This window comes from Xenopus tropicalis, chromosome 8 (genome assembly GCF_000004195.4).
Source record: "Xenopus tropicalis strain Nigerian chromosome 8, UCB_Xtro_10.0, whole genome shotgun sequence".
Classification (NCBI taxonomy): Eukaryota; Metazoa; Chordata; class Amphibia; order Anura; family Pipidae; genus Xenopus; species Xenopus tropicalis.
Genome location: NC_030684.2, coordinates 23,508,713 through 23,612,973, shown reverse-complemented (window position 1 = coordinate 23,612,973; position 104,261 = coordinate 23,508,713). Strand labels below are relative to the sequence as shown.

Genomic DNA, 104,261 nt, shown 5'->3' with positions numbered 1-104,261 from the left:
AGCAATCGAAGGTCCCCACCTTTTTTTTACCTGTGAGCCACATAAAAATGTAAAAAGAGTTGGGGAGCAACACAACCATAAACATTTATATGGGGGTGCCAAATAAAGAACGGTTACTGGGTAACTGGTAGCCCTATGTGGACTGGCAGCCTACAGGAGGCTCTGTTTGGCAGTATACCTAGTTTTTATGCAACCAAAACTTGCCTTTCAAGCCAGCAATTCAAACATAAGCATCTTCTCTGAGCAACATACAGGGGGTTGGTGAGCAACATGTTGCTCCCTAGGCAATGGTTGGGGACCACTATGTTAAATAGTGCCCATTTGAAACATTAAAGTACATAGGACAGACTTGTGCACAGTCAAACTGCAGAAAAACAGTGCACAGAGCACCATAGTGTATGCTGTATAAGTAAATTAATTTTAAATTTATTTTATTTACCTCTTAAAAACAGTCATGGAAAAGGAATGGTATGGAACTCATGCTTATGGATAACTTCTGCTTTGAACTGCACCCAGGCCACCATATTGGACTGTCATGTGAGTGCCGGCGATCTGTGACTATATATATAATGAGCTAAGGGGGGCCCAGGTAGGGTGAGTGCTTATTTGTGCCCTGCGTACCCCTGGAACTATAGCAGGGTGACTGTTACCCCAATGTTTCAATATAACTGTTACCTTGTTATGACCTTAGGGGGGCAGCCTAAATGTCAGTTAGGGTGAGATTTGGGGTTAGAGCTTATTTGTGCCTTGGGTACCCCTGGAACTATAGCAGGGTGACTGTTACCCTAAAGGCCAGTCAAAGGGAACCAGGCAAACCAGTGAAAGACAAACAGAACCTTAATACAGTGACATCAGAAAACATCTGCTGTAAGGATTGGTACATGGAACATGAGAGAAATTAAAGCGATACTATAGTGAAACAAGATGCTGCTCATGGAAAGAGCAATCCATTAATGCCCTGTATCTGTACAGTGAAAGGTATTTGAAAGAGTAAGTGTTATGTGTCAGCAGCCATGAAGTCAATAATTCTCAGGCAAGTGGTGAGTGCCAAAAAAAAACTGGCTCTATGGGCTCCAGTGAAAAATCTAATTCATGATCTCTGTGCAAGAGTGATGTCGCCACCAGTGGATTTTTAGAAACTGCTGCATAAGTGCAAATAGTCCCAAAGGCACTTGTTTCTCTTTCTGCCCCTATCATGAGGCTAATCTCCTAATAAATTGTTTACAATAAACACTTTCAAGGTCACTGATACCTATCTCAAGGCATATACCTTAGGTTCCCAGGTGTTGCAGAACTTTATTCCCCAGCCTCCTTCTATAAAATCATGAATTAAGGCATGTGGGAAATATAGTTCTGAAGCATCTGAGGACTGTGCTTAAGGGTAAAAGGGTATAGGTTATGTCCATATGTTTTACGTTCTGCCCTGCAGGGTGCATATTACATCATTTCGCACCACACACCCTGCAGGGCAGAACGTAAGAGCGGCACAGTCAGGCAATTGGTCAGCTGCACGGTCACACACAGTCACCACAGGCCACATAATGAACCAATGCTCATTTGTGTCCTAGGTTGGCCAGGTTCTCATCCAGACCTGTCCAGTTTGCTTTGTGCTTGTTGTTATTTTTAGAACATGATTAATGAACGAGGATGCTGTGTGATATGGTGACTATGAAGATTTTCATTCATCCAGGTCATGGTATATCTAGTATAAATAAATCTAAAGCAACTGGACTTGTTAAGTAATCATTGAATCATTTCAATGATTACCTAACAAGTCCAGTTGCTTTAGATTTATATATACTAGATATGTGTGATATGGTGTTTCAGGGTGAGGAAGGATCTATCCTAAAGCTGGCCATACATGTGGCGATCTGACGATGTTTCGTACGACCATCGGTCGCACGAAACATCGTAAGATCCGCCACACACCATTCAGGGCTGAATCGGCAGGTAAGGAGGTAGAAACAATAGGATTTCTACCTCCTTCTGCCGATTCAGCTCTGAAGGGAGAATTTTGGTCAGGCACCTTCTATGGCGCCCGATCAAAATTTTCAAACTGGTCCGATCGGCAAGTCGTCCGATATCAGCAGCTTCCTGCGATATCGGTCGACTCGCCGACATGCCATACACGCACCGATTATCGTACGAAACGAGGTTTCGTACGATAATATCGGTGCGTGTATGGCCACCTTAAGACTAAAGGTGACCCCACCCGTAGGTGGGGATATCGGGAGAAGAGGAGCGGATCTTAGTGTGTATGGCCACCTTAAGTATATTTAAAAAATTTGGCCCACGAATTAGCCTGTGTTTGAGATTTCAGGCCCCGATTGAGTTTGACACCTCTGAACTAGACAATGGGCCCGATTCACTAAAGTCCGAAATAAGGAGTGCTATTTATAGCATGCGTTAAAAATCATATCACTTCTTATTTTTCGCTCGATTCACTAAAAGGACACTTGTCATAATTAAGAAGCGATGTTCTTGGCGTTATTTATCTTACGATGACATATTTTAATGAAAAAAACTATGCGATAAGCGTTATAGGGGCCGATTCACTAAAGGTCAATAACGCTTATCGCATAGTTTTTTTCATTAAAAAGCATGCGATAATTAAATACCGATTCATCAAAGTCATTTCGCATGTGTTAATCCGCATATCGCATGCACAAAAAAACGCACTGCGTTAATTAGCGAATAGAAATAGTACTAACGCATGATTCACAAACACATATGAAGCGTTAAACGTGCAAAATATCGTGTTAATCTGTGTGAATATTAACCCTACTTGGGGCAGGCGGTACTTAAAGAAAATTGCGGTTCGTGAGCTATTGGCAACACAACATGGAGTTTGCAGTCGTATTTTTTCAAGTATATGTTGGCCCTAGAGTGATGCATCCTCCAGTTTTCAGGGAAATGGTGGTTTTCAGAAAGTAATGGTTACGTGCGTAATATATTGCGCTCTGCGTAATATATTGCTCTCTGCATAAAATATCGCGCGCTGCGTAATATCTTGTGTGCTGCGTAATATATTGCTTGAAAATATGTCATCGTAAGATAAATAACGCCAAGAACATCGCTTCTTAATTATGACAAGTGTCCTTTTAGTGAATCGAGTGAAAAATAAGAAGTGATAAGATTTTTAACGCATGCTATAAATAGCACTCCTTATTTCGGACTTTAGTGAATCGGGCCCAATATCTCTTGAAATGGTCGTTTTCATTGGTGCAGAAATTATACTTTTATACGATTGTTTCAGGCTTGTTCCTACAATAACTTTTAAAAATCTTAACATGTATAGCCAGCATATGTGTAGCTGGAGTTAACAATTGTTCCAGCAGAGCACAAGGCTGAGACAGAAGCACAAAAGAGACTGCGACAAAGCTGATGTTATATTGAGCAGATACAGGCAGGACAATGGCTGTCGGGCTGATGGGATGAAAAGGATAAGATTAAGGTGCAAACCTGTTGATTGGATAAACACACAAAGGGAATATATAATTTTCTTTGATTTTATTAGTGGGGAGGACAAAGACACAAACCTAGTACAATGGGACAACTGGTTAATCAGATTTTAGATCGCAAGCTCTTTACCTCCTGCATAGAACATTATTTATAAGTCTTACACAATCATGTGGTATTGTCAGAATAAAAAAAGAATACTTTTGCCTAATGAAATGCCTTATGCTTGCCATACATTTAAAGATCATTAGGCAATGTGGCCAAACAAGCATGTCCAATATACTCGGCCTTGAACATGTGCATCGCTAACTTTTATTATCCCATGTAAGGCATTTTCTCCACCAGTGTTTCTACCCTGGGAGAGAAAATGATCTGCTTCCTTCCACCCGACATTGCTGGGTACTGTCAGACATGGCTTCAGCCTTTTAGGGCCTACCTGCTCTGCCACTCCATCACCCATAACTTTTGCTGGCATGGAAGGCTCTGTTTATAGTTACATAGTTACATAGGGTTGAAAAAAGACAAGAGTCCATCAAGTTCAACCCATCCAAGTAAACCCAGCACACACAGCCTATACTTACCAATCTATACACTCACATACATGAACTATATATACAACCACTAATACTAACTGTAGATATTAGTATCACAATAGCCTTGGATATTCTGCTTGTTCAAAAACTTATCCAGGCCCCTCTTAAAGGCATTAACAGAATCTGCCATTACCACATCACTAGGAAGGGCATTCCACAACCTCACTGCCCTCACCGTGAAAAACCACCTACGCTGCTTCAATTGGAAGCTCCGTTCCTCTAATCTAAAGGGGTGACCTCTGGTGCGCTGATTGTTTTTATGGGAAAAAAGAACACCCCCCAACTGCCTATAATCCCCTCTAATGTACTTGTACAGAGTAATCATGTCCCCTCGCAAGCGCCTCTTTTCCAGAGATAACAACCCCAACCTCGACAGTCTCACCTCATAGCTTAAATCTTCCATCCCCTTAACCAGTTTAGTTGCACGTCTATGCATTCTCTCCAGCTCACCTTTTTTTTATACAAGACAGCACTTTATTTGCTTTAGTAGCCACAGAATGACACTGCCTTGAATTAGACAACTTGTTATCTACAAAAACCCCTAGATCTTTCTCCATTAAGGAAACCCCCAACACACTACCATTCAGTAGATAGTTTGCGTTTATATTATTTCTACCAAAGTGCATAACTTTGCACTTGTCAACATTGAACCTCATTTTCCAGTTTGCTGCCCAGTTTTCCAATTTTGTCAAATCGCTCTGCAAAGTGGCAGCATCCTGCATGGAACTTATAGTTTTGCACAATTTAGTGTCATCAGCAAAAATAGATACAGTACTCTCTATGCCCACCTCCAGGTCATTAATAAACAAGTTAAAAAGCAAAGGCCCAAGGGCTGACCCCTGCGGTACTCCACTAACCACACTGGCCCAATTAGAAAATGTTCCATTTACCACCACTCTTTGTACTCTATCCTTCAGCCAGTTCTCTATCCAATTACAAATATTATGTTCTTGGCCAATATTCCTTAATTTGATCATTAACCTTCTGTGAGGTACTGTATCAAACGCTTTAGCAAAGTCCAAGTAGATGACATCAACTGTCATTCCAGCATAGAGGTTCCTACTCACCGCCTCATAAAAGGCGACTAAATTAGTCTGGCAAGATCTGTTACGCATAAAACCATGCTGGCACAAACTTATAGTATTGTGAACTGCAATGTATTCAAGTACTCTATCCCTTATTACCCCTTCCAAAATCTTTCCTACTATTGACGTCAGACTAACAGGCCTATAGTTTTCAGGCTGAGAACGGGATCCCTTTTTAAATAGCAGCACCACATTAGCAATTCGCCAGTCTCTCAGCACCATGCCAGACCTCAATGAATCCTCAACGGTCCTGGACCTTTGTTTACCTTTACATGTTCAAGTCTCTTTTGAATTTCCTCCCGAGTGACCCATGCGCCAGTAGCTAAATTACTAGAACTGGGCGTATTAAAAGGGAAGCCTTCATTATCTGGTTCCTCAGATGTATAGACAGATGAAAAATAAGAGTTCAAAATTTCTCCTTTTTCCCCATTCTCATCAACCAACTTACCCCCCCCCGTGGTAATAAGGTTCCCACCCCTTCTTGCTTCATTTTTTTACTGTTCACATAATTAAAAAATAATTTTGGATTCCTCCTACTACTCCTAGCTGCAATATCCCTTTCCATCTCTATTTTAGCTTGCCTGATAGCTTTTTTGCATGCTTTATTTGCTTCCTTGTACCTGATGAAAGTTTCTGCTGTCTCAGCTAACTTGACGTAATGTTTTTTCTTACCAACCTCGACACTAACACTTTTATTCAGCCATAAAGGTTTTGCTTTGCGATGCCTCTCCTTGTCTACAAGGGGAATATACTGTTAACAAATTGCAGAGATGCCCTTATACTGGTGTAGGTACTGCAAAGTCTGCATGTCTAAAATCAAGCATTTTAGTTAATCCCTTATGGAGCTGCCTCTGCAGCATTAACTCAAAGGAGACCATGTTAAAAGTGTGGAGGGGTTTGTCTTTACGTAAAGTCAGACTTAAAGCCATGTAATAAAGACATTACCAATGAAAACGTCGAATCTCTTTGGGTAGAAATTTCAGTATGGCTGAAGGTCACAAAGAAAATGATCATTGGTGTATGCTATAAACCACCCCGTATAGATGAGGGGGATGAGGCCCAGCTATTGTTGCAAATGGAGGAGGCTTCACAACTGGGTCAAGTTGTTGTTATGGGGGATTTTAATTATCCGGACATTGACTGGAGTAATGGGGTGGCTAAGTCAGAAAAAGCTAGTAGGTTTGTAAATATGCTAAATGACAACTTTTTATTTCAGGCAGTTCAAGAACCCACTAGGAATGACGCTATTTTGGACCTGGTGATTTCTAATAATAATGAACTTATCTCTAACATTTGTGTGGGTGAGCATTTGGGGAACAGTGATCACAACATGGTCTCCTTTGAGATAATGCTGCAGAGACAGCTCTATAAGGGAGTAACTAAAACGCTCAATTTTAGACGTGCAGACTTTGCCAGTATAAGGGCATCTCTGCAATGTGTCAACTGGGAAAGGCTTTTCATAGGGTTAGACACAGAAGGAAAATGGAACATCTTTAAAACATTGCTTTGTAGGTATACACAACAGTATATCCCCCTTGTAAGCAAGGAGAGGCATCGCAAAGCAAAACCTTTATGGCTGAATAAAAGTGTTATTGTCGAGGTTGGTAAGAAAAAACGTGCTTTTAAAGCATTCAAGTTAGCTGGGACAGCGGAAACTTTCATCAGGTACAAGGAAGCAAATAAAGCATGCAAAAAAGCTATCAAGCAAGCTAAAATAGAAATGGAAAGGGATATTGCTGCTAGGAGTAAAAAGAATCCTAAATTATTTTTTAATTATGTGAATAGTAAAAAAATGAAGCAAGAAGGGGTGGGAACTTTATTATCACGGGGGGGTAAGTTGGTTGATGAGAACGGGGAAAAAGCTGAAATTTTGAACTCTTATTTTTCATCTGTCTATACATCTGAGGAGCCAGATAATGAAGGCTTCCCTTGTAATATGCCCAGTTCTAGTAATTTAGCTACTGGCGCGTGGGTCACTCGGGAGGAAATTCAAAAGAGACTTGAACATGTAAAGGTAAACAAAGGTCCAGGGCCGGATGGGATTCATCCCAGGGTATTAAATGAGCTGAGCGCTGTGATTGCCAAACCTCTTCACTTAATTTTTCAGGATTCATTGAGGTCTGGCATGGTGCCAAGAGACTGGCGGATTGCTAATGTGGTGCCGTTATTTAAAAAGGGATCCCGTTCTCAGCCTGAAAACTATAGGCCTGTTAGTCTGACATCAGTAGTAGGAAAACTTTTGGAAGGGGTAATAAGGGATAGGGTACTTGAATACATTGCAGTTCACAATACTATTAGTTTGTGCCAGCATGGTTTTATGCGTAACAGATCTTGCCAGACTAATTTAGTTGCCTTTTATGAGGAGGTGAGCAGGAACCTTGATGCTGGAATGGCAGTTGATGTCATCTACTTGGACTTTGCTAAAGCGTTTGATACAGTACCTCACAGAAGTTTAATGATCAAATTAAGGAATATTGGCCTAGAACATAATATTTGTAATTGGATAGAGAACTGGCTGAAGGATAGAGTACAAAGAGTGGTGGTAAATGGAACATTTTCTAATTGGACCAGTGTGGTTAGTGGAGTACCGCAGGGGTCAGTCCTTGGGCCTTTGCTTTTTAACTTGTTTATTAATGACCTGGAGGTGGGCATAGACAGTACTGTTTCTATTTTTGCTGATGACACTAAATTGTGCAAAACTATAAGTTCCATGCAGGATGCTGCCGCTTTGCAGAGCGATTTGACAAAATTAGATAACTGGGCAGCAAACTGGAAAATGAGGTTCAATGTTGATAAGTGCAAAGTTATGCACTTTGGTAGAAATAATATAAACGCAAACTATCTACTGAATGGTAGTGTGTTGGGGGTATCCTTAATGGAGAAGGATCTAGGGGTTTTTGTTGATAACAAGTTGTCTAATGCCAGGCAGTGTCATTCTGTGGCTACTAAAGCAAATAAAGTGCTGTCTTGTATAAAAAAGGGCATTGACTCAAGGGATGAGAACATAATTTTGCCCCTTTATAGGTCCCTGGTAAGGCCTCACCTTGAGTATGCGGTGCAGTTTTGGGCTCCAGTCCTTAAGAAGGATATTAATGAGCTGGAGAGAGTGCAGAGACGTGCAACTAAACTGGTTAAGGGGGATGGAAGATTTAAACTATGAGGTGAGACTGTCGAGGTTGGGGTTGTTTTCTCTGGAAAAGAGGCGCTTGCGAGGGGACATGATTACTCTGTACAAGTACATTAGAGGGGATTATAGGCAGATGGGGGATGTTCTTTTTTCCCATAAAAACAATCAACGCACCAGAGGTCACCCCTTTAGATTAGAGGAAAGGAGCTTCCATTTGAAGCAGCATAGGTGGTTTTTCACGGTGAGGGCAGTGAGGTTGTGGAATGCCCTTCCTAGTGATGTGGTAATGGCAGGTTCTGTTAATGCCTTTAAGAGGGGCCTGGATGAGTTCTTGATCAATCAGAATATCCAAGGCTATTGTGATACTAATATCTACAGTTAGTATTAGTGGTTGTATTTATAGTTTATGTATGTGAGTGTATAGATTGGTAGGTGTGGGTTAGGTGTGCTGGTTTTACTTGGATGGGTTGAACTTGATGGACACTGGTCTTTTTTCAACCCTATGTAACTATGTAACTAACTATGTAACATGTTGTGATCACTGTTCCCCAAATGCTCACCCACACAAATGTTAGATATGAGTTCATTATTATTAGATATCACCAGGTCCAAAATAAAGTAATTTCTAGTAGGTTCTTGAACCGCCTGAAATAAAAAGTTGTCATTTAGCATATTTACAAACCTACTAGCTTTTTCTGACTTAGCCGCCCCATTACTCCAGTCAATGTCCGGATAATTAAAGTCCCCCATAATAACAACTTGACCCAGTTGTGAAGTCTCCTCCATTTGCAACAGTAGCTGGGTCTCATCCTCCTCATCTATACGGGGTGGTTTATAGCATACACCAATGATCATTTTCTTTGTGACCTTCAGCCCTACTGAAATTTCTACCCAAAGAGATTCAACGTTTTGATTGGTAATGTCTTTATTACATGGCTTTAAATCTGACTTAACATAAAGACAAACCCCTCCAGTGTATAACCATTTAAATTCACAGCCCAGTCGCATTTTTCATGCCACCATGTCTCAGTGATACCAATGAAATCATAATTTTCAATACATGCAATAGCCTGCAGCTCCCCTAATTTACCTGACAAGCTTTGCGCATTAGCCAGCATGCAGCGGAGATTACTACATTAGCTAACGGAGAGTTAGAGCCAAGGTGAAAATTAGTCTGTTTCCCTTGTAACAATGGAAGCTCCTTATCTGATAAACTATATGCCCCCCTCACTCCTCCCCCACAACCCTTTGCTAGTCCCACTGCCCCGTCTACACTAGCTTTCCCATAAAACTCTAGCTCACCCCCCCCCCCTTGTCTAGTTTAAACACTCTTCCAGCCTCTTAACCATTCTCTCCCAGAGCACAGCAGACTCCCTTCCATTGAGGTGCAATCCGTCACGGCTGTATAGATTGTACCCCAAAGAAAAGTCAGGCTCTAGGAACCCAAACCCTTACTTCCTACACCAAGACCACGCATTTAGCTCCCGCTGTCTCCCTAAACTTGCACGTGGAACTGGCAAAATTTCTGAAAAAACAACATTGGAGGACCTTTCCTTAATCTTAGAGCCTAGATCCCTGAAATCACAAACACACAAGAATAGCTGTCAACCTTTTTCTTAGGGGGACTGTGCCAATACCCATAAGTAATGTCACAGGGCACAGGTCATGCACATGTGCAAAATCCCAGCTGAAAATTTCTACCTGTGCATGCAGGGCTGCCATCAGGGAGGAGAGGAGAATTGTACCGGGCCCCATGATATTGTTTTTGCAAGGGAGCCCAGTCGCATTGCAAAAGTTACAAAAATCATGTAAGTTATGCATAAAGTTATGCCAAAACTTGCGCAATTTACGTAACTTCTGCAAAAATAGTTTCGAAAACTATGTAAGTTGCCTAGAAACTTAAGTAACTTGTGTATCAAGCAAAAGACAAACTCCACTGATCACCAGTGAATTAAAAAAACTTTAAGTAAATTCCACTGCCCCAATGAACTTACTTAACAATTAATTATTTAGTTTAACTATTTACATGAACTGCTTATTATAGAGTAACATCAGCTGCTTTTACTGGGAGCTATTTTACTGAATTATATTAACTTATACAGTTTACGTAACTTCTGCAAAAACTTATGTCGCCTCCATATCAAGCAATGACAGCACAACAGCAGGAGCAGGTAAGTGGGAAGGGGTTAAACTCAATTACTAGAATAAACTGAATGACACATTAATCAATGGAACTCTTGAACTGCTATGAACTGCTTATTATAGAGTAACATGAGCTGTTTATATTGCACACACAAGGCGAGTGGCCAAAATGTTGGTACAGCACGCTTGTTTTCATGGGGAGCCCCATATAAATAACTTGTGCGGGGCCCCAATGTTTATTATGGCAGCCCTGCGCACATGCCCAAATGCTTCAGATGACGTCACTGAATGCTTACTGTGCATGTAGATTTCGTAAAAATCGTGTGAATGCTGTTCGGGTGAATGCTGGGGATAGGAGACCAGGGGAGAGCCAACAAAGTCTCAAAAAAACTGAAAAAATAGAGGGGTTTTACAGCTCTGCATTAGGGAGCCCACCATGCGGCTGCCTGGTTAGCAACAACAGTAGCAACACTCCAGGCGAGCACAGAATTTTCTGCCCTAGGTCCTGCCCTGCCTGTTTCATGCCATCCTTCTATAAACTAAGCCTTAGTTATACCCCCTTAAAACCTGTCTACTAAATCCACTGACATTGATGAAGCAAACAAGCCAACTGCACCTCATGGCATTTACTGTATTGCCTCATAATCTCAGGCTCAGATTGTACGTCTCCGATACAATGGCTGTCTGTATGTTAGAGAACCAAGATAACATAATTGGGAATAAAGGAGCTTCTAAGAGAGGTGTAAGTTGATCAATGGCGAATGGAACAGGGGTATTAATATTATCAGTTATTGATACTGCAGTGACAGCCTGTTAGAGAGAGTACGTATCAGTTACAGCATTTTTCGAATTCCAGCATTGTTCCAGCGTTGATTTTGTTTTGTTTTGCCGGGAAAACCTGTTAAAGAAAAACAATAAACAAATGGGCCCCTAAACTCTTGTCTGGCATGCAAAAAAATGTTGTCAAGAATAGTAAGTGCTTAGAAAATGTTTCAGTTTTACACAAGAAGGGAAAAAACTCCAGGAAAAAAAGGAGAAAGTTTCCTGGATTTTGATAAAGCAGCCTCTTACAGATCTTTACAAGGAAACATCAATGACAAATTAGCCTTCGGGAGTCATTTATGAACACAAGCAAAGTTGCGCAAATTTCCCAGTTGCTTGCCAAAAAAAATCCATTTGTTAAAGGTACTTGTGTCCAAGGGTGTTTCGGTCCCAAGTGCCGCACTGAGGCACTAGGGGGATGCCAACTCCCTTGCCCCTCAACTCGCCTCATGGCAGCAGTTCCCCTGCTTGCGTCAACATTGCACTTCGGTATAGTTGTGATCGGCACTGCTCGGTCCGACATGCCATCTGTTTCCAAGCCAGTTATGCCTATTGATGCAGGGGAACCCTTGAGTTACTGCCACCTCCGAACCAGGTGCTGACAATTGGGTTCCTACAGCATCTGCATCAATGGCCTCATCATAGTTGCACCAAATGTATAGGGGGTATACCTCACTCTCCCCCTATGTGCTGGAAACGTGCTGAACTTTCAGTGCAGTTGTAATGATTTGCATTAAATTGCAGCCCAACTATGGCAATTATGACACATCAACAGCAGCTGCCATAGGTGTAACTCCCCTTGGTGAATGCAATGAAGCTGGAATTATAGGGAGAAAAATTGCATTGTGGGAATAAAACATAGTGAATGTGTCCAAAACTGTACTTTGCATACTGCAGTGCAATAAGTAAATAACCTCTTTATTGTCTATTCCAGAGATTCCCCACAGATGGACCCAAATAAATGTTAGAGGTAGGGCCTAAACTAGAGATCTATGATGGTGAGTTTTGGGGGTAGATGCTTGCTTATTGTCTTGGAGGCTTTCAGACAGGGCTGTATATAACATAGGGCATTTGTCCTGGATTGCTTGAGGGAAGATGTAGAACACTACAACTCTCATCATCCTACTGACATTCTGGTCAGCATTGTGTGTGGCCTAGGGCAAGTGTAAAATAATAAAGAAACTGGCAATAAGAAACTGGTGATTACTGTTTCAGTAGATACAGTATGTAGCATGTGCTGCTAGCCCTAAGGCAAAATCCTGTCGCAAAGTATTAGTCTAATGTTCCACAAGGAGATTAGTCTCCCGCAATAAATCTCTACTACCATGGGCAACTAGTCTCCCCAAAAATCATTTCCACCAGTGATTGCCTATTGTGAATTTCAGTCCAGGCATGATTTGTAGTGCACATAGCTTTCAAGCCTCCCACCTACTACCCAGGCCCAGATTGAGATTCAAAATTAGTTCTGGCATTTCAAGTGCACAGAAGCCCAAACAGCTCCCCAACAGCCCACTAAATAGTGAATGTATATGGCAGTGCTGTCCAACTGGCAGCCCGCAACCCCCCTCTGTGTGGCCTCCCACCTGTTTGGCTGCTTTGCTGGCTTACCTTTGTGTAAGCTTTAACTGGTATCAGTACTGAGATTAATTGACCCCCTGCATTATTCGCACCTCAGATTCAGGCTGTAATCCCCCTGTATTGTTTAAACATGGAATCCCCTGTGTTATTCACACCTTTTAGTTTCTGTATTGTTCACACCTCGGGCTCAGACTGTAAGCACCTACATTGTTTACCTGTTCACACCTCAGAATAGGAGCAGTGCCAGTATTGTATCACTGTATGTACTACCTACCTATGCTGCCTGTGTGTACAGCATAGGGCAGACAGAGCATGGCACACACAGGTATTTAAAGGAGAAGGAAAGGCTAAGTCACTTGGGGGTGCCAAAATGTTAGGCACCCCCAAGTGACTTAGATTGCTTACCTCGTACCCCGGGCTGGTGCACCAGCCCAGGGTACCTGTAGGAATTGCTTCCTCCTTCCTTTTTCTTCTGCCGGCGAAATCTATGGGCCGGCGCATGCGCAGTAGAGTGAAAAGCCAACTTTCTTGTTTAAGTTCGGCTTTTCACTCTACTGAGCATGCGCGCGCAAGCGAATAGGAAGTAGGAAGCACTGCAGCTACCCCGGGCTGGTGCTGTTCTCTCCATACAGGGGCACCAGCCCGGGGTAAAAGGTAAGCGCTCTAAGTCACTTGGGGGTGCCTAACATTTTGGCACCCCCAAGTGACTTAGCCTTTCCTTCTCCTTTAAGGGCAGGCAGAGTATGGCACACACAGGCAGAGTAGGGCAGGTAGATTATGGCACACACGGGCAGCAAAGGTCAGGCAGAGTATGACACACACAGGCAGCATAGTGCAGGCAGAGTACTGCCTGTGTGTGCCATACTCTGCCTGCACTATGCTGCCTGTGTGTGCCATACTCTGCCTGCCCAATGCTGTCTGTGTGTGCCATACTCTGCCTGCCCTATGCTGCCTGTGGGAGGTGAACCTGGCAGGGGTTTGTTCTAGGAGTTTGTTAGCAGTTGGAAATAGCCATTAAATGGTCTCTAATGTGTGTAAGTATGTGCTGGGGGTTGCTGTGGTATCCACAGGGGAGGAGGGGCATGTAGATTTAAGGGTATGTCTTAATATGACATAATATCATTCTTTCACATTTGAATGATGGTTGATATCCCTGCAGTGAGCACCAACCATTTGGTGGGCATGGTCTTGAAAGCTCTTGTGATAATAAGGGTGTAGTTTGAAGTAGGTCCAGTTTAAAAAAGGGGAGTGGTCAAAACTGTCTTCCATTAGGGGCTCTCCACTATGTATGCTAGAGAAATTCTGGCCCACAGCACCACAGAAATTGGACAGCACTGGTCTATGGTATCTTACAGCAGCCCCTCTGGCATTTGCCAGAGTCCACAGACTGCCAGTCCAGACCTGTTATTACCACATGACACCTAGAGGGATCGTTGCACCATTTGGGTTAATATCCCTCCCCAACTGTGTTGTTGATATTTTTGTTAACTGTGGTGGGCGCAATTTCCTTCAGAAGGAACATGGAACAGTACTAATTGTATGACAGGGAATTTGCTCACTCTCAGGCACCCAAAAAAGCACCGGGTGGTGCAGATATATATTCAGCATAAGCTTTTTGGACCTATTTATTTACTTTTTAAGACCCCTAGCCACAAAAAGGTTATCCTTTAAACGTCATACAGCCATCCTGTTCCAAACTGAAAGTGTCCTAATGTGTCCTTACTGTGCTACAAGTGCAGGAAGCTGTGACTCGGAATCAGGTATCACTTTCCCTTAACTTCTAGACTGCATGCTTTGTAGCTGCTCAGAGCGGAGAAGGAACAGGACATACTGTAGTGTGCAGAAGCATTTCTAGGCACAGTGCCCTTATGATAAATGTACTGCATCTGAACATTCCACCTAGAAACTGATCATATTGGCATTTCTTCTACAGGCATCATTTACAGTTTCATACAGATTCATATTCCAAAGGAAGCAACTCAGTAAGGCAAGAGCAGGCGCAACGTAGCCACTATTTTCACCTAACAATGGCTGCAAAACTGAGCAAGCATTGCACTAAGGTTCATGTAGAAGAACCTATGGATATAGGTGCTTTTACATGCAGCTTCTCACAAGCGTCAATGTGCCCAGTCTGCTCTGATGAACTGTGGGCACCTGTTTGCATGAACACTATTACAGTTACTGGCAGACATGCTATGCCAGGGTTCCTAAAGCACATTGCCTCCATTAATGGGTCTGACTTTCAGGCAATTAATCAAATGCTAATGACATTAGCGATGATGTACACACTGGATTGCTGGAGGAAACAACACCCCCCACATTGAAAAATATGTGGCACAACCTGATTGTGATTTGCAAAAACAAAAAATGCTCAGGGGAGAACCTTGGCCTTCTGCAAGATAAGTACAGAAGCATTTTCTGCATTTTCTCCATCAGTGGATTTATTCTTTTATACAAGGAAGGTGGATACCCCACTCCAATTGAAGAGATGCCCAGTCGGTAGAAGAGATGCCCCAAATGGCTTATTTAAGGAGCTTTAAATGCCTTAGTCATTTAGATTGCACCCTCTGGTTAGATTATCATTGTAAATTCCTGGCTGAATTGTTGCCACCTTATAAAATAAATTTCATTGATTTTGCTATGTTTATAGCCAAGTAAAAGTATTAAATAAAAGTATTAAAATGCATTACAATATTCTGTTCTGGTGTAAGAAATGATATATTGACAAATTCTCCACTATCAGCTCTGGCACCAACAATGTTAATGTTTCAGGTTTTTATCCCCCCCTTCCCCCTAGAGAGAATGTATTTGGGCAGGCATGGTGTCCCACTGCGTAGCAATGCAGCACCCGTGCCTGTCTAAGAGAAACCCTCTGTATCACAGACTGATGCAGCAAAAAATGCTACTGGCATGTTCAGCCTGATGGAACGGTCTGACATTCCCTCTAATGTCTACAAACCCCCCGTCCCCTGCACAATAACACTGCGCTTTTCTGTTGATTTTTTTGTATTCTGGACGTGAGAAGAATTTTACATAATGAAGACTGTTGAGTAAAGCTTCAACCTGAGCAATTTATAGCGAGAAAATGCTGCCACCCACTGGATACAGAACAAGAATCCAGGAATATTTATTTTAAATGAAAGTAGTGGTTTGTAGATTTTCTTGGTGGAAAGGCTCTATGTAGTCCAATATTAATCAAGGTCTCTCCAGGATATAAAATGCACATTCACAACAAGCCTCATAGAAAAGCTAAACCTCCCATAAGGTGGCCATACACTGTAAGATCAGCTTATTTGGCGAGGTCACCAATCGAGCATATCGTCTCCTGATATGCCCACCTACGGGTGGGTGATATCAGCCTAATTTGATAGTTTGGCCCTAGGGGAGGCCTGTCGGTGGTGCCCATACATAAGCTGCCGAACTGGTCTAAAAGACTGATAACGGCAGCTGAAATTAACCCGTATATGGTCACTTTAACTGTACTGGTGTAGCGCTAGGTCATTATAGGCTAGGTGAGTAAGAGCAATGAGTAGGTCTAGGTGAATATGTGCAAGGAGTAGGGCTAGGTGAGTATGTGCAAGGAGTAGGGCTAGGTCAGTTTGGGCAAAAAGTAGGACTAGTTTAGTATGCGCAAGGAGTAGGAAGGGCCAGGTCAGAATTAGCAAGGAGTAAGGCTAGGTCAGTATGGGCAATAAGTAGGCTAAGTCAGAATGACCAAGGAATAGGTCTAGGTCAGTATGAATAAGGAGTAGGGCTAGGTCAGTATAAGCAAGGGGTAGGGCTAGGTCAGTATGGGCAAGGAGTAGGGCTAGGTCAGTATCAGCAAGGAGTAGAACTAGGTAAGTATGGGCAAGAAGTAGGGCTAGGCCAGTATGGGCAAGGAGTAGGGCTAGGTACTGACCTAGCCCTACTCCTTGCCCATACTGGCCTAGCATACTCAGCTAGCTGTAGCATAGTAACATAGCTGTACTCCTTGCTGATAATGACCTAGCCCTACTCCTTGCTGATACTGACCTGGCCCTACTCCTTGCCTATACTGACCTTGCCTTACTCCTTGCTCATACTGACCTAGCCCTACTCCTTGCCCATACTGACCTAGCCCTACTCCTTGCCCATACTCACCTAGCCCTACTCCTTGCCCATACTCACCAAGCCCTTCTCCTTGCCCATACTGACCTAGCCCTACTCCTTGCTCATACTGACCTAGCCCTACTCCTTGCTGTTACTGACCTAGCCCTTACTCCTTGCTCATACTGACCTAGCCCTACCCCTTGCCCATACTCACCTAGCCCTACTCCTTGCCCATACTCACCTAGCCCTTCTCCTTGCCAATACTGACCTAGCCCTACTCCTTTCCCATACTGACCTAGCCCTACTCCTTGCCCATTCTAGGTCAGTATGGGCAAGGAGAAGGGCTAGGTGAGTATGGGCAAGGAGTAGGGCTAGGTGAGTATGGGCAAAGAGTAAGGCTAGGTCAGTATGGGCAAGGAGTAGGGCTAGATCAGTATGAGCAAGGAGTAACGGCTAGGTCAGTATCAGCAAGGAGTAGGGCTAGGTCATTATCAGCAAGGAGTACTGCTTTGTTACTATGTTACAGCTAGCTGAATATGCGCAAGGAGTAGGGCTAGGTAAGCATGTGAAAGAAGTGCGGCTAAGTGTGTAGAGGTAAGGAGTAGAGCTAGGTGAGCATGGGCAAGAAGTAGGGCTAGGTGAGTATTGGCAACAGCAGAGCAAACCCACCATTGGCTATTTCTCCAGTACTTTAACGCAGTACTTCTTGGCCCATGTTATTACTACTTATCCCCAATAGTGTTCATTTTGTGTGTGACCCTTAGCACGTACTTTCTGCTCTGAGACAGCTATCCTCTTCTTAAAAAAAAAAAAAAAAAAAAGCCCACCACCCCCTGGGTACTTTTCTGCAAAGCGGACAGGCCTGCATCTGTGGAAAGGCCACCTAGTATTTGACATTTCCTTCATCTTAAAAAAACCAAAACTTATCATGTTTCCCCCATTTTTTTCTTTGGAGAATACCAGGAAGAAAAATAATTTCCACTGCCTGCTGTTTTTCTGCCAGTGTCTGCTGGCACAGAAATAGCAAGGCATAAATAAGAGTCAGGCCTACATAAATCAGTACAAGGTTTTTGTTAATATTAATGTGGTGTAAAATATACATTATGACACTGGCTTGGGATGCTGCTGCTGCTGATTTATTCATACCGAGCTGGCATCCATACAAAAACACACTGGCATACTTCTCCCTCCTGACTTTCAGAGCTAGCCACTGACGTCAGCAAAGCTCCTGACCTGTTTTACTGCTCCAGCCTCCTTCTGCCATCCGCCAGCCTCATTCATCTTCTAAGGCACCAACTCATGTTTTATGCCTTCCTCACAAGGTCTAGGTGGTGAGATGGGGCAGTGCCTGATATTCATCATCCGTACAGACTGGAAGATGAAAGAGAGGTGAACTATACATGTCCAGATTTTAGTCTTCTGATGAAGGGTCGGATATCAATTGTATGTTTAAATGCAATGATCTGAAAGTAACATTCAGACTAAAATTGGTGCATAAAGCCTTAAAAATAACAAATTGGAGGATTTTCTAAACGTGAAATAGTTGGCAGACACCAGTCGTACGAAAGTGACTTCCTGAAAATGCATTGCAGGTCTCCCAAGGATATTGTCAGGTACACAATACATGTGCAGATTTTATCGTTATCCAACCTAAATTTTCTAACCTGCCTGAACGACTAAACGACCAAGGTGATAATTTGTAGCCCACACATGGTCCTAAAATCATATGAAATGTATTGGTGTGCATATGGCAAACTTAAGGCACATCTCATTTGCCTTTAGGGGAACTGCAGACTAAGTAACCCAACTGTAGATTTCTTGAATGGAAACTTTAATATTCAAGGGAAACTGTTGTCAGAATAAAATGGATACTTGTATCTGCAATATTAAAGGGGCTATAACTAAAAAAATAAATAAAAAATGACCTAAGTATAAATTGTATAACTTTGCTATATAGTTGGGGACTGGGCCCCACATGCAAAGATGATTTCTGCAGGCCCGATACAGGCTCTGCCAATGATTACTAACTAGTCTAGCAGAAGCCTGCTGAATAACAGACCTGTGAAGAAGCATGCAATGCACTATAGTGATGTGTGTGCTGGACAAAACCAAAAACTTTATTTTTGGATTTATGTCCCACTTTAAAATGATCCTAGTGCCAGTGAGTGCCCTTTGACCCTAGGGTCTGCATGTTATATTATTTGGGACATACCTTAATCTTCACATACAGGAACCATCTTCTTCCTGGTGTTAGTCAGTACAGCAGGGAAGAGAATTCCATGTAATGAAGTCTGTCCTCCATAGAGATGCACCAAGGCTTTTGGAAGGGCTGTGAGAGCAATAATATAGGGGGTGAATACTGTGAAATATGCACACCTGGCTACAGTTTCATCCCTTAAATCCCTCGCCAGATATGAAACATATACACTGAAATATACACATGTAGCCCACTTTAGTGACAGTGCTGCTACTGCTGATGCTTTTGGTGCTAACAGGAGCCCTGAGCCCCCACTTACTATGGGGGAACGGGTATACTTTGCTGAATGGCGTGCCTCCACCCAGGGTAGGTATAGGTGGAACTATAACTCCCCTCCCTGGGAAAATTGATACTGTGCTGCAATCTCTGGTCAGCACTCCCGGTACCTTGCCCCTTCCCTTTGGGGTAGCTGTTTACCAGGCAGTGAGGGTCCTCCTTGTATGAGGAGACAGGACACTGGAATGATGCTTACTTGCAGACAGACAGGCAGGTTACACAGGAGCACTCTTATATGTCAAGTTACACTCTCCTCCTTGGAGAACCTTTCTCCCTGGGGCTACTCGCGGTACTCATAGTAACATAGTAAGTTGGATTGAAAAAAGACATACGTCCATCACGTTCAACCATAATGCCTATATATAATCTGCCTAACTACTAGTTGATCCAGAGGAAGGCAAAAAACCCCATCTGAAGCCTCTCTAATTTGCCGCAGAGCGGAAAAAAATCCTTCCTGACTCCAAGATGGCAATCGGACCAGTCCCTGGATTAACTAGTACTAAGAGCTATCTCCCATAACCCTGTATTCCCTCACTTGCTAAGAATCCATCCAGCCCCTTCTTAAAGTTATATAATGTATCAGCCAGCACGACTGATTCGGGGAGGGAATTCCACAACTTCACAGCTCTCACAGTAAAAAATCCTTTCCGAATATTTAAATGGAACCTCCCTTCTTCTAAACGGAGTGGGTGCCCTTGTGTCCGTTGGAAGGACCTACTGGTAAATAAAACATTAGAAAGGTTATTTTATGATTCCCTTACATATTTATACATAGTTATCATGTCACCTCTTAAGCGCCTCTTCTCCAGTGTAAACAGACCCAACTTGGCCAGTCTTTCTTCATAACTGACACTTTCCATACCCTTTACCAACTTAGTTGCCCTTCTCTGGACCCTCTCTAACTCAATAATGTCCCGTTTGAGCACTGGAGACCAGAACTGAACAGCATATTCTAGATGGGGCCTTACCAGCGCTCTGTAAAGGGGAAGAATAACCCCCTCCTCCCGTGAATCTATACCCCTTTTAATACTCTCTGCCAGGTGACCCTCCTTGGGAGCTCCCCCTGGTACTCACGCCAGGAGACCCTCTCTAGGGCTCTCCCCGGTACTCCCGCCAGGCGGACACCCCCCTGACACCTCACCCCGGTACTCACGCCCGAGCACCCACTGGATTAGGTAATCTCCTGATTTTAACACTGTTATCACTGACTCCAGCTATGAATGCTGGGGGATCTTAATCCCTCTATCTCCTGTAGGGGCAATGTCTGCCCACTAATTAACCTGTCTCCCACTCCTAGAGTGGTCTACCACTTCTCAGATCTACTATCTATCACAGGCCTGTTATAAGCCTCTGACCAGAGGGGGTCCCAAGCTGGAAAACCTGACAGCACATGACTGCATTCCCTTATATATCCTAATACACCACCCAGTGGCTGTAACCCAAACTGCAGGGATACTCCCTGTTAACTAATTACCTCCCAAACCATCCTTGCGGCCTGTGCTAGGGGAACCATCCTAGGGAGCCCAATTTTGGAGATCCCTACACACACTAAAGGGCTAATTAGTAATCAGCAGAGATTGTCCATGCTGCAGGCTACATTAGTATGCATCAGACCTGATCCAAACATTCATACAGCACGTGGATTTCATAAGCAGCTTGTATTAGAGACAAGGTAGCAACTAGGTCTGGACTGGGAATAAAAATAGGCCCTGGTATTTCCAGTACCCAGAGGCCCAACAATCCCCCACCAGCCCAAAAACAGTTACTGTCTATGCCATATTACAACAGCCCCTCTGGCATTTGCCAAAATCCACAGGAAAATACAAATCAAACTACAAAGTTGGCCATACACAGGTAGCTATTGGTTCCTCGCTTGGCCATACATCACCTATCCAGCAGATTACTGGCCCGTGAACTGGGTCCACAAATAATGGGCAGCCTCCCCAGTCAGTGTTTCACTTGGTCAGAAGTTGGGAAGCTGTAAACTCCCACAGAACAAAGACCACAGTGGGTTGTTGATGCTGTCCTCTCTGGATTGGTATACATGACCTACATGTGATGCTTAGCCAGGGAGGGGCAAACAATCAGCACTTCAGTGGCCAAAGATTCACTTGTTTAGCTAGCAAGCAGATCTAACTTGTCTAACTCATTAATTTTGGATGAGGGCTGAATGCATTTGTAAGGGCCTTTTTAGAGCACAGAGACCTGCGGCTACCACCCCTACAGGCACGGGGAGGCCTGTAAGGGTACCCTCTATTAAGGACTCATCCAGGCCCCCTTAAAGGCATTAACAGAATCTGCCATCACAACATCACTAGGAAGGGCACTCCACAACCTCACTGCCCTCACCATGAAAAACCACCTACACTGCTTCAAATGAACGTTTCGTTCCCCTAAGCTAAAGGGGTGGCCTCTGGTGCCACCATGCCTTAGCCATGCACCATTTACAGAGTAGCAGATTCCCACTTCAAATAGCGGTATGGCTTATGTATTTGGTTTTAGGGTTTAAGAGAGTATGGGGATACTTTCCCCCAGTTGTCACATATAATATATGAAATAACATAGAGATGCTTAGATGAGACAGAGAGATATTGCACTTCTAAGCACGACCAATCATTAGCTAACATGCCACTAGCGACCTCTCATCTCTTCTACCCCCATGAGGCTGTCAGTCCGCTGCCAGTCACTGCTGCATTAAAAGTATGCCATCTCTGCAGGAGAGCCGTGCCTGTGCAGAAATTTCCCCCCAAGAGATTTTATCTCTAGGATAAAGCGGCCTCTCATAAATGGAATTCCCTACTCTTCTTTCAGCACAAACTCCAATAAATAGAACATTTTCTCTTCACTTCAGAGGCTTTTCCTCTGCACAGGTTCAAGTGTGAGAGGCTTTCTGAACTGGAAACTTACACCTGGCTTGCAGAGCAATTTTGGGTCAGTGATACATTAGCTCCCTTATTCTGTTACACAAATTATAGAGGGAGGCTGAAAAGGAAATTAAGCCAAAAAAAGTTGATCCAGAAGAAGGCTAGTCTAATCCTCCTTCCGATTCCTGGAAAACAAATCCTTTCCCCTTGCTATAACTAAATAGATCTGGGTGCAACACAAGGAGACCCGCAAGCCTTATTTCCCTTTTGCTAATGCATGCTATGGACAAGTCCAGACAATAAAAAAAAAAAAGTGCTACAATATCTGATTGGATCAACACACCCGTACCCTAATGAGATTTTCTAACCTGATATACATCCAGAAATTGGTCAGTCAGGCCAATAAGATACTCACTTGATCTGGAGGGGTCAGGTTTGCACTTTTAATCAGTCGATGTTTGGCCAGCTTTAGACTGCAACGCCCGACCAACTTTAAGGAAAATTACCCTTTATTTTTCCAGCAGCGTGTTGGAAGGCCCATAACTATGGACTAGGTTAGGAGAGGATGAGTCTGTAGCTTTTATTGGACTGTGTACTGCCAGCTTGACAGGGTCTGGACTGGGATTTAAAATAGCATTTCAAGTACACAGAGGCCCAATCTTTCCACCGGCCCAATAAATAGTGACTGTCTATGGCATATGTGTCAAACTCAAGGCCCGCGAGATCATTTTATATATTATTGGTTGTGATTAACACGCCAAGAAGAAGTGGTCTGAATAGGGATCCATACAAGCAGGAAGCACTGCAGTAGTGACGCCGCTGAACAGTGTGAGCTAGTGGCTAGTTTCTTTCCACTTCTATTTCAAGTACGTTCCCGGCCGGGACTTTAGTTTCATATTGTGTAGCTCCCCTGAGGACTCTATTCGTATGAGTAGCTAAAAAGAAGCTACAGAGAGCATTTGCACTATTGCACTTCGGAGGATCAAACCTTCTTTCTAGTAGTCTCCTCTCACCCAGACCCTATTAATATACTTGAGTCTAATATCATTAAAAGCACAACGTTTTAAAAGTTTAGTTTTAATGTGTTCAATAAATGTTTATCCTGTTCGGCCCGCGACCTAAAGTGTGTTTTGGATTTTGTTTCCCTGTGCAATTGAGTTTGACACCCCTGGTCTATGGTATCTTATAAAGGCACTAAACTGCTACGTTTAAACTGCTACGTTTTAACTATCCTGTATGCTGACTGGTATCAACATTGCTTCCTTTGGTGGAGCACCCCATGAAGCGGTGGCCATGGTCTTTTTTTTTGGCAAAAACCAATACAGTGCAGAGTTATCACCATATTTTTGCCTCTCTATTGGAGCTACAGCAGGATGAACATCTTATAGGATGCCCTATATGTAAGTATTTGTATATCTGCAAGTGTAGGGTATACAATGGCATTTCTTGGTACCCCACATCCCAGTAAATTATTTCGAGGAGGTGAAGCCTTCTCAGATCTTATTTTTCCTGACTTGCTGTCACGTACATGAAAACACTATTGAATCGTAAACCTTTTCTTTTGGATATCTATGATCAGCGAGGACGGATGCTTGCCATAAAGCTGGTTAACATTCTTTGTCATATATATCCTGGCAAACTACCTAACAAGAGGCTTTTTTAACTGTTGGTGGACATGGAGCTGTGCCTACAATATAGAGCACCAGAAGTATTTAAGCACATTTTTCCAGCAAGTGGAGGGATCATGCGATCATTCCCATATATCCAGTGAGCTCCGGGGAGAGAAACAGAGAGGGGGGATTTTTTCCCTAGCAATGTCCTTATAAGGATTAGCCCCCTTTAAGGAAGATGGATGATAAAGGGGTGGGGAGAAGAGATGACAGAAGAGGGAGAGAGGGAAAGACAGAAGAGAGGAGAGAGCTACAGTTTGCTGGACTGAACTGTAGGGGAAGAGAATGTTTTAAATAGCATGGAATATCAGCGTTCACAGTCACACAGCACTGCATCACTACCAAACCGCGCCGTATCCTGCAGGAACACAAGGTATTAACCTTGTAGTGCATTAGCACTGCTGAGCAAAGACAGGTAAGACATTCCTTCAAAGCCATATTAAAAGGCAGCGCTTTTTATCTTGGGACAAAGACTACAAGGGGAAGTAAAACTGCCCAGGTGCTTTTATACCCCTAAAACCCAGTGAAAGGACATCTGTTGCAGCCCTGGCATTGGTTAATGTTGGAAAGGGGGGAACCTGACAGCTTTAGCCAGTTTATCCATGTCTTCAGTTTTTTAAAGGGTGGTGGGGGGAGAATATATACGGATGACTGCGACTTCTGCTGTGAGTTGCACCGCTTTTTAACAACCCTTGTTGCAGCTGGGTCCGTGTGTTGGTGGGAAGCATGTTGATGTTGCCTAATGTCACACAGACTGGCTGCCTAACCATACACAACTTTTCCTCTCTCATTAGTGCACAGCCAGCTGCTCTAAGCTTGGGATAGCCAGAGCCATAATGGAGACACAAATGAGTTGACAATGATTTATTTAAGGAGGAAAAAAAACATTTTGCTGTATTTAAACATCTACCCAGATCCAAGTGACCCATAAGCCATAAGTTATTACAAGGATAGGTTATTTTGGGCAATTGGACCCAGAGCTGGCACCAAGCTACGTAACTTTAAAGGAATCATACCATCATGCAGAAGTTATCTTTTAATATTTAACTAACAGATAATTAGTTCTTGCCAATATACTGCGGCTAAATATATTGAGTTTTCTTATGTTTTCAGCCAGATGTGGAGATGTTTCCTGCACTTTTCTTTGTTATGCTGTTAATTAGTTCTGTTCTGTTCAGAATATGTGGGTTTCAAAAAGGATCTTGGACTTCTGAAGTCTGAATACTCTGTTATAATGAATTACAGCTTCAAAACAAGACAGAACTGTTGCTCTTTAAAAAAACAGATTCAGATTAACAATCTGATTATATCAAATAGAAAGGAAACACTAAAGCCTTGGGTTAATTTTAATAGTCACAGGGATTCTAAATGGTTTTTAAAATGCAGTTAATTCTAAGGCAAGGATTTATTTGGCATTTAAATACAATATACCGTTTATCATTATATAGGTACAAACAACAGTTTTTGGATGATAGGTGATAATAGAGATGAAGTTAGACAATGAAGCTAGTTGCCTCTTAGCAGTAAAAATGCATATTAACCCTTGAAGGGTATACGTTCAGTATTAAGGTATGGCAGAGAGAGCATTTGTGTTGGTACCCAGGGTCCCCTATGCCATTTGGCCCCTGGTGCTCCCTGAGCATCTGAACTAAAGGGCTCCACCTGAGGGCATAACCCTCAGGGCAACATGCAAAGTACACAGCGATTCTTGCATATTGCCCAATCCATGGTAAATGAGCCCAGTACAATTAACAATTGACAAAATTGCAGCCCTCCATCTGTTGCCGAAGTACAAATTCCAGCTTTCCACCAACAGCCTGGACTAAATAATTCCCAATTAGAGATATGCTGCAGCCTGCAATATATTCTAGAAGTAATGGCTTTACACACATAAAACTATATAAATATACCAAAAGTGGGAATCTGAAAATATTGTGAAAAAGCACCTTTAAGATAATATTCCACATGCTACAAGGTACATGGTTCCCAATCAGAACCATGAAACAGAGTGCCATGTGCATGGTGAGTGGGCCAACTTGCCCAAGCCTTTTATATGGGTAGTAATAATAATCACTTCTCAAAAAAAGTAGCACAGCTTCCTGTTTAGGAGGCAGACATGTCAATTATAAGCTTGATTTATAGTGACACCCGTTATCAGCGTAATTTTTGCTTTATCAACCCTATCCTGCTGCAGATTTTGTCTCTCTATCCCTCTCTGTGGTTGCTAGAGTTGATGACCATAACAACCTGAATGCAGATTAAATGCAAGCAATTTAGGGCTGGACTTGCCTATATACTTGTGTCTTACATCAAGGACACAAACAGGGACCACAATGTCATGTCACTACTAGGGTGAGAGACCGTATTTAAATTTTTAAGATGATGCAGACAAACAAATTACATAAACCATTTCTAATAATGTTTCCTTTAATAAGAAGCTTCCTGTAGCTACATACTGTGCATATGCTCCTGCAGGTATTAGTGTAGTTTGTATTAGCAGAAGCTGAGACATGCCTATAAAAGGGAATGACATCATGCCAAACTAGCATTATCTTTGCCTCACAAGAGGTTTGTGATGTCACATGCACAGTGGCGCTTAAAATAGCAGTGCTCGAAGCCCAAATTCTAGTGTCAACTTATAGGAAGTGATAGCCACAGCACAGCAGATTCAACATGAGTACAGGTATGGAAAACCTGTTATCCAGAAAGCTCCAAATGACAGGAAGACCGTCTCCTATTGACATTTTAATCAAATTATTCAGATTTTTAAACATGATTTCCTTTTTCTCTGTAATAATAAACAGTGCCTTGTACTTGATCCCTACTGAGAGAGTACACTTAAGGCATGAAGATCCAAATTATGGAAGGATCCCTTATGTGGAAAACCCCAGGTCCCAAGCATTCCAGATACCAGGTCCCATACCTGCATTGCAATTAAAGGCTCACATTCTGTACACCATACCTATTTTGAATTGTTTTGATGAATACCTTCGTCACATAGTTGCTATTGAGAGTTGCTATTTTGGCTATTTTAGGACACTTTCTGGTATTATGTCATAGTAATTTTTCCCCAGGATAATACAAATTGATCACTTTAACTTAACTGCTGAGCTACTACAACTCCCATAATTCCTTTGCAAGGTAAGCAGGAAGTAAGGGAGATGCTGGAGATGGTCCTCTTTTTCATTTACATTTGTGAGGAACGGGAGTCCATCAGGAACCCAGGAACCACTAGGGGCCATGGGACTAAAATTTGGGACTAGGAGACATTCCATTTTGTGTATAAGTCTAAGGTCAAATGGATGGTTCCCCACAGCAACCTGTCTTATTTCCTTGTTCTCTCTGTCTGAGATTTGCTGTAGGCTCTTCAGCCATTTCCTGCTCTTTCACAAGCATTTATTAGCTGCTGTGAAAGTCTCAATGTAAATGAAAATGATTCTGTAAATACGTAAGTTACAATTACTACTTATATATATAAGAGATGGATTAGCACTCTCCTGGTATCGTGTTCATGATTCTTTATTCCACATGATAATATAGTATCACATCCAACGTTTGGGGAAAGTATCAGATATGATACTGTATTATCATGTGGAATAAAGTATCATGAAAGTGCTGATCCTTCTTATTCATATAAGACATCCTTTGATTGTGCACCCGAATTCTCTACTGGAGAAGTGGAGGTACCTTATTCCCCTGATAAGGATATTAGAAGTCACAAAAAGTTCCAGAAGTACACAAGGACACAAGGCTATAAGTCGTTTTATGAAGGCCATAGTACGCTAAGAGGACTGTTAAAGGACAAGGAAAACCTTTGTGTCACAATTGTGAAATGCGCCAACCATATAAAACAATAAGCAACTTCCTCCTCTGCAGCACATCATGACCAGGGCTAATGGGACATAAGGAAAACCCCAAAAATTGTCCTGGAACTCAGCTGCAAAATGGCATCCCAAAAAGTCAGACAACCTTAAAGGAGAAGGAAAAGAGAAAATTTAAGTAAGCTTTATCAGAAAGATCTATGTAAATACAGCCATATGCACTCACAGAAAACCTCAGTCTTCTTTTGTGCACACATATTCTTGGTTACCAGACTTCCTTCTCTCAGAAAAATCCTTCAGGGCATGGCATGAGTCTGCGCATCTCTTTCCTCTCCTGCTCCCCCTCCCATCTAAACTTGCTCCCCCTCCCAACTGTGCTGAGTAGCTAGAGCTGCAGCACGGAAACTAGTGAGACCAAGCTAAAATGGCAGCCGCTATCTGAAACAGAGGAGCCTGCTCTCTGTTTTTGGGAAATTATTTTTTGAAAAAAATGGTGGTAGAGAGTGCTATGCCACTTGCACCAGAAAACAGCTCCCCGTACAAGCAAATGAGGCTCAGTGTTCCCACTTACTAATTATGCACATGCATATGATGTTGCAAGCATGTGCATAATGGGTGAGCTAGGAAACTCTCTCATTATACACATGCACGTGACCAGATATAGCTGTCTGCACTGGGAGCTTTCTCCTGGTGGTACATCACTTAAAGGAGAATGCAAGTCAAAATGTAAAAAGCATACTGCCCAATAGTCCTCCTATTGTTTAGTAAAAACCCCATACTTTTGGCTCATCTAATCACATATTTACTCAGTCACACTTACTTCACATTTTCTAGAACAGGCAGCCATCTCTAAAAAGGTATTCTCCCTTCCTTTCCCTCCTTGCTTCATACTGCACATGTGTTTCATTCCCTCCCCCCCTCCCCTCTGCCAGATCCGCTTCTGATTGGCTGGTGGGCTTGTGTAGCTCAGAACAGGAGACAGGATCAAGTTACACACATGCTCAGAGAATAGGAAGGCTGCCGCTGGCACCTACAGGAAGCACAGAGAGATTTCAGTGATGTCACTGTAGGCTTCACACTGCTGTAGGCTGCCAGCACCATATCTCAGAGAAGCAAGCAGGGATCTGGGAATTTAGATATGCAGTAAGTACTTAAAAATAATGCCTTTAGACTTACTTTTAATTTATATTAACCTTTCATTGCCCTTTAAGTAGCCCACACATGCAGATCCTAGCATAACCTCAACTAAAAATGTGCACTTCACCTTACAATTAAAGGGCTAATAAAATCAGGACTTTTTGCCATATTTGAGAGATATCTAGGTCATTGTACTATATTACCACAGTTATGGATTCCCCCACTAGGGGATCCATATTTTGTTAGACATGAGAACTCTTATTTACTGGCAAGAGTAATCAGCATGGTAACCTACTTTTATTGACTTTATCCTGGTAGGCATTCTATGCAGCATTCCCCTCTGTTTTCTTGGTCCTTACAGAAATCCAGTTACTTGGGTTTTCCTGTAAATGAAGAAAAGACAGATAAATATAAGTGGCAGTTACGAGGATAAATCATTTGAGCTGCTCACCATCACAACTTGATAGATTAAAGAAACCTCTTTACAGAAATGTCATTATAACTTATAAACTGTAGGGTTAGACTCCCTTGCAAATCCAGTGAGGCTGCAGTGGGATGCTTGCTCCCCTTACATGGTAGCAGTTACTGGTAAACATATATATACATGGAACACAGCGTAGGGCCAGTAAGCTGCATTCCAATCATTCTGTTAGAAAGGTTTCCTGTAAATTGTACAGCAGGGATTCCCAACCTTTTTTACTTGTGAGCCACACTCAGATGTAAGAGGTGTTGGTGAGCAATACAAGCATGACAAGAGTTCTTTGAGGATGCCAAATAAGGACTCTGATTGGCTATTTGGTAGCCCCATGTGGCCTACAGGAGGTAGGCCCACTACTGGCCTACAGGAGGCTCTGCTTGGAGTAAAGCCGTATTTAAAAATAGGCACCTACTTTGAGGCCACTGGGAGCAACATCACAGTGGTTGGGGAGCAACATGTTGCTCATGAACCCCTTGTTGGGGGTCACTGCTGTACAGAAAAGCAGTGCTTTCAGGCACCTGGAACCCTAATTGTAGTTCTGGCTGGTAGTCCAAATGTCCTAGTGCCATAAGACTTAGGGCAATAGCACACAGGGAAATTATAGGCAGGAAGGTATCAAAAGGCCAAAATAAGAAAACCTCTATTGACTTCAATAGTAGTCCTATAGTAGTCCTTTATCCTACTGGTGAATTTGCTTGTCAAGCAATTATCACTGGGAGTTCATTAGCTGTAAGTCATTTGTGCAACTAGGCCCAGCATGCAAAGGGAGCCTTAAGGTTCACATTGGCAGACTGATGAGCGACTGCTATGGAACAATCAATTCCAAACAATTCATAATGGTCAGTGCAATTTACCCACAGTGATTCAGTACAAGTCAAAGAAACTAATTTTTCAACCACATAAAACCACTGCAATTTCAATAATCCAGTGTCTAGCATGTCTAGCATTGAATATGCAATATCTAAAGCTGCAGCTTATTGGCCCATATATGGGTCCAAACCTACAGCCTTCCCAGTGGAAGGCCAGAACTTCTCCAGACACTGTTCGGGCAGCCAAAAAATGTGATTGCACTGCATAAGGCCAAAGACGTCTGCAAATGCCCTGCCTATGACCCAATTAATGGTGCAGGGGCCAGATTAGCCTGATCTGCCTTATATTGTGATCTTGCATACCCAGAATTACGCACCATCCCCTCATGCCACTGGAAGGTAAAACACTGGGTGCTTTTGCATTAGGCCTATGGGACATAGGCCTTCAGTTTACTAAATTAAAGGCTCTCTAATCACAAAAGATCTGTATAGAGCCATAGTGCTTTATTCAGCCAATTGCCAAAGGATAGTTGACAGAGCCAAAACTGGGGTAGGGAGCAGAAGCATATGTTTCAGGTGCAGTTGGAGGGGTGGCGTAATTGGGGGTAGTGATCTGGGTGGACATATTGTTTGGAAAGTACAGGGAGAGTTAAAAGCCAGAGAGACCAAGATTGTCTTTTGGACCGAAAAGGGACACAGAAGATGGGGTTGAACAGGTGGGCACTTTAGACGGCAATACTACCTGATAGTACCTCCCAACTTCAGTTTCAAACAATCATTATTTTTTGGGGGGTTACTAGACCATATTTCCAGTTCCTAAAATAGAATATTTTTCAGATATCCCTACAGAATTACCCATCCCTTCTCCTCCCTTTCAAAAGTCTTTTGAAACTTCTCCCATGGGAGACAATAACTGGAAGGAAATGCATCCTGTTGCATGATCCAGAAAGTTAACCCACTACTTATTTTCCCCATTAGGCCCAAGGGCACTGTGGATTACATATGTTATTTCCCATGTTTTTTGGGGGGGAAGGGGGTAGTCACATTTTTGGTTTAGTTCATTCAAATTAGCCAAAATACTTTTATTTGGTATAATGCATGCAATTATTTAAAGGGGAACTCCACACAAAAACTGCCCTTTGCTTAATGAAAGAAAATGTCATTTTAAGCAATTTACAATATATACTCATACATATTTTCATTGGTTTATACCTGTTTGTAAATGTAACTGTTACTGATGCAGAATTTGTTTATCCATTTCTGTTGTCAAGTGAGGTAAGTCGATAACTCTTTTGTCCATTTGCTAAATAAAGCACTACCACTCACTTGGCTTCTGCAACACTGTTTCAGTAATTAGAAACAGTGCAGAGAATGTTTAACTATAAAACCACTGGAAATGTGTAATAAATGTTTATTGGAAACTTGGCAGAACCACATTTTCTTTCAATATGGAACTAAAACTGTTTTTGGGTGGAGTTTGGGCAATCAGCCATGTGATCCTATTAGAAGGTAGCTGGTCTGTTTTTGTTTTTTTTTAACATCATAACCTTTATTGGTCAATTATCATATATTGCATGTACATCTGTTGTTACACATCACAGTTAGAAACTTTAAAGTATTGCTGCAGTTTTTTCTAAAAATAAAGTAATATTAAAATAAAAATAACATAACATAAAGTAAATAATAAGAACTGTTTACTTAACAATGTAACAGACAAGTCCAGGGGTGTAGGGTTTGCCATGGGCACATGGTAAGTAGGGTGCATTGGAAATCGATCTATAAACCAGTGGTAGAGCTGTGGCTTTCATGGATTGGTACCTTAAGGGATGGGCCAAGAGCCCCATATTTTATCGAACTTCTTAGGGACTGTTCTTTTTGTGTATAGGTATTGCATGCTGTCTATATATTTCTGCATTTGGTCTAGCCATACTTGATGGGTTGGGGGGGTTCACATCTTTCCAGAGATATGTTATGCATCTATGGGCTTGGAAGAGGCCCTGTTGTATAACCGTTGGCATTTGTTACCCAGAGATTAGTCACATGCTCTCAGTATAGCTAGTTCAGGGGAGGGTTGGAGTTGGATACTTCACTCCAATATATTTCACTACAATATATTCACTCTCCGAACAGGGGCACCAGTCCGGGGTAAAAGGTGGGCGATTTAAGTCACTTGGGGGTGCCTAACATTTTGGCACCCCCAAGTGACTTTGCCTTTCCTTGTCCTTTAAGGGAGTTGTCTTGCACCAAGTGCTGTATTAGTTGTACCCCTTTGTTGTTCCATGCTCACCCTGCCTCTATGTGGGCAAATTCATTGAGTGCTCGGTTATTTTATATGGGTGTGTCTGGATGCTTAGCTTGGTGTGCACATACTGCTTCAGCGCGCGACCATATAGTGCGGGTTAGGAATAGTATAGGGTGGGTTGTATTTTGTGCCTCATCTATTGGGGTTTTTAGCATCTCTTGTAGTAGGGGTCATTCTGAGTTGCCCAGTGCCATTATTACCTTGGAGGATGGGCAGCTGGGTTTTGAGGTGAACCAAGGTTTGGCATGCGCTAGCTGAGCTGCCAAGTGTTATAATTCGAAGTCTGGTAGGGATGCCCTCCCCCCCGTCTGTAGCTTTATTAAGAGAGTCTAGCTTTAGTCTTCTTCTCCCCGCTCCCCATATAAAGGGGCTCATTAGTTTATCCAATTTTTGAAAAAAGGATTTAGGGACCCTTATGGGAGCGTGTACAGTATTTTGGGGAGTATTGTCATTTTTATTAGGCTGATGCGACCTTGTGGGCTGGGGGTAGACCAGCCCATTGTTTGAATTTTGTTTCACCCATACCAAACAGTGGTAGAATATTCATTGCCCAATAGGTGGACATGGGTATGGACACCTTGATGCCTAGATATTAGAATTCTGGGGTTACCATCATCGAGTGTTGGTTATGCTCTGGATTATTCTTTTGTTTATCTACCAGAAATAGAGTGGATTTGGAGAGTGAGCAAGTTTGTTCAGGGATGTGGCACAGTCGGCCAGGTATATAAAAGAGTCATCAGCGTAGAGCTGAATTTTCACCTGTAGGGGCCCAATTTTCCAACCAACTAGCTCTGGATCCTTTCTAATTATGGCTGTTTATGACTCCATTGCTTTAGCAATTTCCTATAGGAAAGGGGACAGGGAGCATCCCTGCCTCATTCCTTGAGTCAGAGTAAAGTGTGGGGAAGGCATTCCATTGACTGTTACTGAGGCCGAGGGGTTGGAGTATAACAGTTTGGTGAGGGACAAGTAGTGAGGCCCGAAACCCATTTTCGCCATCACTCGCCACAGAAAGGGCCATTCTACAGTATCAAAGGCCTTGGCAGTGTCTAGCATTGCCCAGGCTCTTTGCCCCGCATTGTCATGGTCTATAGCTAGGTTGGTAAAAAGTCTCATCAGGTTTATTGCTGTGCTCTTGTGGGGCATAAAGCCTGTTTGGTCTGGGGCTATGAGGTTGTCTATGACCTGCTGGAGGCGCCTGGCAAGTATCTTCGTCAGTATCTTAATGTCACAGTTTTAGAGAGATATTAGTCTATATGATCTGCACTCCAGCAGGAGGTCTTTTCCCAGTTTTGGTAGGATTATAAATGATGCTTCCCTCATTGAGGGGGGTGGTTCCCCACTGGTTAAGGCTGCTGCAAAGACTAGTAGAAGCTGGGGGGCAAGTGTGTCTGCATATGTTTTGTATATCTCGATTGGTAGGCCGTCTTTCCCTGGTGACTTCCCACTAGAGAGTGTTGCAATGGCCTCTAGTACTTCTGTTACAGTGATATCTGCCTCTAGCATGTCTTTCTGTTCTGTTTTCAAGGTAGGTAACTGGATTCGATCTAGGTAGTGGTTTAGTTGGTGTTCTTAAGCATTTAGTTGTGTTTGGTATAATTGTTCATAGAAGGTCCCAAATACCTTGCTAATAGCTCTGGGGTCCTCTATAATTTGGCCAGTAGTGTTCCTAATAGTTGGGATTATTGGGGGGGAGGTTTCGGTTTTAGCCAGGTGTGCGAGCATTCTCCCTGTCCTGGCACCTTGTTCAAATATATTGTATTTAAGGAATAGGTACTGCTTTTTTGTTTTAGTTTCTAGGAATTTTTTGTACTCCTCCTGTGCTTTTTGTAGGTCTAGGTGTGTGTGAGGGTTGGGGTTTGTGATAACTGCCTGTTTAGCTTGGGAAATCTGTGTTTTGAGATGCATTTCTGTTGTTTTAGTTTTAAATTTAATTGTGTTAATTTCAGAGATATAGACTCCCCTCAGATATGCTTTAAAGGTGTCCCAGCTTAGAGGTGACTCTTCAGGTAAGGGGTTGTTTAAAAATATTCCTGTAATGTGGATTTTATGTCATCCTTTTTCCCCACTATAGTTATCCAAGTCAGGTTGTGGCGCCAGTCCACACCATTTCCAAGGAAGCGTGATCAGAGATGCCTCTGGGCAGGTCTACACTCCCACTTGTGCCATCACGTTTCCATCTGTCTTTGGTGGGATTTGGTGTGGTATTAAAATCAACTGCCATTAATATGGTAGCATTGGGGTACTGGAGGATATATTTAGTGAATTCAATCAACATCTCCTCCGAAAATGGATGGGGGATATAGCTGTTGCCCAGTATACATTCTCTAGAGAATATTTTACAATGGATAAAGACATATCAGCCTTTGTGGTCGGTTTTTAGGTTTAGTAGTGTGAATACTACTCTTTTATTTATCAGTGTAGAGACTCCTCCTTTGTAAACTGAGTAGGTGGAGTGGAAGCTCCATCCCACCCCTCACAGAAACATTGCACTGACTTCTCTGAAAAAAGACTTCTTGTGTCTGTAATTCCTGTGCCACAGACATGCAGCTTTCTGCTCTCTCCTGTTCCCCCCTCCCTCAAGAATGCTAAGAACTCACCCCCCCTTAGGAATGTGGATCTGAGCCAATCAGCAGGAAGCTGACTCATAGTCTTACTAACTAAGCATGTGCAGCAGCAAGGCATTATGGGAACTTTCTTTACACAGCTTAGCGTTTTTTCTTCCTGGTTGGCTTCTGATCTTCTGAATAGGTGAAATATGGAAAGACTTAAGGGCACTATAGAGGCAACTGAAGGTATGCCTGCAGCTTGAGATTAACTCTTTACTAGCCTTTCCTTCTCCTTTAACCAGAGTGTCCACCCAAGATAGTTGGGGGTAGTGGGTGTTAGCTCCTGGGTCATGTTACCCTTCCAATTTAGTGTTGGAGGAGGTGTGGGCACTCTGCGGCCATCCCACGTAAAGGTAGCTGGGGCCCGTCCTGGTACTGATGCCCAGTCCGGTGACGCTGCAATTCGCCATGTAGGCCTCTCCCTTGTCTCAGAGTTTAACCAGGGAGGCGACTGGTTAGCAGGTGAATTATATCAAGCAGGCTTTGGTATGTCTATGTGTCCAGTACTTAATGCAGTTAAGTTGAGAATGGTGGGACAGGCCTTGCTTTTTAGGTGGGCTTCCATGGCTAGTGTAGTGTAGAATTTGACGCCCGTAGCAGTTTGCACCCTGAGTTTAGCAGGTTTGCTTAGAAGCTGTATTGCTATATAAACCCCATACACTTGGGTTACATATGGGCAGTTTGCACCCTGAGTTTAGCAGGTTTGTTGGCATTGTTGTACTTCCTTCAGCAAGTCGTGCGTTGAGTTGTGGCAGGTGTGCCTCTGCCTGCATGCTTGTTTCACGTGGTGCGGGCTCAGACCCATTTTGGGTGGTTCAGTGGCTTGTGCGGCCTGTCGTACAAACTGTTCCATGCGGGTAGGTGCCTCTGATTTTCACTTATTGTGCTGATTTTTACCTTTCATAGTTGGTGGGGGGTGGTTTAACCAGGGAGGCGACTGGTTAGCAGGTGAATTATATCAAGCAGGCTTTGGTATGTCTATGTGTCCAGTACTTAATGCAGTTAAGTTGAGAATGGTGGGACAGGCCTTGCTTTTTAGGTGGGCTTCCATGGCTAGTGTAGTGTAGAATTTGACGCCCGTAGCAGTTTGCACCCTGAGTTTAGCAGGTTTGTTTAGAAGCTGTATTGCTATATAAACCCCATACACTTGGGTTACATATGGGCAGTTTGCACCCTGAGTTTAGCAGGTTTGTTGGCATTGTTGTACTTCCTTCAGCAAGTCGTGCGTTGAGTTGTGGCAGGTGTGCCTCTGCCTGCATGCTTGTTTCACGTGGTGCGGGCTCAGACCCATTTTGGGTGGTTCAGTGGCTTGTGCGGCCTGTCGTACAAACTGTTCCATGCGGGTAGGTGCCTCTGATTTTCACTTATTGTGCTGATTTTTACCTTTCATAGTTGGTGGGGGGTGGTTTATTACCCCTTCAGCAGCAAGTTTCAATTTTCTCCAGCACAGTATTTAGACAGGATTATAGAAGAGTACACAGAGCTCTCCCAAGGCACATCTTACTCCATGAGCAGTTAAGCCACACCCCCTGTTGACAGACGGGCCAGGCCGGGCCAGCGTTACGCTGTCTCCGCACGTCAGTCCAAGTCCCACGGCCCGGATTAAAAAGACCAACCGGCCGGACGTGGCCCGTGGGCCATAGTTTGCCCACCCCTGGGTTAAAGGATGCATTGCTAAACATGCTCAGTTTCTCCACCTGAGTAGGAGAAACAATAGATTATCTGAAAGCAGTTCTGTTGTGTAGTGCTGGCTCTATTAAAAGCTCAGAATCAGGCACAATGCACTGAGAAGGCGCCTACACACCAATATTACATCTAAAAAAATACATTTGTTGGTTCAAGAATAATTAAAAAGTAGAGTGAATTATCTGCAATGTACACAGCGTAATTCAGAAATTAAAAGTACACCTTAAAAATCATGCCAGAATCCCTTTAAAACTACACCTTATACTAGCAGCTGTTTTGCTATACAAACCCCATACACTTGGGTTACATATGGGCTTCTCCCTGAATCATTTTTCCCTTTATTTGGCGAATACCTGCCCAAAAAGCAGAACAATACAAAACACACTGCATGCACTCTTCCCTGGATTATCATTACTTACCAATCTAAGCATACAGAGACACTGGAGATGCCCCCTCATGGTCTGATCTACAATACAACAGTGATTGATAGTTCATCACTTCTACCACTGACATGGCTCAGTGGCCTTTAATTGCAGCAGTCATTTCAAGCAGACATTGACAGCATATAAACGAATAGCTTTACCCTATCTGCATCCCTACAAAAGCCCAGTATGTGATATGTTCTATGGCTTACAGAAGCATTTGCACCTTGCCCAATTCATAATCTGAACATCCCCCTTACAGTCATCACATAAGAGATTTGAAAGCCAAATCTTACATTACTTGCAGATGGCAGTGAGGAAATGGTCACCTTTAAATTAAAGAGAAACTAACCATGCGCACCCAGCATTAACTGTAAGCTGCCCTTCTCAACTGCAGGAAGTTAGTTAGTTATGCGAAGGTTGACCAGCAACCTGCAGGTTTATCCTTAGCTCAGATGGTTTAGGATTGAAATTTGGGCAACCACACTGTGGGCCATACTGGGGAACTACACTCTACCTCTGCTTCTATAGTTTCCCTGTCTTGGAACCTAAGGCGAGTGCAGAAGTAGCATACAAAGAGAAAAGACACGGCTACGGGTTGGGTGAAGCTCCTACAATGGCAACATTTTGCGGGTTAGGGACAGGTGTGGGTTGAGTTTTTCCAGACCTGCACATCACTAGCAGGGAACTTGACAACAGATGTGATATGACCAAAGATGGTGGGCACCAAGCCTGCTGCACAAGTAGGCATAGAGATAGTGTTTTATACTAAACTAGTAGTTATTTAGGAGCAATGGTTTCAAAATGTTTAAACACAGAGTGGGAATTATTTCCCTTTAACTTTTAATATGTGGTAGAGGGAAATAAAACCAATTTCAAATGAATTTGCTTGCCATTCTGTCTTTGACAAGCTATAATATCAAAATGCTATCTGGTTGCTAGGGTCAGTGACCCCAGCCAGTGTGAAGCTGTGTGTGACTACTGGATACATTATATCTCATAATCTGCAAATGTAAATAGATTCTGACTAATAATCACTAATAATGGAAGACATCATTAAACAACATTTATAAATCTTTAGGGTGTAGTACAAATGTAAATAGAACTCCAGCCTTTTGGTGGTAACCATAATAACTGTAACTATTGCCCACATTTCCCATGATCCATTCAGTATATAAAAGGTATATAACATGGAAGCTCCACATAAATGTTGCTTTTTTGGAAATTTTTCTACCCATGCAATAAATACCAGCTATTACTGATGCATGACTAAACTATACCAACTGAGGAGAATTTCGCCAAACACAGTTAAACCCCTTTGCATGTTAAAACCAATGTTGTGCTGTACATGTCAAGATGCCTCAAATATAAGAGACTAGTTAGAGGAAAATAAATGAAAGATATGTTAAATTACAAAGAGTGTAGGTTTTGCCTTCAAGCAAAGCAGAACGTTAGAGTTTCCTTTCTGCTTTGCACGGCTCATGTGTTTCAAAGGGTTTGAGCCCTGACAGGCTAGGTTGGCTCTAATCTACTCTTAATGTCTATTCTACAGGGCTGCCCTTTAGACTTATTTATAACCATGCCTCTTGGGAAGAACGTCAAGAAGAAAATTGAGGACATCAATATGGCGTACAACATCAAGGAGAAGCTGGGAGCGTAAGTGTCCGACAGAAAAGGGAGAATATGAAAACTGAAAGCTTTATATAGTGTTCTTAGAAATATACCCGTGGTCTGTTCTGGACTGGAAGTCAAAATAGGCCCTGGCAATTCAAATATACAGAGGCCCAAACAGCCCCAATAAATAGTGACTGTCTACAGCACCTCTGGCATTTGCATGAATCCACAGATTGGACAGACTGGGCCTGCCTGTGGTGCCCAATTAGTACAGTGTATGAACTCATCAAATAAGGTGATCCAATTATCTACCAATCCGGTCAATGATTGGATCACAATAGGGGTCTGTAAATATGTGGTCCTTACCCAACAGAATTTAAGCAACATGTAGTTGAACCTCAACCAAATATTCATGAAGGAGCATTTTATTTCCATTCAGGGTCTAATAAGTTGTCGACTTTGTCTAAGTTGGCAGACAATATCAGTCAGTCATTCAGAGCTGCAACTAAGGGTTGGCTCATAAGAGAGGCACATATCTTGGGGTGCAGTGGTTGGGCAGGGGGCCCTAACTTACCCCTAGTTCAGGGCCTTTTCCTCCCACTGGACACTCGTAATTAATCTTCCCTCAATCATCAGCATGTGCGAACACTCGTTGTGCTGTTTTTTGGGTGGCACTGATCTACATAACATAAAGTGACACCTGGCTAGAAGTACAGCATATTGTTATGCTCTGTTTGTTGCGCTCTCGATGGGTAATTTATCCCTCTAGCTGGAAAAAGCAAAGCCATATTTATGCTAATTAATCCTGGAACTCAAACAGAAGCAGATTTGTTTTATAAAATGCCATCCTGGTTGGTCCAATTTCTTTCTCTACAGTCTTAACGTTACAGTGCATGAAGACTCCATGTTAGAATTGACGAGCCAATAGGGGGGGAAACAAGCAATATGGGCAATATGGAGGCGTGAACGCCTGCAATCGTATTAGTGTGCTTTTTTTTCTCAAGCAGAGCTCTGAAAATAGCTGTCTGGCCTGAAAACATTTAGTCTGAGATTACAGTAAAATGCACAGCAAGTAAGGCTTAGCTTTCATTTTCCATTATACATGCTGTTTAATACATTTTCTTCTCTATACTGTCAGTGATGAGCCCTCCATCAGGTGTAGCATTTTAACTCCCAGCATCCCTTGAGAACCAAACTGGTACTAAAATCCAAACCACTGTCCCACTTCAGAGGACTAGATTCTTTTACTGACTGCCTATGTAGGCTGCACCTGCTTCTTACATAAAACGTTGTTTGTTAATCCTAATTTTTTCTGCCATCTTAATTATGTTCCTCTACCCACACTGTGCCAGAGGAGGGGCGCTCAGCACTTCGTGCTTAGGCATTGCAGAAGGCAGTTAGCACAGAGACAGTTTTCTAAGAAGGCATGCAACATGAGGCCAGGCAGAACACAGGAATCAGCAGGGATCTCTGTGCAGGCCTCCTTCCTACACTGAAAGCCATCTGATTAATTCTCCTCCTCCTCCGCCTTGTGCCTTTGCCATCGTGTCAGCCTGGCTGGGTGCCGTTTTTACTGCCCTCCTACGCCTACGCAGTGCCACAGTCCGTGGGAGACGGTGCCAGCCTCTTTTTGCTAACGAGAAGCATTGCTAGTTAGTGAGAAACTGACTCTCCGAGGGGGCGACCAATGCGTGCGAGGCTGTCCCTTCAGAAACACACTCGCTCGCATACGGCAAAAACATACAGTCTCGGAATATGTCTCATGTCTTGGGCTATGGGAGACTGCTGAGTTGTTGTAGCCTAATGTACTTTATATCAAGTTATGTCAACATACAAGAGTATCTTTGGTCAGTGTTTGATGGTAAGCTATTAAAGGCTAATCCTATCATTCAACTCTTGGACCAACACATAGGATTAAATATGAAGGCTGTAAAGAGCTGATAACATTCTCTACCCTGCCTTTATTGAAAAGGGGTTGATTTTTTGCCCATGCATGGGTACAGAGGGTCAGTCAACATTCCAGTGTATACTTTACTGCAGCCCACTTTTCCTAATATCTGAGACATCTGGCTGAATCTAACCTAAGTAGGGCCCACATGGGCATGTTAAGCAGAACAGAAGAGAAAGCCACATATACACAAAAGGTCATCCTTCCGGATCGAAAAATCAGGCTCGGAATTACAAAGTGGATTCCAGCACCGCTCCTTGCCCCTGCCCTCCCCTTTTATATGTAAACATGCCGCATGTGAGGTCCTGGGTATTGGCATTTGGGAGAACTATCAAACCTCCCATGCATCCCCAGTGCTTCAAAACCAATTAAGATATGGCTGGGAGGCATGCCATACCTGGGCCTGCCAAAAGTATCCTTCCATCATCCTGCAATTAGTAGTATCTGTTTGATAAACTGTAAAAAAAAACAGGAATGAACAAGTTATTCCTGCCTTTAATCCATTGATAGCTTTCCTCTTTTGATATTATCTATAGTGAACATAACATAATCATCCAGAGTACTGCTATTAAAGCCTTCCAGCTCTGCATAGCCCAACCATAATCTGAGTCTCTAGGTCAGTGGTCCCCAACCAGTGACTCATATTTTGCTCACCACCCCCTTTGGTGTTGCTCCCAGTGGCCTCAAAGTAGGTGCCCATTATTAGATTTCTGGCTTGGAGGCAAGTTTTGGAAGCAAAAAGACACAGTTTGACTCCAAGCTGAGCCTCCTGCAGGCACGGGGCTTCTGAATAGCCAATCACAGTCCTTATTTGGCATCCCCAAAGAACTTTTTCATGCTTGTGTGGCTATTTGGGGATCCCTGCTCTGGTTTAAAACAATGGCACACACGTATTACCAGACCGTCAATAACTGTAGGTTCAGGATTTTGGCCGACCTGAGCTAGAGTTAGCTCCAGCAGCAGTTCCAGGGTTCCCCATATAGGCACAGTTGAGCACAACTCATCAAAAGAGGCAGGACGGACAGGCGAAGATTTGAGGGCAGGCCACAAATGCACAAATACTCCTAAATGCCTTTCCACTGGCAACAATATGAGTTGTCGATGGAAAGGCCTATGCATTGTTTCAGCTTTACGAAGTTGCACAAAGTTGCCTGCAGGAGGAAACAGGCCCAGATATGTGACAATGCCACAAAGGCCCAGGCCTAGGGTGGCACAAATTTAGGGGCGGCATGCCAACCCGCCACACCTGAATGCTCACATACAGAGCACTGGAAATAGGACGTGCATAGAACTTTAGGGCATCCTGTCCCCAGTGCTCCGCATGTGCGATCCCTAGGGGGTGGAGGGGGACAGAGAATGAGGGAGGCTTCTGGATCGAGAAATCTGGTGCTGAGAGGTAACTTTGCAAGATTTTGGAAATCCAAAACAATGCATAGGCCTTTTCACTGGCGACTCCTATTGTTGCTGGTGGAAAGGCAATTCATAACGGTTAGTCGCCCGCAGTAGCAGAGATCTATCGTGGGTTGCTCACTACGTGGGACATTATCCTTAGAGTAAGCCCATTTCTGTGTAACTATGTGACACAAGTAACATTATTGAGCATTGGGATGGGTTTGAAGTTGCTTCTAAATATTTTATTTTTGGTTAACAGGGGGGCATTCTCCGAGGTGGTATTAGCACAAGAGAAAAATTCGGAGCGACTGGTGGCCCTGAAATGTATCCCTAAGAAAGCTCTCCGAGGGAAAGAGGCCGTGGTGGAGAATGAGATTGCAGTGCTTAAGAAGTAAAGGAATGGTTTTCTCATTTACTCGGCTGGCTGAGATAATGAACTGTATAATGATAATGAAAGTATCACCATCATTTTTGTTCATTTACTGGCATGCATTTGGAATGGAAAAGATAAACATATTAGTTACATATGTATTATAATCAGATTGTACTCACTGTGGTGCAGGCAAGCAAGGGACACAGGTGGAAAACACCAAGATTTTAAACAGCTTTCTGGTTGCTAGGGCCTATCTACCCAAGAAACCTTGAAGCAGTTTGGTAGTCATAATGGAGGAGGTACTACACTGAAAGATAAGCAATAAGGCAACAACCCTAGTCACTTCTAGACCAAGTTAACTGCTCACTTATCAATTGTAGGAGAGATGTCACTATTGCCGACTATCAGGAGTCATTTGCAACTTATTACTTAAAGGAAAAGTAAAGATTAACAAAGAAATGCTGCACATTATATTTTGGGGTTCTGTATCAGCCCAATGCAACCACAAGCCCTTTAGCAGGGAAGATCTCTGCCTTCATAGATGCCCCCAGTAGCTTACAATCTCCTTTTCTGCTGATTCCCGGCACATGTTCTGGGCTGTTGTCACTTACCTGAGCTAAGGGACTGTCTCACACTATACAGTATACATACCATAAAAGCCATGATACAAAACTGAGTAATTAATTCAGATTCTCATCAGAAACCAGCGCAATTAACACTGGAATTTAGCATGAGTTTATTTGGCCAATGAACTTCAGTTCCTAAATGTATGTATGTATGTATATCTTTATTTATAAAGCGCTACTTATGTACACAGCGCTGTACAGTAGAATACATTAATACAAACAGGGGATTATTAAGATAATAATAATAGATAAATACAAAGTATAACAATAAATACAGATAAATTCAAGATAAATACAGTTGCAATAAGTTAAGAGTCAAAGACACAAGAGGATGGAGGTCCCTGCCCCGTAGAGCTTACAGTCTATATGGGAGGGTAACTTACAGACACAAATAGGCAAATGCAGTATAAGTGCTGTAGGTCACAGTGGGTGACACTACAATATAAGTGCTATTTCCCAGATCAGGTGCTGGGTGAGTGCTCCAAAAGGTAGTCAGGAGGCAGTTAGATATTTGAGTCCCAGTTTCAACTGTTAACGAAGGGGTCGACAAATAAATTTGGATATCATCAGCATACAGATGATATTTAAAGCCGAACGAGTGGTCAACCGTATCAAACGCAGCCGATAGATCTAGGAGGATTAGTATAGAAAAGTGACCTTTGGCTTAGGCAACCTGAAGATCGTTTGTAACGCTGCACAACGCCATCTCAGTAGAGTGCGCAGGCCGAAAACCAGATTGCAGCGGGTCTAATAATTTATGGGCGTTAAGAAAGTTAGTAATAGGGGAGAAGACAATATGCTCTAAGATTTTGGAGGCAAGCGGTAGAAGGGAGACAGGACGGTAGTTAGAGAGACAGGACTGGTCCAGTGTGGCCTTTTTTAGGATAGGCTTGACACAGGCCTGTTTGAAGGAAGAGGGGAATCTTCCAGAGGTCAGAGAAGAGTTGAAGATGTGAGTAAGTTCAGGAGCACAGTGTTTAAGCAGAGAAGAAGGCATAGAGCGGAGCCGACAAAAGAAGCCGAGAGACTTCGGAGACAGTTACGGGACCAAAAGAGTTAAGACATGCAGAAGGGGGATGAGGAAGGAGGAGCTGGTTTGTATTAGTAGAGGGGGGAATCTGATTGCGGATGGACTCCACTTTGTTCATGAAGAAATCAGCAAAGTCCTGGGGAGAGTGCATAAAGTGAGGTAATGGAGTCTGTGAGGGACGCAGAAGGGTATTGAATATAGAAAACAGGCGTCGCGGGTTGGATTTATTATTGTTTATCAGGGTATTGTAGTATTCCTGTTTAGCCTTCGACAGGGCAGAATTTACGCATGTGAAATGTTTTTCTAAATGTAATTATCAATGTTTTAAAGGGGAACTCCAGTCAAAAACTGTATTTTTTTTCTAATAATGCAAGGCAATGTGAACTCCAATTTCTCAAATTCTGCAAGGTACTTTTTTCAGGTGATCGCAAGTTGTACTCTTTACCAGAAGTGTTCCTTTAGCATGAATCCACAATGTGCAGCAATGCGAATAATGTAAAAGACATCTCTGAAATGGCATGTTGATTCCAATCAATGTCTAGCCTCAGTTACAGTAATAATAGTTTGGGGAGCGGTGTTGCAGCAGGGCTTTATTTTGCACAGGCAGCATTATGGATAAATGGCAGGGATAAACATACATAATTATATTGTGTGTGTTTTGAAGAGCAGAGTTCAGGAGGGTAAGGCTTCATTTGGGGAAGTTCATTGGGGTTATTAAAGTAAATGTCTGAATGCGCATACTTCCCACACACTAAAAGCCTAATTGCATAGTGAGCAAGACAAGTAAGGCAGTGCGGTCCGGCCATCTGCCCAATTGCTAAGCATATGATTGGGCCCCACGGCTGCGTCAGCAAAGCAGACATGCTGCGCTATGGTAAGGATGTGCTGAGATGCAGGGAAGGTATCTAGGAAATCTAGGCAGCCATGCTTGGAAATAATTGTTTAATGTGCCAGATAGGCCAGAAATATTGCCTATTATACATTAATTTCTTTTAGTAGGAGTAAAAAATGACTCAGTAAGTCAATTCAGGAACATCAGGTACTGTAACAGCAAGCAAATTGTATGCAATGTAAAGAGATACAGTCATTACATGAATTCACTGTTTTTTAGTAGGAACGTATAGGGTAGGATCATGGGATAAGAGCTGCATTAGGATGCATTGGATTCCACCCAACACTATATAGTGTATTCTCTCTCTCCCCGAGACACCTTCTCCATTGTCCTATACTCTTATCTTTCTATATTTCTCTTCTTGTGTATTGATATTCCACTCCCTGCAGGGCCGGAACTAGGGGTAGGCAGAAGAGGCAGCTGCCTAGGGCGCAGCGATTGGGGGACACCAGCAGCCTCTCCTGCCTACCCCATGCCCGCTCACTTTAGTCATTGCCCCCACCACTTGTCATTACGCGGTGGGGGCAATGATCTAGCCGCTAGCGCATCGCGAACTGCGAATCAGCAAGGTTGCCGACCGGGTTGCCTAAGGCGCCCGGTCAGCTTGGCCCGCCCCTGACTCCCTGTATACCATCCTTTCTTCTTCGGTCTCTATTTCTGACCTATTGTTTATCATCTAATTACCTCAGCCTCTCCCTTTTTTTTTGTTTTCTCTTCTGTCTTTCCCCTTTCTTTCTCGCCTTTTTTTTCTCCTTCATTATTTGTTCTCCTATACTCTCACCTCATCTCTGTCTTAATTTTGCAAGGTTGCAAAATTAGCAAATCTTTGCCCAATTTGGCCTCAGACATACTGGGCCAAATTGGGTTAAAACAGGACCACACCATCAAGTAGATGCAGTCCTTGCCCAATGGGATTTTCTAACCTACCAGATACATATAAGGCTTATTTTCATCCAAATATTGGTTGGGCAGACTGACAGGTCACCCTAGGTCTGGTTTTAAATTCCAAATGGGCCCAAACAGCCCCCCCACAGGTCCAATAAATAGTGACTGTCTATGGCATCTTACAGCAGCCCCTCTGGCATTCCACAGATTACAGGTCTGGGCCTGGATGACCCAGATACATGTGCCAGTGAGCTAGTTGGTAGCTTTTATTGGCCTGTGTTGGGCTACCATTATACGAGGGGTCCTTAAAGGAACAGTAACATCAAAAAATTAAAGTGTTTTAAAGTAATGAAATTATAATGTGCTGTTGCTCTGCAAAAAAAACTGGTGTTTTTGCTACAGAAAAGCTACTATATAAAAAAGCTGCTGTGTAGCCATGGGGGCAGCCATTCAAGCTGAAAAAAGGAGAAAAGGCACAGGTTACATAGCAGATAACTAGTAGATAAGCCCCATATAACGTGGGTTTATCTGTTATCTGCTTGCCCTTTTCTCCTTTGAATGGCTGCCCCCATGGCTACACAGCAGCTTACTTATATAAACTATAGTAGTCTTTCTGAGGCAAACACACCGTTTGTAACAATGCAGGGCAACAGTATATTATATTTGTACCGTATATACTCGAGTATAAGCCGATCCGAGTATAAGCCGAGGTACCTAATTTTACCTAAGAAAACTGGAAAAACGTATTGACTCGAGTATAAGCCTAGGGTTTCGTGTGCAACGGATGCCAGACACATCCGTTGCCAGATGCCAGGTTTTATTGAATGTTTCCTAAAGATTTGTGGAGGATTTTTTTTAACTTCCTTTACTTGCTCATGCAAAATCATTTATGCTAGAGGGGAAGGGAAAAAAACAGACTCTCTGTCTAGAGAGTCCTAGAAACCTGTCAATGGCAGGAGCTTACAAAATGGGCTGCAGTGATGGAGTGGCACTTCCATAACCTCCCAATGTAACACATGTGAAGTGATTACTATTGGTTTAGACAGACTGCTTGGCCAGTGACATATGTGCAGCAAACAGGATCCAAATGCCACTCGCATTCTGTGCTGTGTATGCCTGCCTACAGAAAGAGATGTATGTTCTATATTAACTCTTTGAAAAGCATCTTATTAGGAAATAAAAGACTTGGATGTGTCAGCCAGTTGTTAGCATTTTTCTTTTGCATTGCTCCTCATCTTATTACAAAACAGCCCACAATTGAATGCCATATGTGAAGTGGATAATAATCATACCTGCCGGTCGTGCGTGGGTGTGTCTGGTTGGCCGTCCGGCGGTACAGTCTGCAGGTACAGTCGGGGGGAGGGGTGTGAGCGCATCGCGTCACTCCTCCATCTGCCTGCGTGCGTGCGGCCCTCCGGCGCTACAGTCTGTGGGGGGAGGGCGAGTGTATCGCTTCACTACCCCGTCTTCGAGCGTGCTTCCGGCCGGTCGGCCACCTGGCGGTACAGTCTGGGGGAGTGTGAGCGTATCGCTTCACTACCCCGTCTGCGTGCATGTGTCCGGAAGGGCGCCCGGCCGGCAATTGAGTTTGCAGGTACAGTCTGGGGGGGGTGCGAGCGCATCGCGACACTCCTACTACGTCTGCGTGCGTGCGTCCGGCCGGTCCGGCAGTACAGTCTGCAGGTACAGTCTGGCGGGGGGAGCAGATTGCACAACGGATGCCAGACACTTACTTTCAAATCCATATACTCGAGTATAAGCCGAGGGTGACTTTTTCAGCACATTTTTGGTGCTGAAAAACTCGGCTTATACTCGAGTATATACGGTAATTACTTTTATACACTTTCATTTTTTGGTGTTACTGTTCCTTTAAAGAATGCAAGTCAAAATTTAAAAAGCATACTGCCCAATAGTCCTCCTATTGTTTAGTAAAAACGCCACACTTTTGGCTCCCCTAATCAAATATTTACTCAGTCACACTTACTTCACATTTTCTAGAACAGGCAGCCATCTTTAAAAAGGTATTCTCCCTTCCTTTCCCTCCTTGCTTCATACTGCACATGTGTTTCATTCCCTCGCCCCCTCCCCTCTGCCAGATCAGCTTCTGATTGGCTGGTGGGCATGTGTAGCTCAGAACAGGAGACAGGATCAAGTTACACACATGCTCAGAGAATAGGAAGGCTGCCGCTGGCACCTACAGGAAGTACAGAGAGATTTCAGTGATGTCACTGTAGTCTTCACACTGCTGTAGGCTGCCAGCACCATATCTCACAGAAGCAAGCAGGGATCTGGGAATTTAGATATGCAGTAAGTACTTAAAAAGAATGCCTTTAGACTTACTTTTAATTTATATTAATTGTTTATATTCATTGTCCTTTAACCTTTCTTACTCGTGAGCCACAGTCAAATGTAAAAAGACATTTCATGGAGGTGGCAAATAAGGGCTAAGATTGGCTATTAGGCAGCCTCTATGCACACTATCAACTTACAGGGGGCTTTATTTGGTAGTAAATCTTTAAGTTTTTATTCAACCAAAACTTGCCACTAAGTCGGAAATTTAAAAATAACTACCTGGTTTGGGGGCACTGAAAGCAACATCCAAGGGGTTGGTGAGCAACAGGTTGCCCCCGAGCCACTGGTTGGAGATCACTGAATTATACTATGATCCCCTAGCTTTCTTTCTCTAACTTCTAACAAAAATACTCTTAAAGGACATGTAAACCCCATTCACAAAAATGTTATCAGTGAACAGCCTCTTTGAAATCTTTCAATACCTGCCACACTGTTTGTCTAGAGCAGTGCTGTCCAACTGGCGGCCCGCGACCCCCCTCTGTGTGGCCCCCCACCTGTCTGGCTGCTTTGATGGCTTACCTTTGAGTAAGCATTAAATGGTATCAGTACTGAGATTAACTGGCCCCCCTGCATGGTTCTCACCTCAGATTCAGGCTGTAATCCCTCTGTATTGTTTAAACATGTTTAAACCCTGTGTTTTTCACACCTTTTAATACCTGCATTGTTCTACCCCTGCAGTGTTCACACCTCAGGCTCAGACTGTAATCACTCCCATTGTTCACTTCTTCACACCTCAGACATAGGTACTGTAGGCAGAGTATGGCACATACAGCCAGCATAGGGCAGGTAGAGTATGGCACACACAGGCAGCATAGGTCAGGGAGGGTATGGCACACACAGGAAGGGTAGGGCAGGCAGAGTATGGCACACACAGTCAGGGTAGGGCAGGCAGAGTATGGCACACACAGGCAGGGTAGGGAAGGCAGAGTGCTTCCTGTGTGTGCCATACTCTGCTTGCCCTTTGCTGCTTGTGGGAGGTGAACCTGGCAGGGGTTTGTAGTGGGAGTTTGTTAGCAGTTGGAAATAGCCATTAATGGTCCCTAAGGTGTGTAATTATGTACTGGGGGTTGCTCTGCTATCCACAGGGGAGGAGGAGACATATGGAATTTAAGGGTATATCTTAATATGACATAATTCTTTCACATATGAATGACGGTTGATATCCCCACAGTAAGGACCAAGCATTTGGGATTTTGCTGTGCTACCACCACTGTGATAAAATAGGTGTGGTTTGAAGTGGGTGTGGTTTCAAAAAGGGGAGTGGTCAAAACTGGGTTCCATTAGCGGCCCTTCACCATGTATGCTAGAGAAATTCCGGCCCTCGGCACCGTAGAAGTTGGACAGCACTGGTCTAGAGGTTAGTAGGAAGGCTGCAACATCCCCTTAATCACTTAGATTTCCTTCTCCTCCTGAAACCCACTCAGCCCCCTCCCTCAGGAATTTGCTTTGACTTCTGGCTTGTGAGCATGCTCAGTTGTTCTAAGCTCAGATTACTAAACACGCCCTCCAGTCTAGCAGCCAGTGAAGAGATGGAATTGCTGGTGCCCACAGAAACTCAGCTCTAGCTGTCTGCTTCAATTTTTTTCTCCCAACCTCCTCTCCTGAGCTCAGCTCAAACACAGCAGAACTTTTTTCAAAGACAGTTGTGCCTGTGTGAGCCTGCATTATGGATGAAATGTATGCTGAATAAGGGTCTGTGTGTGTATGCTGTTTGCAGATTTAAATGTATCTGATTTTGTATCTGAGGAGAAATGGCCACCGTGTTAAAGCTGCTATTTGCTTTAGGAAAATGTGATGGTGCTGGCAGCGGAGGGGATATATGCAGTACAAATGATGCCATTTGGGTGGGGGAGACATGCCCAACTGATATACATTGTAGGCTTTACATGTCCTTTAAGATGGCAATACACTGGTTTGGCGAGGTGACCAAACTAGCAGATCTTTTTCATGATATGCCCACACTGAGGAGGGTGATATTGGATTGAACCTCAGGCTATCGGGTTAAGCACCACATCAAGGAGCCATTGCACTCCTCGCCCTGATTGGATTTTTAAACTTGCCCAATTGACATCTGTACAATTTTCACCCACAAATCAGTGGGGTAGGCCCTTCTGAGAGCCTCATATAAGCTGCTGACTCTGTCCATTGGCAGCTTTTTATCAGCTTGTGTATGCCTGCCTTAACGTTTTGTCCAATACTCATTTGTCATTTCTGTATTTAATGCTTTTCCCCTTTCGCTTTCTATTTCCTCCTCTCCCTCTGCCTTCTCTTGTATCCTTCTCCAATACCTCTTCTACTATTCTATTACTTGCCACTCTCTCTCTCTTTCTCTACTCTCTCTTGCTTCCTCTATTTTTTATCTTGACATGTGCCTTTTCCACTTTTACTTCTTTTTACCTGCTTCTCAAGTACACTGAGGGTAGCAGGAGGGTACAACTTTATGCTCAGCCTCCATGGCACTAACAATTCGTATTTGGGCCAGCAAGTCCTCTGATGGTTATCGGGGCTGGCTAAGCAGCAGTGCTCTTGTGACAGACCAAGGTGCTCTATTAATGTAGCAAAATGTAAACACATTCTCATCTCTATCACTAGAGCTCATTCTCTGTCTTACTACAAATATGAGTTGCAATTTACACAATTTTAAGCAGTTATGATTTTTTTTATGTTTCTGTTGCTTCTTCATAGTTAAAGCTAAAAGGAAAACTTCTACTATTGCTATGGCAACCTCAGAACATCTTTTTCCCTGGTCTCCTAGGAAAGCTAAAATTATTCAAAGCAGTGTCCACCTTTCTCCCACACGCCCACTGTGTAATTATCTGGGCACATTTACAAAGAACACAAATGAAGAACGCTTTTCTCATTATCTCTATTGTCGTAAGGAACAGAAGAGGGGCTCCATTTATAAACAAGGGGACAAAGTGCAAAAACCAGGAGCAAAATGGCCTGTTAGTTGCACTTTGTCATGTAGATTGCACCCCTTAAAGTGCTCTTTCACTTCTAGAATGTAACACAAAGAGCTGCCCTTGCTCTAAATAGAGCATTGCCTGCATTAAGCAGGGCTATATTTATAGAGAACTGGTGGTGGAAGGCACATGGGCATTCCAATGTACTGTTGCATGTGCCAGCCCAAAACTGGCGGTACCCAGGGGTGAGCGGTTTCAGGCTGACTTTTTGGGCAGGTGGATTGCGGGCCCAGGACCCTCTCCACTGTGCCATTATTGCTTCTACTTCATATTTCCCTGGCCCAAGTCCCACACCAAAATGATATACTTGTGCCCCCCTGATTCTCCCTGCAGTGATGGAGGGGTCAAGCAAGGATATACTACTAAGTATTTATAGTGCATCATGTTGGCCTGGGTTCAGGATGGGTTAGGGTCGACAATTAGTTGACACATGCATCCTTATCTCCAGGAATGCCCCCCAGCGTGTGCTTCAATCAGATATGCAGACAAGGAAGCAATAGAGGCGACAAGATGCCGATAGCCCTGTGCTTACTGGCAGGTGTAGAGTGCAGCCACTGACCCAGATGCAAGTTCTCTCTGATGGGCAATAAGGGGTGCAATTTTGTGCTGCTTCTAAAGCAGGGATCCCCAACCAGTGGCTCGGGGGCAACATGTTGCTCACCAACCCCTTGGATGTTGCTTTCAGTGCAGCCAAACCAGGTAGTTATATTTGAATCCCTGACTTGGGGGCAAGTTTTGGTTGAATAAAAACCAAGATTTACTACCAAATAAAGCCCCCTGTAAGCTGATAGTGTGCATAGAGGCCCCTAATAGCCAATCTTAGATTTGGCTCCTTCATGAATTTTTACAGTTGACTGTGGCTTACAAGTAAGAAAGGTTGGGGATCCCTGTTCTAAAGCAATAGTATATCAGTCCTCCAGTACTGCTTATGCAACTTGGAGTTTATGTGCAGCAACAGTTTTATAAAGTGATTCTGTAATCTCCAACAGAGACAAAAACATATGCAGTACAGTTTGTGTAAATGATATACAGTAGCCATAGCAATGCTACTATTATTACTACTACTACTACTACTACTGTGCTTCACATGTGCATTTTATATAAGTTATTATCTATACAGCCTACTTGTTTAATTGCATGGGTGAATGTGATACTAAACTGAATTTGTAATCAATACTTTTGCAGGATTACTCACAAAAACATAGTTTCCCTGGAGGATATATACGAGAGCCCCACACATCTGTACTTAGCCATGGAACTGTAAGTATATGGATTCAATCAATGGACATACATCATGCATTTTATTGATGCCCATTTTAATCAGTATGAAATGTAATGCTTATAGCACGTTCATCCAATTGTCAGCCAGCTTAAAAGGCAAATATACTTGCAACAGAATTGCACTTACTAATAGGGAATACTTATACTAGCATAGAATAATGGTATGTCGTTGCTATGCAGAGTGCCCTATGCACTCCTCCTTTAGGTAAACGTCAGATTAAAGGGAAAAAATTGAATTTCTTGTGCAAAAAATGACAATGTTTTGCTCATTAGAACACACCCATTAAAGTTTCTGAAGTACCATTTCAAAATGATATGCCAATTACTCCTTAAAACAACATTATTGTTTCAATTAACTGGTGGAATCATTGCTATTTAACAGTCACATGTAGTCAAATTTTACTCTACGCCTGCAGATCGTACTGTGGGAGAAGTAAAGGCCCCTGTAATATCTGCTTTAGAAAATCGATTTAATCTCCACCACAAAACAAAAAGTCTTGGTCATCTTCCATGTCCTACAGGATATTGAACCAGTGATAACCCATCACTGTTGGACTGGTGGATAAAAGTCAATAGGAGTGAAATTAGATGGCATTTAAAGATCCACTGGTTTTGCGAGGTCACCAAACAAGCAAATTCTTGCCTGGAGTTTGAATTGTCAGGTTTAGATCATACTGTGGGCCTACAGGCACTTACAAGTAATGCATTAATGGGCTGATGAGGATTTTCAAATTTACTGAAAGCTGGGTGAAGAGCTGAAGAGTTGAGATTCCCCATCTCATTTGCACCTGGTGATGTTTGGTAAAGGAGTGCAGGTCTGTTCCTTAGCAGTGTAATATAAATAAATATACTCCCTGTTGTTAAATCTAAAGCTATTAAAAGTCACCTAGGACTTCAGACATTTACAACGCCAGGGAATGCAAGAGCAAGCCTTTTAGTGTTCATTTACTAGCACTTGGTGTCCCACCCCCAGCGCAAGCGGTGAGGACAGGACTCAGCAGCAGGCTGAGCATCCTGACTATCTTGCAAATGAGCTGCCTCCACCCCTTTTGAATTTAACGTGGCCTTAAGGCAGGCTGCATTAGATTCAAAGAGCAGTCCACAGATCTCTCCGGAACGGAGTGTAGAGGCCTGAGGCTATTCACAAGTTGCATACTGCATGGGGTACTGTAAATGAGCCCTATAATATTCTCATGTTTTACAATTAAGGGTACATTATTCAATATATAATATACAGGAAAAGCTGAGGGATGATGTCATCCTTATGTCAAAGAAATTACTGACTTATGTAGTAGGCTATTGGCTCTGAATTCAATAAAAAATTGAAAATTACATTATTATTGAAATTACATTCGGGATGCTGCTCGCTGTTGCTGTGTCCAAAAATAGGGAAAAAAGAAAACATTACTGCTGCTAATGATAGGGCAGCACAGGTAAGTTCTGATGGAATACCTTAGGCACTCTCCTGTCAGAATGTATATCTATTGTAAGCATATGGTTTGTGTTTTTTACTCCCCAGTTATATTAAGTAACCCAGTCAGAGAAAATGATTTCCATAGAAAGAGGGATGCATGCACTGTAGTATTCGCCCAGTTATACAGACCATACATACACATAGGGGCTGATTTACTAAAATTGTTTTTTTCTGGCCTTCAAAGTCATATAAACGCGACATTGTATAAATTCAAATTAAACTTGATCATTGTTGTATTTATAAAATGTCACCCTAATGCTGTTATCGGTCATACGAAAATTTCAAGTTAGGAAACAGCAAACAGGAATTGCTCCAGCAGCCATTTTAGGAGTGCTTTTTGGCGCTCATTCTTGGAAAACCATAATGTGTTTTAGTTTCACTTGAAACTAGGTTAAATAGAAAACCATGATTTCATAATTACCCCTTGAAAATGCATGAAATAGAAAACAATGATGGGATTAATGTCCCCTTGAAACAATGTGTGAAAACAATGATAGGATTAATTTCCCCTTGAAAATGTGTGATTAGTTTACCCATGAAACTGGATGAAACAGAAAACAATGAATTAATTAACTTCCCCTTGAAAATGTATCAAGGACAGGTTGTCACAGACTATTTTATTCCTGTACTAGTCTAAGCCTCCACAGGACTCAATGGTACTCGACAGATCAAAACTGCCAATTTTTTTTGCCAAAAAAAAGTTAACTAAATGTCAATGTTGGAGTTATTTTCAAAAAAATTTCTGAATTTTTCGAGAAACATGGGATAAATCAAGTACTGGCAAAAACCCATTCATAAATCCTAAAGGTGGCCATGTATGCACCCATGTGGGATTTGATTTTCCCATCGGAGTGAGAACAGTATCAGTTCTTTAACATGGATTACTTCAGACGGTCAGCATTTACATACATTATGGTCAGTTTGTTCGTCTGGGGGCCAAATGATTGGATCAGCTCAATATGGGCATATTTGGGGAAGATTCTCTCATTTGGTGACCTCGGCAACCCTGGATAAAGTGGCCCCTTAATATCATAGACCTAGCAAACATAATTGGTATATGTATATAAAACTCTGCAAAGGATACCTGTTGTGTCTATACTTCGTATTTCTTAATGGATTTTTTTTCCCACTTCTGTTATTTCTCTTCCATTCTGGTGGCGAACCAGTTTATATCTTATTATGATCATTATGTAACAGAAAATGCTCTTATCTGTGTAAAATGCAGATATGGGATCAGTTATCTGAATCTGTTATCCAGAAAGCTCCAAGTTACGAGAAGGACATCTAAAATATATTTCTTTTTTCTCTGTAATAATAAAACTGTACCATGTACTTGATCCCAACTAAGATATAATAAATCCTTATTGGAGGCAAAACAACCCTATTAGGTTTATTTAATGTTTAAATGTTTTTTTAATAGACTTGGGGGCAGAAAACCCCAGGTATCGACCATTCTGGATAATATCCTTTTGTTTGTAAAGCTGAATTATCTTTATTGGTCTAATACAGTGCTGTCCAACCGGCGGCCCGCGAGCCCCCCTCTGTGTGGCCCCCCACCTGTCTGGCTGCTTTGATGGCTTACTCTTGTGTAAGCTTTAAATGGTATCAGTACTGAGATTAACTGCCCCCCTGCATGGTTCTCACCTCAGATTCAGGCTGTAATCAAGCTGTATTGTTTAAATATGTAATCCCCTGTGTTGTTCACACCTTTTAATCTCTGCATTGTTCAACCCCTGCAGTGTTCACACCTCAGGCTCAGGCTGTAATCACCCATATTGTTCCCCTGTTCACACCTCAGGAGCAGTAGAAACCCACAAATAATCCCTGCACACTACAAAAAGAACATATACTGAGGTGGTACTGCAATTAAAAAGTTATTTAATATATAGTTATTGTGCAGACTGTAGGAGCAATGCCAGCATTCAGTCACTGTAGGCTGCCTGTGTGTGCCATACACACAGGCATCATAGGGCAAGCAGAATATGGCACACACAGGCAGGGAAGGGAAGGCAGAGTATGGCACACACAGGCAGGGTAGGGAAGGCAGAGTATGGCACACACAGGCAGGGTAGGGAAGGCAGAGTATGGCACACACAGGCCAAGTATGGCACAAACCAGCCAAGAATGGCAAACACAGTGAAAGTATGGCACATGCAGGCAGGGTAGGGAAGGCAGAGTATGGCACACACATGCAGAGTATGGCACACACAGGCCAAGTATGGCACAAACCAGCCAAGTATGGCACACAGGCAGGGTAGGGAAGGCAGAGTATGGCACACACAGGCAGGGTAGGGCAGGCAGAGTATGGCAAGTTTTTGCTGTACTACAACCATTAATATGGGTATGGTCATGTGATAACATGGGTGTGGTTTCAAGTGGGTGCGGTTTCAAAAAGGGGAGTAGTCAAAACTGGCTTCCATTATCGGCCCTCCACCACGTAGGTCGGAAAAATTCCGGCCCTCGGTACCACAGAAGTTGGACAGCACTGGTCTAATAGATCAAAATACACTGTCCAGTGACACCACCTGATGGCAATGTGTAGTACAATGACAGGAGAACAAAGGCAAAACTACATTTTATGGAACTGCTTTTGAAATGTGTAATCTGTGTCATAACCAGCTGTAGGCTATTTATTTTTATTTCTGGCTATTGTTTCTTTAAAACCATATAGGACAAAAATAAAGGATAGCTAGGGTATTATCATTATAAGCAATTATTAACCTTTACTATCCCATATAATATTACATTAAAGTGATAGTTTTCCTTTAAGCTCATTTCTAGTATACTATAGAATGCCTTACACATAGAACATTTTAATTGGTCTTTATTTTTTAGATTTTTTTTATATATTTGAATTATTTGCCCTTCTCAACTGCCTCTTTGCAGCTTGCAATTTAAAATACTATAAGCTTCTTTGTGGTCGTTGAACACGGTAGCTTTAAAAACTATTGCTCTGTAAGGATACAATATTACTGTTATTGTCACTTTTTTATTACTTGTTTTTCTATTCAGGCCTCTCCTATTCATCATTCAACAGCTCCTTGGTTGCTAGGGTAAACCGAACCCTAGCTACCAAATAGCTCATAAAAATTTCAAACAGGAGTGCTGATGAACTAGGAATTCAGACCATTGATTCATATTTAGGTGGTTAACTGGAAATGCAAGCAAGATAGCGGACTCGAACTTTTTCAAAACTGAAATACTGATAGATATTAAACCAAGCATAATCAATCAAGCACTGTTAATATGATGATAGTGTCCCTTTAATTTCCACACAATCTAGTGGTTTTACTGAATAAAGACAAACATGATACAGCATGGGTCTTTCCAACAGTGTTACTGGAGGGGAGCTTTTTGACCGCATCATTGAGCGTGGATATTATACTGAGAAAGATGCCAGTCAGCTCATTCGTCAGGTCCTTGATGCCGTACAGTACCTGCATAACATGGGGATTGTACACCGAGACCTAAAGGTATGTTGGGAACAAATGTTGCCCTGTGTAATATGTATTTAGCACCCCTGCAGGAAAGGAGGTTTTTGATATAGCGTGACTAGGGCAAAATGAAACTTTATGCAACCCATTTTAAAATAAAGTATGTCTGACTGCTGTGGTTGTTAGAAAGTACTGGTGGTTGTACTTCAACAACAGCTGCAGGGCCACACAGGTATAGTCTTGCCCTTGTCTTTTCATCCTGTTTTACTTTCCATTCTAGCCCTACTAAACTTGAGATACAACACTATTTCTAAATATAACATCTTCTGTATTGGCCCAGGCAATTGTGCCTATGTGCACCCCCACTAAAGACAGCCTTGTCTAGAAGCATATGCTGAAAGTGGGTATAGGGACCTATTCTGTTTATGTTCTACAGCAGTGCTGTCCAACTGGCGGCCTGCGACCCCTCTCTGTGTGGCCCCCACCTGTCTGTCTGCTTTGATGGCTTACTATTGTGTAAGCTTTAAATGGCATCAGTACTAAGATTAACTGGCCCCCTGCATGGTTCACACCTCGGATTCAGGCTGTAACTCCCCCTGTATTGTTTAAACATGTAATCCCTTATACTGTTCACACCTTTTAATCTCTACATTGTTTTGTTAGCAGTTGGAAATAGCCGTTAATTGGTCCATAATGTGTGAAATTATGTGTTGGGGGTTGTTGTGCTATCCACAGGAAAGGAGAAGGCATATGGATTTAATGGTGTGTCTTAATATGACATAATATTATTCTTTCACATATGAATGATAGTTGATATCCCTGCAGTGAGCACCAAGCATTTGGGTTTTTGCTTTTGCTGGGCTACCACCATTAATGTAGGCATGGTCTTAGAAGGTCTTGTGTTAACATGGTTGTGGTTTGAATTGGATGGGAGTGGTCAAAACTGGCTTCCATTAGCGGCCCTCCACTATGTATGCTAGAGAAATTCCAGCCCTCGGGTGCTTGGTTGAGTAGCTGTTTGGTTGACCTGGTGTTACCCTTTGCTGAGGGAGCACCTATACCACCATCTTGCTTGGTTCCATCCCTCTGTTTCACAGAATAGTAATAAAGAGGATTGCATACTGTGTGTAAGAGGGTCACAAAGGAACTATTGGGAAACTGCTCAAAGATGGCGGTGCGGGGAGATACTCTTGTGGTGAATTTTCAGTTCTAAGGTAAATCTGGGATCGCACATTTCATTGACTTTTGAAGTTTGGTCCTTTAAGCAAATCATTCTACAAAGAAGCAGGGTAAAATGTAACAAAAAGTGAGAAGAAACTAACATGTGCCTGTACTTATGTGTGAGAGTCTCTCTCCAAAGATTGTAGCTTTATTGTACTGTGGCCCTTTCCATTTATACCAACCCCACTTACAGTGCCACTGTTACTAAATGCCAGGTTAATTCCCTTGACAAATATGCATTGCTTATGGCACTTATTCAAGGCTGGTGACATTAAATCACTGCAATAAATCAATGATTGGCATTTCAGATATTACAAAACTAGCAGCTTACTTACCACTGGCTGTATAAATGCTGAGAGTTGTAGCTAGTGCGGCAAAGGCTTCCCATACACTTTTACTTATTTTATCTTTGAATAATTTTTGGCAGCCAGAGAACCTTCTCTATGCCACCCCATTTGAGGATTCCAAAATCATGATCAGTGACTTTGGCCTGTCCAAGATTGAGGATGGTGGAATGATGGCTACAGCGTGTGGGACACCAGGCTATGTAGGTAAGAGATATATAATATAAATTGTCAGAATTTATCAGGTATGCACACATACCTGTGGATTCTGGCAAATGCCAAATGCCATTGGACTTGTGGGGGTCTGTGTGGGCCTCTGGGTTCTTGAAATGCCAGGGTCTACAAATCTCAGTCTAGACCTGCCCAAAGGCTAGAAAGAGATAGAGAGCAGATCAAGAGCATGACCTCTGCACAATGGGTATGTTTGCAAGACAGACCGGGTAGCAAAATTTAAATTTTTACTGAATGGAATTGTTGGGTCATGTAATAAGCACAGATATTAGAGGCTCTCTATCCCAGTAGTTAGTGTATCATTTATAATGCAAGACATACATCAAAGGAAACATATTTGATAAACCAAAAAAAAAAACCTCTAATCTTGCAGTTAATTATAAATAAATATATGGTGCTGATTTCACTTTGGTTTAAAAATTAATACTATCTGTAAAAATTGGCCCCTTTATTGCAGCTCCCTATAGAACCTCTCAGGTCCCTGTCCATGTTTTAAATGAGGGGTTGGTATGTACCAACAGTCCCTACCAGAAGCACAGTAGGAAGGGAGTAGCAACTTATTGGAGCTACATATAGAACCTCTCAGGTCCCTGTCCATGTTTCAAATGATCGGTTGGTGTATACCAATGGTCCCTACCCGAAGGACAGTAGGTAGGGGGTAGCCCTGCAGTCACAGGCTTCAGATCGCTTTCAGGTCAGCCTAGCTGCTGATTGGTTCCTATCCTACAGTGCAGTGTGCTGCCGGTCCCCTGCACAGCCTGGGTAAAGAGACAGCAGGAAGTGAAACAAGTGGGGTTTTTGGAGGAATTTTAAATTTAAATTGGAGGAATTTTTTTCACACAATATGTTCCATATGACCTTCTCTCTCATCCTCTCACAGCGCCAGAACTCCTAGAGCAAAAGCCATATGGGAAAGCTGTTGATGTCTGGGCAATTGGTGTCATCTCTTATATTCTGTGAGTATCTTTTCCCTTCAGTACTGCCAAGCCTCTTATGTAACCAGATAACTTCTGAAATTCCAAACTGGGAAATTGCTGAACAAAAAGTAAAATAATAACCACAAAAAGAACACAAATAAAAAGGGGAAGGGGGGAGCGAGCATGCGGGGGTGTGAGCATGCGAATGGGGCCTAGGGGTGTGCATATAAAATCCGGCCCTGATCAAAGGTAAACAACCCCTTTATTTTGAGGCTGATAACCCATGGGTAGTTCTTCTAAAGTATTCCACTGGCCCATTGCTACCTTCCAACCTACTGCCACCTCCTCTATCAATTCTGAGGACTTTGCTAGTTATTTCATAAATAAAATTCAAAAAATCCGCACGGAAATAAGTCGGAACCCTAAGGACATCACACTATCAAACATTCCCTTAGCTACTACTTTTCTTGCATCCTTTCCCGCACTTACCGAGGAGACTGTCTCCCTTCTCCTGTCTAAAGCTCACCTTACCACCTGCTCTCTTGATCCTATTCCTTCTCATCTCATTCCTCCTCTTTCACCTATATTCACTCCAACTCTCACCTCTCTCTTTAACCTCTCTCTACTGGCATATTCCCACACTTATTCAAACACGCAATCATCAAGCCCATACTTAAAAAGCCTTCTCTGGATCCTACACTCCCCTGACTATCGGCCAATCTCTCTACTCCCTTTCTCATCAAAACTGCTTGAACAACATGTACATAACAAACTCTCTAACAGCTAACTCCCTACTTGACTCATTTCAGCCTAGCTTCTGCCCCCACCACTCTACAGAAACTGCCCTCACTAAAGTAGCAAATGACTTACTCACTGCCAAAGCAAACAGCCACTACTCTCTCTTAATCCTGCTTGACCTTTCTGCAGCTTTTGACACTGTCGATCATTCTCTCTTGTTCCATATTCTATCCTGACTGGGGATTCAAGAAAAGGCTCTATCTTGGATCTCCTCCTATCTTTCCAACCATTCCTTCAGTGTCTCCCATTCGGCCTCCACCTCCACTCTTCAGCCTCTCTCAGTTGGGGTACCTCAAGGCTGTGTTCTTGGACCCCTTCTATTTTCAATCTACACCACTGGTCTGGGTCAACTAATCAGCTCCTTTGGATTTCACAAACATCATTTATATGCAGACGATAGCCAAATATACCTTTCTTCCCCAGTCTACAAATGTCCAACTGCAATTTCTGCATTTATGTCCTCTCGCCAACATGGACAAAACTGAGCTGGTCATCTTCCCACCATCCAACTCCGTTTTCCCTGCCTGACATCACTGTCTGCATGGAAAATATTAATATAACCCCAGTTCCACAAGCTCGCTGTCTAGGAGTCACATTTAACTCTGCTCTCTTTCACTCCCCACATTCAAACACTCTCTAAATCCTGTCGGTTCCACCTCAAAAACATTGCACGCATTCCACCTTTCCTCACTCATGAGACTGCCAAAATTCTCATCCACACCCTTGTCATATGTCGCTTAGACTCTGCAACTGACTGCTCTGTGGGCTTCCCCTGTCTAAACTGACCCCACTCCAATCCATCATGAACAGTGCTGCCAGACTCATACACCTCTCCTCACGCTCCACAAGTGCCGCCCCTCTCTGCCAATCCTTGCACTGACTACCTGTCACATACAGGAATCAGTTCAAGATTTTTGAACCTTCAAAGCACTAACTGGTGCCACACCACTCTATTTAACCACCCTAATCCTGAAGTACACCCCCAGACATAACTTTCCCTCTACACATGACCTCCTTCTCTCCTCCTCACTCATCACTTACTCTTGCATCCAGGACTTCTCGCGCGCTGCACCCATCCTCTAGAAAGCTCTTCCCCGTCCCATTAGGCACTGCTAGACTCTCCAAGCCTTTAAGCGGTCTCTTAAAACTCACCTTTTCATTTAAGCCTATAACCTAAACCCCCCAAACATTCATTTTACCTCTCACTCCGCACTTACTGTCACTTTACACACCTACATGAACTCCAACGCCATGCTAGCTACCCTGATCTTATGTCTCAGCCCTCCCTTTTAGAATGTAAGCTCTTGCGAGCAGGGCCCTCCCCTAGTGTCTCCGATCCTCATCCAATGTAACTGCAAACCATTTTTGTGAATTGTTTATATGTACATGTTAACTGTTCTGTCTTTTGTAGCCCTCTATTCTGTAAAGTGCTGCATAAATAGATGGCGCTATATAAATAATAATTTAATGGAAGCCATATGGCACTGCTAGTCAAGATGGTTCTTGGCCCTAAAACGTGCATTAGTGCACCCTCAGTGGGATGGATAGGACTTTAAAGACTGATCAGATAAAACGGACATGATGTAAAAGGAAAAAGAAAAGTGACACTGCTTAGTTGATATATCTTGGTCGTTAATAGTGATGATATTTTCTAGGCTCTGCGGTTACCCTCCTTTTTACGATGAAAATGATTCTGAGCTTTTCAACCAGATCTTGAAGGCAGAATATGAATTTGACTCTCCATACTGGGATGACATTTCTGAATCAGGTCGGTATTTTCTGACAGCTATCTGTACCTTCAGAGGGCCCTTTGTAAGCAAAATTTGTAGTGTTCTCCCCTTCTGTAATGAGAAGCTAATTGTGAGGTTGCTTTCTGTTTCCACAGCACAGAGAAAAAGTATACTTTTTGGTTTCTTTAAATGCTCAAAGACAGGGGTATAAAGTAACCTTCCTTTGTGCTGCTAGAAAACCACACGTTAAAAAAAGAAAGGTTTCTGGCAGAAAAAAAAGGCCCCAAGGGAAAAAGAAAAGAAAAAACATGAAATAATGAGATCTGCTGGGAATATAGGCGTCCAAAGGGTTATAGTTATCAGCTTTCAAAATTCTCTTTAGACAGTTCTAAAGACAGCATATTTATCTAGCGTGGATAACAGGGGACTTGAAAGAATAAATTCTAGGCACAGGACTAAGAATGTCCAAGTAATAATCAAGGTTTTATTATCTGTTCATGTGATGTGCTAGTTACTTCAATTTCACTAGTCATTATTTTGTTTATGTCTGTTTAATGTTATGTGTAGCCTGCCTGAATTCCTGTTCTCCCAATGTAATTGACGCCTGCTGTGAGGGCAAATAAAGCCAGGACCCTCTGTATTCCAATACACATAGTTGGCCCCAAGACTGGGCTGTGCCCTGTCTGGATCCTGCATACAGACTAAACTGGGCATGCTCACTAAACGGCACCTCATTCGCCCAGTGGCTGTGATTGGCCCCTCTGGAAGCTGCCTTTGGGTTGGCAGAAGGAGGGCTGCTCCCTTTCTGCCTTACAAAGGTGGCTGCCAACAATTCCAATTTGTTAAGGTCCCCATACACGGGCCGATAGAAGCTGCCGATATCGGTCCCTTGGACCGACTCGGCAGCTTATCGGCCCGTGTAGGGGCAGAAACAATCGGACTGGCCGACCGATATCTGGCCTGAAATTGGCCAGATATCGGTCGGCCAGGTTAGAAAATCCCGTCGGATCGGGGACCGCATCGGCTCGTTGATGCGATCCCCGAACCGACTGCCCCATTGCCGCTTGCAGAATTCGATAGTTTGGCCCCAGGGCCAAACGATCGAATTCACCGACATGCCTCCCCGATATCGCCACCCGTAGGTGGGGATATCGGGTGAAGATCCGCTCGCTTGGCGTCATCGCCAAGCGAGCGGATCTGCCGGTGTATGGCCACCTTTAGTCTTTATTATACACAAGGAAGATCACAGAGACTTCCCAGCTGTAACTATCCCAGCTGTACCAGTGCCTAGAAGTAGCAGTGCCGAGCCCTGGCACCCCCCACAGGTAGAACCGCTAAGTGCTGGCTGGCTACCATAGGAACTATAAGCAAACTGGTAATGCTGAAGCTTCAATAAAGAGCCTCATTTTCTAAATGAATTGTCCGACCCTATGTCCACATCCATCGTGCAGCTCTGTGCCATCACAATTATCTCTGCTATATTCTATTCTAAAAGGGCCGGAATTTCTCTAGCTTACATAGTGGAGGGCCGCTAATGGAAGCCAGTTTTGACCATACACAGGTGGGGTAGGGCAGGCAGAGTATGGCACACACAGGCATAATACCTGCCCTACCCTGCTGTGTGTGCCACACTCTGCCTGCCCTATGCTGCCTGTGTGTACCATACTCTGCCTGACCTATGCAGCCCCTGTGTGCCAAACTCTGCCTGCCCTACCCTGCTGTATGTGCCATACTCTGCCTGCCCTAACCCACCTGTGTATGCCATACTCTGCCTGCCCTACCCCACCTGTGTATGCCATACTCTGCCTGCCCTACCCCACCTGTGTATGCCATACTCTGCCTGCCCTTAGCTGCCTGTGAGTGCCATGCTCTGTGTGCCCTATGCTGCCTGTATGTGCCATACTCTGGCATAAGCTGGCACTGCTCCTACAGTCTTTCTGAGGTGTGAAGAGGTGAATAATGTGGGTGCTTACAGTCTGAGCCTGAGGTGTGAACAGTACAGGGGATTACAGCCTCAATCTGAGGTGTGAACCATGCAGGGGGCCAGTTAATTTCAATACTGATAGCATTTAAAGTTTACACAAAGGTAAGCCATCAAAGCAGCCAGTCAGGTGGGGGGGGGGGGGGGCACAGGCTGCCAGTTGGACAGCACTGAAATATGGTATTGTTTCTCCTACTCCCATGTAACTAAAGGAGTCACGAGTGGGACTTGGATTTGTACTTTGTGCGCTGTTCCCATATCTACCACTAGGTGGGGCATGGGAGCATTTTTAGAGATGCAGGTGTTGGAGCTGTTATCCTGCAACCTTTCAATGGTTTTGCTGATCTGCTGCTGGGGGGAAGGGGAGGAGGTGATATTACTCCAACTTGGAGTGCAGCAGTAAAGTGTGGATGAACTGCGTTTTGTAAAAAACATGTTTTCCCATGACAGAATCCCTTTAACAATGCACTGGACATAAGTACTAGGAGCACTAAGGGGCATACAATTGTATCCCTTAAGGTGGCCATGCACGCACCGATAATATCGTACGAAACCTCGTTTCGTACGATATTCGGTGCGTGTATGGTATGTCGGCGAGTCGACCGATATCGCAGGAAGCTGCTGATATCGGCCGACTCGCTGATCGGACCAGTTTGAAAATTTTGATCGGGCGCCATACCAAAATCTCTCTTCAGCGCTGAATCGGCAGAAGGAGGTAGAAATCCTATTGTTTCTACCTCCTTACCTGCTGATTCAGCCCTGAATGGTGTGTGGCGGATCTGACGATGTTTCGTGGGACCGATGGTCGCAAGAAACATCATCAGATCGCCACGTGTATGGCCAGCTTAAGTGCTTATTCACTGAGCACTTGTGTATAGGGGAATAGCTTTTCTCCAGTCTGTGTGCATCAGCAAGGGTGCTCCGAGTTAACTTACGCTACAAGTGGTCCAACTCTATTTTATTACAGCCAAGGATTTTATAAGGCACTTGCTGGAAAGGGAGCCAGAGAAAAGGCTAACATGCGAGCAAGCACTACAACATCCCTGGTAAGTATAACTAAGTGCCCACCCCAATTGCCACTAATATTAAAGCTTTACCTGTGAGGAGGCAATGACTATAATGGAAAATATAAACATCAGAATCCTTCAAATTCGCCTGCCACTGAAAATGTATTTGGGCTTCTCTTTCATATATGAAGTTATTCTGATAATTATATAATGGTACAGAGAGTATTCAGTCTCCTCTCCTTTTTCTTGGGTGTTTCAACCCTGTGCCCTGGGCTTCTTCCCTATAACGCATATGCTATCAGATATTCCCACTGACCCAGTGGGTGCATTCCTGAATTTAGTGGGCTATATCATGTCACCACTGTGCTGCTATAGGTTTACGTTTTGCTGTCTCAGGATTGGGAACACAGTGGTTTGCTGGGTTTTAGTGAGTTTAAAGGGAAACGAATCATGTGTTCATAAGAACAGTTGACCTCAGCACTAAATCAATATTCCGATACTTCTTTTCTGTATATTATATATATAGATAAGTATCATCCTCTTAATTTAGAATACCTTACTTAGAAAAAAGGCACCTAATCTCTATGGTTGTTTGCACTGTTGCGTGTAGGATATGTGGTGACACAGCACTGGAAAGAGACATCCATGGGTCAGTGAGTGAGCAAATCCAGAAGAACTTTGCACGAACTCAGTGGAAGGTGGGTATGGGCTGTAAAACTATATAAATTCTAATGAGAGACTCACCAGTGTATGCACTAAAATGAGCAGTTAGAATATGGTTAAGGCAGCACTTGAATATACACCTATAAATACATCACCCTGCTATTTATCCATCCAACACAGAGAGCTTTCAACGCAACGTCATTCCTCCGTCACATCACCAAAATGGGGCAAAGTGCTGACACAGAGGCTGTGGAAAACCATGGAGAAGCTGCCCCACAAGAGAAGGACAAGTGGTGACAGGAGGTGAGAGACTTTGTATTTGTTTGCATAAAATTTGCTAAGACTGGCTCAATTTACAGTTCCATGATGCTCTCCAAAACATATCTCCTCCAGGTAAGGTTGGCACAACCGCCATTAAAAGCGGAATTGTTGGTACAAGTATGTACTTGATGTTTTCGTTACTATGAACATATGAGGTACTGCCCCCATCCATTAAAAGGCAGAGAGAATGCAAGATCAAAACCTCATCGTCAGTGAACATGTATTCAAAACATGTTAAATATCTGTCACATCTGTAGTTAAAAAAATGGCTATAAGCCATTTTGCAACTTAAGTGCGTGCACCTTCCTATATTTCAGATTTTTAAAGACAATAAAAATTAAACTGCAGTGCCAGCATGTGTATGGGCAAAAAAAAAAACTGTTCTTTCCCTGACTGATATCTGATTGGGCATCTTGGAATTCCAATTCCATGTTGTCCCATGAACTGCTACCTAGTAAACTAGCAATAGCATTAAAAACTGCACTAAGGCAGTTAGTTACTGAGCCCAGTATGGGGACACATAAGTCTGCAGTGACCATGCTAGTCACTTATTGCCATGTTGGACGCAAAGGCCATGGGACTGCTTCAACTGTATGTTAAGGGACACATATGCATTGTCACCCAGTCTTTCACATTTGTGCCCTTTTCCCCAAAAGTTCTATGCATGATCTTTCACTTAAGGCACAGAGCTACTTAGTTTTGTTGAATTTTCTAAGAAATGCATGATTAGGAGCAATGGTCTGTAGAGTGTGATGTGACTAACAGTTAATTCTTTTTCTTCTTTACTGTTCTGCAGCTTGAAGTGGAAGACTTGATGCCTGGAGGTGTCCATGTTTGGGACCTCCATGTCAGGCACTACACCCTTGCATGAGCTTGTGGTGACACCTGTCTGCATGATGCCTTCAGCGGCCAATGGCTGTTCTTCCCCTAGCCCCACCATGGCCCCCCCCCCCTTATATTGTAAACCCTCCAGATGGCCTCTGTTTTTGAGAAATTTCTCGAGATGTGCTGCAGATTTGTTGGGGTCTCTAGATTTTTACATATTTAAAGAGCCATGAAACAAAAAGAGAGATACAGAGAATTTAAATTCTGAAGGATCTCTGCTTTAATTTTACATCTCTGCGGATCAAGCCAGCATGGTTGAAAGTGATCTACACGGTGACTTTGGTCTCCGGAAAGGATGATGCACTACCTCATATCAAAATCATCCACTCAACAGCATTTGCATACTCCCATTGAACTTAAAGAGTCTACAGAGATAATTCTACAAAACATTGCCACACAGGTAGAGAATCCCAACAAGCACAATATCATATATTGATGTAGCTGCCCCAAGAATTTGACATTTCATAACTAGAATAAACTACAGAAAGCAGTAAAAGAAGCTTGAACAATGAAGATTTTACTTCTGTTAGTGGAAACGGTACTCTTAAGCTCTAAATGGTAGTCAAAAGATCAGAGCTGTTTGTTCTTATTGGCTTTGCCAGCAACTTGTTTGATTTTTTTTTTTTTTTTACAATAGACCTAAAAATGTATTTTTTTCTCCAAGACTAAAGTTTTCACTTTAAAATGAACCCCATTGGAAGTAGTTATATATCAATATATAAATAAAATAATACACATTTTAAAAAAAGATACAAGGGGTTATTCTGCCCATGTGACCTTATCTATATTATTTTTGTTTATTAATGATGACTGGTCAGAAAAAAGTTTGGCTTTAGCAAATTACAATTTATGAATCTAGGAAATTCAAGAAGTTACACAGGTATAAGCTATATAAGATTTGAAACTTATCACAATTATACTAAGAAGACGACACACAGTAAATGTATATTTAGGATAAACAAAGCTCCAATAATGAGACACGGCTACAAACCATTAAAAAAAAAACAAAAAAAAACTTGAAAAGATTTTTAAAAGGAACAAATAGGAGGCTAGGACCTGGGAGGCGGGGAAGGTAAGCTTGAGGTTATTTAACTATGGATGTTTTGGCTGTGAACCTTTTTAAGTGAAAAACCTACCTTGTTTCAGTGTGAACTTGTGCCTATGTGTAGCAAAACACAGATTTTCATAATTGTCAATGTCATTATGCCTACTCTTTATGGTGTAACTGCTCCAGATCAAGACAGAAGGCACTGGGTATTCCCTTCAGGTTTCCACCTACACGGAACCAGCGCCACCCTCTGGAAGAATTCACTTCTGTGGACATAAAGAAAAGCAATCCCTGATCACAACTGGTATCACCATTCCCACAGTGAATAAGTGCCAGTGTTGAAAATGTTGCTTAGGCTTCTGGTGTCATTTTGAAACTAAACATGCTGTTATAAGACTGTGGTTTATTTTCTGGAAGAGTGCACTCTTAATGTAATTTGGTTGATATACATTAAATACAAGTGCAGACCCATTAAAGCACACACTGATAAGTCTTGTATTTCTTTTTGCACCATATCAAGTTTGAAATATACAAGGGAATTACTATGATATAATTTGTGCATCTGGAAATTCACAACAGTTGCCTTTAAAACCTTTTCCAGGTGTTTCTAACCTCTTCCAGGTGTTTCTAAATGATACAGTCCCTATGAATCAACATTGACTTATAGCTATAGTTCGTAGAAGTGGGAGAGGTCACCTGAATGGAAGTGTAGTTACCCTTTACTCTTGCTACTGGCCCAATGCACCTTTATGTATGTTTGAACATTACATTTAATAACAAAAGAAGTTGTGGTTTGCACAGTAGATGCTGTATGAAACCCATAATTCACTAATTGCTTGTACCCAAGCTCGGCTCTGTGAGTACAATATCTGTAGTGCTTCCCAGGGATTAGATTTAAGGGTGAATACTAGGTTACTATTTTGATATTTCTTGAAGTATAGTAGTGTAGCAGATAAGCCCAAATGGCTCTAACCTATGTAAGTAATACTGACCATGTAGGGACGGCCCAAATCCACATTTCCTCAAGTACAATAGGGAAGTCTAGACACTACCTTATTCTACCATAGTAACTAAGGAAGGTGGGTCCTGCTACTATGGACATCACAATTACATTACACCGAAAAATAATATGTTATAATTAATGGAATGCTCAAGCCACATTTGTGATTTCAGGGTGTTTATAGTATACTGGTCACCAGCTGAAAACATACTGGAAAATCATCATCAACCTTTTGGGCATAATTGAGAGAGAAACTCCAAGACCTGGTCTCTATCCCTGTATTGTTGCAATTTAGTTTCTTAACAGATCATAAACATGCAAAGGGGATCAAACAATCCACAAACACACCCGTTCTATCAGGTCTTCTCAGCAAAAAGACAAAAAAGAGGCTATAGGTTCCCCCCCAAACTATGTTTCTTCCACTACAAAACAAATAGTAGAGAGCAGCCTCTGTTTTTACAAAGTAAAATGCTATATTACCTTGCTCTACATTGCTTCCCTGACTGTCAATGAAGAGCAATGTAAGAATCCTGGCCAGCCATTACAATTTTTAACCAATTCCCTTTTTATGTTACTGACCCTTTAAGTTGGGGTTCAAAGTTCATTATGAAAAACATGTGAGCAGCGCCAGATGAATGGGGAACAGTCCTCCCACAGTTCTATCAGCTGCAGACCAACTGGACAGACGTATAGTTCCACAGGACGTTATTAACATTGCTAATCTTTGTATTTAGTATTTGAGACCGCTTTGCAGTATCCAGCTACAACTACAGACTACTACACTACAACTATGAGTACAAAATTTTCCTTCCACCGCAATTCCACCAGTGGTGCCTCCCCTTTATCTATACATCTAACATATACAAGAGCACCCTTAAAGGACAAGGAAAGGCTAAGTCACTTGGGGGTGCCAAAATGTTAGGCACCCCCAAGTGACTTCAATTGCTTACCTTGTACCCCGGGCTGGTGCCCCTGTTAGGAGAAAACAGCACCAGCCCGGGGTACCGTAGCAGAGCGCTTCCTCCTTCCTGCTTTGTTTTGTAACGACAGGCGCATGCACAGTAGAGTGAAAAGCCGACTTCTCTGTTAAAGTTCGGCTTTTCACTCTACTGCGCGCACGCGAGCGAGCAAAGACAGAAGGAGGAAGCGCTGCAGCTACCACGGGCTGGTGCTGTTCTCTCCTAACAGGGGCACCAGCCCGGGGTAGAATGTAAGCGATTTAAGTCACTTGGGGGTGCCTAACATTTTGGCTAATCCAAGTGACTTTGACTTTCCTTCTCCTTTAAGCCAGTGGTGTAGACCTTGCATTTCTTTTTACACCATCCCTCAGACTGCAGAAGCCGGGGTCTGCAGGCTGCCTGGGGTCCAATGGAATGAAGAAGAATGCAGCATTCACCTTATTACTGCCATATTTCTGTCTTCTACTCTCACCCTGCTTGCCTTGATGAAATATGATGCACTGATCCTAGGAGCCAATCCGATTGACATTAAGGAGCCAGGAAGAAATTTTTCCCCCTAGTGAAGCAGATTGACCCAAGCCCAATTTATATTATCAATAAAGCTGTGACTTAACAGATTAACCACAAGGCTGCTGTGTGTGTCTTTATTCTGGGTATTGAGGGACTTTAAAAGACTCATTTGGCAGGGAAAACATGGGAGAGGGTGCGTGAAAATCGATCCAAAAAGCAATGAGGTGTATTTGTTAGTCTGAATTTTTGCTGATCCATTGCGCATTAAACATTTACCCTGACAAATTAAAAGATGCCTGCACCAAAGTCTGTAGCTGTCCCTGAAGGGTTACTGAGTTAGCTAAACTAAGGGATTCGCCTAGGGGTATTTTGAATAATAAACTTAGCTGTAGCAAGGCAATGCCAGTAAGCAGCAGAAAGGGCCAATGAGACACTGTCCTATATTAAAAGGGCTATAGATTAATGGGAGTAGGAAGATATTCTTTCACTTTATATAGCAGTGGTAAGGCTCCATCTAGATATACAGTGCAGTTTTAGTCTCTAACCCCAAAAGGGACATCAATAAAATAGAGTATTCGGTTTACAAAAAAAGTTGCTAAGCTGAAGGTACCCCCTGAAAAGTATCAGTTTTGAAAGGTTAAACTTAAGGACACTTTTATTCAAGCCGAAGTACTGTTTAACTATGTTGTTTTGACAGGGGAAAGATCAGTGGGATAGAGCACCAAAATATTTCTCTACTAGAATCAGGGGTGGTCAGATAAGATGATGCACAGGATTTGTACCACACACATATTTAAAATAAAAAAAAGTCATTTTTGCTTGAAACTGTCTATGGAAACTGATTTGTGGGTTTTATCTTATCAGAATATTTCTGACTCTGAGCTGTGCTTTCAAAATCAAGTGTGGGTAAGCACTAGCTCCCAGTATTGCCCATGGTTTCTATGGCTGCTAACATTATGGCCTCCATGGAACAGTCCTGATGGACACAATTTATCTTCCTCCAGAGCAAAAGTCAGCACTGGTTCCAAAACAAATATCCAGGAATACATTTGCAACTGTTATAGTGAATAAATTCATAACTTCTCTCATCATTCTGAAATTGCCCTACAATTTAAACTGACTAAAGAATGAGTGCCTCCAAACAGTACTATAACTAGTGCATAATGGAGGTGATAAATAGTGATGCAGGATTGGCTCAAAACTCTGCAGAACACACGTGCTTGGCAGGTTTGAGAATCAGGTGGGTGGTGGGTTAAATTTCTAGCAGTTCCCCTCCCCTGGTGATGTAATTTTGCCAACCCTTCCCCACTGAAGGATAATTCCCCACACTCTTGACATTATTAGAACTGAGTCAGGCCATGTATGAGTCATAACATAAAAAAAGGTCTTGGGTTGGGATGCAAAACAGGGACATTTGACTAAAGAGAATGGAGAGAAGTTGCCTTAGAATACCACTCTCTATACCAGTGATCCCCAACCAGTGGCTCGGGGGCAACATGTTGCTCACCAACCCCTTGGATGTTGCTCCCAGTGTCCCCAAACTAGGTAGTTATTTTTGAATTCCTGACTTGGTGGCAAGTTTTGGTTGAATAAAAACAAGATTTACTACCAAATAAAGCCTCCTGTAAGCTGATAGTGTGCATAGAGGCTACCGAATAGCCAATCTTAGCCCTTATTGGCACCTCCATGAACTGTTATGATGCTTGTGTTGCTCTCCAAGTCTTTTTACATTTGACTGTGGCTCACGAGTAAGAAAGGTTGGGGACCCCTGCTCTATACACTAAAACACTGTATTACGGTTTGGGACATGGCTTAACTGGGCATGGAGTGAGCTGCAGTGGGTTCAGGCTTCTGCTTCCTACTGTGCTAGACATGATGGGAATGTTTGAGTCCCCTCAAACTTACTGTTTCTGAGAGGTTGAGGTGAAGGCCTCTGAGCCCAGCAAGATCAAAGATCTATCTGCCGTGTGCCATCATGCCTTGCCAGAGACAAAACTGCAAAGAGGAAAAACAGGTAAGAACAATGCCCTACACAACAAAACAAATAACTTTGGCACTACCAACAACGTTTTAGGGGCAAGAAGAGCAAACCAAAATCCTGTAGCATAAAGACTAGCAGTTCATCTGTTAAATTATATTCTTTGTTAACAAACCACAATATCGGAGGAGAGTAAACATTTTGTGACTTATCCCGAACACCAACAGGAGTAGTAAATCATGAAAATTTGGACAATTTTTTTCTATTTTGGGCTGGAAGGTATTCCCCTGTTTGTGTTGTAGAGAGTGGCCTCAGCCAGGTACTTGGAAGTCACACTCTTACTAGTGTAAGAAGGTCATACATACAATAAGTTTAGGACCCCTTGCTGAATAGCCAATCTATTTCAATGAATTCAACTATTTCCAGATTTACATCTTAGGAGCCTATAAGCAATAACAGCATGAATGTGGTGCTAACTTTATGTTTAATAACCACAGAGCAAGTACAGACACTGTGCTAATTTCATGCTTTATGCCCCCAGAATCAATAGACTGTACAGACACAGTATCAACTTCATGCGTAATACTCCCAGAATACATAGCCAGCATAGACACAGTGGGGCTCATTTATAAACACTGGGCAAATTTGCACATTGCAGTATCCCATAGCAACCAATCAGTTACTGGCTGTTTCTGGCAACTGCAGGCTTAACAATGAAAGCAAAAAAAGGATTGGCTCCTACAGTTTACTGCCAAGGCGCAAATGTGCACAATGTTTATAAATTAGACTAAGGGGCTGATTTACTAATCCACAAATCAGAATGGGAAAAATTCGGATTGGAAACGAACATTTTGTGACTTTTTCTTATTTTTTGCGATTTTTTAGTCGCCGTTACGACTTTTTCGTAGCCGTTACGACTTGCGCGAATTGTCGCGACTTTTTTGTAGCCGTTACGATTTGCTCGTATATTGTCGCAACTTTTTCGTATTGAAAACGGCGGGCAAAACTTTCAGACTTTGCATGATTTTGGAAGCCTCCCATAGGACTCAATGGCACTCTGCAGCTCCAACCCGGCCCAAGGAAAGTCTCCCATAGGGCTCAATGGCACTCTGCAGCTCCAACCCGGCCCAAAGAAAGTCTCCCATAGGGCTCAATGGCACTCTGCAGCTCCAACCCGGCCCAAGGAAAGTCTTCCATAGGGCTCAATGGCACTCTGCAGCTCCAACCCGGCCCAAAGAAAATCTCCCATAGGGCTCAATGGCACTCTGCAGCTCCAACCTGGCCCAAGGAAAGTCTCCCATAGGGCTCAATGGCACTCTGCAGCTCCAACCTGGCCCAAGGAAAGTCTCCCATAGGGCTCAATGGCACTCTGCAGCTCCAACCCGGCCCAAGGAAAGCCTCCCATAGGGCTCAATGGCACTCTGCAGCTCCAACCCGGCCCAAGGAAAGTCTCCCATAGGGCTCAATGGCACTCTGCAGCTCCAACCTGGCCCAAGGAAAGTCTCCCATAGGACTCAATGGCACTCTGCAGCTCCAACCTGGCCCAAGGAAAGTCTCCCATAGGGCTCAATGGCACTCTGCAGCTCCAACCTGGCCCAAGGAAAGTTTCCCATAGGGCTCAATGGCACTCTGCAGCTCCAACCTGGCCCAAGGAAAGTCTCCCATAGGGCTCAATGGCACTCTGCAGCTCCAACCCGGCCCAAGGAAAGTCTCCCATAGGGCTCAATGGCACTCTGCAGCTCCAACCCGGCCCAAGGAAAGTCTCCCATAGGGCTCAATGGCACTCTGCAGCTCCAACCCAGCCCAAGGAAAGTCTCCCATAGGGCTCAATGGCACTCTGAAGCTCCAACCTGGCCCAAGGAAAGTCTCCCATAGGGCTCAATGGCACTCTGAAGCTCCAACCTGGCCCAAGGAAAGTCTCCCATAGGGCTCAATGGCACTCTGCAGCTCCAACCTGGCCCAAGGAAAGTCTCCCATAGGGCTCAATGGCACTCTGCAGCTCCAACCCGGCCCAAGGAAAGTCTCCCATAGGGCTCAATGGCACTCTGCAGCTCCAACCCGGCCCAAGGAAAGTCTCCCATAGGGCTCAATGGCACTCTGCAGCTCCAACCCAGCCCAAGGAAAGTCTCCCATAGGGCTCAATGGCACTCTGCAGCTCCAACCCAGCCCAAGGAAAGTCTCCCATAGGGCTCAATGGCACTCTGAAGCTCCAACCTGGCCCAAGGAAAGTCACAATACTGAAGCTTGAATGAATCCGAAACTTTCGGCGCAAAGGCTACGTAACACTACGAAAAAGTTGCGACAATTTACGAAAAAGTCGTACCGGCTACGAAAAAGTCGCGATAATTTACAAAAAAAATTGCGAAATACCGATCATTACGAAAAAAACACATTTGGACGCTTTTCGGACGTTCGTGGATTAGTAAATGTGCCCCTAAGGGGCACATTTACTAATCCACGAATTTGAATCCCGAATGGGAAAAATTCGGATTGGAAACGAAAAGTCACTAAATTTTCGTACCGAACCATTGTAAACAGCAGTAAAACCTTTCTGATTTTTTCGCGCAAGCGTACAAAAAAGTCGTGCGGCGTGCAGACGCCCAAAAAATTCTGTGAAAATACGCTCGGAGTGTTCGAATGAACACTCTAAGCATTCGTGCCTTTGTAAACGTGCCCCTAAGTGTTGAACCATAGGCAGTATACACACAGTGCAAACGTTTGGCTTAATGCCCCTAGAACCCATAGCAGCGCAAAGACATGAGACTTTGTCTCAGCTACAATAGACAGAAATACTCTGTTTACGAGGCATAACACACCTCCCTAAGCTCCCATTGACAAAAACGCAATATTGCCTTTTCACTTGTTCATATTAATAACAAACACTGTGGTGCCTTTAAAGTATTGCCTCTCCCACTATTCCTCCCAGCGTCAGAGCGCATGCTCAGTCCTTGCTTTACGCCAGTTTCAGGGTCGCAACATAAGCATGTCCAGGCACAGTAAGTCTGTCCGTTCTTCTGGCCTTCTGCTATTTATCTGAATTCTAAACCCCCGGCCCTATTACCTCACGATCTATCTCTTCACAGGGCACAAGCGGGCAGGAAAGGCAACGTACAAGGGCCAGGTGAGAGAGCCGCACATAGCAGGTTTAAAGAGAAATCAATCTCACCCCCAAGAGATTCTAGAAAACGTAGTTTTTAACGCGTGCCTATGCGCGGCGTCTAATTAAGCTACGAACTACAACCCCCAGCATGCAACGGGAACACGTGTTGTTGATGTCTCCTTATACAGCACAGTAAAAAAAAGTTTTGCTCGAGAGCTAGCATGGCGGAATACATTTTCATAGCACTGTACTGATATTTTATGACAGCACTCTTATTTTTAATGAGCCTGTTCAATGAATTGGAAATTTGTTGTCGCACCCCTGTTAAAACCTGGCATTAATTCAGTATCCAGCATGGCAAAGTAGCAGTTTATTAGGCTATGAAATATGGGGCTACTTTGGGGCTTTTTTTTATTTTTAAATAACCAGTTTAGTTGTATGTAGATTGCCTCAATGTATTGTAAATGCATACTAGTGTCTATAATTTGCACATGCAAATAACATATGTCTGCGATTGAAATGCATTTGTGTCACCTGAATCCTCCTGTGTGAAGGAACAGAGCATGGTTGGGAGCAGAATGATATGGCCAAAACACACTTGGATCGAGAGGTGTTCTTTTGTCAGGTTTACCATAAACCAATCAAAATATTGAACTGTGCATCAAATGTGCCCAGCCTTTGCCCTCTTAATTATTATAGGCTCCCCTTGGGCACATAAAGCACTGTGGTCACATGTTTTAAGTCTGAAGCCTTTTTAAATTCCTCTTTAAAGGATAAGAAACGTTAATTCACTTGGGGATACATATGTTAGGCAGCCCACTTGCACCAGGTTGGTCATCTTTTCTATATAAAAAAAAAACACTCAGCTTGGAGATCTTGTTTGGAAGGTAGCGCACTGTCAACTATATTCATAAGCCAGATTTTTCTTTATGGGCGATTGGTCTGGGTATATGTGCAGTACGCTAGGACTCACTAAGATTGTCATACTGTGCATGTGCCCAACCCAAGCCTACGTCTGTGCAAGAAATAGCTGGGACGTCATAAAATATGGCAGCACTGTGCTCCTCAGCCACATTGCCTGGACTGGTGTGTTGGTTTTATAGAAGGGCCACGCCAGTCGGGAGGTTAAAGTGCTCCAATTGTTGATAACAAGGAGTTCCCAATGCAGTGATTTAACCTTTCCTTGGTCTTTAATTAGTAACGGCATCATTTACAGTGTTGCTAGGGAGAGGCAAGTTGTGTCAATCAGACACCCATAGCCAATAATTGTGCTTGATAAACCACACAGATGTTAACAGGCAGTGTGCATGTTTCAAGTTTCACCACTCCTCTTTGCAGGGTAAAGGATCTGTGCAGCATGGGAAGAATGTCAAGAAAGACCCTGGAGTGCCCAACTTGTCCCACTTCAAAGAGCAGGCAAAGAGAGAGGCTGAGCAGAAGAAGAAAAGGGTCAGGCATGCTCCGATTTACTATTTGCACAGTCACATGACATGCTTTCATGTACAGTTATAGTAGGTTTTTGTAGGAAAGCACTTATTTAAAAAAATAAAAAAGTTTAGCGTAACCGAAGTTTCACAATTGCCATAAGAAAGGGTTATTAATTGTAAGGATCCCTGCCAAGAGATTGTTAATAATTTATTGATGGGGTTGCATATGGATATCTTGTTAGCAATAAGATACACATGGTATGGACATATGGGCTTCTGACACTGCATTTGGCCCCTGTCATAGGTGGAAGAGATGAGAGAAAAGCAGAAAGCTGCCAGACAGAAAGAAATGGCTAAGAGGAGGAGCCTGGGTACATTTCAGAACGATGTTTTGAAGCGCCAAAGGGAGTTTGAGCAAAAGGTAATACCATTAATTTTTGTGTGCTTTAAATTGGAAATGTACCTTTTTTTTTTTTAAAGGTTTTTATTTTATTTTCTTAACAAAACATACATACAACAGTACAAAAAACATGCTATGATGTAATTACAGAGGTTATACATTACACTGAATAAGTTTCCGGTCAGCATAGCCTGGGTACTATTAGGTTATTGTAATTCTTAGTGAGTCTGCTAATTCTAAAGTCCCTGAGTTATACCAAGGGGTTTGCTTCGGGTTGTGCTTCTAACCAGGGTTCCCATACATTCTCAAATTTATTGGGGCATCCTCTTGCGAGATATGCTAGTTTGATGAGGGGGAGTCTGGTATTGACAAGTTGTATCCATTGCTGGATGTCAGGTGGGTGGGGGCTCATCCATTTTATAGCAATCATTTTTTTTGCATAGAAATACAGCGATCTAAGCAATATTCTGGTTTTATTTAAAGGCACTAAGTCGTCAACTAGGCCTAGTAGGCACACTTCTGGAGACCTGATTCCTGGCAGGAGAACTTGTTCATTCAGATATTTGGTTACCTCTGTCTAGTATTTGGCAATTGCAGAGCAGGTCCATATTAAATGGAAGGGAAGTTGTTCTCAAGCACAAGGTCTTAAAACATTACAAGTACAAAAACAGCCAAAATGGGCCACTCTATAACTAGTTACTAATCTTGTCTTTCCCCGCTGGTGCTCCTCTTCTGTAAAATGTATCCAGTCAGTGGCAGATTATTGGGAACACTTGCAAACTGCCAAAATAAGGCTTTTCTTGAGAACAGTGCCATGATACTGCCACTGTCTACACCCATCTCTTGATACAAACACCACCAGTTTCCCTGCATGCATGGCGATTATTGCCACTTAAACATGGTTGTAATGAATAATGGAACCCCCCCTGAATCTACAAGTTGCCCATGTCAGATAGATCCCAAGGTAGGAAGATACACAGAGGAATCCAATTTGGTCTTGGTGTCCACTGCTTACTCATCCTATATCCAGCCAAAAGTTGGGAAAACTGTCTGGTTGTTTGGGGTTTATTAGCACCCTGTAACTGAAAACAGTCTAACTGTGAGGGATCAGTTTTGTTGTTCTTATTTTAACTGCTTATCTTTATATCCTATTGATTTTTTTTCTGACTTACAAACTGCAGCCTGGTTGTTATGCTAATTAAGCACTAGCAACCAGATAGCAGTTGAAATTGTTGAAGCTGCAGAGCAGTAAATGTAAAAATTTCAAAAGACCTGAAGACTTTTCTGCTGCCTACAACCTGAAACATTGTCCACTGACATTATTATTTGATGTTGAGTGTAACCAATAATATCCAATAAATGCTTCTGCTCAGGAGGCTGATCTTAGGAGTCTGGAGAAGCATGAGCAGCTGGAGAATGAGAATTCCAGGAAGGCTTACTACAGGGAGTTCAAAAAGGTCAGTTCAGAATTCTATTTGTGCACTATTTGCAAGTTATGTACTGTAATTTTTTTTTACCATCACTTTCTGTCTTTTCTCTGTTCAGGTGGTAGAAGCGGCAGATGTTATTTTAGAAGTGCTGGATGCCAGGGATCCTTTGGGCTGCCGATGTCCCCAAGTGGAGCAGGCTGTAGTACAGTCTGGCACAGAGAAGAAACTGGTGTTGGTTCTTAATAAAATAGGTAAATTCTAGCATCAGAAATGTTCTCTTGCTTTAAAATACTAATTAGTTCTATATATAGGCTTGATTAAATGTTATAATACCAACCTAAAGGTGTATTTGTTTTCAAATTATGAGCAGTATCACAGCACATATACTGAGAACATCGACATCTAGTGGTAGTTCTGGTCAAATGCACTGTCAGCAATTTATAGGAACTGGATGTGTAGATGAGGACACTAAATATAATTACATGTTCCATTTGTTGGAAAAAGAGTTGTGTTACATTCACAGAGGGAAATAGTTAAATTTAGTCACCTTAAGCTGGCCAAATGAAGGGATCATACTGTGGGCCTACAGAAACCTGTTGGGTGAGGACCTTCCTATAGGTAATTGATTGATTTTTTCACCATATTGATCAGGAGGCTGTTGAGTGAGGCCCCCCCCATATGCAAGCCAATCAGCTACTGACTGGATGGGCCAAGAGAACAGCTTGTAAGCACCAGGGTATGGCTTGCTTTAGACATCAGATGAAAAGGAAAAGCAAAGCACTTGCCCTTCCATCTCTGTTTTTCCAGGCTGTTTTGTAGCAAGATGACATCTCAGGAAACTTTTATTCTGTAGGATCTGGAGCCACCAATATATAAAGTTCTTTGGAAGGACCTTGTCAAACATCTCTAGTAATCTGTGTTTTTTTGTATAAGAATAAATTGTGCTTCAGCATTCCTGAACATCAGAAAATACATAAATCCTGCTTAATTCTCTTGTGTAGATCTCGTCCCTAAACCTGTTGTGGAGAAGTGGTTGAAGTACCTCAGGAATGAGTTCCCTACAGTGGCCTTCAAAGCCTCCACTCAGCAGCAGAACAAGAATTTGGTATTGCAAAGTTTTGTGCTGTTCAGTTATTGTACAAAACATATCTCTGGGAAATCATTTTACTCCTGGATTCAAATTTTTATCTAATACACATCAAGGCAAGGGTAACTTATACTCTTGCACAGTAATAGTTAGCTTTGGTCACTTCCTTGACACTCTTCCCTTGTATCGTATTACAGCAACAGAGCAGAGTGCCAGTCAAGCAGGCATCTGAGGATCTGCTGAGCTCTGGAGCCTGCATTGGCGCTGATTCTCTAATGAAACTCCTGGGCAATTACTGTCGGAACAAGGACATCAAGACATCTATAAGTGTGGGGGTTGTAGGTATGTTTTTTTTGTTTTTTTTTAATGTATTTATATATTTTTGATTGTGACCATAGAAGGGGTTGTTTATTTTGACCGCAGGCAAAATTGCAAGGTCGGTGCCTTAGTGCTCATACATTTGTGCCAGGGGTCTGGTTTAGCTCTGGACCTCGCACCAGATATTTTAGGTACAGATTGTAGCATTGGTGGGTGCAGGGCAGCTCTGTCCTTTTTTAAAAGATTTTATTTTGCATATTTTATATTTCAAACAATTAAATAACAGAAGACAAACTAAAGAGGAAAGAAGGAAGAGAGAGAAGGGGGGGGGGGGCGAGGCAAGGCAGTGCTTTTGGTTATACAGGATTAATAGTTATCTGCACTTATCCATACTTTATAGGTCCAACCATGTTCCCTATATGGCATTAAATTTCTCCTGGCACCCCCTTGCTAAATCAGTCAGTTTCTGGCTAGGGAGGGAATCATCCACAAATTTTCGCCAAAATTGAAGAGGAGGAGGATCTAGGGACTTCCAGTGCAGGAGAATGGATTTCTTAGCGTAGTAAAGCAACTGCAGATAGCACAGTCTAGAATTTGGGCGGAGTTGCAGGTCCTAAGAGACAGAGTTCAAGAGAGCGTATGTTTGGGAAGGCAAGCTTCTCGTTAAGAAACTGTAATATTTCGCCCCAGAATCTCTGTATCACCGGGCAGGACCAGAAAACACGAAACAGAGTGCCTACATCGATTCTGCACTTGGGACATTGGTCAGATGCGTTTTCATAGATTTTGGCCAGGCGGTGGGGGTTTAGGTACACTCTATTTAAGAATTTTAGCTGAATATATCTGTCCCTAAAACAGATTGATATTTCTGTCACTTGTTTAAGGGTATCCGACCACATTTCATCATCGAGCACGGGAATATCACTCTGCCACTTTGAGTTTGGCTTTCTGTAGAGGGGAAGGGCCTGAGGCAGATGTATGATGTAGAACCAAGGGAGGGGTTTGGACAGGTCCTGTCTGTGAAGATAGGACTCCAAGGTTGTTTGGGCTACCCTTAAGGGCCTTGCAGGAAATTGGATGTTGAAGGCATGGCGTAGCTGCAGGAATCTAAAGAGCATGTCTGGCGGGGGTGCACCTTGTCTTAGTACATCAAATGTCTTACATTCACCTCCGGTGACAATGTCCCCTAGAGTTTTGATGCCTAGCTGTGCCCATCTTGCAATGTCTGGGAGAGCATGGAAGTGTGGGAGCTGCATGTTACCCCAAAGTGGGGTCCTTGGCGACCAGGTCTCAAGTGAGCCATGGGCCAGCTTCTGTGATTTCTGGAAGGCCTGTACCACTGTGGCCTTGGGGGGTGTAGTGGGATAGACAGGGGAGGTTCCACAGTAGGGAAGCTTTGATAAGGCCTCATACGAATCTAATGTAGCAGCCTCCAGGACCACTGCTGGATTGTTAATGTTGGGGACCATCCACCAGTGGGCAAAAACTAGCTGGGCAGCTAAACAGTAGAGACTGGGATTTGGTAAAGCTAGTCCTCCTCCAGAGGAAGGTGCCTGCAGTACTTTAATGTTCAGGATCTCCTGCCCACAAGAATTCCCTAATTATTTTATCCACTCCACTGAACCATTTCGCTCGGGGAGTTATCGGGTGTTATGTAGGCCGTATAAGAACTTAGGGAGAAAAATCATTTTAAAAATGTTGACTCTGCTAGGCAGGGAGAGATGCAGGTCTTGCTATATGGATACATTGGTGATTAAAGCTTGCACCACCGGGTTTAGGTTTAATTGTTCGTATTTATTTAGGTCCTTATGTACAGTAATACCTAGATATTTGAATGAGGTCACAATTTGGAGTTGTGATATGTGGTCAGGGGTACCTGGAGGAAAGGGGGACTTAAGAGTGGTTAATTCTAAGTCCAGAATACAGGCTAAATTCAGAGACCACTGCCAAGAGGTTTGCCAAAGCTTGATCTGAGTTTGCCAAGTATAGCAGCATGTCGTCTGCATAGAGTGATATTTTTTCTGTGATATTAACTATCCGTAAGCCCTCAATTGCCTCATGTGCCCTTACACGCACAGCTAGAAGTTCGATGGCCAAGGCGAACAACATTGGGGAGAGAGGACACCCCTGACGAGTGCCTCTCTCCAGAGATATATCCTCTGTGAGCCTGCCGTTAACTAGAATCTTAGCTCGTGGGCAGGCATACAGCGACTGTATCCAGTTTTTGTATCTAGGACCAAAGCCATATAGGGTCAGCACTTCCCAAAGGTAATACCACTGGACAGTGTCAAAGGCTTTGGCTGTGTCCAAAGCCTCTACATTTCTATTCCTGGGGGTTCTCATGCAGAATAGATAGATTAGCAAATAAACGCCTTATATTGATATACTAATTTAAGTCTATTAGCTAAGATTTTAGCAAATATCTTGATATCAGAGTTTAATAGAGATATAGGCCGGTATGACGCACATTGATCAGGCGGCTTACCTGCTTTAAGGATTAGGGTGATATAGGCGTCATAGCAGGAATCTGGCAAAATAATAGGCTGATTCGTGCTGTTAAATAGCTCTACCAATTTAGGGGATAGGAAGTCAACATACTTCTTATACCATTCTATGGGTATCCTGTCTGGGCCGGGTGTTTTGCCAGAGGGCAATGCATTGATTGCCTCCTTAACTTCATCGACTGTGATGTCCTTGTCAAGCTGCCTCATCAGGTCAGTCGGCACCTCTGGAAGTTCAATGTCATTTAGGTATTCATGTCCCTGCACTGAATTGTCTAGGGGCACTTGATATGTTAGTTTAAAATACTGCCGAAAACGCTCTGTCACCTGAGCTGGATCGGTAAGCTCATTTGCCTCATCCATCACACTACTTATTACAGTTCTAGGTACATCACCCTTAGCCAGTAGTGCCATTTTTGTCACCTTTGTCATACCAGGCTACTGTCCTATGTAACTCACGTTGTGAATACTTCTCTGTTAGGAGCAAGTCTATATCTCTTTGTGCTGTCTGCATACCCAGTTAGGTTTCATCCGATTGTGCTAGAGTTAAATCTACCTCTGCCTTAGCTAGCACATTTCACGCCAGGGAAAGGGTCGAGTCATACTCCTGTCGGACTTAATTAAGGAGATGTAGGTACCCCCAGTGCAAGCCTTTCCGGCATCCCAGACTACATGTGCCTCTGCAGTACCTTGATTTACATCCCAATATTGCATTAGTTGGGGGAAAACCCGTTCCTCTACTTTAAGAATTCACTATCCATTTTGCGGGAAGTCTCCAATGGCCTGGAGGGTTGCTATTGGGCCTATTTAAAGGTAATAGTAGAGGGGCATGATCGGAACACATCCTAGTCAAGAACTCGATTTCAGTCACATTGGGTAATATGTCCCTAAATCCTAGACATATAATAATTCAAGACATTGCGGAGGAGGCCACAGTATAGCATGTATAGCTTACGCTGGGGATGCTTCCGCCTCCAGATGTCAACCATCCCAGTGGCCTCTGCCCAGTTAGCAAATGTTCTATTATCATGGGTGGAAGGGTGCAACCTATCCATACCTGGATCCATGACTAAGTTAAAATCCCCCATCCAAAGCGTGGGGAAGTTTCCCAATACCTTCTGCAATATCTCATTTAAAATCTGAATATCTGCCGACGGGGGGAGATCGACATTGACAATTATATAGGAAGTGCCTGCAATTTGGCCTTTTAAAATTATATACCTTCCCCCTCTGTCAGATACAAGTGCCTCGAAATGGAAGTTTAGTGATTTTCTAACTAAAATGGCAACTCCCCCGGAGTAGGTAGAAAAATCAGCATGGTAAACTGCAGAGGCCCATTTGCGCTTTATGGCTCGGACCCTAAACTTTAAATGCCAGGGTCCACTAAACAGTTTGATACCAAATATGCACAGGTTTACCTAAGTATGTGGCATGTAGGGGCCCCAAAATGAAAATAACCCCATATGCTGTATCATTTGTGTTGTTTCAGTTACTGCAAAATCAACATTTTTACTGCATTTTATGGTGGGTAAAGGCACAAAAAATGAAGTTTACCCCAGAAAACCATATATTTGTAATGTACACTTTCCTCTGAATCTAAAATGGCTACCCGGGTCTTTCTACTCCAAAGTACCAAGCCGCAATGCTTTTCTAAATTTGGCGATTTTGAGAATGTATATGGTTTTCTGGGGTGAAGTATATTCACCCCAGAAAACCATATATTTTTGGAAAGTTTACTATCCCCCGTATCTAAAATGGGTACCCATGTCTTTCTACTCCAAATTATGAAGCCGTATTCTCTAAAATTGGCGATTTTGACAAAACTTTAGAAAATCGCCTCAAATTTTCAACTTTGCACCATCTTTTCTCTCCCAGGTCATTAGGTAACCATATAAAACACCCTAAATATGAACACCAGGGGTCTAATAAATAGTATGTACGGACCCCAAATGAAAGTAATGCAGGTGAATTTTCTAGCCTGCCTGCTCAGTTTTGCAAACGGAACCCCCCAGACTGCGTATAATGTGTTGTAAGATCTGATCCAATGGTCACACTGTGAAATAAATAGTTCTGTTTGTGTACACATCTAAAAAGTGTGTGAATATGTAAAAAAGCAAAGCAGGTCAGAAAAGCAGCAACAACATTTTACTTTTAGTAAAAGGTATGTTGTGTGTGTGTGTGTGTGTGTAAATGCATGTATGTGTGTGTGTAAATGTGTGTATATAGGTAAAAAAAAAGCCCACTTACCTTTTTTTGTGAGCAGGAGGGTCCTTGGCTGCACAGTGTGTCCTGGATTGCACAGTCACTGAAGCAAGAAGTTAGTGGGTGGGCTCAGAGGGGCTGCACCAGGAGGCTCTTAACAGCAGACACATGCAATCGCATCACAGGACCGACTTGCCAGCCCCCTTGCCTCATTGCCGAGGGGGTTGGGGGTACATCTGACGGCACGTAGTACCTACTTTGTTGCCGGGGAAAGGGTTAAAGGATGGGGCTTATTTGAAAGGGTAAACAGCCATTAATGCAATTAGGCTTACGCAAAATAGTCAAGGTATACAAATAAGAACTTATTGAAGGAAGATTTTTTTTTTTTCCTTTTTAAAAAAGAACTTTGATTTTTTTATTTTCATAGTTTTTTTTTTTTTTTAGGGTTTCCAAACGTGGGGAAGAGCAGTTTGATTAACAGTCTAAAGAGAGCAAGGGCCTGTAATGTGGGTGCCACACCCGGCGTGACCAAGTAAGAGCCGCACACAGAAATAATGAGGTCAATTGATTACTCTAAAGCAGATACTAAGCCATATTAAACATGTGTGATCATGGTTATATATACAGTAAACTGGGACAGAGAGATTTTAAATTTCTCTTACGTCGTGGGGGACACAAACAGTGTGATAAAGGGCCCTCCCACTAGGAGGAAGGACACTGCAGTGAGCAGAGCTCAGTTTTTAAAATGTCCTTGACACAGGAGATTAGGACTAGCCTCTAGAGAGGCTCTGCACAAGGACTACAGTATATCAGTCAGTGGTTAGCACTGACAAAAGGGGTGAGACCAGAGTCGGCAACCTGTTCGCACTCAGGGTGTCAGGCCCCATCGTAGGATTCCCCCTCTGCACCTCGGAGTTCCTAAAGTAGGTAACCCTGTGTGGGCAGAACTGAATAGCAGAGTCCAGGGTGTCCCTGGTTGGACTGGAAGAGACGAGCGCCATTCACTGGTTCTCTTTGCTAAGGTAAGCGGTCTCACTTCCCCTCCCTCTCCTGACTTCAGTCAACCTGCGGTGTGCCATTCAGTAGCTTCCTGCGCAATGATGACATCATGGCTTCCTGCTGGCTAAGAGCACTTCCTGGGGCAACCACATCCAAACAGGCTGGTCTTTTGCCTTGGTATCACATACTGACTCACTTCTCGCCCACTTTGCCCTGACTGCAGCCCACTCCTCAACCAAACTCCAGAGACTCCTGAGTTTTCCTCAGCGGGAACATCTGAACAACCCACTGTAGGCTCTTATTACACAGGGTTACCTATTTTACAAACCTCCTCTGATGTACCCGCCTGGGCCATCTCATTGCCTTAGTCCTTGTCAGGTCTCCAATGCATACCACAATTGGCATCCTCAATTGACAAAATGTTGGTCAAATTAACAGACAGTCCAGCACCCTCAGCCAAACGCAAGCATGGTCCTGGTTGAACAGGCCTTCAATTCAAGCCCATCCCCATCCGAGGATGAAGCTAGTCAGGGGGAGGTATTTTCCTCAGCACATTCGGATTCCGAAGGGGAAGAAAATTCCCTTGAGCCTTTTCCAAATGTCGGCCACCTCATAAGATTTCAGCCACCTTCCCTGCTCACGACCAGCTACAGGCACTAATTCAGGATGAGTGGCAGTCATCTGAGAAAAAAATTTAGGTCACCAGGTGCTTCACTAAGCAGTAGCCTTTTCCCAAGGAATTTATTAACAAATGGAGTTTTCCTCCGGTGGTAGACGCTCTTGTATCTAGGCTATCTAAGGCCACAATTTTTCCTGTTCTGGATGCTTCGGTGTTTAACAACCCCACTGATAAGAAACTTGAGGGGTTTCTCAAGGCAAAAAAATGGAAAGTTGTGCCCAACCACTAAATTTTAAACCATTAGTCCCTTTGCTAAATGTATATTGAAGCAGTAGAATTCTTAATGAATCGCTTAAGTCAGTGTAGGACTGGCCAGAAGGGATAACTTTGACGCAGTTGGCCAGCTTGAAGTATATTGCAATGTATGGACAAACAATCCCTGTTTTGCTTAAAGGGGAGGGCATTTCTTAGTTGCTTAATGCACAGAATGTCTTAATGTCCTATATATATTGATAATGGGTGAGTGCAGAGGATCTCTTGTTGGGTTTCTCAAGGCCACATTCTCAGCCTCCGGCTCAGCCCTTCTTCCCATTCTAGCATCTGTCTGGGTTAGCCAGGCCATTGAAGCATGGTCAAATTCCTTGCTCCACCTCAGATTTCCCAACTAATTCTATACATATCAGAGGCCAATGTCTTTGTGGGCTAAGCGGTGCTAGATCCAGCCAAACTAGTGGCGCACTCCTCAGCACTCTCAGTTGTGACTCCCAGGTCTTTCTGACTACAACTGTGGTCTGCTGACCTCAGCTCCAAGAAGTCCCTGGTATCTGTCCCCTTTAAAGGATCTAGACTTTTGGGAGAATAATTGCATATCTCAAGCTACAGGAGGTAGATACTCTTCTTCCACAGAACAAACCAAGTCAAGTCAAACTTCAGTTCTAGGAGAGGCATCTCCTTTCGGACTCAAGGGGTCTGCAACTAAAAGTGGGATGGGAGCGTGAAGCACCCTATCTCCTTCAAACAGCAAATCTTCTTGCTGACTACAACCCAGAAACCTTGGATACTGGGTTACTCGGGGGAAGGCTTCAGTTCTTTGCACAGACCTGGACCTGTTACAACTGGGTTCTCAGGACCATATCTTCCGGTTACTGACTTTAATGCAAAAGCACCTCCAAGATGCTTCTTCATGTTGCAGCTTCCCTTACAACCAGTCAAGAGGGAATCTTTTCCGACAGTCGTTTATTCCCTGGCAGACTCTGGGCTGTTCCAAGGGCTCATTGTTTTCATGGGTTCTACTCAAAGCTTTTCATTGTTCCCAAGAGGGATGAATCCTTTTGACCGATCCTAGACCTGAAGCATCTGAACAAGTGGGACAGTTATCATCATTTCAAGATGGAATCCCTTCATTCAGTCATTGGCGCCATGGAACCTGCAGAATTGTTGGCATCCCTGGACATCAAAGATGCCTATCTGCATGTCCCAATCACTCCTCACCACCACCAGTTCCTAAGGTTAACCTTTCAGAACCAACACTTTCAATTTGTCGCTCTGCCCTTCAGTCTTTCCTCAGCGCCAAGGATATTAATGAAGATCATGTCTGTCATTGCAGCCCTTCTCTGTGGTGTGTCTATTGCTCCATATTTGGGTGATATTCTCAAACCTTCCTTTAAGGAAAACCACCTTCAGCTAACCATCCAGATGCTTCAGGAAGTGCATGATTTTTCTGGGTCTCCAGTTCGACACACTTAAGCAGCAAGTGTATTTCCCAAAGGAGAAACAACACAAGTTGCAGTCTTCTATCCGCCACCTGAGGGCGGCACCATAACTGACAGTGCAAGTCTGCATGAGAGTCGTGGTCTTGATGGTGTCTGCCATCAAGGCTGCCCAGTTTCATCTTAGCCCACTTCAAGCAGTAATCCTTAGAAAGTGGCGTAGGTCATCCCTGCACCAACTAATCTCTCTACCATCAAGATATCGCTATTATGGTGGCTTCTTCCTCACCACTTGTCTCAGAGTTAGACATTCACCAAACTGAACTGGCAGATAGTTATGATGGATGCCAGCCTCCAGAATGGTCCAGGGTGTGTGGTCTCAAGAGGAATCTCTGCTCCCAGTAAACTTGTTGGAAATCAGAACAATTTCGTCTTGCTTTTCAGTCGTGGCAGGATCTTCTAAGACACAAACCGGTGCGTGCCAGACACTGCCGTCACCTACATCAACTGCGGAGCAAGGTGGCAAACAAAGGTAGCCCCATCCTGATCTGGGCAGAGAACAACATTCTGCACCTGTCCCCCATTCACATCCTCAGAGTGTCAAATTGGGAAGCAGATTTCCTAGGCAGACAACGGGTGGACCCTATAAACTGTACCACTCAATTGAAATCTTTTAGGTGGAGGGAAGAAAACCAAAAATACTAAAATAATGTGGTTGCATAAGTGTGCACACCCTTAAATTAATACTTTGTTGAAGTACCTTTTGATTTTATTACAGCACTCAGTCCTTTTGAGTATGAGTCTATCAGCATGGCACATTTTGATAGCTTTTTTGCATGCTTTATTTGCTTCCTTGTACCTGATGAAAGTTTCTGCTGTCCCAGCTCACTTGAATGCTTTAAAAGCATGTTTTTCTTACCAACCTCGACACTAACCCTTTTATTCAGCCATAAAGGTTTTTCTTTGTGATGCCTCTCCCCTTGCTTACAAGGGGAATATACTGTTGTGTATACCTGCAAAGCAATGTTCCATTTTTCTTCTGTGTCTAACCCTATGAAAAGCCTTTCCCAGTTGACACATTGCAGAGATGCCCTTATACTGGCAAAGTCTGCACGTCTAAAATTGAGCGTTTTAGTTAATCCCTTATAGAGCTGTCTCTGCATTATCTCATAGGAGACCATGTTGTGATCGCTGTTCCCCAAATGCCCATCCACACAAATGTTCAGTATTATTAGTTATTACCAGTTCCAAAATAGTCATTCCTAGTAGGTTCTTGAACCGTCTGAAAGTTGTCATTTAGCATATTTACAAACCTACTAGCTTTTTCTGACCATTACTCCAGTAACATAGTAACATAGTAAATTGGGTTGAAAAAAGACGTACATCCATCACATTCAACCATAATGCCTATATATAACCTGCCTAACTTCTAGTTGATCCAGAGGAAGGCAAAAAACCCCATCTGAAGCCTCTCTAATTTGGCGCATAGGGGAAAAAATTCCTTCCTGACTCCAAGATGGCAATCGGACCAGTCCCTGGATCAACTTGTACTAAGAGCTATCTCCCATAACCCTGTATTCCCTCACTTGCTAAGAATCCATCCAGCCCCTTCTTAAAGCTATATAATGTATCAGCCAGCACAACAGATTCAGGGAGGGAATTCCACAACTTCACAGCTCTCACTGTAAAAAATCCTTTCCGAATGTTTAAATGGAACCTCCCTTCTTCTAAACGGAGTGGGTGCCCTCGTGTCCGTTGGAAGGACCTACTGGTAAATAAAACATATATGATCCCCTTATAACTATGCATAGTTATCATGTCACCTCTTAAGCGCCTCTTCTCCAGTGTAAACAGACCCAACTTGGCCAGTCTTTCTTCATAACTGAGACTTTCTATACCCTTTACCAGCTTAGTTGCCCTTCTCTGGACCCTCTGTAACTCAATCATGTCCCGTTTGAGCACTGGAGACCAAAACTGAACAGCATATTCTAGATGGGGCCTTACCAGTGCTCTGTAAAGGGGAAGAATAACCCCCTCCTCCCGTAAATCTATACCCCTTTTAATACAGCTTAAAACCTTGTTTGCCCTTGCAGCTTCTGGCATTGCTTGCTACAGCCAAGTTTATTATCTACAAGGACTCCAAGGTCCTTCTCCATTATTTATTTGTCTAGTGCAGTCCCATTAAGGGTATAAGTGGCTTGCATATTTTTACATCCCAGGTGCATGACCTTACATTTATCCACATTAAATCTCATCTGCCACTTATGCACCCATATTGCCAGTTGGTCAAGATCCTGTTGCAAGGATGCCACATCCTGGATAGAATTGACTGGTCTGCAGAGTTTTGTGTCATCTGCAAACACTGATACATTACTCATAATACCCTCCCCTAAGTCATTTATGAACAAATTAAACAAAAGTGGACCCAGTACAGAACCCTGAGGGACCCCACTGAGAACCTTACTCCAATTAGAGAATGTACCATTAACAACCCTCTGTACCCGATCCTGTAGTCCAGTTTTCTATCCATGTGCAAACGGCTTCACTAAGACCAATAGACCTTAGTTTAGAAAGCAGTCGTTTGTGGGGAACGGTATCAAATGCTTCGGCAAAATCCAAATAGATTATATCTACTGCATCCCCACTGTCCAGCTTCTTACTTACCTCATCATAAAAAGCAATTAAATTGGTCTGACATGACCTGTCCTTCATAAAGCCATGCTGATTACTGCTCATAATGGCATTCACCAGTACATAATTTTGTATGTGATCCCTTAACAAGCCTTCAAATTACTTGCCCACCACGGATGTCAAACTTACAGGCCTATAATTGCCAGGCTGAGATCTTACTCCTTTTTAAATATAGGAATGACATTCTCCTTCTTCCAATCACTAGGTACCATACCTGATGAAAGCGAGTCTGTGAATATCAGAAACAAGGGCCACTGTAATTCTGACCCTAGCTCTCTCAGTACCCAAGGGTGTATTCCATCTGGCCCAGGTGCCTTGTTTACATTTATCTTGTGTAATCCTTTAAGCACCATATCCTGTGCCAGCCACTGTGTAGTTGGAGCTGAGGCAACAGTGCAGCTATTGGGTGGGACTTTGCACTCTGGCTCCTCTACTGTATACACAGAAGAAAAGAACTGGATAAGCACATCTGCCTTTTCTGTATCCGCTGTAACCATATTGTTACTATAACTCAATGGGGTCACGCCCTCAACCTGCATCTTTTTACTATTAATATACTTAAAAAGCTTTTTGGGGTAAGTCTTGGCCTCTGCCGCGATTTTTTATCTTTGCCTTCCTGATTGCTGTTTTACAACACTTGTTATAGTGTTTATATGCATTAAACGCAGCTACTGTCCCCTCTGACTTATATTTCTTAAAAGCTTTCCTTTTTTTCCCTATTAATTTCTTTACCTCAGTTTTAAGCCACATAGGGTGATTCTTAACACTTCTACTTTTTCTTCTTAATGGAATAAATTGAGAACAGTAATGATTTACCAGTTAACTGTGAATGTCGGGATTATTAAAGTATTAAAGCCTCCTCCATTTGCAACTGTAGCTGGGCCTCATCCCCCTCACTTATACAGGGGGTGGTTTATAGCATACACCAATGATCATTTTCTTTGTAACCATTAGCCCTACTGAAATTTCTAACGAAAAAGGTTCGACATTTTCATTGGTAATGTCTTTACTACATGGCTTTAAATCTGACTTTACATAAAGACAAACCCCTCCACCCTTTTTAATCTCTCTGTCCCTCCTAAAAAGTGTGTAATCATTTAAATTCACGGCCCAAGTCAAGTCACATTTTTCATCCCACTAGGTCTCTCTGTACCAGGTACCAATTCCTGGTACTCGGACCTTCTGCCTCATTCACTGGAACCCCCAGTCCTGCTACCCTAGAGGGGTGACCTGCTATGCCAGGACCCTATTTGGCACCAGAATCCCCAACTCCTCTATCAGGCCTCTATCTAAGGAAAAAGGATTCTCTGATGATGTAATCGAGACCACCATCAAGGCACAAAAACCATCGACTTTCAAGATCTGCAAAAGGACAAGGAATTGTTACTGGCCTTGGTGTGATCAGCATGACATTGGCTTCCGAGAATTGAATATTCGAACAGGACTAGATTTTCTCCGGTCGGGGGCCCAAGTCTCTGCGAACATTGTCCTTTTTCAGGAACGTCTGGCCCTCCATGAAGATGTTCGGACCTTCTTACAGGGGGTTTTCTGGATTACTCCCCCCCCCCCCCTTCTGCTATTCAGTCCCTCCTTGGGACTTGAACCTCATTCTTAGCGCACTTCTGGACCCTCCGCTTGAAGCTCTCAACTCAGTTGATCTTTGAACCTTAAGATGTTTCTCGTAGCCATATCCTCTGACGCATATCTGAGCTTGAGCACCTTTTCGTGTTCGCCTCCTTCTCATCTTCCATGAGGACTGTGCGGTTCTTCGCACTGTCCCTGGATTTTTTGCCCAAGATGGTCCCATCATTTTACAGTAATGCAGAGATCAGCCTTCCATCCTTCTGCAACAATCCATGCAACGCGAGGGAGGCCAAACTATATTGCCTCCATGTCCTTAGAACCCTAAAAACTTATGCTGCTTGTATCACACCCTTTCGGAAGACTGATACCTTGTTTGTGCTTCCTTCGGGACCCAGGAAAGGCCTTCCTGCAAAAAACACACTTGCTCGCTGGATCGAGGAAGCAATTAGGTGGTCCTACCTAGAACAAAAGAGGATGCCCCATTATGACTTAGGGCCCATTCTACCTGAGCATTGGGAGCCTCTTGAGCTCACAGGCATATGGCATCTGCTGATCAGTTTTGCAAGGCAGCTACTTGGGTCTCCTTACACACATTTACAAAATTCTGTGTAACACTTACATTTCCACAGAGGCCGCCCTAGGCTGAAGATCCTCCAGGCAGCAGTTTCTTCATGAGTTCCTCCCTCCCTTGGTCCTGGGGCATCTTTGGTATGTCCCCACTGCTCTTGTGTCCCCCACATCGTAAGAAAGAAGAATTTATGTACTTACCATTCTAGCCCCCATCCCCATGAAAATTTGCCACTGGCTTCAAAAAGAAATCAACATAGGGAATTCATTAACATTAAATTACTTGCTTAGATGCCTGCAGGAAGTTCATTTGGACAAACACATCAAACTGCTAGACTGTCCGGGTATCGTCATGGCTACCTCTACGTCTGATGCTGCTGTCATCCTACGCAACTGTGTGAAGATCGAACAGCTTGTAGATCCTGTGGGCCCGGTGGAAGCCATATTGAGACGGTGCAACAAGGAACAGGTAATTTTATTTGAATGTCAAATGGAACCCTTAAAAATTAAATATTCATTAATACAGAGAAAAATTTTATTGGTATCTGTCATTTATAACAAGGACCAATAATAATTACAGGGTATAATTGGATCTGCTAAAAGGGGTTTTTTACCTTTTAATTTAACTTTTAGTAAGATGTAAATAGTAATATTCTGAGACAATTTTTGGCTGTGGGTTCAGTGACCCCAATTTAAAAACAGCAAAGAGTTGAAAGAAGAAGGTAAATTATTTAAAAACTATACCAAATAATGAAAACCATTATATACAGGTATAACTATATGCTAAAAGTTAACTTATATCCACCCCTTTAAAATCATATTCTGTCATCAGATAACATTCAGAACCAAAAATCCATTTAGGGCTCTGGCACACGGGGAGATTAGTCGCCCGCGACAAAACTCCCTGTTCGCGGGCGGCTAATCTCCCCGAGTTGCCTTCCCCTGCCATCCCACCGGTGAACATGTAAGTCGCCGGCGGGATGGCACACGCGGCGGCACGATTTCCCGAAATCGTCGAAAAAGACTCGCGAGGCTTTTTCGGCGATTTGCGCGAAATCGCGCCGCCGCGTGTGCCATCCTGCCGGAACTTACATGTTCGCCGGTGGGATGGCAGGGGAAGGCAACTCGGGGAGATTAGTCGCCTGCGAACAGGGAGTTTTGTCGCGGGCGACTAATCTCCCCGTGTGCCAGAGCCCTTACAGGAAGAAGAAGCCTTTAAACAGATAGTACCACTCATGACCAAAAGAAAAAAATGTGAACACCCATAAAGCTTTTAGGCTGTGGCCTATAACCATTCAAACCACCCTGTTATTGGCACACCAAATAACAGGTGCTCTTATTCAGATAACCTATGGCAACCAATCAGCAGGTAGCATTTTTTGGCCTGGTGTTGCAAAGCAAGCTTCCAATTGGTTCCACCCTTTTTCAGATCATTCAGCACTACAAAGTGAGCAATTTTCGAGATACACTGGAGTTCCTGGCCATGCTGGCTAAACGGCAGGGTAAGCTGAAGAAAGGTGGCACACCGGATCATGAGAAGGCTGCCAAGTCTGTTCTTACAGATTGGGTGAGGTGGGTGTTGCTTTATGCTTTCTGATATCTGAGAATCTGCCACTGAATGCACAACTTCAGATGCTACATAAAGTATTTAGTTGCTTCTATAGAACAATGGAATACAATAGGGTAAGGGCCAGACATATTATAATGTGCATATGACAATGTCTGTACTGGGATTCAAAATAGGCCTTGGCATTTTAAGTACACAGAGTCCCAAACAGCCCAATAAATAGTGGCTGTCTAAGGCATCTTACAGCAGCCCCTCTGGCATTTGCCAGATCCTACAGATTGCCAGTATGGGCCTGCACATGTCCCTACCTTGATCCATGGTGAGTCTAGATTAAGGTTACCAGGTCATTAGCTGGATTTTCTAGATGAGTCCCTGGTTCTCTGTAGGTCTTTCCAGGTCTGGACTGAGATTCAATATAGGCCCTGGCGTTTTAAGTACACAGAGGCCCAAACAGCCCCCCACTGGCCCAATAAATAGTGACTCTCTTTTAACTGTTGTCCAACCTCTGTGGTACCGAAGGTCAGAATTTTTCTGGCCTACATGGTGAAGAGCTGAAAATGGAAGCCAGTTTTGACCACTCCCCTTTTTTAAACCACACCCACTTCAAACCACACCTATGTTATTACAAGAGATTTTCAGCCCATCCCAACATTAATGGTGGAAGCGCAGCAAAAACCAAAATGGTTGATGCTTACTGCAGGGATACCCCCCTTAATTCATATGTGCAAGAAGTTAATTATGTCATATTAAAGAGATACTGACATCAGAAATTAAACCATTATATACTTCCATCATAACTTTGTCTTTGCATGCTATTTATAATTTTGCCTTGAAAGTATTTGCCCAATGCTTTTAAATTACCTATCTGATCCACCATGTTCCTCTATGAGGGGGCTGCCATATTTGTGCAGCAGTAGTCTGTTAGCATTAGAAGCTATAACTGACAGGCTGAGAAGGGACAGTCCGGTTGGCAAAACAGTCAGGTTTAGGAACTTCAAGTAACAACTACTTACAAAAGCAGCCCTATCAGTGAAAAACAATCTACATGACCTATAGGTAACTTTTAATGTCCATTTATATTTTTAAGAGCGGTTTTTAGTGTTGGTATCAATTTAAAACATACCCTTAAATCTATATGCTTCCCCTGTGGATAGCACATCAACCCCCAGCACATAATTACACACCTTAGGGACCATATACTTACTATTTCCAAATGCTAACAAATTTCCAGAACAAACCCCTGCCAGTTTCACATCCCACAAGCAGAACAGAGCAGGCAGAGTATGGCACACACGGGCAGGGCAGAATAGGGAAGGAGAAGGATAAACCTATTGTCTATGTAAGTAACTGATCATGAACTCTTCAAAAGACTGATAGAGATAAAAAAGATTAAAAATGTTATTTTTATTGTTGGTAAATGAATGGTCCTTTGTCTTTATCTTCCCCTAGTGGTAAGATCAGTTACTTCACCCATCCCCCAGAGACGCACACCATGCCTACACACGTCAGTGCGGAGATTGTCACAGAAATGGGGAAGGCATTTGATTTTGAGGCCCTGGAGATGGACAACCATGAGTCTTTATTAAGTAAGGGCATAACAACAACAACATTTTCCACCAGGGAGACCAAAGTCTTTTCATCTGCCTTACAGGACAGGCTTTCATAGCCACCAAGTTTTAGAACTCATTACCAAAAGCTCAACAAGGGATGTGACCAATTAATGTAGGGCAAAACTGTGATGTCAGTGGATCAGTAAAAGGACAAGGAAATGTTAGTACACTGGGGTTGCCAATATGTTAGGCACTCTCTAGTGAGTTAATTGAACATGGGTCAAGTTTATGTTCATTAAAAAATGAAATTTTACTCATGCCACCATCTCTGCAGTATTTCTGAAGGCATCCTTACATCCTTACAGCTTGTGGGTTTAGTATTCAGTTGAATCCCGGAATCCCCTGGATTGGGCCAAATACCGAATTGAATCCAAACCCTTTATGCCACTGGAAATTGCTGTCATGCAGACAGAAATAGCCAGTGCACACACTGCAAATTTATTTTGCATTTAAATCGTCCGAATACCAAACCAAATCTGGGATCGGTGCATCCATAGTATAAATGGACTATTTTCTGTGCATATGCACAAGTCAAGATGGCCGCAAAGGAGCCTTGAAAAATTCTACAAAGATGGTGGCACTGAATGACTCAAGATCCCCAGTGCAGTCCCCAGTGGGGCATGTCAACCCCAAAAATAATTTTTTGCATAATGAAAGAGAATATAATTCAAAGCAACTTTCCAATATGAAATAATTAAAGACTTGTAGCGCTTTAAACATTATTTGTAAATGTAATTGCAATTGAAAGCAGCATTTGCTGAACTCCTGGTTGTTACATTTTAAACAATGTTGCAAAGGTCAGTCTTCTCCAGCAAGGCAGGTCTGTCAATCTGCTGGCTTGTGGTACATTGTTTCAACAGTCACCAGGGCAGAGAATAAAAAAGGACAGGTAAACACTGCTTCTAATAGCAATTATATATACAAATAACTCAAAAACAATTACAAACTTGTAATAAAGGTATATTGCAAAGTTGCTTAGAATTTTGGTTTCTTAGGCAAAAAATAATATTTTGCATTGCCTTGTCCTTTAATACACTGAGTAGTACCAAACAAATTGGCACCCCCAGTGTGTTAAATCCAATTGTCTGGTGAGGTGGCCAAACTAGTGGACTGTTATCTGATTTGGCCATCAGTGCAAAGGGTCAAATCTAGATAATCTGATCTTTTGCCCCAATGTCAACATTTGCAAAAAATCCAGTAGCACACTGAAAAAGTAGATCAATGTTTATTTAGCCCAAATACATACAGAGCAAAACAACGTTTCGTGCCCTGAAAGCTTAAGAAAGTGCTAGGAGGGGCCCAAAATGTTGCTTCGCTCTGTATTTGTGCTATACACCCCTTTGGGTGTATAAACAGAGGATAGAGCTCCCCAACAATAACAATGTTCAGACACATGTCGGAAGAGGACCGAGTCATTGAACTGATGCAGCCCTCAACCAGTGGGATTCTTAGATCTTTCAAATGGCCAATTTCAGCCAGATACAAATCAGGTAGTACCTCAAAGGGTTTCATACATAGGTCTGGCCCAATCTGGAGGGGCCAAGTCGGCAGCTTTTATTAACCAGTGTATGGCCAGACTTCAATCTACTTAACTCTACTCCTGCAGAGGTCCAGTCTATCCCAGAGGGCATTGTTATGGAGGTCTCTGGGCTCACAGCTGGTGTCGGAGAAGAGGTGGAGCATGTTGAACTGGATGAGTTAAGTGATGAGGATGAGAAACCCACAGATTCCATGGAACAGGACATAGATACAGAGGTAGGAATTACAAGAAGCAGTTTACCCATTGGAGTAATTACAGTATACATAGTAACATACATAGTTACATAGTAAGTTAGGTTGAAAAAAGACGTACGTCCATCATGTTCAACCATAATGCCTATATATAACCTGCCTAACTTCTAGTTGATCCAGAGGAAGGCAAAAAACCCATCTGAAGCCTCTCTAATTTGCCGCAGAGGGGAAAAAATTCCTTCCTGACTCCAAGATGGAAATCAGACCAGTCCCTGGATCAACTTGTACTAAGAGCTATCTCCCATAACCCTGTATTCCCTCACTTGTACTAAGAGCTATCTCCCATACCCCTGTATTCCCTCACTTGTACTAAGAGCTATCTCCCATACCCCTGTATTCCCTCACTTGTACTGAGAGCTATCTCCCATACCCTGTATTCCCTCACTTGTACTAAGAGCTATCTCCCATAACCCTGTATTCCCTCACTTGCTAAGAATCCATCCAGCCTCCTCTTAAAGCTATATAATGTATCAGCCAGCACGACTGATTCGGGGAGGGAATTCCACAACTTCACAGGTCTCACAGTAAAAATCCTTTCCGAATATTTAAATGGAACCTCCCTTCTTCTAAACGGAGTGGGTGCCCTCGTGTCCGTTGGAAGGACCTACTGGGAAATAAAGCATTAGAGAGGTTATTATATGATCCCCTGATATATTTATACATAGTTATCATGTCACCTTGGACCGATTCGGCAGCTTATCTGCCCGTGTAGGGGCAGAAACGAGGGGCCTGGCCAACCAATATCTAACCTGAAATTGGCCAGATCTCGATCGGGCAGGTTAGAAAATTGGGGACCGAATCGGCTCGTTGATGCAGTCCCCGAACCGACTGCCCCTTGCCGCCAGTATAATTCGATCGTTTGGCCCCAGGGCCACACGATCGAATTTTTTTTTTTTAACTACACGCTCCCCGATATCGCCCACCCGTAGGTGGGGATATCGGGTGCAGATCCGCTCGCTTGGCGATCTCACCAAGCGAGCGGATCTCGGCGTGTATGGGGACCTTTAGCCAGTCTTTCTTCATAACTGAGACTTTCCATACCCTTTACCAGCTTAGTTGCCCTTCTCTGGACCATCTCTAATTCAATAATATCCCGTTTGAGCACTGGAGACCAAAACTGAACAGCATATTCTAGATGGGGCCATATCAGCGCTCTGTAAAGGGGAAGAATAACCCCCTCCTCCCGTGAATCTATACCCCTTTTTAATGCAGCTCAAAACCTTGTTTTTGCCCTTGCAGCTGCTGCCTGGCATTGCTTGCTACAGCCAAGTTTATTATCTACAAGGACTCCAAGGTCCTTCTCCATTATGGATTTGCCTTGTGCAGTACCATTAAGGTATAAGTGGCTTGCATATTTTTACATCATAGGTGCATGACCTTACATTTATCCGCATTAAATCTCATCTGCCACTTAGCCACCCAGATTGCCAGTTGGTTAAGATCCTGCTGCAGGGATGTCACATCCTGGATAGAATTGACTGGTCTGCAGAGTTTTGTGTCATCTGCAAACACTGATACATTACTTATAATACCCTCCCCTAAGTCATTTATGAACAAGATAAACAAAAGTGGACCCAGTACAGAACCCTGAGGGACCCCACTGAGAACCTTATTCCAAGTAGAGAATGTACCATTAACAACCACCCTCTGTACCCAATCCTGTAGCCAGTTTCTATCCATGTGCAAACGACTTCACTAAGACCAATAGACCTTAGTTTAGAAAGCAGTCGTTTGTGGGGAACGGTATCAAATGCTTTGGCAAAATCCAAATAGATTATATCTACTGCATCCCCACTGTCCAGCTTCTTACTTACCTCATCATAAAAAGCAATTAAATTGGTCTGACATGACCTGTCCTTCATAAAGCCATGTACATAATTTTGTATGTGATCCCTTAACAAGCCTTCAAATAACTTGCCCACCACGGATGTCAAACTTACAGGCCTATAATTGCCAGGCTGAGATCTTACTCCCTTTTTAAATATAGGAATGACATTAGCCTTCTTCCAATCCCTAGGTACCATACCTGATGAAAGAGAGTTTGAGAATATCAGAAACAAGGGCCACTGTCAGGGTCGGACTGGGCCGCCGGGACACCGGGAAAAATCCCAGTGGGCCCTGGTGGCCCAGACCCGACCCTTGCGGCGCTCCCCCTGCCCGAACGCTACTGCCCCGACGCGTTATATTTATGCGCTCGGGGAAGGTCGTCGGGTGGGGGGCCTGTGAGGGGGGTTGGAGGGCCCTCCGGGGGGGTACGCTATGGGCGCCCCGGTGGGCCCTCCACACCCCAGTCCGACCCTGGCCACTAATTCTGACCCTAGCTCTCAGTACCCAAGGGTGTATTCCATCTGGCCCAGGTGCCTTCTTTACATTTATCTTGTGTAACCCTTTAAGCACCATATCCTGTGTCACCAACTGCGTAGTTGGAGCTGAGGCAACAGTGCAGCTATTGGGTGGGACTTGGCCCTCTGGCTCCTCTAATGTATACACAGAAGAACTGGTTAAGCACCATCTGCCTTTTCTGTTCACTATCTGCCTTTTCTGTATCCGCTGTAACCATATTGTTACTATAAATCAATGGGGCCACACCATCAACCTGCATCTTTTTACTATTTATATACTTAAAAAACTTTTTTGGGGTTAGTTTGCTGCAATGCGCTCCTCATTTCCTATCTTAGCCTTCCGGATTGCTGTTTCTTATAGTGTTTATATTCATCAAACGCAGCTACTGTCCCCTCTGACTTATATTTCTTAAAAGCTTTCCTTTTTTTCCCTATTAACTTCTTTACCTCAGAGTTAAGCCACATAGGGTGATTCTTAACACTTCTACTTTTTCTTATTAATGGAATGAATTGAGAACAGTAATGATATAAAATCATTTTAAATGACAACCATTTCTGCTCTGTGTTTTTATCAGAAAACATAATGCCCCAATCTATGCCCTGAAGCGCTGCCCTTAAGGAGCTAAAATTTGCTTTTCTAAAATTCAGCGTCTTTGTTGCCCCAGTGTATATTTGATTCCTGCACCAAACATCAAATGAAATAACATTATGGTCACTATTACCCAGGGGTTCAACCACTTGCACATTTGCTATACGTTCTGGGTTATTAGCGATCACTAGATCCAATATAGCATGGTTCCTGATTGGCTCAACAACAACTTGTGACATAAAGTTGTCATGCAGCAAATTATAAACTTGTTCCCATTTACTGTCCTGGCAGTACTATTGCCCCAGTCAATATCAGGGTAATTAAAATCCCCCATTATTATCACTTGCCCCAAACTAGCAGCCTTTTCTATTTGCAACAGGAGCTGAGCCTCCTCCTCAGGAAGTTTAAAGAAAAGTTAACTAATATCTTGGGAAAACTTTAATTCCATTGTTATTTTTTGGTTTATTATAGCCCTACAGTTAGATGGTGCAGCTCCTCCTAAGGCCATTTCTTGAATGCTTGTCCGCTGACTGGGTTCACTCTTTTCTAGTTTGGTCCCATGACTGTGGAAATCAAAGCCCTAAAAAGCAAAGTCCAGCTTGAACCAGAACAAGTAGTTCCCAAAGCCCCGAACTTGCAGGAGATTCAGTCTATTCACCCATTGCAGCAAGGACAGGCCCTGCTCGCCGCCAGCAAGAAGAGGAAAAAGTTGCAGAAGCGAGCGAGTGAGTAATGTACCTTGGTTGGATGACATCATGTGTATTTTAATAGGTAGGAGGGGGTGCACTGTTGATGTAGGACTGGCAAAGATGTACAAGGATGTTGCTACCCCCACCCAAGCTTTCCTATTGCATGTGGGGATTGGGATGCAGATGATGAATCTTAGCCTAGGGTGAAATGGTTGGCTGAACCCTTGAAGACCGCTAAATCTTGGCAATGTTAACCCTTTCTCACCTATAGCAGTGACATAATAGTATCATTGTGTCGATGCCATAGATTCTACAGTTCCATTTTTTTATTTTTTGTGTTTACTTATAGTGGATAAAAAGGTTAAAGCAGTTTATTGCCTAGGTACACGTCACTTAAAGGGGTTGTTCACCTTTAAATTAAATTAAGGGTTTATGTCATAAAAGACACTAAGAGGGGCACATTCATCAAATCACGAGTTCGAATCCCGAAATGGTATAGTCAAGATAATATTGTATTGGCACTCCAAAAGTCATTTTGATTGCTATTCCCCTTGGGAAACTTTGTGCCATTATTACATATGGGGGTTAGTATGTTGTAACCATAAAAAAAAAAAAAAAAATAAGACCATTAGAAAAGTTGCTTAGAACTGGCCATTCTATAATATAATAAAAGTTAAAGGTGAACCACCCGTTTAAAGGAACAGTTCAGTGTAAAAATGAAACGAAGTAAAAAAAAAAGATTGTGCAAAATAAAAAATGTTTTCAATATAGTTAGACAAAAAATGCAATCTATATAGGCTGGAGTGAATGAATGTCTAACATAATAGCCAGAACACTACTTCATGCTTTACAGCTCTCTAAGCTGTTAGGAGTCAGTAACCAATCAGTGAACTTGAGGTGGGGTCATATGGGACATAACTGTTCAGTTAGTTTGTGAGCACGCAGGTCAGATTCAATACCAAACTAACTGAACAGTTATATCCCATGTTGCCTCCCACTAAAGTTACTGACTAACTAAGAGGTTAGAAGTTAAGTAGTGTTCTGGCTATTATGTTAGACATCTGCTCATTTTTACACTGAACTGTTCATTTAATGTGTTTGGTGACCTATAAGTGGTTTAGCTGCCATTATCTGTACTCTGTTGTGGTTCAGTTTGGGAAATTTTTCAGAAAACTATAGAAAGGCACCCAGTACAATAACAGCTGACACATAAGTTTTGTATCCCTTGCTCTATACACTAACAATAGAGAATATTCCATATTGTGCTACCGGTGTTGAGTACTCATACCTGTTTCTTTCTGTCCCTTCTGCAGACAAAATTGCCACAAAACTGTCAGATTCGCTTACGCTAGCAATGAATTTTGGACTGAGCGATGACTGAGAGGGAAAATGGACTTTTATAAAGCCCATCGTTGACCATAAGGGTGCATCATCCTTGCAGCCCCGCCGGTACACAGGACCCTTGTCATTATCCTAAATGCTGGACTGTGCTGGGTCACTATAATAATGCTGAGTAGCCACTTATGCAACAAAACAGGAGCAGCAACCCTCACTGTTTTCTTCGACCTAAACTGTTTATTGAGTTGCTTCTCTGGGTTTTAAAGCCCATTAAAGAGATACTGTCAACACAAATATGCTATTTATTTTTTTCTACATACATTTTAATAGTGGCTGACTTTTAGAGGGTAGTGAATGCCAAGACCAGTGGCCCACAAGGCATTCTGATTGCTGATGGAAAAGGGTGTTTTCACAACCGTGGGTTTTGCTGACAGCACCATAGTGGTAAAAAAAACCCTTCTCTGTCTGTAGTCATTTACAATTGAAACAATCCTTTACATGCCAGGTGGTGATTACTCAGTTTGGAGTTCCCAAGCAGACCATATCTAACATTGCCACAGTCTGCCATATGATGAGCATTTCCCATTTATCTAAATGGCTAGAGCATTGGAATTGCTTCAGCTCTTAGGAGTCAGT

General features: G+C 43.0%; 2 protein-coding genes and 1 long non-coding RNA gene across 3 annotated transcripts; 2 read left to right on the top strand and 1 right to left on the bottom strand.

The window, feature by feature from the left end:
* The first annotated feature begins 24,245 nt into the window (after positions 1–24,245).
* Positions 24,246–68,318, top strand: pnck (pregnancy up-regulated nonubiquitous CaM kinase). Its single transcript, NM_001102989.1, has 12 exons — positions 24,246–24,359; positions 38,761–38,864; positions 42,422–42,553; positions 52,469–52,543; positions 57,373–57,511; positions 59,121–59,244; positions 60,149–60,224; positions 62,639–62,751; positions 65,662–65,740; positions 66,312–66,399; positions 66,545–66,667; positions 67,482–68,318. Exons 2-11 carry the CDS (start codon positions 38,788–38,790, stop codon positions 66,659–66,661), a joined length of 1,020 nt encoding a protein of 339 aa, NP_001096459.1. The 5' UTR covers positions 24,246–24,359; positions 38,761–38,787; the 3' UTR covers positions 66,662–66,667; positions 67,482–68,318.
* On the bottom strand, positions 26,803–76,329 carry LOC105948193. The gene is made up of 4 exons (XR_004219899.1): positions 76,127–76,329; positions 72,993–73,082; positions 29,198–29,285; positions 26,803–27,913 (listed from the first exon to the last, which is right to left on the bottom strand). It is a non-coding gene; the product is annotated as an uncharacterized LOC105948193 (long non-coding RNA).
* On the top strand, positions 75,979–103,919 carry gnl3l (guanine nucleotide binding protein-like 3 (nucleolar)-like). Its single transcript, XM_002935492.5, has 15 exons — positions 75,979–76,061; positions 76,149–76,186; positions 77,504–77,614; positions 77,897–78,013; positions 79,366–79,449; positions 79,538–79,673; positions 80,424–80,527; positions 80,707–80,851; positions 85,975–86,062; positions 93,991–94,168; positions 95,129–95,271; positions 96,716–96,852; positions 98,483–98,631; positions 102,149–102,323; positions 103,601–103,919. The coding sequence occupies exons 1-15, from the start codon at positions 76,049–76,051 to the stop codon at positions 103,666–103,668; spliced, it is 1,686 nt and encodes a 561-aa protein (XP_002935538.2). The 5' UTR covers positions 75,979–76,048; the 3' UTR covers positions 103,669–103,919.
* The last annotated feature ends 342 nt before the right edge of the window (positions 103,920–104,261 follow it).

Excerpts from the sequence above, each read along its gene's own strand:
- pnck (NM_001102989.1), top strand. The coding sequence starts at position 38,788 with ATGCCTCTTGGGAAGAACGTCAAGAAGAAAATTGAGGACATCAATATG. Across the intron at positions 60,225-62,638 it reads GGTGTCATCTCTTATATTCT|GCTCTGCGGTTACCCTCCTT; the intron begins GTGAGTATCTTT and ends GATATTTTCTAG. Across the intron at positions 65,741-66,311 it reads CAAGCACTACAACATCCCTG|GATATGTGGTGACACAGCAC; the intron begins GTAAGTATAACT and ends TGTTGCGTGTAG.
- gnl3l (XM_002935492.5), top strand. Across the intron at positions 94,169-95,128 it reads GACGGTGCAACAAGGAACAG|ATCATTCAGCACTACAAAGT; the intron begins GTAATTTTATTT and ends ACCCTTTTTCAG. Across the intron at positions 96,853-98,482 it reads CAACCATGAGTCTTTATTAA|AGGTCCAGTCTATCCCAGAG; the intron begins GTAAGGGCATAA and ends CTACTCCTGCAG.